At 34.3% G+C, this 144,179-nt stretch overlaps 10 protein-coding genes across 25 annotated transcripts in view; 3 read left to right on the top strand and 7 right to left on the bottom strand.

Moving 5' to 3' along the window:
- Window positions 1-1,071, bottom strand: part of LOC108907384 (transcriptional adapter 3-B-like) — a 2,725-nt gene extending 1,654 nt beyond the window's left edge. The window contains exons 1-4 of the mRNA XM_018711046.1: window positions 740-1,071; window positions 521-690; window positions 248-472; window positions 17-195 (exon numbers count right to left, since the gene is read on the bottom strand). Of these exons, the coding sequence (XP_018566562.1) occupies window positions 17-195; window positions 248-472; window positions 521-690; window positions 740-932 (767 nt within the window). The 5' untranslated portion in view covers window positions 933-1,071. The remainder of the gene's footprint in view (window positions 1-16; window positions 196-247; window positions 473-520; window positions 691-739) is intronic.
- A 1,042-nt stretch (window positions 1,072-2,113) lies between these two features.
- LOC108907526 (potassium voltage-gated channel protein Shal) lies at window positions 2,114-14,967 on the bottom strand. Its single transcript, XM_018711260.2, has 3 exons — window positions 13,579-14,967; window positions 6,282-6,444; window positions 2,114-4,743 (listed from the first exon to the last, which is right to left on the bottom strand). Exons 1-3 carry the CDS (start codon window positions 14,688-14,690, stop codon window positions 4,306-4,308), a joined length of 1,713 nt encoding a protein of 570 aa, XP_018566776.1. The 5' UTR covers window positions 14,691-14,967; the 3' UTR covers window positions 2,114-4,305.
- A 4,472-nt stretch (window positions 14,968-19,439) lies between these two features.
- Window positions 19,440-27,357, bottom strand: LOC108907412 (homeobox protein onecut). Its single transcript, XM_018711080.1, has 4 exons — window positions 26,037-27,357; window positions 20,587-20,610; window positions 19,775-19,905; window positions 19,440-19,717 (listed from the first exon to the last, which is right to left on the bottom strand). Exons 1-4 carry the CDS (start codon window positions 27,355-27,357, stop codon window positions 19,469-19,471), a joined length of 1,725 nt encoding a protein of 574 aa, XP_018566596.1. The 3' UTR covers window positions 19,440-19,468.
- An 8,288-nt stretch (window positions 27,358-35,645) lies between these two features.
- LOC108907492 (fibulin-1) lies at window positions 35,646-48,644 on the bottom strand. 2 transcript variants are annotated; one of them, XM_018711212.1, is made up of 18 exons: window positions 48,320-48,644; window positions 47,003-47,165; window positions 46,866-46,941; window positions 46,564-46,786; window positions 46,008-46,158; window positions 45,301-45,410; window positions 45,013-45,183; window positions 44,808-44,951; window positions 44,598-44,750; window positions 44,273-44,539; window positions 44,085-44,213; window positions 43,396-44,031; window positions 43,209-43,343; window positions 40,087-40,241; window positions 39,819-40,024; window positions 39,629-39,768; window positions 36,902-37,028; window positions 35,646-36,209 (listed from the first exon to the last, which is right to left on the bottom strand). In XM_018711212.1, the coding sequence occupies exons 1-18, from the start codon at window positions 48,381-48,383 to the stop codon at window positions 35,789-35,791; spliced, it is 3,471 nt and encodes a 1,156-aa protein (XP_018566728.1). In that variant the 5' UTR covers window positions 48,384-48,644; the 3' UTR covers window positions 35,646-35,788. The 2 variants fall into 2 exon arrangements, with proteins under 2 accessions (XP_018566728.1, XP_018566729.1); XM_018711213.1 differs by having other exon boundaries at window positions 35,646-36,194.
- Window positions 48,645-52,455: 3,811 nt separating this feature from the next.
- Window positions 52,456-84,518, bottom strand: LOC108907444 (neuronal acetylcholine receptor subunit alpha-7). Of its 8 annotated transcripts, none has more exons than XM_018711124.1 (11): window positions 84,068-84,518; window positions 76,494-76,633; window positions 72,483-72,527; window positions 71,710-71,754; window positions 68,636-68,745; window positions 65,195-65,375; window positions 58,610-58,685; window positions 58,358-58,552; window positions 57,243-57,329; window positions 54,603-54,712; window positions 52,456-54,551 (listed from the first exon to the last, which is right to left on the bottom strand). In XM_018711124.1, exons 1-11 carry the CDS (start codon window positions 84,132-84,134, stop codon window positions 54,057-54,059), a joined length of 1,551 nt encoding a protein of 516 aa, XP_018566640.1. In that variant the 5' UTR covers window positions 84,135-84,518; the 3' UTR covers window positions 52,456-54,056. The 8 variants fall into 8 exon arrangements, with proteins under 8 accessions (XP_018566640.1, XP_018566641.1, XP_018566636.1 ...); XM_018711125.1 differs by lacking the exon at window positions 71,710-71,754 and adding an exon at window positions 57,943-58,029; XM_018711120.1 differs by lacking the exons at window positions 57,243-57,329; window positions 71,710-71,754 and adding an exon at window positions 57,943-58,029.
- Window positions 84,519-93,850: 9,332 nt separating this feature from the next.
- On the top strand, window positions 93,851-95,341 carry LOC108907362. The gene is made up of 2 exons (XM_018711013.1): window positions 93,851-93,990; window positions 94,106-95,341. The coding sequence occupies exon 2, from the start codon at window positions 94,108-94,110 to the stop codon at window positions 95,260-95,262; it is 1,155 nt and encodes a 384-aa protein (XP_018566529.1). The 5' UTR covers window positions 93,851-93,990; window positions 94,106-94,107; the 3' UTR covers window positions 95,263-95,341.
- Window positions 95,342-95,663: 322 nt separating this feature from the next.
- LOC108907338 (bifunctional arginine demethylase and lysyl-hydroxylase JMJD6-B) lies at window positions 95,664-96,997 on the bottom strand. Its single transcript, XM_018710981.1, has 4 exons — window positions 96,782-96,997; window positions 96,077-96,580; window positions 95,853-95,982; window positions 95,664-95,749 (listed from the first exon to the last, which is right to left on the bottom strand). Exons 1-4 carry the CDS (start codon window positions 96,995-96,997, stop codon window positions 95,664-95,666), a joined length of 936 nt encoding a protein of 311 aa, XP_018566497.1.
- A 2,574-nt stretch (window positions 96,998-99,571) lies between these two features.
- LOC108907496 (plastin-2) lies at window positions 99,572-115,534 on the bottom strand. The gene is made up of 5 exons (XM_018711219.1): window positions 115,327-115,534; window positions 107,053-107,483; window positions 103,183-103,865; window positions 102,589-103,124; window positions 99,572-100,542 (listed from the first exon to the last, which is right to left on the bottom strand). Exons 1-5 carry the CDS (start codon window positions 115,399-115,401, stop codon window positions 100,372-100,374), a joined length of 1,896 nt encoding a protein of 631 aa, XP_018566735.1. The 5' UTR covers window positions 115,402-115,534; the 3' UTR covers window positions 99,572-100,371.
- An 893-nt stretch (window positions 115,535-116,427) lies between these two features.
- Window positions 116,428-118,420, top strand: LOC108907363 (small glutamine-rich tetratricopeptide repeat-containing protein alpha). The gene is made up of 7 exons (XM_018711015.1): window positions 116,428-116,589; window positions 116,638-116,862; window positions 116,932-117,038; window positions 117,198-117,481; window positions 117,778-117,889; window positions 117,944-118,003; window positions 118,080-118,420. The coding sequence occupies exons 2-7, from the start codon at window positions 116,641-116,643 to the stop codon at window positions 118,243-118,245; spliced, it is 951 nt and encodes a 316-aa protein (XP_018566531.1). The 5' UTR covers window positions 116,428-116,589; window positions 116,638-116,640; the 3' UTR covers window positions 118,246-118,420.
- Window positions 118,421-129,336: 10,916 nt separating this feature from the next.
- LOC108907382 (twitchin) overlaps window positions 129,337-144,179 on the top strand; it is a 54,599-nt gene continuing 39,756 nt past the window's right edge. The window contains exons 1-29 of one of the 8 annotated variants that reach the window (XM_018711045.1): window positions 129,337-129,548; window positions 129,727-130,085; window positions 130,238-130,259; window positions 130,531-130,693; window positions 131,466-131,607; window positions 132,473-132,611; window positions 132,665-132,868; window positions 132,931-133,232; window positions 133,450-133,673; window positions 134,367-134,945; window positions 134,998-135,177; window positions 135,233-135,511; window positions 135,598-135,690; window positions 135,967-136,056; window positions 136,164-136,226; window positions 136,285-136,335; window positions 136,398-136,565; window positions 136,675-136,716; window positions 136,775-137,398; window positions 137,897-137,935; window positions 138,030-138,164; window positions 138,408-138,578; window positions 138,968-139,216; window positions 139,341-139,385; window positions 140,753-140,903; window positions 140,965-141,029; window positions 141,721-141,892; window positions 142,030-142,166; window positions 142,364-142,489. In XM_018711045.1, coding sequence (XP_018566561.1) covers window positions 129,773-130,085; window positions 130,238-130,259; window positions 130,531-130,693; window positions 131,466-131,607; window positions 132,473-132,611; window positions 132,665-132,868; window positions 132,931-133,232; window positions 133,450-133,673; window positions 134,367-134,945; window positions 134,998-135,177; window positions 135,233-135,511; window positions 135,598-135,690; window positions 135,967-136,056; window positions 136,164-136,226; window positions 136,285-136,335; window positions 136,398-136,565; window positions 136,675-136,716; window positions 136,775-137,398; window positions 137,897-137,935; window positions 138,030-138,164; window positions 138,408-138,578; window positions 138,968-139,216; window positions 139,341-139,385; window positions 140,753-140,903; window positions 140,965-141,029; window positions 141,721-141,892; window positions 142,030-142,166; window positions 142,364-142,489 — 4,968 coding nt within the window. In that variant the 5' untranslated portion in view covers window positions 129,337-129,548; window positions 129,727-129,772. Of the gene's footprint in view, window positions 129,549-129,726; window positions 130,086-130,237; window positions 130,260-130,530; window positions 130,694-131,465; window positions 131,608-132,472; window positions 132,612-132,664; window positions 132,869-132,930; window positions 133,233-133,449; window positions 133,674-134,366; window positions 134,946-134,997; window positions 135,178-135,232; window positions 135,512-135,597; window positions 135,691-135,966; window positions 136,057-136,163; window positions 136,227-136,284; window positions 136,336-136,397; window positions 136,566-136,674; window positions 136,717-136,774; window positions 137,399-137,896; window positions 137,936-138,029; window positions 138,165-138,407; window positions 138,579-138,967; window positions 139,217-139,340; window positions 139,386-139,839; window positions 139,879-140,056; window positions 140,099-140,752; window positions 140,904-140,964; window positions 141,030-141,720; window positions 141,893-142,029; window positions 142,167-142,363; window positions 142,490-144,179 lie in introns of all 8 variants that reach the window. The other 7 variants (XM_018711038.2, XM_018711041.2, XM_018711040.2 and 4 more) reach the window with 7 other exon arrangements.

The following is a 144,179-nucleotide window of genomic DNA, read 5'->3' as shown; positions in this document are numbered from 1 at the left end:
TTCGATATATACTCACACGTTGATGTCATTTTTTTTTAGATCGGTAATGGTAGCACATTTCTTGGACGGGGACTTCCCCAAATTACATTCCTCATTAATAATTTCTTCCGTCCAAGAATTAGCATAATGTTCACCTATATCAGGTATTTTAATATCAATTTCTTTAGAAAATTCTTGAATTAAGCTATCCAAAAACTAATAGAAAAATTAATTAGTAATCTATTGTTTGCATTACAAAATTACATACCGCTATATCATCTTTAGTTATATTTGTACAAAATGGTTCTATGGAAGCCCAAAATTTGTCTGAGTTATCATTTTTTGGCAGTGTAACTTTTGGGATCTCTTGTTGGTGCGATTCGCCTGTAAATTTATTCACAGGCAAGCCGTAACTTTTTCTCATAACTCTCATCCCGTTCTTTAAATCCTTGAATTTTGGCTTTTCGTCAGGTCGTTTCCTTTTCAAAGACGTCTAAAATAATACGTCAGTTTGCTCTTTAAAGACCTAATGAATACTAACCTTTTCATGAGCTTTTCTCTCATGAGTATCGTCGTTTCTATTAATTTCTCCAATTTCCGAAAGCAAATATCTAATTCTGACGGCACTAGTGGATAAGAGTTTTTCCAAATCTTGTTGTAATTGGTCTAAATCCTCCATGGAAATTCCATCGTCCACCAATTTAGCTACAACTGAATATATCTTATAGTATACACAAATACATCATTAAAATTTATATACTTGTATATTTAGGCAATAATTTGGCGTTGTCAGATTGTTTTATGATAGGTATATTTGTTAAGTCAGCTTCGAATAGTTTTCCTTCAGATTTTTGCCGTGAAGAAGAATAAGCATTTTGTTTTCCTATATATTTTCCTATCCCTTCTCCTACACCACTTGTAGGTACAATATGTAAACGTTTAGGTCCGTTCATTATATTTTTTTATGGAGTATAATACGATCGTATTAAATATAAAGAGACAAATGGTAAAAAGAAATATTCAAAATCACAAAATATAACAGTAATACACCTAAAATACTTTTGTATTACGGTTATGTATACTCTTCCATGATAAAAGTAAACAATAGTAAACAGTAAACACGCATGTCCAAAGCAAGTTTCTTTTTTCCTTTTATATGTCGATGGGGATATCTTTCTCTGAATTTTGGATTTTGGCAATAGTGATTTTAGATTAGTGTAAAACTTGAACGAATAGCTCTGGAAAACATGAAAAACCAAAACTTGTAATTTGAGAAGAAGAAGAAGAAAATCGATAGATATTTTACCGCCAATATACAATTTTCAGAAAATTTGCCACAAAAATATTCATTTAAATTTAAAAAGGGCGATACAATGTTAACTTTTCATTTCATTATTAATTGGGTCTCCTCCCCATATATTCTTACTATGGAATTAATGTCTCAGGAAATCTTTTTTTTTTATATAATATGGTAATTGTGGTTTAATGTGTCTCGGAGTTTGTTTTAATTTAAAAAGCAGCCTACTAATTTGAGCCTTTTGGTGATTTTCGGTAGTGCGTAAATCTGTAGAGCAGAGCCTGGCTGAAATTATTGATCACTGAACTTCTTGGTGGGAGGAATATTATTCAAATATGTGGGTCAATCTCCAAAATAGGGCAAACTGTCAGAGAACTGATCATTAAACTCATTTAGCAAATGCCCTAACGTTGACTCTTCAATTCCATTCAGTAGATGTCTAAAATGATTTATTGATTGAAATTTGATATAAAGCTCTATAAAAAGTGTTTCTTTTGATAATAATTATCGAGTATGGTTCAAATATTTTAAATTAATATTTTTTGTGATCATATATTTGTTTTTCTTTATTGCCTCTTATTTGACTTATTACTGTATCATTATTAGGTGCTATGATGTAAAAATTTGCAGCCAGCAATCTGCACCAAAATATATTTTTAGCCCTTGCTTTCTTTATCAATTTTGACTGAAGTTTTTACGTTTATGAAAGATTTTTGGAAAGCGACTTGAGATTGTAGGTTTAATTGTGAGATGTAAGGGTTAATAATTAAAAAACGTTATTTATTATGGAAAATTTATTGTTCCTACAATAAATTCAAAAGAATAAAATTGGTAGAATATGAAGAAACGAACTACCTATACAAAAAGGGTTTTCGTTAAAGTAATCTAATATTTGTAATTTTAAAGTTTTACATTAGCTATAGTATTCATTACAATTAACTAATCAGGTTACTTTTCGACAAGTGCGAATAACACATGCTATTAAAACTAATAAATTATTCTTACAAAGTAAAGTAATCGTGGCCATCAGTTTTTAGTTTTAGTTAAATAAGCGTAGCAATTTCTGAATACTCAATTCAAAATTCAGTACACATATTAAAAGTTATGCAAAACTCTTATATGATGAAGAACGATTGATGGGAATGTATAAGGGTAATTATCGTACGGAGTTGTTTTTTGCAATAAGCTCACTCATCTATCATGTACAACAAACTCCAAATTTGTTTTGTCTATTTACATGCAAAATTCATTTCAATTTCTACCAAATGAGATCAACAGTTTCTATGGTAAGATGGTAAATGATAAACAACTAGAACCGCAGTATATATATTTATGTTTAATTTTTTTCGATTTTTGCAACGTTGTGTTTGTATGAACAATCGTTTTTTATATACAGCTAACCATGCATAAGAGTATCTATTTCTAGAAAATAAAGGAAGTACATATTAAATAGTACAATATCTATTACAAAATCATAGCTCCCTCTCAACTGATTACTATATAAATATACACAAATATCATTTTGGCTTGCAGCCAGCTTTGCTTATTAGGCAAATTTTCACAAAATTCAATCAGTAGTACTTTCCTAGATGACCTCTGTAGTGCCGTTTAATTAAATAATTTGAGAAATGTTTTTACGTAAGGGGTAAAATATTGCTATAAATTTGATTAATTGTGCGGGATACTGGGAAAATATTGATTTGTCTATAGGCTGCAATAATTTTTCGCGTGGAGGTACAAATGTACCGCAAATTTATAGCGTATTTGTACCAGAAAATTAACTTGCTCTAGACACATCCTACATTTAATATTTAGATGCCAGTTTCACACCAACATTCAAAAATTAACTTGGCATACAGATTGTACAGGATTTAAATTTAAACGGTTCCCTACATTTTAAAATACAAAATTAAATCATAAATATAAATATGTGACGATAGTTATAATGATACAATACAAATGAGAATTTGAACTGATATTAAAAAATATATATTTTGTGTCACTAACTTCAAATACGTATTGGTTTAAACCGTCTTATACTGTGCAAGTTTGTGAAATAAAAATATACTAACCTGTAATTGTAAGTCACATGAGGCAAGCTAATGTATTGGCAGAATTCAATTCCAATGATTATGTTAAACTGAACAACTAATACTACATCTTTCAGTAAAGTTTTGCTGCATCGGCCAGTTCTATTTACAACTGAAAATGCAACTATTTTTACAATAAATATATTTTCTATGAAGAGGTGTACAACCATTTTCCTTTATATAATTGTTTATTGTTTAAATTATTAGCTATATCACAATTTATACTACACAATTTACACAACAATAGATGATTGAAAAGTGTTATACCGAGTGGCTGATAAAACAACACGTAAGATTTGTACATAGAAATTCTGCATTACATATAGAGTTAAATATGCAGAATAAAATACTATAATAATTTGCAAGACATTCATCAAATTTATTGAAATACGAAAATAATACAAAATATTGGTCTGAAAACAATTTTCAAATTAAATATTGTTTTACAAATGCGTCAGGCGTTTTAAAACTTTGTATACATTTTTCTATTATTATATAGATGCCAATAACCCGAGATCTGTTCTAACACTGGATGTATGACTCATAAAATTACATTTCTAACATAGCACGCATTAGTGCTACTGCTACATAAAAAAAAATATGTATAAGTCTTCCGTTTGCGTCAAAATTGTTATTTAATGGTTAGCGGTACCTACATATGCAAGTGCGATTCTATAGTTATGCGACGTTTAATAAGTATGGGGAATTCGGACAGCGCTGGAGACTCAATAAATTTCAATAAACGCCTTGCGCTTCCGTTAAGGAAATGAATTTGTTTGCTTTGGACCACTGGGTACAACGAAAAAATCACGAGAGTGTAGAACGAGAACGTTTGGTTTAAATAAGTCGTAATTATTCGAGACGAATCAAAGTCGTTTTTCATTGACGCCCACACCATGAGATTGGCGCTGCAGTGAAGGCAATAAGATGTGATATGTCTTAAAAAGACGCCTCAACGAGATAGGTTCCGTCCATTCCACCCCCTGTCTGGTTGGTCTGAGCGGCGGAAGCAGCGGGCATGTATTTTCCGCAGGTCTGCTGATACCTCCTCGGACAGCATCGCCCGCAGCAGGACTGCAGCAGTCCTATGGACACCGCCGAATGGGCAGGACTCGCCATTGGTGACGGTGATCCCGGCCTTTTCGGATGGCCGTTGTAGGGTACTTCTAATTCGACAAATTCGCGATCAGTTGTCTTCTCCAGGCATCGAAGCAGGTGGTGGTGTTGCAGTTCGAAAATGTCTTCCTCTCTGTAGTTGTCGTCGAGTTCGATTCCGGATTCTTGAGCGGCCAGCCGGGCTTCTGCAGCTTTCTTCTTGCTGACAAACGCCGCCCCTGATGATGCCTTGGCGATGCGGATTCTAGCCAAGCGAGCTTTCTGGAAACAAAAAGAATCTTATAATTTTGTTATATACACATATTCCGCATTATCTTGAACACTCTTTTGTCTAGGTGAAGCCTGTTCTGCATTATCTCTTGCCGGGTAGTGTTTTTTATAGGGGCGGTAAACTATTCAGCTGTACGCAGATAATGTTCAGAATGTGATAAATTGTGATACCGTGTTTTACATAAACTTCCAGTGAAGTTTCGCACCCCCTGGTGACGTGAATAAAGATAGAATTCACGCAAGACGTAAGATGAAAGCGATGATGGAAATGCCTTTGAGTTGGCTGGTTTTATCATGTGTAAACGCCGCTACAAAGGCTGTTTGCTCCGTAGATCAATCACAAAGTTTCTCTGTATTTTAATTATATGAATGACACCGATGGAAAATACAGATAAAATATGAAGAAGCCTAAAATGTAACAAAATAATGTACACGTGAAATACGATCGGGGAGAAATTCTAAATAACCTAACAAATGCCAAAAATTCAAACTGTAATCACAGTTTTATTGCGCACTTTGCATGACGCGAATTTCCGTTATTCGGAACGAAATCGAAAAGACATAGAAAAGTACGAAACTGTAATATGGCAGAGAGAAAATTAAAATTTATTATGCGACGAAACATGGATGAACGGACATACGGTCTCCAAGGTGTGAAGGATTTTCTACGGGATTAAAAGCATATTCTGGTAAAGGGCAGCGATTAATAATTACATGTATCGGAAGTGAATAGGGCTTTGTAGATAATTATTTCGTGTATTCCAGCGACGAACAGGGGATTACCGTCAGGATGGGGTGGTGGGGTATTTGAAATTTTGTTTGCATCTACTTTGTTTCGCATCGAACATGTTGCAGAGATTGTCATGGACAATGCACCTTTTACCATAGTCGACGAACAGAAACCATCTCATGAACAAATCATGGAATGGTTGAATGGAAAATATACTGAATATTAAAAGTATAATTATAAGCATTTTCTGTCGTTTTTTATTTTTCAGGTCTGTACAGTTAATTTTAATTCTAGTTTTTGTATCGAGTTCATTCGGTATTATAAAACAAAAGGATATTTACGCCAAAGAAGCAGTTAATTAGTTTTGATGAAGGGGAAATTATCGTTATTGATCCAACAAACTACAAAAAAGCTCTCACTAAAAATAATCAGGCTAGGTGTTAGCTGTTGAAAATGTCTTGACTTCCGCGTGTTATATTTAACCGGAAAACACGTCGAACTATTAGTTATCGTATCATCCATGCTATACTACTTGACAGAAACTCAATATTCGCGGAGAATTTACTGTGATAATACCACAACGAGAATCCGCTGAAGGTTATTACTTTAAGAGTGAAATCCTATCCATACTAGAAAAAAATAATAATTGGGTCGGTTAATCTTAAAACGTACAGATAGCAATTCCGCTCTAGAGACTATTAATTCTGGAGATTGAAACCTGACCTGGAAAAACTTAACAACCACGAAGATTACCCCAATTTGGCGTTTTTTTTTTTTACTTTATCGATTAAACACTTACCCGTTGTGCTTTTCTCTTGTCAGCCCTCTGATTCTGGTGGTATATTCTACTGAAATTTGATACAATTACTGGTACAGGTAAAGCGATTACCAGTACACCACTTAATGAACAGACTCCTCCCACTATTTTGCCAGCTATTGTGGCAGGTACCATGTCTCCGTACCTGAAAAAAAAAATGTGTACGTTGTACTTAACAAAATATCTGGAGTACAGGGATGTAAACCTGGCAACTTCGGACATGTAAACAAAATAAAATTAGGAGTAAAGTAAATGTATTTATGTACCTGGAGTGTAGAAGGCAAAGGAATAATATTTAGACGAGTTTAAATAATAAATTATTATCGATATAGAAGATTTTTATTAACTACTAAAAGGGTTCCTCTTAAATACGTGTTTTTTGAATATGCATTAAAAAATACACTCCCAAAAATATGTTTTACACGATAAAATTCTTAAAAAAAATGGAAGATCAATTAAGAAAACACAAAAATTTGTGGCAATTCTCATACATCCACGCTCGTAATTTATCCATAAACATATTTTCTAAAATTACTATGTCCTTGAATGCAATATAGTTGTAACATACGATTTTTGCTAAAAGGGGGAAGAAAAAAAGGATTCCATTAAAATCAAATACTTAATATTGTTTACTATTTTTTGTTCCGCGGAAAAGTTATGAATCATTTATTTATAGGGGCGTTTATTTCTTTTAGTAAATACGTAAAACTATTTTATTGTCTCCCAGTGTTTACAACAGATTTTCTTTAATAGATGGCTGTTGTAAAAATGAAAAGAAATAAATTATAAAGGTCAATTATAAAACTCAAAATTTAAAAATAATAGAACAATACTCGCGTTTATTCGTACACGTGTTCTATAATTGATTATTTTAATGTAATAAAATACAACAGACACATAAATATTTATATTTCTCTTAATATCATTTAAATATAACATAAAATTGTTTAAATTGACTTACACATGTCACTCATTCAATATAGTTATTTTTGTATCTGTTTAGTCTAAATACAACATTCAAGTAAAAACAAGATGCACTCTTATAAGCTGTGAACTGTTTGTGACATCTGGAATCTAAGTTTGTGAGTGAAAATAAATTTATTCAGGTATAAACAGCATTAAACTGCACAATAAATAAATAGTATCGAACATACAAACTGATGTACACATACGTGTCTTCAAAACAGGTCTCTTCTTTGTCAGAAAGTCAAAAAACGGGTTATTCGTTCTTAAATTAATTTACAGAGAATTACGTAGACGGAAGTGTTTATATTTTAAGGAAGCTATGCAATGTCAGGATATGATTACGACACTGCAGATATTTTCATATTTAGATTAACGAAGAAACTACATAGTGTAAAATGCGTAGTAGATTCGCATCCAATAAAGTTCATTCAACCGTAACTGATACCTTATTCTTACATTATTTCCGATTTACGATAATGGGATTTGAAAAGCGTATTTTCCGTGTAGCTTTTCTTTTCCTATTTGAATCGTCAATGAACCGTTTCTCTTTTCACTACCCTGGCATACATAAGTATCGAACAGTTTCATTTTATGTTATAATCTTTTTAAATATATTAAACTCATTCGTACTATAAATTACTAAAATCGCGATTTATTATAATTTAAAATGATAAAAACACGAGCGAATATTAAGAAGTGTATTTTTAGCTTTTGTTTGATTTTTGTCTTGCGTAGGATTTCATTGTAAACGTCATTTAAATAAACACAGAGATCGAGGAGATATTCAATTTCAAAGAGAGAGTAATAAAAAAGTCTTTACGACTTTTTCATTAGAATTGTCACACACAAATGTGTATTTTAAATTTACACAGTACGTTAATAAATGAAAATTTAACGTTTGTTTTCACTAAAACAAAAAAGTTTTTTCCTGTAATAGTACACCCGATAAAATGTAGAAGAAAGTACAGAGAGAGCATCATCTGTATTGTACAGTCATAGGTCCAACAATGAATTTTGAACCCTTTATAAAAATTATATCGAAATAATGTTTTCTAAATATTTATTAAGAAAGAATTCCCATCTTTGTTACATTTTATTTGAAAGTAATTATGTGGTAATTGGTGGTGAGTAAATAAAAAGATCGTAAGATTAGTAGCTTCACATATTTTTCTATATGTTAGCCATAATTAACAATTGACCACAGTTTTAAGTTTAGAGTTCCATTGTACACATTTCATAGAATAACGTTAAAAAGCGGCAAAAATATGCTTATAGAAAAATATGAGCTACTAATTCAAGTATTGGGCTTGTGCCAAATGCACTTTTACTGTCCACTAAAATGTAATAGACTCCTGTCACGAAGACACAGTAGCGAAATTTTAGAAAGTACAAACAAATTTTCGATGGTAAGATATAAATCAGTCAGTCGAGTTGTGTGTAATAAAGTAATAAATCTAAGTCATAAGACAAATAAATAACAGTTTAGAATATCAATTAGTTAATAGCCCATACCCATTTTGACATACGCTTTAGTCAATCGGCATCCATGTAATTATAATTTGTTATTCTACATATATTCGCAAGAAAATTGAAGTTATTTTAGTAGAGTAGGTAGTTGTTTTTGATATTCCGAGGTTCCCCAAACAATTAAAGATGTTCAATCAGCCTATTGTTTTTCTACACTAGACGCAGTTGTTTGGTGAAATGTAGAAAAAATACCGTTACAAAGGAAAGAATTATATATTTAACATATATTAGATTCTGGCATTTACTTACGCAATTCTTTATTTTCCTTAATTAATGGGTTTGAATCAGACTACTGAAATAAATGGGGTTTGGTTTAAATCGAATTTAAACGAATTCATAAATTTTGTTTCCTCCAAGAGCAAAATAATATGAATACTAGTAGAGCCAAAGAAATAAGAGAACCCTACAGTCTTTTTTTTTACTGATGACAGGTTTACAATTATGTACTACCAACATTAATTCTCTTGCAAAGGTTGTTTGGAAACATGGCCTGTTTTTTTTAGCGAATAACATTTTTCGGAACAGATTGGAAGCTGTTTATGATTCCTAAATCATATTAAGTTGTATAAATAATATTTCATTGGTTCTGCTCTGATCAAAAACAAAATAATATATTGTAAAACAATCTTGTAACTAAAATCAACAATGGCGGATGAGTCATAATGGAAATCGGCTATTTTTCACATGTGATGACGTTGGTACGCTCAATTTATTTGGCCAAATGGTCTGTCACAGCATTATCCACGTGAATGATGATTCAGAACTGTAGTAAAACCAGGCCTTATAATTGTGACGAACCGCTTGAAACGAATAAATCAGATCGTTTAAAAACACAGTAATATACCTAAAATAAATGTTACCTGACCTTCCTCAATATTCTTATACCAATATCAAGACTAACTGTGTATTATAATACACCTACGTAACCAAAAAATGAATTAACGGTTCTGTGCTAAAAAAATCATTTGATTTAAAAACATCCAACTCCCAAGAAATTTATAATTACTATTAAATAAATAATTAACTCTCTTTACCTTCTTAGTTATTTTAGTACAGGATATTTATATCTGGGACGTGTTTCCTTGCTAATCCTGTTACGACTTGTTCTAATATGAAATGGGATTAAAGCTCATGTTCGTCTGACAACGACTAAATGTCAGAATTGTTGTAAACAGCCGTTTTAAATGATGCTATAACTTTTAATTTCAAGGAACGATTTATTGCCAAAAATCCAATTATTATAGATTTATTATCACATTTAGCGTAAAGAATAAATAAGATCTTTAGTCTATTTTATCCTAATTTTACTGTCATTGGTGATAATTTTTTAACTATATTGAGAAATGTTATTATTTTACAGGTTATTGAGTGGAGTGGACAGTGACGTTGTTTTGGCGTAAAAGAAACAATTCTCTGTATCTACACGAAGGGTGAGTTGATATTTGAAATTTTTGCCCCTTATTGTTATTATTTCGTGGAAACAGGGAAAAATGTTTCCGCTTAGTGAAACCAATCCATAATTTCAGCAAAATATTTAGACTGGCAATATGTATAAAAATAACCGTCGATAAATCTACGGCACAAATTTTGCAGTAATAACATCCCATATTAAATACCGAGGAAGTTATTTTTTTAACGCAACACACCTAATTTTCACATGAAATATAAAAAAAGTTATTTACACATGCTTAGTTTGTTAAAACAAACAACTTGTCTCAAATTTTCATGTCTTTTGGAAAATCGCTTTGATGTTCGTATAAAAGTGTTTTAATAGTATTTAAGTTGTTTTATTAACTTTTAGCGCTATTTGCTGTGCTTTATTGGAAAGATAGCTAACTTAAGATAGCTAGGACATAAATAGGTCTTTGACCATAACTGTGTTCTTTAGTAATTAATACTATTACTAAATCGCTCTTAATAAAATAAATTCACAGTTTTGCCACTTTTATTAAATGTTAAGCTATCTTATAATTTCTTTCCAGTAACTAATAATTACATACCTATCCGATTTAATAAATAGGTGAAAGCAGCCGACTTACTTTATCGATTAGTGTTTATTTTTAGATCAAAATATTTACCTTAAGTCTTATTTGGGAAGTACGCCAAAGATAAATTACATGCTATAAGACACAGGGCAGTGGCCTATATAAAAGTAAAGTAGCTACATCCCATTAATCTGTAGTTTGAGGGAGTCGGTTATTGTAAAGTTTCAAATTATTCGTGTAAAAAGGGTGTCATGAACTGAATAGCATTTATCACGAAAGCTACATTGTAGTAAGTGCTACCAAATTGATTTGATTCAATGTAATTTTTTTCTTGATCTAATGTTATACACATAAACTTCTATTTTTTTATTTTCTTACTTAGAAGAAAATGGTGATAGACAAAACAATGGAATGTGGCATTTCGGAGATACAAGCCAAATTTATCCATGTTTTTTTGACATAACCCCCTGTATATTTTTACAAATTTAGATAACATTACAGTGGGTTACAGTTTTTTTTCTAAATAAAGGGGACAATTATGAGGGTGATAGAATTTTTTGCGCACCTTTTGAATATTTCTCATTTTTTGTGCCTAAGAATGTTAGAACGGCTGTTATGAAAATGTATTTCAGGGATTGTCAAATTTCAGATTAGTAGCACAGGGCATATATTTTTAGAGCTACTGTAATGAGAGATTTGCCAAAATATTTACTTTTACGAAGTCTACAGAATAATATGCCCCTTATATTAAAGTGTGAATCCGACAGATTATTTATCATACGTATAAACAATTCTACAGACGGTTGTATAACAAAAATTAATTACATTTAAAAAGTTTTTTAGTTATACTTAATACGACCAGTCAGATCTTGGTAGGTTTTGCATTAGGGTCTTGTTATATTTGTGGCAAATAAATGTACGCTTTCTGCCGATCTCAGAATTAAGGTGACGTTATTATTAGTGCCGTAGACACTTTCCAGAAATAAATACGGTTGAGATATTTCTGCAAGAAAAATCATCGTTGCAGCTTAAAATATCTATATACACCTGCGAGACAGCTATAACGATGACATACGTTATAAGACATTAATTTTAAATACGGAAAGCGGTTGCACACTACAAAGATGATTTAGAAAATAGCTTTGTTTCATAGTTACGCAATCAGCGGTTTTTATTTTTTATCCTTCCTTTGATGAAGAAAGGGTAAACTACTCTCAGCCGGCCCCTGCTAATCATTTTTTAATTATCCCACTTTTCGCCATATAAATACCACTTCTGATCGATAACAGAGAAGTGGACCACTTTGTAATTCTCCTAATATTCGGGTTAATCGTGCTCGAATGTGCGATTATATGCTTACTTACAATTTAAATAATTCTGTATTGGGGTTAGAATCGTGACTGGCTACCCTCATACTAAAGGGGTTGAGCAATTATGCTGCCATTTTTTTATTTCTTTCATATAGTCGTCTGTTTTCGAGTTATAAATAATGGTAATTGTAAAAAATGCAAGCTTGAAAATGGCGATTGCAGGCCAGGAATCAAGTGTAAATTACGTTTTGTTTCGAAAGCCAACTTTATTTTGGATGTGAAATGCTGCTTCATTACGAATTTTGCGCCAACAGAAGATCTTGTTTCAACTAAATCTTATAAAAGCTAAAACACATTGTTATTTATTGTGCCGCGGTGAAAAAAAATTGTAGTTTTATAAACTAGATAGTCTGCCAAAAGCATTAGTCATTCGTTAGTTTTCCAAACGTATTTTTACATAACAATAGAATCTCCCAGCGGTATTAACAAATATGACAGTTGACGTTAAGTGTCATATCCGACTCGATAAATCACCACTTTATGTTGACTTGTTTTGATAACTAAATTAAAATATTTTAAAAAGTAATGTGTTGCAAAATATATTTTTTCCATTAAGAAAATGTGTTTATAATGAAAAGTGGCTTCAAAATATCCAGGCGCATATTTTTTAATATATAAACAAATAGAAAATTGAGAAATACGCAGAAACTGAGAAATTTTTAACCATAATAAAAGTTATTAAGTAAAAAATTGTAAAATATTTAAATTATGATACTACTGCTTTTGACAGACAGACTGTCCGAATGAAGTTTTCTAATTGAAAAAAAAATAAAATAATAAATATTTCGTACGAGTGGGTTGAACGAAATTTTGAAGTACCCGTACATCGAAAATGCGTACAGAGTTCCATGGGTCATAAAATTGTTTTTGTTGGTAGAAATGTTAACGTTCCCAGGAAAAACCTCCTGAAAAATATTTACATTCAAGCAGGATGAAATTTCAGTAGTTAACTTATTATTTAAAAAGCGACATTGGCTTGATAAACAGTGATCCTACAAATAGAGCTTGCACATTTACATTCACCGTTCCAAGATAGTTTTATTGCCTGGAAAGCAATAATATTTTGCTTCGTTTATGACATAAATATTTAAGACATATGCAGGATGTTAAGAGATTTTAATTAATCATTTTTATTATGCCATTTTTATTATTAAAATCCCCGTAAATTATGTGAGTACGATAGACGTATTACTTAGCAAAGTCCACGTATTTCCGGTCTACTCGAAATAAAAAAAAAAAAAATGGAATTACCTGAAGTTATTTAGCCAAGAAACTGATTTATGGTGGGCGATCAATATTCGTAAGTGGGTTGGAAAGTGTTGAAATTTGAATCAAACAAAGCGTTTCGGTATCAAAGAAGGCGCTGAATTCAAAACGACTGGTAGGGAGTGAAAGGTAGGGAATGACGATCGAAGAGTTGCTACCACTTACCCCAAGGTGGTCATCGTGACGATGGTGTACCAGAATGCCGCCGGAATGGATGTGAAGGTTTTGCCAACGTTCTTCTCAGCGTAGAACATGACGGTGGCGAATATGATGATGGCCATCGCCAGGGAGAACACAAGGAAGCCCAGCTCGGAAGCGCAGGACTTGAGCGTGTAACCCAAGATTCGAAGACCCTGTGAATGTCTCGAGAATTTGAAGATCCTGAATACCCGGAATACCCGCAGCGTGACGAATGCACCGGAGACGTCGTCGTTGTCGGTGATCCCCAATCCGATATAGTATGGTAGGATGGCGACTACGTCTATAATGCTCATGACCGATCTTACGAATTTGTAACGGTTAGGAGCAGCGAACATTCTCAGCAGGTATTCCGCGGTGAAGATCATGACACAGGCCGTGTCCAAGCAGAAGAAGACAATCTTGTATCGTTCACCGCAAGGCAGCGAACCAGCACCGCCAGGTCTGCTTCCGCATGGCACCGTCTCGACGACATTTGCCATTACCGAAACAGCGATGAAGAATCCCGTCACGTAGTAGAAGACCAGAGCGGCGGTCGACGTGTGAGGGTTCTCAAAAGCCCGCCACATCTTCTGGCGGATGTTGGTCAGCTGTTGAAGATGCTGGTCGCCGTTCTCGGAAAGCTTGTCGTCCATAAGGCGTTCGGCATTCTCTCTCTTCCTATCGCGGTAATCTTCGTAACAACAATCACCGATTACATCCGGCAATATCCCGAAGAAAGCTAATTCCTCGTCGTAGCTGGTCAGACACTCGTGTTTGGGGTAGTGCAACTTACCAGTCCTGTAATAATTTAGGATGTGACGGAATATGTCGGGATCGCGATCGAAGAAGTACTCCTTGACGTCCTCGTCGTAGAAGAACTCTCTCTCGTTGGAGCCGAGCAGCGTGTCCGGGTACTTCTCGAGGGTGTTCCTCCAGGTCTCGAATCGTCGGCCTGACACGTTGATCAGTAGTTTCTCGTCGTCGGCCTTCCGTCTGTCCTTTGGTACCGGTGGCGGCGGGAGAGGATGCGTCGCGATGGGCACCCAACCGATGGCCGCCGCCCGGGCAAATGGCAGCCAAGCGGCGACCGAGGCCATACTGTGCGGTGGAATGTTAGCACTGTTGTGACTATGGCCAGCTGCTCGACCACTGTGTTCGTCTACGGCTTGATTCACTCGCACATCGCGAAAGGGTGGCTCAGTGTTCCGTCAGACGGCTGACAGTGTTCAGGCACACGGTCCGGGGGAGGCGCGTGGGGCACCAGGCACTGTCCAACCACCCGCGCTCGCAGACCGGCCGTTCACCATATCAACAAATCAACGTGAAAACGAACGCGGGTCCGTTTCTGGCGTCCGACGTGAAATCATACTTCTGTTATCGTTTGGGTGGCTACTGCGGAGCGTAGCTTTTGACGACCGCGACGTCTGGGCCCTGTAACGGAACACGCCGACGCGGGACGACGAGTACGCCAGATCAGCCGCACACCGATTTTACGCCACGACGCAGGACGGCGTACATCGATCCAGGGTACCATATGCGTCTAAATCTCGTTCCCATTGTCCGGGTGTTTTCGAAAAGTTTTTGCGACAAGCTTCAAGTAACTAATGACCCACTTTTTATCCAACTACTGGAAAATAATTATATTGTCATACCCTTTACAATCCCCCCGAAAATAATGAGTTACATATTCAATAGGTTGGTTTCCTCAGTGCGAAAAATCTAGTTACAATCTTTAAAAATCTTAATTATTAACATAACTAAAATAAATGATTTGTGATTTAAAACGGGAAAATAAATCACAACATAAAATTAACAACAATCAAAAGGAAAAACGTATTTTGGTTATTTATATCGCCAGTTTCAAATTTTTGTTAAAATACACATTTGTTTCAAAATAATTAAATAATTATTTTTTTTTTTTTAACGACACATCTTACGAATCTCCTTATTTATTAACTTATTCGCATTTAGTCGGAAATAAGATCTAATGAAATAATTCGCATTTACGAATGCGATTAGGAATACTTGGAACACCCCTATTTTCCATTCCCCGGATAAAATTTAAAGGCTAACGTAGCTTTTTCTCTCTAAGAAACGTTCTCGTGCCATCTGTTGGCAGAATCGCAACGCAAATCCTAGAAAATTATTTTTTTCCACTGCCGAAAACAGCTTACTGTCTGCAGTTTGGCGTGCCGAATTCTATTCGAAGAATAACACACATAAATGATAGACAAATATAAAGTGATGATATACCGATTCTCCTATTTGGCACTTTGTTGCAGTAGATCTTTGACAATGAAGTATATCTTCTAATTAAAATTTTTACCGATGTTTCGAGCTCATATTTGTTTTCTTATCTATCCCAATCAAATCTGATTTTGATATTTTGATTGCTCTAAGCAATAACCTTTGTTTTTTTTTTTCATAGTTGTTGCCATCTGTTACTTCCTACAATTTAGGTGCTGAAAAAATTTAATTTTTGGTATGCAAATTGGCAATACAATGTGCCTTCTCTTGCTTAGCATTAAGATAACCTATAATTGCTATGCAATAAATCTTTGGTAGAGTATATATTTGTATAAACATTTTTACTGATGTTTCGAATCATTATTTTAGCTTAAGACCACGTTTTCTTGTCTGTCGTCTCAAATCTGAGTTACAATACTTTATGCTGTCGAATATACGTAAATGAGATAAATACGGCGCAATATCCCTATTTCCAAAGATCCTTCATCTCCGTTCGCGCTTGCGCGCTTGGATGAAGGATTCCGTTATCCTTTACAGTAAATGGGCGTTGTTAAGGTAGACCCTGCATTACTCAGATCCCGTTCGAGAGGATCGCCCTATTTTTCATCCCTTTCTGGCGTTCGGCTCTCAAGTGCCGATCTAAAATAAAACTACACAGAGTTACTTTAAATGTTTCTTTAATCAACGCTATATTTCTACAGAATCGTGTAATTTCGTGAAACCACGAGTACACTGATGGGATATGGTATTGCCATTTTTACACGTTTTAACTATTGCACTAAAAAATATACCGGTTGGTTATGACCAATCATGATTTGTGAAAAACTTACTTAGCAGTATAAAGTATTTCTATTAAGAGTCGGTTGACCGATATTTTACATGTTTTACGGCATTTTTAACAATTTTCAATAAATCAATAGCAGTACTCTACTATAAAAACTAGATCTCGGCAAATTATTCGAATCGTACAAGATAACTCAAAGCCAGCTTTGATTTAATAAAAAAATTAACGTTACTCAAATAAAATGCGTTTAGAGTTACCCTATACGGTCAGTGTATGAAGGGGAGTTTGTACACGTTATACTGTATGTTTTAAAATTCCGCGTCCAGGTGAAATATGTTCAAAATGCGTAAAAGATATGGCACCTTTTCAATTAAAAAAAACTAATTTCATGTCAAGAACCGATTGTTGAAGAGTGCTCGCTGTGCAAAAATTTATAGTACACACTTAACGCGGTTGCTGCATAAAGTCGAAAAAAAAATTGCACGATACAAATGAAACACAGCTACCCGCCTCAGATCGAGCTCTCGATTCCCCAGTGTCATGTCTTCGTAAAAAAATCGATATCTATGGAGACACCAAGCGGCAGCCCTCTACAGAGTATTATAATCTTATTCTACATACACGAATGTCCACATTCAGTTTCCAACCACTTTGGCGGCATGAAACATAGTCATCGTCCGGCATCGCAAAAATCAGCGCTCAAAAAAAAAACTGGAAAATGTTCTACGGCAATTCGAAGTGGTTGGGCAGTTGAATGTCGCCGGAGTGTATGGCGATTGGTGTGAATGAAATAATAAAGGACTAGAAAGGAACGTTAACGGAAAGGAACACGTTTGATAAGTGCTGACTAGATTTATACAACAGTTAACATGTTATATTAAGGCATCTCGTGACCCTAAAAATGCCACGAAGGGTTTTTCTTTCTAAAAAATAAGTCAAAAAAAAACAAAAATAGGTAACAAAAGGTAGCTATGATAGAGCTTACACTTACAATTCTGTTATAAAAATTAAACAAAGCCAATGATTCCATGTAAGAGTCAAAAGTTACATAATGTTCTTTCTTTTTATAGCAAAAGTGATCCCAACAATCCTATTTTATAAATACTTTTTCCCGTAATATTTACATAGATTTTTAACAGTACTATTTATTAAATATGTCCTATTTTCACTGTCACAGACTTCCAACACAAAGGAAAAGTAATAACAATGCTACAATCGGGTTCAGTATTGTTATTACTTTTTAATAATTTTATACAAAAGTATGTTACAAGAAATGATACAAAAAAATATTCCATTTGTCCCCCCTCTTTTTTGACATGGCAGAACGGACATGAAGTTTCAGCTACTTTCTCACACGAAAACACAAAAATGGAAATTCTGTTTTGTACATTATCTATCCGTACTTGAATACAGATTGTTTTATTTGTGCTAAAATATAAACTTTAGATTTTTTACCAAAATATATAGCGTATTGATATTTTACAAATTTTTGTGTAGAAATTCAATTCGTATTTGACCTGTATATAAAAACAAACATCGTGACATTCAGGTCTTAGATAAAAAAATCACATTAATAATTAATACTAATCTAAATACTCTAGAACAATATAAATTATTAAATAGCTAAGCTAATTAAACAAAAATATTCTCACATACTGATTTAATAAATATAATAAATTAATTATGGCGAATAACAACTATTTACATCTTAAAATAAAATAATTTCGTGACTAGACAACAAAACTAAAGGTACATTTTTAATGTCAAATAATTTAATTAAATACGTAAGATCCTCTTTAAGATCTCCAGATTTACTTTCTGTGTCCTGAATCTTGACGAAAAATTGATGATAGTTTGTCTGGTAATATACCTGGAAACTACCAAATAAAATATATAGCTCTATTGCTGTAAAAGAGATACATTTAATTGAATATATGCATACAAGAACATTTGATTAAAACTTTGATATAACTCCAGGTAACTACTTATCAATGTGACAAAAATCAATTTCTCTTATATCGGCATCATCAGGAGCAAACCCTTGGTGATGGCAACATGGTTAGAAAAACCCATTTTAATCAAAATCCAACGAAATAATATAGAGCAGGTCTCTTTTTGGTCTCAGTGTATATTCAGAACACTTCTTGTATCTTTCAGTATGGCCTTCTTGTAGTTCTTACTATTAAATGAAGTACTGAATCACCAACATTTATTTACTAAATTTGATTGTCTCTTAAACTGAATTCTCTAACATTCTGAAACTTAATTAAAATCTTAAACGTAGGAATGTAAAGAAGTATGAACGTAATTTAACGGAGACCGTATTTTGGAAATTTGGAAAAATCAGTTTACAAAACAACAATCGGAAGCTCTTTCAATGTGATAAAAATTTTGTACTGCTGGTGATAAAAAATCTACACTTTTATAAACACTGTCTAATAGTATTTCGATTTACAAACATAGATTAAATAAATAATTCTGTAGCGTACGCTATTTTAACACACCCAAAGCTGTTGCAACTTACGTGAAATGTTGAGCTGAGTATTGTAGACATTGCTTGTTCTGTTAGTCAGGATTTGAAAGTTTATCAAAAATTCAAAATTTTCACCTTGCCATCTGAGACTATTTGGGAGTTAAAGAAAACAGACAGACAGAACAATGGGTGTGTATAGATTGTCTTAAAAATTAACTTTGGTGATGCTGGTTGAAAAGAAACGTAAAAAACCAAACTCTGTAGGTCAAATACACAATTAGTTGGTGAATCTACACTATAACTAATTGTTCTATATGAACGCGTCACTCAAAGTGTCACAGCAATAACAAATGTCGATCACGAAACGCATGTCACAAGACATCATCGTGATCGTCCATATCATTGTCCATATCTCCATCCTGATCCAACTCGTCGTGGTCCATACCGGGCGACATTTGCTGGTGACTCAACGCCTGCGCTGTTGCCTTGGGATCCTCGTCCTTCCACTTATCCATAGATCTTCTTCTTGCATTCATGAAGAAATTTCCTACTGTCGTGGGTTCTAAACCTAGTTGCCTCGCAATGGTGACCTGCATCTCCTTGGATGGCCTCTTGGTTTCCTACGAACGGTAACGAATTAGGGCTCGGTACGATCGTTTGGTGTTTTTTCCACTAACCTTAAAAATAGCCTGAAGAGTACGACGCTGGAGGTCTGTGAAAACCAATCTCGGCTTCTTGGGGGTAGGAAGCTGCTCCGAGTTGTTCGAAGGGTCCTCTTTCCGTTTGCAACCTGTAACAGTTAGGCATGCTAACATATCTATTAATAACGGAATCGAAAAAGTTTAAAAGACATGTATAGATCACTCAAGGATGGCGTTAGATCAGTTTAGGTTATAATTGAACTGTTACATTTGGAGGAACGATAGTTCTTAACAAAAAATTACTTTAGACCAGCCATAGTTGAATAGAGCTATTCGAAAGATTCATTAAAATTATACTCGCGTGATATGAATAAGCAAATATATGTTTTATACAATTACGAGATTTAATTCTAATGAAAACTATACCCGCTCGCAGAATTTAAAGTCTTGTAATCTGGTACGTCGTTCCAAGCCTTGAGGCGAGTACAGGTCACAATATAACATGACCTACAAGGGACCCTTTGCTAACAAAGGCCCAGGACATCTGCGCAATTCTCTCTCTGATATTGTACCATAATTGCCAAAAGCCTTTATTATTCAAATTAGATAAGCAACAACAAATATTAAAAACGACGTTCCGTACCGAGGCGTCTACGCAGTTTCTCACAGGCCGTGCTTTTCAACGACTCCAGCAGTGGGAAAGATACGCATACATATAATTTTTGTACGGGTAAATAGGCCACGCAACGAAAAATTAAGTTATATTTGCTTATCCGACACCACTTTTAGATTAAAAATATTATCAGCAGCGATTACGACAAGGGGAATAACTAAAAATTTATACTCACTGCCTCGCTGGGGTATCTGAGCAGCTGCAAAATAAAAAAAGTTGTTAGTGGAGAATAAATAGTATAAATAAGAAGTGTGTCAGATGCACCAGCTATCGAAAAAGTGTATGTGGGATTTTTTCCTCTTAGAGCTTCAGTTTTTTTTACATTTTTTCGATAACTGTATTTTGATAGTAAAAATGCACCTTGATATGTACGGCGTCCCAGAAAAAATTGAAATGAAAGTGGGCAAAGGCATTTCTCTAAGTTTAAAACAGTTGGCTTTGATAATTATATCGTTTCTAAAAAGTGTATCTGTTACAGAATATTTTTCATCACATTATTAAATGTTAGATTATTTGATTATCAGAGTTATACATTTCTTACTGTTTTCTTTGTTTGTACAAATTTGTAATTAATATTTGAATACATTTAAATAATATTGTTCGTATTCCTGTTTACAGTAAATACAATGTCAAAATTAACGTAAACATTCAACGGTTATATCTCACAGATTTGAAAAATATAAGCTTTACCTGTGAAGACGACTATGTGCTATATTGAGACCGCACCGTGTTCAAGGGTATTCACGTAACATACTACCCCCTTATCTTTGTTGCCTCTACCTAGGAGAGAGCGATACCGACCAAAGCCTAACGAAATTTTACTTGCGATCTCAATAAAAAATAATTAAATATAAATTTCGGATATATAAAACACTGCACTCATTTGTTTCTATTTATTTATTTGAGATCGTAAGAAAATGTTCTAAAACTGTCACTAAAATCAAAAAAGATAATGGGGAAGATCCTTACGTGAAACCGCTGTATACAAATTAACTTGAAAAATATAAAAAAAATAGTTTCACAGTTCACATGAACTATTTTAAGTACGTTGTGATTTTAGTCTCGTGAGATGACATGAACAGCTACAGTATGTACGTTTCTACAGGTTACCATGTGAAACGGGGATGATCTATTTCTTAGGTTATGTTTTTAATGCATGCGCATCTCCAAAAGGTTTCTCCGCGGGAAATTTAAGTCCATTGCGACTTAAAATGATTTCGAGGAAAGGCGCTGACGCCCTCTGTTTTATAATCATGCATCGGTCAGCGAGAAATTAAAAAGTATTAATAAATAAACATCAATCATGCAAATTTTATCTCGCGAGAACATCGATACAGACAGACAGTTAAAACTCACAAGCACGAAGAGGTGGATGAGTTTCTTCGTTTGGAGTTGACTGCCCTCACGTTTACATTGCGCGTCTGGCAGTCTGCAATGAAACAAGAGAGAAGTCAACAACTACAAAAAATATCAGTCCAAATGCCAATTAACTTTTGTCACAATTTGGGTAGACCCAAAAAAAAAATATGCCGAGCATAAATTGCGTTGTTATAAACACACAAAGAAGTGGTGGTTTGAAGGAAAACAAATGTGATATTCGAAAGTGTAGCAATTTTTTGCTTTGATACTTTTGTACTGTGCAAGGGTGTGTGTTTATAAAAACGTTTAGACTGGAATTTAGACGCCTTACAGGTCTGTCAAATTTAATTTTACTATTTCATAAATTTAACACCAAATGATAGCTGGTCTACTTTTGTAATCACAAACTTGTAACAGTTTTGATAAATTATAGTGCAGAACGTTGCTATCGTTTGCGTGCACACCATTTATTAGTTTGTTATAAATTAGCATTTGGACAGCCGGTATAAATTGTATACAGTAAATTCAATATTACAAAATATTACGTTAAATATGTTGTTAGGATTTCGCAATTAACTCTACTTCAGTCAGAGTTTTAATAAGAAGAATATTTGTTTTAGTTTTCTATTTCTATTTTCATTATCTGTATCATTTATCTTATCTTCGCTTATATTTTGAACAAAAGTTCAGCTAAAAACAACAACAAAACTTCTGTTCACATAAAAAGCTTTACTTGATATTCGGCCGCAATATGGAAACAAACGATGAAAAAAGTCTCCACTATTTCGACATTCGCAGTTTTTGTCAATGACGTCATGACATCGTCACGAACATTGTCGCCAACGTGACGAGCACGCTCAGTTAATCAATTAAACTTCATCAATGTTTCGATTCAAACAACGCAATGAATAATGGAAAAGAAAGATTATGATGTTGGTAGTTGTACAATAATTAAGAGTGTACGTGGAAACTCCATCAGGTTTATATTACGCGAGCACAGGGAAAAATCAATACGTTTACAAACAACCGCTTTCAGTGCGTCCTGAAAATGTCGATAACATAGCGCTACACTACACGCTGAAACGGGTTCTCGAAAATATCGCGGTTTCACGAAAAAGCAGGTACTTTCGAGAGGGAAGAAACTCTCAAGAGTTATGTTCACAATTAGAACGGCTTTTTTTGGATAAGAGCACTGGATCCAAGTCGGTGTCGATTTGGACGCAGATATGTTTTTAAGAATATACAAAGCGGGACACAATTTAACTGATCTTTCCATTTGGCGATGCGCGCGCAGCTTTTCATCCACGAATAATTGTTTTAACGCAATTTGGTGGATTTAATTCGAACTTCATAAATATTTATCGAGGCATATAAATACGATGTTGCGCTTTAAACAGGTGATAATGTTTATTCACATTGATGGCGAGCGATAAGGTACGTCGACGTTGGAACCGATAGCGGCGATAGCGAATATAATTTTAAATGACATCCCGTTACGAGAACGTATCTCTTCGGATTTCAATTCGAGCGTCGAGTTGTACCTAATATGACAATTAATTAGAATTTAATCGAACGCGTTAAATTCGATAAAGAAGTTGTAATTAATTATAAAACGATTAATATCTCCGTTGCCTCCGAAATTTACGTAACATCTCGTGACCTAGATATAGCAGCCAGTTGCCGGGAAATATTGTTTAATTTTAAAAGGAAAATAGACGAGACGTCTAACGTACATAAATTTAGTAGCCCCATGTATTTTTTTACGCAGGTAACGGCTACGGCCGATGCGTACCTACAAAACCAGTGTTTGCTCGTCATCGTACAAAGCATAAGTCAACTAACTAATTCATTTTTTATATCTAAATGCGCTGCGCTGGACTGATAAAGCGGGGTAGTTTAGATTACAAGGGTAGACGAATGGAATAACACGCGCTACATAGATATCGCCCTCTCTCTCGCTTAACAACCCCCTGTGAAACTTGAAAGTAGGGAAAAATCGATAATTGTCTGATGATTCACCTTCGCACTCCGCGGACAGAGTTGAATCTTCCACATTTGCATTATATTATCGTAGGTATATCCTATTCGGACTATTCCCGCTTAACCTGATTTTTTTTTAACCCGCGTTTGTCGCCCGCATCAAAATATGTAGCGAGGGATAAAATTCAATATTCCATTCGAAAGAAATGCGTTGTTTTTACGAAAAAACTGGCTGTTTGTTAAGTTTGATATTTAATAATGACCATTTGCAGTTGGGTTTAGTTTTTTTAAGGCATTCCTTTTTATTCAACCATGTCGGTATGTTAAGGGAGTTTTTTAAATTTTTTATCACAGTTAACAATTGTTTCAGGTTGTACACTTGTTACTGGTAATAAATCGCATCTACGAAAAAATAGTCATCCAAATTCCAAAATTCTAAAGGATTTAAAAGATAATTAACATTTCTATTTGCGGTTTTTTGAAAAAAATAACAGGGTGACATTAAAGACTGGATACTTGAGACACTTTTAAAGTCGGGTAAAATTTACCTCTTTCACAGTATAAATGAAGCAGAATTTATTACATTACTTAATTAATTTGCAAAAAAATTCTTGAATGCGAGGTTTTTTTTCCCAATGAGATTAATATTATTGGTTTGTATTTTTGCAACTTCTGAAAACCTGAAATAAAAGTGCTATGAACAATTTCCTAATCAGTAAAAACCCTTTGCGGTTTCAGACTTTTGTTATAAAAATAACTGTGAGGTTATGTAACTCCGTCAATATCGAGCCTCGTCATAAATATTTCGCGGACACCCTATATAAAATTTGTGTGAAGGGTCGGTAATGTCAAACGCGTGTAATATTTCTCTTCATCTAACATAAATCTACAGCTTGTGAAAAATCGATATTAAGCAAGTGGCAACGAAGGACGAGGTTATTACCAGGACACATCGATACACAGTGTTCCAAGTTTTATTTAATTTAGGTCTCGTTTTACATGAATTGTTTTTGGAAATGTTAAGCAACAAAAAATTCAATAGACGAAGATAATTGTGCAAGCCCGTTTTGAATTAGTTACCAATTTATACGAATAATATAAGAATCTGGAAATCGTGATTTTGAACATATATTTCTACCCACCTTTCGAATCAAGAATTGTTAATACAGTCAGAATTTTTCGAAATTAAATCGAAAATATACATTACTGATATGATCCTAAAGGTAAAATTAGGCATACGAACAGAAATGCGTATCTAAAAGAAAGGGATAGTTCCGCATATTGCTTGATTGTCTTGGAAATGTACTTCGGACAAATTAAATTATGAATAAAAAACGAGTGTTATACCAAAACAGATTCCTGGGGAGGTATTCTACGGTGAAAAAATTGTGGTTAACAGGTTTTGCAGTGGGGATGTTATTAAAGCATGTAATTTTAAAAAGTTCGAAGCGTAAAAGTGCGCAAAATATTTACGATTTATTTTCAATCGATCGGGCCAATAATATTCACATTCCGATCGAAGTAGCATGTTATTTTAGTCGTTTTTTTTATGTATTTACTCCAAATGAATAACTTTACCAAAATGTTTTTCAATAGTTTGAAATATTGCCTTATATCATTTGATGAACAGAGGAAACTTAAAGACTTAGAAACAAGTCGCAAGAAGTTGAGTACAGTGAAAAATAATTGTCCGTAGTCGAACTTAAACAAAAATTGATTTATCCAAAGTAGGGAACAATGAAAGTTATTGTTTAAAGGTGTTAAATAAATAAAAGGTTAGTTAGCTTCATCCTCTTAATGGGATATGCTGGTACGGCAATGGTACTTGTTTATTATTATCTCAGCAGAAAAAAACTAAAAGGTTTGTTATATGTTTTGTAACTAGGTTAGTACAGATTTAGCACAGTTTTTGTTGTATAACAGAGTGTTAGTAAAATTTTCTGTGAGAAGTACAAAGCTCTTTACTTACCTACCAGTGTCATTAATCGCGTTTTTTGTTTTACTTTTTAAAATTCGTGTATACGTTCGTACATAGGAAGAAGCCATAGGTTTTTTAATTTAATAGTCAAAACGAAGCGTAGTGGCTTTTGTTTTTATTGCGTATAGCCCTGTGAAATTTAATGGTTTCTCTAGCAGAGCGTTATTTTCGCCCACTCCAAATTAACAGTGGTTGTATTATTAGCTTGTAGACGTTGTGTTGTAACAAATTTTATAATCGTACAATTTGTGTGTATTCAATAGTTAAAAATTTATATCTTTAGAGGGGTTACTTTAACAAATACAAACCTGCAAGTCGTAGAGCGGACATCCTTTGGAATTCAGGTTCCTGCAACCATTTCCACATCCTCCTGAAGGTCTCCCTGCCCGATTTCAGTTTGGACCAAGGTTTCGGGTTCCTTAGGAGATCGGATAGCGTGCCTTGGGATCGGCATAATACTCTTTGGGCGAATATGGCTTGAGGTATGCTGTACCTCTTCAGTTCGGCGCTTATTCTCTGGGCCAACTCTTTGGTATTAATTTCCTCCACGTCCGCAGCTATGGCCGGTACGCTCAGGGAACCGGGACTGGCGTTCTTGGTGGTTATCTGCATCGTCGTCTGTTGGGCCTGTTGTTGTTGCTGCTGCTGCTGCTGTTGCTGCTGCTGCTGTTGCTGATGTTGCGACACGGGGGGAGCCGTTTGGAGGGTAACAACTGGGGGCGAAGGCGAACAGTCACGTGGGGGAGGCGCGATTTGCACTAACGTCGGTGGGTGGTTTTGTAAACCTAGTCCGTTTAAGGTCGTACCACTAAAACTAGTCACCAACGTGCCGTCAGGAGAGTTCAGAGACGCCGATGGTGGACTCAGTTGTTGTGGGCTGTGCAACCGCGTCACCATGTCCCGTTGATTGCCGTAGGGCGAATCGTAACTAGGAGGCGACATGCTTTTCTGGGGTGACGGCAGGCCGTTTTGGCTGTACGTGCTTTGCGGGCTTATGGGACTGGGTTGTTGTTGCATCCCCATTCCTGGGGATGAGTAGTTGTGCGGTGGTGTCATGCCCATGTTCGTCATGGTGTAAGGAGTGTTGGAATTGACACCCACCCCGAGTCCTAGGCCAATTCCGCCGAGGCTATTGTTCTGCATGACAGTGAACGACCCGGTGACATTACTGGCATGTCCATATGCAAATTTGTCCGACATCGTCGATATCGGCGGCAGGGGTTGAAGCGGCGTAAGCGTGGCGTACGAGGAGCTGGGGCTGTACCCGGGAGGAGACATTCTTCCGTTTACTGAGGTTAAGGTTTGGTACGTGGGCTCTGGGTTTAGGGTGCGATAGTCATTGTTATCAATCATACTTGCCACGCTGACGGAGTTCGGCGACAGTTTCCCAGGGCTGAGGAGCTCCGAGTCTCTGGACTCCTCTTGTGGTTGCACAATAACGGACAGTGGGCCATCAGCTTCTTCTTGTTTTACAAGACGCCTTTCCACCACGGCGCGTGACACGAGCCTCATACGGACGACCTGCGTCTCCATGCCACCGGCGACTACCGCATGCGCACTACTGTCTGGAGAATCGACCGATTGTTCACCTAGTGCCTGCTGTTCAATCATTTTGCCGATATTATCCATCACGGCGAAGAGTCGTCTACTGGCAGGGGCGACGTCGATGCCGCTCACCATCCGCATACCGTCTTACATCGCACATGGCTACGTCCCGGAAGATCCCGCACCGCCGTCACTGCACACGAGGCATACACCGGATTCCGCTCTGGAAAATACTGGAGGATTTCACTTTGTTTACGACGGCGTCGACCATCCCAACGGCCGCACTGGAAACAGCGGTAACAAAACAACATCCCCATCGACGACGTTCGCGTTCATTATCACCGGGGTTCCCGACCGGGCTACTCGTTTCGCATGCTCACTTCGATTCGGGGTCCCGTGTCAGTGCCGACTTTGTCATTGGGCTCCGATTTCGATTTGTATTCTTGGTGAAATTGTAACTCGCCAGCCGGTCGATAGTTGAGTGAATGGGGGAGCGGGCGACGCCAGGTGGTTATGCGCGCGTCTCGCCCGTACCCTCGTGCTGCGCTTGTAGGCCGTCGCGCTTCTCTTCCCTCTGACCCGACACGACTAAACCGCTCGGGCCGGCACTGTCCCCGGTGCCGAATTCGCCGCTCCGGCAAACGGGGTTGGAAATTCTACCCGGCTACCTGGTATAATCACTTAATTAGCAAATAATAAAACTTTGTACTAAGCTCCTCTGCAGAATCTTTAATCGTTTCTTCCAATTCTCCAAATATACATTAAAGCTCTTAATTCTAACCTGTACTCTTAAGAATGTTGTGTTAAATTGCCTATTAATTACAGCTACAATTTGTTTTTCAATCTGATTATCAAAAAATGCTAATACATGAAAGCTGAGAACGAAAACATTATAAATTCAATTTTTTTATGATGTAGGTAACGAAATTTTTCGAAAGTGTGTTAAATTCGACGGAATCTCAGAAATTGCCAAATGTAGAAGAAAACTGCATCTAATAAGTTAAAATTAAAGTAATTACAGCTCTATATTAACTTTTTTTTACTCAATTACATGATTGTCCACTGTGAAAGATACATTTTTTATTTATTTGTTTTTTTCTTCATATAGTACTAAGTCGTTGGAAATGTTATTCTCTTTGTATTATTGAAAATGTTCTTAAAAAACCGGAACTAATTAAAAAAGTTAAGCTGCAAAATAAAGAAATATGTGATTGTGATTGTATACAAAACGCCCTGTACCTCTCTCCGCACTAGGACAAGAGAATTCGTTTTCTATTTATTATATTACTGACGCATGGAACTGACGATTTTAGATTTAAGTCCAAATAAATCGGGAATTTACTTGCTAGCAGAACGAATGTTTTATCTGAAAAAAAAGCGCACTCGCGACTAACGCTTTAACAGGTTACTACCAGTAACTACTGCTAATTTTCGACACCTAATCGCATGTTTGGTACACGGTACTTACTTGAGCACGTTCAGTAAGATACTAAAAGTTTATCCTTCTTATAGAAAATATTTCTTATTTTTCTGCACCTTAGCTTTGGTTGCTATTTGACCACTGAACCAATGTAAAACGTTAAACTACGTTTTAAATAAAATTATTTTCACGTTCTTCAAAATTCTTCAAAAAATATAATTTTTGTAATACAAATCACTGAAAGAAATAACCGTACAAAACTGGACAACAAATTAAAAAAATGTATGGCTCGCTAAAAAAAATTAAAAACGGATCTGGTTTATCGGGTTTTTTAATAAAAGTTAATGATAAAGAATTTGTTCCTTTTTTCTGTACTTATTTTGTAGTAGTTTTAACAACTGAGGAAGTTAGATTACTTGTTACGATGAAAAAATAATACAGAATATTTAAATTAATTAATTAAACAGTTTTGTTAAATATTAGCACTTGACCTACAGATTTAAATTAAATTAACGAACTTAAAAGGGTGTTTTTTAATAACGTGCTAATATTTAAGGAGGTTATTCTTGGGTCAATTTTAAGAAAAAAACTTCATATGAACATATGTCCTAAAAGTCTTAACTTTTGAACTACAGGGTGCTAAAGTTTTATGAAAAAACGTTTGTATTACCTACCCTAGATATTTTTTCAAATTTGGTACACGCCTTCTATTCATCGAGATGCATTTTCTGATGCACAAACAATTTTATTATTTTTGCCAATGGCGTCTGTACAGAATCTGTCAGTGGCGTCTGTATTGAATATTTTTGAAGAAAAATATGTTACGCCACTGCTTTTTCTTAAAATAAAAATCATTTTTTAAATCCTCATTCCTTTATGAGCAAATGTGGTGTCTTGAATTTTTTTATCATAAAAAAATGTTTTTTCTTAAAACTTTAGCACCCTGTAGTTCAAAAGTTAAGACTTGTAGGACATATGTTCATATGAAGTTTTTTCTTAAAATGGACCCAAGAATAACCTCCTTAAATATTAGCACGTTATTAAGAAACACCCTGAATATTATGAAATTTCCGTAAAGAACCAAAGTACCTAATTTATTTATTTTAGATACGTTTTTTAGTGAAGTTTCCATCTTTCTTTGTTTAAATTTAAAAATTTTTATTTTAAAAAATCTGATTCTGATTTCTGATTTAAAATAAATTAATTTTTCATTTATTTTCATGAAGATTAACTTTACTGAGGTTATTTTAACCATTTAGAGGGTAATATCCACTCCTTTCAGCATTAAATTGTTCATATGCAAAACAATCACAAAAATAGGTCTTAATAGTAAAGCTACAACGTTAGGCCTGTGCGTAAAAGTTAGGCAAAGGTCAATACGGTTAATATTGATATTTGTCGTATTGTTTACTTATCTCAGTATTTGTTTATAATAAAATTATATTTAAAATACCATACTGCCTTACAGCGTAACAAATGAGCCTAAACACCTAAACAGGTGGTGTGTTAGACCGCTAGCTGGGAGCCCTACACTCACACACACGACAACACCACACCGGGAGATCACGTGAATTAATCGTATTGGTTGAGCCAAACCGGTCAGGGTAAATTCACACTTCGTTTGTTTTATTTACATCAAATATAGTAAAACACAAAATAATAGGAATACGGACAAGGCATTCTGAATGTTAATTGCCACAATTTTTATCAGTGTATGCTGTTTAAAATAATTTTTTCAAATGAACGCTGATTGTAGTGGAAATAAGGAAAAACATTAATATGTCTTCTAAAATGTCCTGAGCAGATCCGCTGCCCTTTTTAATATTAACATTTGTTAAATAATGGCATGTAGCAAATTAAAAAACTATTTGTTTGGCCGCAGCTTCTAATAAAATGCTGTTTTAATAAAAATTGAGCATACTAAGTTAAACTTTACTATAACAATAAAAACAGATTTTGACACAGTATTATATTTCGTCCAGTTTTTGAAGCAAATCCATTATATTTTTCTTTGTACAATTATTCACAACCATGATAAATGCCAGCAACAACAAATGACACGTCTGCATACGTGACAGACTAAATCTAACCATTCTAATGTAAAATAGACCTAAAAGCCATAGGTGTAACAAAAAACTCTTAATATTTGTCAGTATTTTTTGAAAAATTTCTACAAATAATTTTAAAATAGTACTTTTATCTACTGCTTCCAATTAAATTTAAATGGCCCTTGTTTTTTTTTTTTTTACTAATGTTGTTAACATCCGAAGTTAGATAACAATATTCTGCTATTCTGTATATTACTTCGTTGAAAATATTCATTTTTATTTTGGATCTGTCGTCCAGTGTAACATTTTTATCTTTCAACATTATTCATGCCGGTGTGCCATATATCTCGCCAGTTGTCCGCTGTTACGCGAACCACTGGTTCGCCACTGAGTTTGTCATCTGTGGTATTGCACCTGGCAGGGGTCGTAGGCCTGGTTTGTCAAACAGGGAACGGTTTAAACATAACAATACAAACAAATTAGCTGCGTATCTCCATTAAAAAAAAAACAATAAATAATTATACGTAGTTAAGTTATTGTATATAACGCATTTTTTCAATATTTTTCCTTCGTTTCACATATATTTTATACAGGGTGCCACGAAAAACAAAATTGTCTGTATATTCGTAAAGCTTTTTGTGTTCCAAAATGTGACAAAACTGCGGAAACCAAATCTCGAAGGTAGAGGGTCGAAACTCAGGTAAAAATATTTTGAGATTAACTATTTGTTGATCAATAAATCAATAGGTCCCGATGGAAAGGATCTATGCCTGGGCCATTTCCCAAGAATTGCATTCTAGGAAGTTTCAGTTTTCTACCTGCATGTAATGTAATAAAATAACCTGTAGAGGTAAATACATTTGTTGTTTATGACCAATGTTACCCCAGGTCGTCTACCTCTCTTTAACCGTTCAATAAATTTAATTTTTCAAGCACTTAGTCGTTGCTTTGATTATGATAAAAGAATTCAGGTGTCGGCGCTACTGGGGCTTGTTTTTCGTGAACGAAAATTTCAAAGCGCATTCTTGTAAAAATTGAATAAAACAAACTTAGGGGTTGATAATGCCACACAGAAAACTGCGTACGTTGAATAAAGAATTATGTAACGTTCTTGTTCCCGATGTGCCCGACATCTGCTAGTAAGCATCGTACACTCGAGTGTACTAGAGTCAAACAGAGAACTGTAAACTTTTTTTTTGAAAATCAATACAAGGTTTATTTAGAGGAAGACAACGATGTTAATTTTAGATCTTATATAAATGGATTTTTCGTTTATGCAACGAATTTGTAGGTTATTGTAATTTAAGAAAAGTAGCGATTTTAACGTTAGGTGGCAGTAGATACCTGCCTCAACAAACCAACCTCTCGCGTCGTTATGATGCCCTGGTAATACAATTCGAAAATTGTGGTGCAGAATCTGGTAACGGTTCATCATAATTCAGAAATTAAACAAAAAAAAAAAAAAAGGAAGGTGCAAATATGAACTACGTAAATCATTTGTTGTAAAAAAATCTCCCCGCCCACGCGATGACGTAAATAAATCTAGGGTCGGTGTAGTTTTTTCAGTCGCAATTATTATTTTTGAATAACAAAATATACATCCAGGACGAATCGATGGATAGCAATTATTGTCATCATTTTTCATTATAGAATTTATGTCCACATGTTGTTTAAAACCTATTTTATATCGTATTCGGAATGTTGATTATTAAAATTTTCTAGTCACAAATTTAGTGCCCGCAAACTGGAAATCCAATTATTTTAATTGGGCGACGACCGATGCTGAATTAAGCATTAGGGTTGATGTTAAATTGTCGATTTTGTTTGTCACGTTTGCTGGAATTTGTATACACTCCCGTAACTTTGTATCTTGGAAAACTTGAACGACAAGGAAAATGAGAAAGGTTTTTTTTTTAATTCCATGCACCATATTTCGTAGGAACCTCAAAAAAATTTTTTTTAGTAGTACTGTGTGTGTGACTATGTCAACCATTCTATCTCTATTATGATATTACAACGTATTTACTAGAATGTGGACCCCTCGTAACGCAACACTCTGTACATTGCAGAAATCACACAAATTTACCTGCCAAGAAAATAAATATGATACATTGGGTGCTGACCGATACTGAAATTAAGCATTAGATTTGACGGTAAATTGTAGATCCTGTGTTGTCTGTTGAAAATCATTTTACTCTTGCGTAATTTTACTCCAGTCGAATTAGTTTGAACGTGAAAAAAGTATTAGTAGATTTTCTTGCATTTTATGACGGGGAAGGGTATGTAGAATGATAATACCAAAAAAGTAACTCGAAAGAAGTGACAATAAGTTGGCAAATTGCAAATAAGTCGCAAATTTTTGTCACTTTTTCTACTGCCCACAAAAATCTAGACCACCTATCCGAAAATTAGTCATTTTCTGTTGTAGGCAATTAAATTACCTACAATTGAAGGTATCTAAAATCGTATTTTCACCAATTTGTTGACTGTAAAATAAAGGTTGAACGCGAATTGCTCATTATTATTGCAAAAAGCGATGGATGTTGATGAAATTTATGGAAAAGACGGTCAATTGAAATACCAATATGTGCGCCAAACGCCGATTCGATTAATTGTGAAATTGTTGCTCCAGGTATTTATTAATTAATTTCTTTCGTTTTTTTGCCACTAAGTAATTGTTTAATTACTATACATTAATTAAGTTAATATCGTAGATATGCCCACCTCAATAAAAAATTGTAGCTACCCTTATAGTTCATGTGTCAGGCAAAAGCCGCTCGAGAATTCGCCCTTTTTGCATTAAATAGAGCTTATTTTTACGGTAATTTTTAAAAGAAAAGAAATCACCTACGCCTCTTTGTTTCCAAAATATCTATTTTTTTATAACTTTAATTGTAGGCAATTAAATTACCGACAATTTAAGGTACCTAGTCATATTTCACCAATTTGTTGAACGCGGAAAAATTAGATTTCGAAAATTGTGCCTTATTATTGCAAAAAGTCATGGATATTGATGAAATTTATGGAAAAGACGGTCAATCCAAAGACCAACATGTGTGCCAAAGGCCGATTCGATTGACCGTGAAATTGTTGCTTCAGATATTTGTTAATTAATTTCGTTCGTTTTTTTGCAACTAATTGTTTAATTACTAAACGTAAAGATATGCCCATCTCAAGCAAAAATTGTACCCTACGCCCATGGTCCCAGGGTCAGGAAAAAGCCGCTCGGGAATTCGCTCTTTTTGCATTAAATAGAGCTTAATTTTGCGGTAACTTTTAAAAGAAGAGAAATCACTTACGCGTCTTTGTTTCCAAGATAGCTTTTTTATAACGTTAATTGTTAATTAACCATTCAAGGTAACGGAGCGGGATTTTAGAGACAATTAAAGAAAGGGTTAAACTTTTATTTTCAGAAAGTTTTACATCGATAGTTCATGTAATGACCGCGCTACCAGCAGTAAAAGTTAACTTAATAAAGGGCCTGCACGCGAGAGATATTTTACTTGACGGCGCGGCGCTTCAAAATTCACCCATGTTCCTATTTTTCTAAGAAACCATCAAATTAAAGAAAAAAGGGGTCTGAAATGTCTTGAATGGTTTTATCTGGATTTGGATTTCATAGTTTGAAATTTCATGGTTGTAAATTTTGTTATAGATATAGCTTTTGTATATTATGTTCGTTAAAATCATTTTATTCAAGTCTAATTTAGTATCCAGGAAAACTTAAACTTCAAAGGACATCAGAAACGTGTTTTTTCCTCATGTTCAAAATTCACCCATGTTTCGATTTTTTTGAGAAGCCATCAAAGGGAAGGGAAAAGTAGTTTCAAATCGTACCTTTGAATGTTTTCACGATTTTAAATTTCTTTGTAAGTATAGCTTTTTGATTAAAACAATTTTTTTTAATTAGAAAAAAAACGCTATTTCGAGCCACTTCATCTATTTCCGATATGTTTTTTTTTTATATTGTTATGATTATTGGGATACACAAAACGCACTAATTTGCCTGCCAGGGAAATAAAAATGATGTGTACCTTTTAATGAATTCATCTAGATATTATCTTATTACATTGTCCCTCGCTGGGTTAATATTTTAAGTTGGTATTAATTAAAAACGCAATTTTTCCCCGTGACGCCTCGGCAAAAAAAGCGCGTTCGTGTGCACATCTCCGTAAAGGGATTAATTTATAATTAATTTTACGTAGAAAAAGGGCCTGTTGTCAGACACATTTACATCACTTCGAATGAATCCGAACAAAACGGACATAGCGCACCAGGATAACGAACAAGCGTAATCACAACCACGTTAATTAATTAAAGTAACAACATATTTCGATTTATATGTATTAAATTAAAAAATCGTCGGGTGATACAACAAAAGCGCCCCGTAAGTTTTTAATGTTCCTAAATATCCCGCGAATTAATGAATCGTGAAATTCACATCCTGGCGCGAGGAATCGATCGATATTCTCATATTCGTTCATTAAATAAAGCGATTTTTAAAATACTACAAGCCATTTATTATGCTTTAGCTTAAAGGGTAACACACGAGGTGTAGGAGTGTGAACGTAGTTTTTTAACACACTTTCTAAGTAAACAAAATTTCACAAAGATGTAACTTGATTTATCCTTGAAGTATGTCGAATTCGCTCCTGGATCCCCGTACCCCAGAAAAGTTATCCTCGAGCTGTTGCATTTTTTCGAAGAAATCAAATGATGGATTACGGCCGAGCGCTAATGGAGTCTATTAGTAACACTCGCAGATTTCATTATTGATTGTTCGTATCCCACAATAGACTAGGACTCGCAATATCAGGCAATTGTAAGGCCCGAGCGAAGAGGCATCTTCAAAGTAAACTAGTCAGTTTTGATTAATCTCTTTTGTAACACAGTAAAGTCGTTAGTATTTAAAAAAAAATCGTTTATTCACAAAATACTCGTTACAATAAAACTTACATCTAAGTAAAAGCGCGGCACCGCGCTTCGTGTAAGCTCTGTTTAACATAAGCGGGAAAATATACAATTTACATGAAATTAAGCATTAAAACTAGAACGGATATTCCGAGACTACAATGATGATATAGACAACCACGTTTCCAATTATGCTGTTGCCTTGATAGAGCCGCATCTCTATCTGGATCTTTATCTCCTGCGGACCTGCCACTTTCTTAATCAGGTACAACTGCATACTGTTAAAGTGGTTGTTTATTTTTTGGAAGAAATGTTCGTTTACTTTCTCGATGCCGTACGGGGCAGTGACGTCTAGGAGCTTCATTGAAAATTCGGCCCTCGCTAAGGTCCATTGAGGCCCTTTTATCTGGAACAGTTGAATGTGCCCCTCTGGCAGCGGCAGATTAGAAACCAATGTCATGTATTGATAAGTGTATTGTTCCGGCATCAATAGGCATTGGTTGTCTCTCGAATCGCACACAGATTGAAGTCGTTTACATCGTCTGTAATGATCAGATCTGTTTTATGTTACATTAATTAATGTCTGCTTTCAACATATTCAGAACGAACTATGAGATGAGTTGTGTTCGGCAACGACTATTTTTGATTCGGTCGCTACGGAATAGAACCCTGTTGGAATACGTTGTATACAGGGTTTCCAAAATAAATTGAAACGTTTAATGAAAATAATATGGTTACACCACTTTTGTGACGCCCTGTATATGAAAAAAGGAGTTTCAGCCTAACACTAAGTCTTCCTTAATAAGATGGTACGTTGATAGAGAACTAGTTAACTAACAGAATTGGGAAGTCCATTAAAAGTTTGTTTGACTTTTGATTTTGCTTTCTGTTATTGCAAACATTTTTCTATGAATTCCCTGTAACATATAAAATGAATTATCCGAATGCTTTTAAACTCCATAACAAAGTTTGAAACTCTAATTTGCCTGGAGTTTTCTAATTTAGGTCATTACTGCGATCCGAATGAATAAAAGTTGAAATATTCCGTGATTACATGAGGGTACCTCTACGTTGGCGGATCGAAAATGTTATCCGTTATTCGAAGATTTAAATAAAAACATTTTCATGTTCAGCCGTACGGGGTGATCTGAATAAACGTACGCCCCCAATCTTTTTCATTTTCAGTGTAGCGTGTGACTGAAATAATGAACAGTGCGACTGTGGAATCAAATAAATAGTTCATACTTACGGTTTTTGTTCGCTGTCTCTAACGTAATTTTTAGGGCATTTAATCTGGTAACATTTGTAACCCCCTCTAGTATTTAGACACACGTCCTCGGGGCTGCACGGCCTGCTCTGCTCGCATTCGTCGATATCTGAAAAACAACGCAAGGCGGTAAAGCAGAGAATTAAAAGACGAGACGGAAAGGAGATAAAATGAAATAATTCCCAATTTTTTAATCTCAAATTTACATTGGCCAGAATTTCTTTTTTTGTAGGCGCGTCACACTTGCCTACAGTATGATACAGTTCCCCCTCCATGCGAGGCGGTTAAAATAACGTGATTTACAGGAACTGAGGCCCGCTCAGAGCTGCTTATAGTTTCAGTTCGCGGTTAATGTACGCGTCGCATAGTACGCGGGTAGTGTGAGGGATAGTACAAAGGCTTTAAGGATAAGGACAAGGCAGGTATTAATTTAAAGTAAATAAAAAACAACTTCCTTACAACAAAACAAAGTAAGACTAAATTTAACGTAATTTAATAGATTCTTATTATATTATCAAATGCCTACATAGATAGCTAATAATGTATCTATCTCACAGTATTGTTTTATCTCTTGAAACCCTTTTTTTTCAAGACGTAATGACGTAAACTACTGCTCTAACAAATTAAAATCACTAGTCAAAGAATTTCTGAATTAAGAAACGAAGAAAAATTTAAAAATATTTTTGATTATGCGAAAAATTTTACTGGGCTACCAAGTAAACGGGGCAAAAGTTGCGACGAATTAGAAATATGTATTTTCGAAATATATTTCCCTTTAATTAAGTACCTACTCGTTCTGGGAATTTACATGATTCAATTTTTTTGCTTGAATAGATTAAATTTCCCGAATATGCAAATAAGTTTCCTGAAAAATCGTTTGAATTTTTATTGCAAATGTATCCAAACGTTTTTGAAATAGATGGGTTGAAAAACGAACTTAATATTTTGTACGGAGACGAACAGTTTCGTAATGTAGAAGTTCAAAAAACGATAGAAATATTATACAAGGAATTTAAAATGGTATTTTGGTGTCTCGGTAGAAAGAAAGTTTTTGTGTCTTAAGCGCATTAAGACTTAGAAATATGATGACAAACGAGCGCCTAAACAACTTATCAGTGATGACGATAGAAAAAGAACTATTGCAAAGTCTTAGTGTCGATCCTCAATTTTATGAAGACATTATTAAGTTTTGCAAATTTAAAAGACGGACGAATAAACCTGTTTTATAAAAAACATTCACTATGTTTTTATAATGTTTTGTTAAAAATGGACGCAAACGAAAAGCTGGTGGCGTTGTTTTATATGTAAATAGTTATTTTTTCATATTTTTTGTTTTCATATGTACATAAACCATAAACCAAGTACGAACAATTTTGTTAATTATTAGGTAAATATATCACTGTTCTTTTTTCTGTAACTTAATTTTATTGTAAATACAATTTTCAAAGTTCTGATATTATTATTAATAATATAATTTTTTAATTTATGGTTATAGTAGGGCTATTGGCGAAGATCTCCATAATAAAATCTGACGTGGAAATTTATTCCTATTTATTATTTGAGAGCGGATTAATAAAATGTCCAACATCAGTTTTTGTATAATATTGTAAATGCAACTAAAAATTTCCACACTGAAAAAAAAAAGTATTTGGATCAAATGAGCAGATAATTTTAAATGGAATTATTTGCCGTAAATGTTATTTTATTCTATTCAAATGTATATACATACTTTCGTCAAACTATGTGAAATATTTGCTGAAATCTATAAATTTTCTTACAATTTATATTATTTGTAAATATAATATAATTTAATTCAAATCTTGTATAGTTTTGAAATTTATTATCTCTTACAGTTCATTATAAATAAACTGCAAACATATTTGTTTCAAAACTACCAGTTCCTTAAATTATACATATATATTTAAAATTTAGTATTAATGTAGGAATTATTCAAGACAAATGTAGCATATTATAATCAAACTTATGTTTTCTTGAAAGAAAATTGTAGGTCACAGAATGGTGTAGGTGGGAAGTACCACGATAGATGGAGCCAGCATTTACGCTCTGTGCATACACATCTCATTATGAGTAACGTCACTAAAGTAGCTGGATCGTTCAAAGTTCAAACCACATAATGATGAGGACCATCTATAAGTCCCAACCAAACCGGCCTATGCCTGGTTGGTTAAACTTACAAACGATACTAGCTGTTGTTACTAGGTGTTGTGAGACTGAGTTTGAAACAAAATATATTCTTAAAATAAGTATGTATATATATAATCATTTGATCAAAACTATTCAATTTTGTATTAAACAAACGATATATATTAAACGTGCGATACCTTAAAAACAAATGTTGTACATTTTAAGCAAAAATGTTTTTTGCATGAAGATGCATATAGTCGTTTGACCTTGGAAATTTGAAAATTTTTGCCTGCGGCGATTTTTTCCTTTCTTGCCCCTAGTAAAAAAAGCACGGGCCTCACCTATTCACAATGTCACCAGCCGCCACTGCAGTACGTATCTTAAAAATCCAGCGGTAATAAATAGCCAATACAAAATTTCTCTTCTCGCACCAAAATATATCAGCGGCTAAAGTAAATGAAAATAAATCTCTGGAAAACCATTGGGACATATTTCCTTTAATAAAAGTTTGCGAGATATTTCTTTTTTTTTATATCGACAAACGAATAAAAACGTAACGCTTACCTATACATATACGTCCATCCCCTCCCAATTTGTAGCCAGGCGGACAGTCACAGGCGTAGCTTCCGGGGATATTTTTGCAAGTCCCAATGCACAGTTTCCTATCTTTGAACCTTTCGCATTCGTCTATGTCGGTGCAAGTTCTAAAACAGGAAGTAAACGTAACAGTGATTAGACTTGGATTTATCTGTACCTGTTATCGTAATTGAGAGTAAATCCCGGGCTGCAACTGCATCGGTACGATCCCCATATATTTACACAGTTGTGCTCACACAGTCCGTGCGTCTCCCTGCATTCGTCTATATCACTGCAGATGTTGTTAATTTTTCTGAAGCCGTGTTTACATTCGCAACGGTACGAACCCTTCGTATTGACGCATTCGGCATTCGCGTCGCAAGGCTGGAGAAAGAGGAATTGGGTCAGGCAATAACCACTCTCGGCAGTAACGGTGACAAACTTACTCTAAACAATTTACATTCGTCCATATCCTCGCACGTTTGGGTGGACCTCATGAGATGATGTCCCGGTGGGCATTCGCAGGTGTAATAGCCTTTGCCGTTTTTGCATATTTGAGACGCGTGGCATTTGTGTGTCCCCCGCGCACATTCATTTACGTCTGCGGAAATAGTTGAGTGTTAGCATGTTATTTGAATTCAGAAAGCGGATACCTACCGAAAGTTTTTGGAATTTTTTTGGTGGCGATTTATAAACCGAGGGATTCAGTTTATATCCGAAATAGTGAATGATTTAAGTTAATAATTATATGTAGTTAGGAAAACGACGTTACCCATTTCGTAAATAAATTAAAACCCTACCAAAGCTAACAATAAGAGGATTCTACAACAAAGTGGACGAGCACTGCGAATATTATGCGTTGTGCAACGTAACAATAGGATTTGGCTTGTTATTTTATAAATGCACCTATTAGTGTAGCATTAAATAAATCCTGTCGATTTTAAAGTTCAATGTCCCATTAAAATTTGACCTCATTATTTCATAATAGTATAAGTACAGGTGTACTCCAGTCGAATTAGAATTTGAACGCGAAAACATTATTAGTAGACATTTTCTTACACTTTATGACGGAGAAGAAGTGACGCTAAGTTGGCAAATTGCAAATCGGTGGCAAAAAATTTACGTGTTTTTTTCAACTTTTTTTATTGCCCACGAAAATCTAAACGACTTATTTTTCACTAATTTGTTAACTGTAAAATAAAAAAGGTGCCTTGGGATTAAAGGCGTAGGTGGTTTCTCGGGTTTTTTAATTACCGTAAAAATAAGCTCTATTTCATGCAAAAAGAGCGAATTCTCGAGCGGCTTTTGCCTGATCCTCGGACAATTTGCTTATAACGCCGTTTTATCCGTCCTAGGTACTTTGTTAGTTGCAAAGGGCTACTTAATTTCAACACTGAAAACTTTCGTTTTGGATAAATTTCTTTGGTTCAATTAGAATATCTATAATATTTAATAATTACACATTTTGTTCTCGTTTTTTTTTTTTAAATTAAAGTACCTACCTTGAAAAATAATGTTTTGCTATTTCATTTAATTAATAGCTAGACTTCCTACGTTAAATACCGGTATCTGCCAAATACGATGATTAACCTAAGTAAATTCGACAATGTCCCAGATCAAATACCCGTATTTGCTGAATACAAGGTTTTTGCGTAAGAAATTAGCCAAATACAAGTAAAAAAATTACTCGTATAGGGTTTTATAACATAAAAACAATAGAATAAATGTTTTTAAAGTGTACATAAGCGTTTTAGTGCCCCTATTGTTTAATATGAGCAACTCCTATTAATAACGCAAAGGTTCGTTGAAGCTACATATAAATCGATATTCCGCCATTTCTAAACATTTTCAAATATTTGCAATAATAATCGGAGAAAAATGACTCTAGGTACCTTAAATTGTAGGTAATTTATTTGCCTACAATATAAAGTAACTAACATTCCGATAGGTCGTCTAGATTTTTGTAAGCAGTAAATAAAGTAAAAAAAAAAAACACGTAAATTTGCCACTTACTTGCAATTTGCCAAATTGGCGTCGCATCTTTCGAGTTACTTTTTAGATATTATCATTCTACGCACCCTTATCCATCATAAACTGCAATTAAATGTTTACTAATAATTTTTTCAAGTTTTTAAATTTTATGATCGTATTCGACTGGAGTAATATACTATACAGGGTGTTAGGAGTTTGACTGCCTTACAGACGATACATTAAAATAAACGAAAAAGCTTTATACGACATGGGTCCTCAACTAAACTATTTTCGAGAAAAAAAAATTTTGAGCGTATGTAGTTTGTTTTGTACTTGTGCATTTAATAATTACATATTTTTCAAATTCATAATTTGATTAAAAGTTAAGTTCCTATTCTAAGAGATTCATAATTACTAAAATTCGAGCTAAAATTTAAGCACAACACTATCTTCGTACTACAAAATCGATACATTTTATTTTATTTATTTAAAAACGGGAAAACATTGTCTTGAAATTTACTAAATGTGTCACAATAATAATTGTTTACATTTTTTCCGTAGGACAAGTCTGCCGCGTGCACACGCGGTGTGCATCAGCTGTGCAGCGCTGTTGTCACGTTGTGATGAAACTCCCCAATATTAATACTCGCTGTATTTTGAAAACTGTTAATCTTACCCCCCCTGTAATATACAACTTTTTTGTTCATTTATGATTACTGAAGTTATGGCAGTCATACTTCTTACACCCTGTATATACGGGGCGATTCAATTTGGTATTCGCGGCCCCGTTTCTCACTAACAAATGACATTATTAGATCGTCTCCATGGTAACATATTAATTATTTTGACAAGCCGTTATTTAGAAACGTAAAAATTCAGTTTTTTCCGCAGCTGGCTACCATTTTTCACAATAAAGCTACTGAAAATAGTGTTAATCTGTTTTGCTGTTTTTCTAGCAATAATTCTAATGAAACATAGCTGAACGCAGAAAAAATATCTTCCAGAATTGACATAAAAATACATAAAAAGTGTATGCCATTTAAACAAAAACAGTTGAATATAGTAATTTTGACATATTTTACCATGGAGACGATCTAATAATGTCATTTGATAGAGTTTGGGGGCGATTTAAAAATATATATAGGGTTTGTTAAAGCTATTTGTTAAAATAAAAGAGATACAGGGCCACGAATACCAAACTGAATCACCCGGTATATAATATTGGCACTTGCTCTTGATCAGAAAAAAAATATCTAGGCACGTTTTGAAATTTGACGGGGTGTATTTTTTAAATGGAATACCATTAATTTTCTTTAACCAACTAAAGTAGGTACTCCATACAACTTTAAATTAGAATTATTTGGTAATTCTAATTTCAGTATCCCGTACATCATATGAAAATGATGTTAGATTAAAAGTATTTTATACAGGGTATCCAGAATTCTTTTCTGGTTGCCAATATTTTCAAATAAACTCTTAATTGTGTTTTTTCTCTGACCAAGAAAACTGGTATGATAGAAGATTAAGTCATGCCAATGGCTTAAGCTTACGATAGGACTCATCGAATTCAGTACCACTGGTACTGTTCTTATCTTACCAACGCACTGGTCTCCCGCATCGTTCAGTTCATAGCCGACTTTGCACTGCATCGGGGAAGCGCATTCATACCTCCCATTGAAATTGAGACATTTCTCGTGCCTTGCGCATGGATTGTTATCGCATTCGTTTATATCTGAAACAATTGACTATTGACGCTGACCCATCGGTGGTTTTTAGAGCTTTACCTTCGCACTCCCCTCTGGAATTCATCACGTAACCCGGCAAACATTTCTTGAGTTGCCCGCTGATGACGGGATACCTTTGAGTGGGTGGATACGCGGGATACACGTTCCTGGGAGTGTAGCTTTCCTGGGGCTTAGGTGGCACGGTGGGAAAATGCCTGAAAATAGGTATGGAATAGGCAGGAACTGGATATGTCCTCGAATTCGTCACTGAAGTCCTGACGGGAGGGATATACGCTTGCGTAGGCGTGCGTGATTCCGTTGGTTGGCTACTGGCGGTTGTTGGCGTGCTAGGCGTAGTGCTAGGTTTGGTTATTGGGACGCTAGGTGGCGTCGGGAACGATCTAAGCGTTGTTGGGGGAGGGATAAAGACCGGAGGAGCCGGTCTGAATTTTGGCTTGACAGGATCGCAACGGTACGATCCCAGTATGTTCCTACACTTAAAGTTGGATCCCAGCTGATTGCAGCTGTGCGTTCCCAAGACGCATTCGTCGTCGTCTTCGCACAGTCCGTTGGCGTAGTTTAGTGTATAACCAGTACCGCAACCAAATATCCTTGAGCAGTGATACGATCCTATGGTGTTGTCGCACCTTTCTGCTCCTTGACAGTCGTGGGTTCCTATTTGGCACTCGTTTATGTCTGAAACATTGAAAAATGTTCGGAAGGGGGATTGGATTGTTTGGGTATCGTACCAACGCAAGCTCCCGTCAAGCCGTCTTTGGCGTAGCCTTTTTTGCAGTTGCACTGGAAGCTTCCTATGGTGTTGACACACTCCTCGCTGGTTGAACAGATTTCTGGGTCTTCCTTGCACTCGTTGATGTCTGGAAATGTCAGAACGGGTTTTAGTAGGTCCGCGTTAGGGAAAGGCGAACGTGTTTACCGTCACAAGTGTTGCTGGATCGAGAGAACTTGTAGCCTTTCGGACAAATTACTGGTTTTGGAGTGGTTGTTGTTGTGGTGGTGGTAGTGGTAGTTGTAGTTGTGCTGGTGGTGGTGGGCTGTTTGGTGGTTGTTGTCGTTGTCGTAGGAGTTGTCGATGGTCTTTTCTTTGTAGTGCTCACTGGAATACAAGTATGACCACCTTCTTCGTTGACACATTCCTCGTTTTCTTTACACAAATCTGGATCTTCCTCACATTCGTTGATATCTGGAATTTTTTTTTGTAATTGTCGTACAACCTTCAATTTCTAACTAGACTAAATTACCTTCACAAAGCTGAGTTAGCGTATTCTTCTTAAAGCCAGGGGGGCACATGTTCCTGGAAGCTTTGTCTATGCACGTATAATTCCCTTTTGTGTTCAGACAAACTTGCGACTCTTTGTTACAGTCGTTTTCTCCTGTTAAACACTCGTCTATGTCTGGAAATGAATATGGAAATGTAGATACAGTGGTTTTAAATATGTATGTTAAAGTACCTGTACAAGACTGTGTAGATGCTTTGAAATGGAACCCTGGGGGACACTGAGGAGTGTCTTCCCCTTCGCAAGTGAAAGACCCAATGGTGTTTTTGCAAGTTTTTGGTGCAACACACATCAGTTCGAACATGCATTCGTCGATATCTGGAAATATAACCGATGTTATAATAATACAATCGTTGATTTGTTTGTGTTTTGGTTTTACCGTCGCATACTTGTTTCTCGAAGTTGTATTTGTAACCAGGCGGGCATTTCTTGTCGAAATCTTCTTCCTCGTCTGTAAAACTGGGTTCGTAGCAGGCAAAAGCGCCTATTTCGTTGATACACTCTTCTCCAGCCAAACAGTCGTGAATGTTTAGCGCGCACTCGTCGATGTCTGAAAAAATTTACCGATGTTCCGAATAAAAAAAAATCGTATATGCTATGAAACTTTTACGTGCACGGATGTAAACTCCTAATAAACAATTAAAGGAGCAATATCTGCAGGTATTACCTTTACAAGTTCTGTTATCGCCTGCCAATTTATAGCCTTCTCGGCACGAACACTTTATAGCTGTCCCGGTGTCTGTGCAGTCGTGATCACAGGGATTATTGGTTTCACATCTGGAAAAGTTTTTGTATTTTTACGTTTCAGTGTCGCGTATATAGGGTGCCCCAAAAAGACCTTCCGATAACATTCAGGAAAACTTTTGATCTTGAAAAGTTATTGGTCTTTTTGGGCCGCCCTGTATAATACGCAGGATGATTTGTTCGTGCTAACTTTATTTTTTCGAATATCTTCCGCGGCTGATAATCGTATACCTCCGAGTGTTACTTGCGAATTATCTGGGAGCACTGGAATGGGTGATCAATCAAATTATCGATTCCCCATATAATATATAAAGTTTGACAAAGTTGCTTTATTAAGCTCGATTATTGTGAGTTGAATATAGGTTTTACCTTAACAAGTTCGTTGACGTAGAATATGGAAAATATCACTTTATAAAAGCTTAGAAAGATATCTCGTTTCCTTACGAATTAATTCTGTGTAGCATGTTTCGCCTTCGGGCATTTTATCTTTATCAAACAAAATTTTCGACTGAATTAAATATGAAAATAAAATTATGTGTTCTGCACAAAGCACTCCCATTTTCTTCCACCGATGAAAGGGAAATCGCGACAAAAAATCAGAGCGTATATCGTAATTAATTATTTATTTACCTTCCACCTTTTTTGAGGGCCCTTTTCTGTGGTTTACAGGAAATACCGTCCTCCATGAGAATGTAGCCCTTGAAGCAGTCGCATTTGTAAGAATCTCCTACCGGTTCACACAGCTGGGCACATACGTCGGAATCGCATATATTTTCTGCAGCTGAAATACGACACGTCCAAAATTTAATAAACACATTTTTTTTCGTGAAAGCCTCGTGGGCTGTGCCGTTTCTATAATTGCTAATTTGCAATGTATAGACACTTTACCACACGCCAATAATAATTATTTGTACATTAATTAATTGAACAATTAATGAAGAGCATTTATTATTTGAATAAGTGCTCAAGCATTGCTATGTGAGTTTCAAGTGTTCTTCTGGTGCCTATTGAACGACAAATGCTCAAACTTGAAGTGCCCCGTAATTGATTGTATGAGCGAATGCCACGAACGGCATTTTTGATTCGATTTTACATACAGGAGAGTATGGACTTTGTTCGATTAGAACATAATTTCCAAGGTATACTTTTTATAATGTTAAAAACTACTTATATAAGTTATCCTTACATGGAAAGAGATTCGGATACGACGGTTTTGCGCTTGAAGGTGGGGTAGCCGCTTTGGTAGTAGTCGTCGGTGTTGTTGTTGTTGTTGTTGTTGTTGATTTGACGGCATCTTCGCAACAACCTACAAATACCTTGTCAAGCGGTGGTCTAAGACCTAAATCATCTTGGCAGGGGTACCGAGCTTTGCCAGTGTCGATGCCAGTTTGACAAGCCTCGCAACAGTCCTTAAAATCGTTTTAAATATTTTAAATATAGCAATGAGAATTAATTATAAAGCATTAATATTTTAAAACTATTGATTACTTTTCTTTCTCCGTCGTCGGTCGAGCAAGTTATCCCATTTTTCGCGTCTTCCGTTCCTCGTTCACATTGTAATTCTCTGAAATATGAGATTTTAAAAACCCCTTGGTAATTTTTTTTAAATAAAATTTTTAACCCACCTATGACGATTTTTGCAACAAACGTCTAGCACCTTCAAACATGTCGTTTCGTCTGCCTTTTCAACTCCAGTTAAGGGCGACTGAAAGCTTTTACAGTCTGATCCACTTGAAGAGTAGTTTGCACCCAAACTACAACAGTGTCTTCTTGTATCGGGAGATATCCCTGAAATCATTACCGTTCGCCGTGGTTAAAGATTTGAAAACTCGGTCGCTTTTCTGAATTGTCGTGTCGAAACTGTATTTTATTTGTTGTTTTTGTGAGGTCAACAAATTTAACTTTTAGCGCCAACTTGCTAGCGTATTAATAGAATTTTTTATGTAAATTTATTTTATAGTATTGCAAGGAATTATTATTATGCAGTTTATATATTTGGCTCCAGAGGAATAATCAAAGCGTCGTATCCCAGAGGTTTTATTTGATATTCACATATTTACATGACGGTAAATCTAGAGTGCACATTATCTTGTATCCAATTTTTGAGAATATCTCATAAAATGCATATATGTAGTTAAATTTTTGACGCTAATATTGACTAACTTATCAGTTGGTAAATAATAAGCTGTCCCAAGTACCTTTGTAAACATTAGGGCCCAAAAAACCATGGGAATTTTGCAGTTTTCCAAATGCTTAACATTTAAATTTGATATGTTGATTTAACTGAAAGTTAAAATAAATTTCACTTTTGGAAAGTTTAGTTAAAATAAATTTCCGCCACTTTCGAAGATAATTGTAAACCGAAAATGTATATTCATCTAATTTCTAATTTTTAAAAATTTGTTTTGCACCAAATTACAGATGTAGTGGTGGCGTAGCAATATCTTCTAGCACATGTTTTGTTGTGAGACTAATTATAGGGTTTTATGTTGGAGGAAATACTAAAGCTACCCATACTTAACCGCTTCATTTTTTACTGTACAATAGTCGTTAAATCTAATAATAGCGACTTTTTTTATGAAAATTAGTGTATTTATTTTTGCATGTCTAAAATTAGCACGAATTAATTTGAAAAGAAATGTGAATTACGGTCTCTGAAAAAAATAAAAAATCGAAAGGTTAGTAAAAACAGTATCAGGCACAAATACCACAATATTTTTTTTATTTCTGCCCTAAAAGAAAATGGGATTTAACGCCTCAGTCCGAGGCGCAAATATATCGTTTATTTACCTTGAATATATGGAATAGTAATGAATATGGTGCAGACATAATAGCGAAATTAACATTGTTTAATATTCCGAGCTTTAAAGGCCACTATAAAATATCGCCCGTATTAAAAAAAATGTACCTTAAATTAAAGAGTTTTTATTAAATCAACTCACCGTTCACCAAAAACAAAGCACTGCAAAGAAACGCGGGAATCAACAAAAAACAACGCTGGCTCATCTTGGCCAGTTTTTTTTTATAATCGACTTCCGTTCACTTCATCCGTATTACTGGCACTGGCAATGCGCTTATCGGTTTTTATTTACTCGAATGCGCCTTTAAGGGTGCAGTTATTTCTTATCTGTTAACAAATATTATGAAACGTTTTACTTCACCCTTCAAACAGGCTTAACCAAACACTGAGGCGCTTGTTGTGGACACGAAAGCTGCGTAAATTTTACGTGAGGCCGGTTCCCGCCAAAATTCGACTAGGAGGGTATACTAACGCATCGCTATCGTCGTTCATATTTTTATACACGTGCATAATGTGACGAATACATTAATTCGTAATTAGGTTAACCTTCTACTATCGGAATTTACATGAAGATTGTGTTTTCATATATTCATGTCTACAAAAGATTCGAACGAATACGTTATTTTTACGTTCTGTCTCACTATTTGCGACAAGGAAACTGAATTTGCTAAAATGGATGTACGCGAAAGTTAATATTTAAAAATATTTCTCCCTTTCATATTTCGTATCTGTTTTTAAAACACCTTTATTACAGGCATATCTCTGTAGGCCTGGATTCATCATGTTAAATCTGTTCCAACGAATCCTTTTATAATGTGCTTTCACACCGAATTCGTGACAAGTCAGCATACATTAGATAAAATCTTTACTCTTTTTTTATTGAACACGTTCATATATTTTTGTCACTGATTTACTGATACGTTTATGCGATAGCTTTATTGTAGTAATACTTCATTCATTCATTTTGGACATGTCTATTATAAATGCATGTTATCACGTAGATGCCTCACGACACTTATCGGTGCTCGTCGTTAAATTAAATTTCAAAATCAAAGGTAATTTTTGCGGGTTCAGGTGTTGGGGTATGTAATTGTTCTGTCATATTTTCGCAGAATAGGCGCTAACAATTTATGCTTGTCCATTGTATGCAGCGTTTTAATTAGATTTTGAGCAGATTTATTCATGCAGGCAATTTAAATATTTTCTACCAGGAAGGCGTAATGTTTTATTTATTATTTTTCTGGGTTCTGCGCCGCATTTATTCCTTTTAAAAAGTTCCCGGATTTAATTGAGTTAAACATTGCGAAGGTTAATTTTATATAAGCGTATCATTTGCGAGCGAGGAATTAATCGGATTCCAAAACTTTGTTTCGAATTCCTTGCAGCATTCTTCAAATTTCGCATTTGTTTTTGGGTCAGAATTAACTGTAGCAGAATTTTTAATGTTTACACCTTTTTAACACTTCTTGAATGAATTCCAAGAATTTTTTTCTCGCATTTCAGCTTAGTATTACTGAGATTGATATTTAATTTGCCACAGTTCTGTTGTGAAGTCGTCGTATAACGTGAGTTTTCTTGGAATCTATACACGACTGATGCCGAGAAAAATAATTATCTTGAAATACGAATATACCATTACCTTTTGTAGTTTTTCAGTCGAGTCTAAAAACTTTTTTTAGATTACCGTAACAAACCATATAATTGTCTTTTAAATAAGTCTCAACTTCAGAAAAAATTGGTATGCTTCGAAAATTGGTATATTTGTATTTTCTAAAAAAAAATAAAATACAAACGAAATGTGTTAATTGCAATTGAAGTTAGTATTATTATTGCTCGAGCTTTGAATCTCGATCGAGTAAGTGATTTTTGTGATCTGTAGCAAACTGCGAGATGTAAATAAACGAAACCAGACCATAAATGATAAACAGCTTTTTTCTATGCTTAAGTAAAGCTGACTTTGCAGTTACAATTTTTTGGATACAGAAGAGATTTTGAGCATTTTTATTTTATGATATTCTATTAACTATGTTATATGTGATTGTCACTTTTGTAATATACTGAGTGTATTATGTACTTACCTTTTACGGCTAATCCATTCTCTTTACTGAAATCTCTTTCAGTATGTTCAATATACAGGGTGTTAAAAGTTTGACTGCCTTAATTTTAACAGACGATAGAATACACTAAAATAAGCAAAAACCTTATGTGACATGGGTCATAAACTCAACCATTTCCGAGAAAAAAAATCAAAATATCTAACTTGATGTACAAAAGATGTACTAAGCTGTCAAGCAATACGTAATTCAGTTGGTATCTGGAATTGGACCGTGTCTGGGTGTTTTTGCGTACCACTATTTCCTTTTCTTGAGGTGTTTTCCAGCGCATATGTTGTAGTTTGTTTTGTACTTGTGCGTTTAAAAATTACTGAATTTTGCTTTTTGGTAAGTCCCTATATTATTTTTATACGTATGATTATTTGGACGACGTGAATCTGTGGGTACTTCAATAACATATTTTTCAAATTCATAATTTCATTAAAAGTTAAGTTCCTGTTTTAAGAGATCCATACTTACTAAAATTCGAGCTAAAATTTAAGCAAAACACCATCTTCGTACTACAAAATCGATACATTTTATTTTATTTATTTAAAAACTGGAAAACATTGTCTTGAAATTTACTAAATGTTTCACAATAATAGCTGTTTACGTTTTTTCCGTTGGACAAGTCTGCCACGTGTACACGCGGTGTGCTCCAGCTGTGTAGTATTAGGTTGAGCGCTGTTGTCACGTTGTGATGAAACTCCCCACTTTTAAAACTTTTCATTTGTATTAAATACATCTTTTCTGGTCGGGATTTGTAAAATAAAACTCAACATCTCAGACTGTTCCTTTATTCGTCATTACAATTTACACAGTAGCAGTTTCCGACATGATTTTTTGATAGTAAATATTATTTAAAGTAACATCATTCATTAGTTATAAGTAGGGCCCGGTCTGAGGTACACATGGATCATCATTGACGTCAGATACCATAGGCGGGGAAGGAAATTTTTATAACGTGCCTGTACGTAGATAATAATTTTAAAATTTATCGGTTTTCGGCGTTTAAGTTTAAAAACATATCGATGCAGAGGCAGGTGTTATATTACATAGCAAAGAGGGGTTGTGATTCGAAAAATTAGGTTTCGCAAAAATATAACAGGGTTTAAACATTTTCCATTTTTTTGTTTAATAAGGGGTTGTTTACAAATACCCAATTAAATAAAAGCCATCCTATGTATATTCAAGGATTAACTACATAGAACCTCGATAATCCGAACGACCTAAAACCCGAATCTGATTGGTTTCTGTTCAGGTCGTGTTAATTTTCATTGCGAGTAAGTATCGGGCGTAAAATTACTGAAACCAGAGTTTGTCGTGTTTTCATATGAGCAGTGTTTGATAATCCGAATTACCTTCGGTCCCAATTAGTTCGTATTATCGAGGTTCTATTATATTTACTACTCAGTATATTTGCGATTTGTGAGTGATACAAAGATGATTTTGAAAAATATAAGTACTATGTTGTGAATCAAGAATAGACATTTTCAAGGATACTTATCTCAGTACAAAATACTGCACAGAGGTTGATGCTATAGTTGTGTACCGGGCCCTGAGGAGTTGCAATACTTGAGCATATTGTTTCATTTTTTCAATTTTAATGTAATGTTCGAGTATGTTTCGTACAAGTTTGATATAAATAGTAATTACACAAACCACCAAATTTCCCAAAAAGAGAAAATAATGAAATTACAAATACCTAAATTCCCACTCAGTTCTCCCAAGACAGTATTACAAAATTCAAAATGGCGGATCCAATGCGGCGGACGGAATAAAAACAAATTTGGGAAATTAGAAATTAAAACAATTTGGAATACTACACAAAACTTCTAGGACGAAAATATGAATATTAGTTATATCATTGAATTCATTGTTTTTGTTGAAAAATTTAATAAAGTTTCCAAATTACGGTCACAATAATTCTTATGACCCCATAAGCATGAAAAGTTCTAGTACAGCAGACTCCTGAGCGCCATAACGAGTTTTATGTAGAAGAATGTTGCGTGGTGTAACATAACCTCAAATAATAGCTACAAACCGTGTTTTTGGCACATTTAGGTTAGAATATCTCTGAAAAAAGCGTATCCTTGTGGCTTAGGAAGTCAGTTACATATCGTCGACCTGTGTATTGGAACGGTAGTAGTAGAAAAGGGTATAGAGATAATAAAATGCTATCGGGTAAAACTGATATTTGCTTTTATTTTCAATCATACCATATACATTTATCCGACATAATCATTTGTAATTCCAGCATCAGGATAACGTAATATAAACATATGATATAGCAAACGCAACGCAAGTGATAGTTGAGCATAACTTTTATTTTATTTAAATGAATGAAGCTAGGGGGATGGGATAACATTAGGTACTGTATATTTCGATTTCTAAATATCGGGTACACGTCTCTGCGATACTAGCCTAAGTAAGGATGGACAACTGGCGGTTCTAGACTATTTGGTCGCTTCATTCGATTGTCCCTCTCATTCGAGAAATAGTTGACTGAATTAGAAAAAGCGAGTGACCGTAATCTAACGAGACTATTTCAGAATAGGAGATATTTTTCTTCTTTGGTCGCATTTGGAGCTGCAGTTAAAAGTGTCGCGTCGCAGCCAAATAGCCCAATGGGAGATTATACGGCGAAATTAGAGATATGTGACTGATAATTATTACTACTACATCATAAAATGCCCAAAGAAACATTTTTTTTTTATTAAAATGGTATTAAATCTATTGTTAATTAATATGTTATTAATTAAACAATATTATTGTTATAGTTATCAGGTTAGTTATCCATTTCACCATTACTAGGTAATAGAATTTGTCATGGTAATGAAAAATTCGAAGTTTATTAAATATAAATTAGTATAAATACATGATATAAAAGTAGGAGATTAGACGCCATGTACCCGACGGGCGCAGCAGCATATCGTTGGTAAAAAATAAAAGCACGAATTGAGTATGCGTGTGAGTGTTCCACTATGACGTACTCGGATGGGGGTGAGATTTGGAAGAACCGATGGCCGATGGCCAAACTAGCCGGGCACCTGGCGTCCATAACACGGCGGACAGCGACTGGGCGTAGCTCGACGCCGGTACGGAGCTAGGGTCTGGCGGGTGTGCGCCAAAAAAAATGGGACACGACGGCTTGGCCGCACAACCGCGACTCGCCTAGGCCGACGTAGCCCGCCGGTCGCCTGGTCCAGTATAAAACGAACGCTGTTTTTACCCACGTTAAGGTTATTTATATACTATTTATTCTAGGTAACTCATCATTATATTTAACTTTATTAATTATCTTGCGAAGTTCATCACAATAGGTTTTAATGTAGGTGGACACCTTTTATTTTTTTTTATCAATGGGCGAACAAAAGGCAGACACGTGTGTACCTCGAACTAATGATACTCTACCAAACTAGCTACTTGCACGAAGTACTGAATAACAAGTACCGACTCGGCACCGGTTTAGTGTGTGATTATAGCGTGTGGAATGATGGGACACGTGGCATGTCCGGAGTCCGTTCAAGGGCGTCGCGAATACATTCCGACCAGGTGTACTTTGTCCTACGGCCCCACAGCAGTACGGTGTGCAGCGTTTAGCAATGTACGTGCACATAGGTGCCTGCCTTTTAGTTGTTAACAGCTCGTGAATGTTCCACAGGGAAGGCACATTTGCACATTGCTGCTTGTGCCGAACTGCCGACACGATCTGCTGTTTTATCACAGTAAGTTCTTCAGAGTCTCTACAGTCGCGTCTTTAATCGGTTCGTGGCCTCAGCGCCTTTACTGAACGATGATATGAGGTGCCGACAGCAACACTGCAACTGTTGCGATTATCGTGAACATTGTGAATATTATGAGACAGAACCGGTCGACCACCATGGCGGCGAACTTCCAGTCGCTGATCACCTCCGCCTCCTCGTCAGCCTTCTTCATGCGGTTCGTGATGAACTGCAGCTCCCGCAGGATGTTCTGGAGGTCGCGCTGTCCGCCGGAACCGGGGATGGCCGTGTCTTCTATTGTCGTCGGATGCCTTATGAAACCCGGACCGAGGCTGGTGGTCATGGTGGCGTTGTTGCCGCCGCTCGCGGCCCCCGAAACGCTACGGAAGTCGTCGTCGATATCGAGAACGTTGGCCAGCAGGCTCTTCGAGGAACGCTCCTTCAGCTCCAACTCCTTCATCCTGCTGTTCATGAGGATCGTCTTTCGCGTGATCTTCTTACCGGGTCGGCTCATCCCTAGGATCCACGGCAGCCACTGGAGGAACACGGATTTGATCTGGAAAATACTCGGTGACTATTAATGTGATGCGTTATGTTTCCGTCATACCCATTGCGGCATCTCGTGAATGTCCGCGGTTCGATGGTGATAGTTTAAAACGACAACTGTCAGTACGACAGAGGAGGCTACCATGAACATAATGCAGTTGAAGTAGGTCCCTGTAACACCCAATGTATAAGGATCCGCAATCACACTTCCTCGGATGCAAACACTACTCAACACTACTCTACTACACGACAGGTACTAAACTACGGATGATGAGAAATAAAGAATTCATATGAAATAATTACATAATACTTTTGTTACGCCAAGCACAAACACCCTTAACCTTCAGAATCGCTATGATACACACACCGATTGTTCTCTAATACAAAATATAAACAAATAGAGTTACTACACACACACACGCAAGCAATTCACATTAAATATACTAATGTTGATTATGTTCTACGATCGTACCCTCCTCAAATAATATCACATGTGACCGGCCGAGGTCCACGTGGCAGTGTCGTCGTTGTAAAGTGAACGTAATGTGGTACTTATGCCGCCATCTTGAGTCTATGAAGGTGTAGGTACGTCTCCCAGCTTTGAACCGACACTGCCACGTATACTGTTTTACGCACTCCTTGGTTATCATTAATTTTATAATCCGGTTTTAAAAGTTTTATCGGGTTTCAGATGGGATGAAAGCCATAGAACAAGATTAGAGGGATAGGCAAAGCATACTATTGATGCATCGTCTTATGATACAGACGCTCAGTGCGTGTTTGTTTAAGTACTTGTTTATATTTGGTTTTAAGGCTGTGCATGATTACCTGGCGTGGTTGCCGTTAAACGCGTCGCCACAACGCAGCTCGTTGGCACGTCCGAGGCGCTACCAACATGTACCTACCAGGCCGCCACGACCGCCAATCTATGCACGACAAAACCATTCCTTTAAGTTTGTATATTTAGATGGTTGTTTAGTTAATATTTAAATGGTGCGGGGCGCGTGAGCGCATTTAAGATGATATTTTAATGGTGTTGTTAGTAATGTACGGCTTCGTGGTACAGAGCCCAACAGATACGACACCGCGCGTGCCCGCGGCCATGTTATAACGTCACGTGACGAGCAACCGGCGATTTGTGGATGTTATAACATAATCATTTGGCATTATTGTATGTTAACTTAAATAAATTGTCTCATTTTTGGTCAGCAAGCGAACTATTAACGTAAATTTTATTAATGTACCGATTAAACCGCTCTCCGGGTGACGTCATGCGGCGAGCGAACCGATTTTAGTTGACGGGACTATCGTATCTGCTAGCCTTTGCATCACGGTACGGCTTAGTTTGTGACTTTACCTTTGCTATGATAGTTAATAGTGGCACTACATTAACGAGGAGGTAACGAATCATTATAGATAACAAAATAAAAAAGAATAAGTAAGACAAATAGTACAAACAATAATAGGAAAATGAAACATGTCAACAACAAAACATACAGATTGATATTCCTAGTGGGACAGAGCCATTTGATACTTGGAGGTGAGAAGGTCATTGGCAAATCAAGAGTGAGCCGGCTAGACAGCGCACCCTGAGATAGTGAGTCTGAGTGAGCAGCAAGAGATTAGATTTGCAGTTTGGCATGGCCCATCCTGTAACCCTACTACGACAGGGCGACAGGTAGGTAGAAGGAGGCAGGGGGATCGGTTCCGGATTGTCGGAGGGATTCACAGTTAATGATCACATTGATTATCGGTTGGTTAATTTAACAGGTGATAATTATAGAGTTAGTAATTTTAGCCTCGGTCGCAGTAGCCAACCATTCACCCCCAACACAGTAAGAAAAGCACTAGTCGAAAATGGTGCCTTCCGACTAGTTGTGTACTGTAGCTGTGGCTGGGCGAAGTGCTGTTACAGTCGAGTGCATGCAGAGCGCGGCCCGGCCTCGATGCGATCCAGGTCTGGCGGTTTGGTGTGGAAACCGTTTTGGCCGCAATGGAGACTGGGCCGCCCCATCCCGTGCCCGTCAGTGTGTTTGCAAATAAAATAAACAAAGTAATTGAACCGAGACTCTAACCTATCAGGGGCACAGCGTCGGACGTCTGGGTTATCACGTGCGCCACCAGCAGAGAGAACACAGTCTGTGATAACAGGATAGTCACACCTGCAACAGACAGTGCGTCACGCGAGGCGTCTGACCTGTGACCTGTGCCGTGAACCCGTACTAGGGCGGCCGAATTCGACACTTGGCGGTTTCGTCTATTTCCCCAAGAGACAGAAAAAAAAATAGTGCTAAACTACTTAGTTTCCTGTCTTTTCGGGAATTAGGAGAAACCGCCCAAAAGTACCGAATCCGGACCGCCCCGTACAATGTTACAATTGAGTTGGTACAGACGGCCCTCCTTTCCAAGTATCCGGCTCCCCCCTCCCGATCAACGTTCGACTCAAAGAGGAAATGTTTGCGGCACCCCTCGAGAAAAACTACACACCAAGCCCAAAACAGCACTTCTCCCACCACCGGCGTCGCCCTGAAACATTTCTTCTTTGATCGCAACGCATCGAAATCAACTAGAGCTATTTGAAGCTTGACCGGGTCAGTTACGCGCGGACACAACAATCACATATACACAACGATACACATGTCATCAGGCAGCACTGAGGATGTAGCCAGCACAGGCAGGTCAGACAAAGAACGGTTGGTACCTAACAAGGGAATGGCGTCAGATACTTGGGGCAAGGTTTCTGCCACGAGGTTCAGGAACACGGTCAACGAGAGCAAGATGGTCACTCCTGCAACAGAACATAGCTTCATTACGCCTTGATCGAGAGCACTGTTGGTTCTCCTCTCCCGCAGGTACTTTCCTTTGTCAGTATTCTCCGGTCACTTCCGTCAACGGCTGCCACTTACCTTCGATGGTGAAGGGCCCCCTTTGAGCTATACCGGGGAGATGACGCTAATCGTAACAAGGCTTAGCAGTGTCGCCAACTCAATATGTATAGTTACTTACAACATAAAATAGCTGAAAAATAATACGCACGAATAGTTTTGTAGCCGTACGCGCTTGATCATTGTTTACACGACTGGAATATACAAGTTGACTAGACTGACATGATCTGGACAGGGTGATACCAGCTAACTTTAAACTGAAGATGGTTCGGTAAGTAACCAAAAACCAAATTGTAGGTAACTCTGCGAAGCCTTGTTATTAGTGTCGCCTATGCCGGGGTGGGGAGAAAGCGAGTGCTAGGCACGTACGGAAGGGGTGGTGTGGGTACATGCTGACAACGATCAGTGTTAATATAGACACTGAAGAGGCAATACGCCCTCCAAGTATCAACCGGCAGTCCATCAAGGGGACACGGGGCGTCAAAACACACGATGCTCCCAGTAGGCCAAGCATACCTATTAACGGTACAGCATCTGACGTTGTCGGTATCTTTTCAGCTACTAGGTTCAGAAATACTGTCAATGAAAGAAGTATGGTGACACCTGAAATGAAGATTCTGAATTTTGAACGTGTTTCGAGTCCGTCTACAACCGTCGTGATGGGCGATAGGGGTCGTGGTGCAAATCTTATCATAACGGAAACAGCTATATTGATGTATCTGAGTCTGCATGTGTGTGCGAAGAATTTTGTCGGTTGTGTCTTAGAACGAATTTAGGGTATCTGTGTGAGTAGGTGTGTTCGAAAGTGTGTATTTAAAAATAAGATGTTTCGACACTGCGCGATGCGATCTAGCATGGCCAGTGTGTCAAGCGGCACCCACACAGCACAGGAGTGCAAACACACAGTGCGACATACAGCATGAGCATGTACCTAGTGTCAATTTTTCGCCGGAGTCCGGCGGCAGAGTGAAACCCAGCAACGCCATTGACGAGATCAGCACGCAAGGAACGATCAGGTTGAAGAAGTAATACAGCGTGCGTCTTCTTATCTGGATCGTGAACGTTACGTCCACGTACGGCTCGGGGCAGCACTGGTAGACGATGGTATTCTTCTTCCCTGGCATCCCTAAAAATACATTTAAAATATATCAAACAGTATTCGGCAACACACGAAACGGCGTACCTAACAGGTACCACTCTCCGTTCGTTATGAAGTCTGAAAGGTCGCCTCCTTCCTCGGAGTTCAACACTAGGTCCAGCTACGGAAAACTTAAGCATATAACACAAGCTAAATCTATAAACCTGACAAAATGCACTATGGAGGAGTTAGCTTTCGGGGGTCTTCTACCTTTTAAATCAACCATACTAAAGTAATCGTTTACGTCTGTCACAAAATATCCTTCACCAATGTAAAGACTAGTTGTCGCACATAGAGCATTTCAATAATGCCTATTTCAAGGAAAAAGTTATAGCGCCATCTAATGGCCTCCTTCAGCATTAATATTTATATTTACTGCTTTATCTTCTTTCGGCAGTTATATTTTGGCATTTTATTAAAAAATATATCAAGCTATGCAGTCAAATCTTATTGAATCTGAATTGTGTTTTATTCACCTGAGACCTCAGTGAATCTCAACCATACTGATTTAAATTTACTGCCCAATCTCAAACACATTGCTAACTTCAGGAAAACAATAGATGGCCCTGGTAGTCGCGCTGTGGCGTTGTCAATCATTTATACGAAAAGGCCTACCTCTTATTCGCTTTTTCTCTGAGTTGTGATTATTCTCCAGAAAAGTAAAACTAAGTAAACTCGCTATACAAGGTGTCATTTTAAGTGGGGGTCAGTTTTTTAGGGGTAATTCGTGTTCCCCTGAATACAAATCTGAAATCCTTTTTTTTTTAATCAAATAAATAGTCCAGTAGTTATACAGGGTGAGTCAGTGAGTCAGTCATCGTTTCTAAATTTTTTAATCAATTCTGAACAAAACAGATCTCTTTCAATTTTTTATAAAATTAACGGTTTTTGGTTAAATTCATTTGGCATGAAACTGTTCCAACGATATTGGTATTTAATACATTTGTGAATTAATAAGAAAAATATGATGTGCACTGAAAATCAACAAAAACGATTGAATGAATGATGAAATTATGTTATTTTCCTGAAAAATTCACGGGCGTACGAATTATTTTTTTAAAGGGGGCAGCTACCCGCCTCAGGCACGTCACTGGTGGGTGAAATGGATAACAGATATCTTTATTTTATTCACCATAACTAATGTGTTATTAATACCAAATTTCAGTTCAATATATGTTGGTCTTTCAGAGATATTAAGAAAAATTCTTAAAACAAGTTTGTTTTCAACACCCTATATCTCACAAACGAAGCGTTCTAAGACCTACGTTTATAGGAATTTTTTTATTAATAAATGAATCTCTATCAACTGTTAAAATCCTACCACAAAAAACTGACTCACCCTGTATTTAGTTTTTTAAAATACACTTTAATATTTGTGTACGCCGCCACTGTAATCATGTATTACAAATGCATGAATTGTAGGCATGTTACAGTGCATGTGAAGAGAGATAGTGCGGGTCAAATTTTTTCTGGATTACCTTCAGTAGGTACAACTCGCATAATAAAAGTGTACATTTTTAAAATTGCAAAAATGTTTAAAAAATTTTTAAAAATACCTATTTTATCTGAGTTTTTTACTTATATCTTGGAACCAATGCATTTTGGAGGAATATTGAAGAGTAAAAAAGTTTTAAAATTGAATTTTGCACAATATACTGTAAGTTAAAAATGTTTAAATTTATTGCCGATGTTGCAAAATAGCAATAATTGATGAAAAAAATAAAATAATCAAGTTTTTTGGATATTTTTAAAAAATATTTTAATTGCTCCGAGGGCATTCGAATTTTGGTGAAAAATAACTTTAGAGTATAATAAAACAACACACCAAATTTCATTAAAATCGGTTCGAAATTAAAAAATTTTCGAAATTTCAAAATGTTGCTTCTAGCATCTAGATACTTGAAAATTAAATTAAACATTTTTTTTATTTGGAAATTAATTTTTTTGTTAAATACAGATAAAACTAAGAAAAAATAGTAGGTACTCTAAAATTATAATTTTTGAAAAAATAAATTGCAAATTGATAAATGTAATCTAATTGTTTAAAAATAAAAAAAGAGTGTTAACTTTAAAAATCTACTGTGGCCGTCCTAATTAACCGATTTCGATTTTTCAAAAACCAAAAATTAAGTTTTTAAGACGAATTTGGAAAAATAAACTATTGTTTGTAACGGTCAAAGGAAGCCTCTGTATAAATATGACCCCCACTCAAAGTTACATCCTGTATAGGACAAAGAAGAGGTTGTCTCGCATGTCCAAATATACGAATATGTTGCATCCGAAATTGTACTAGGATATTTTGTGCATAGTAACGCCAAAATGAAAAGTATATTCCACGTGCAGGATATTCTAATCTAGGTCCAATGACAAAAGGCTGTCTAATAGTAAGACTAATGTAAATGTTGTACTGAATCGTGTACACAATCAAGATAAAAGCAATATCTGGCTCACCGACAGTCGGACACGATAATTAGTGCAAAAAACGTATATAATCATCCTACTTTGTCAGTGCGTTACTTATAAGAAAAAAACTATAACACTAATAAATATCGGTACGAAAACATCAAGTCTAACTACAAACGAATTATAAAGGAACATCTAGAAAACGTTGCAATATTTATTCGGGAAACATATGCGGAGAGAAAATATGGTTCAGTTAGTTGATATTGGGGATAAATCAAGTAGACAAGCGAATGACAACCCAATCGCCAATAGCGATCAAGCCAAATGTATATTCAGATGTTGCGGATATATTTTCACTCGGTCGTATCTAGTTCTCTTTGGATATTTCCGAACGTCTACGATTTCAGTTGACTTCAGAGCTCTTACCTTTTATAACTTTTTTACTGTAAAACAACAATTATTACATTTCTATGAATTGTATTAGAAACTAGATAGTAGATATCGAGAGATACCTTATATTTCACTTACAGCTTATAAAAGATTAGTAAATCTTAAGAAATACAAATGAAATAAGTTTTATTTTTGTTTAACTCGTTCAAAATTTAATGAAGGGAGTTGTATTTCTCAAGATAATTGTTAATTTTCATCTTACGTTTCAAAATTCGTTAAAACTGTTACACGAAATTGTTGGGGCGGTTAATTAATTATTTGTAACAAAATGTAACATCTTTAACCAATTTCTATCCTACTTTTGTGTTAACAAAACACGAAATAGGTAAAAACATTTAAAATTATTAGAAAAAAAGTCTGCACATAAACGACATGTTGGCATGCAATCTCAAAAAGTACTACATGCAAAATTTTACACAATAAAATATGAGTAACACAATATACAAGTACTGAAGTCATGGTGTTCATTTTTGACCAAATTTCTGAAGTGTACACAAAACTACAAAATTTCTTAAATTAGAGGAATAGAAAGTGTAGTAAAATTTTCCAATACGTCGTACCATTACGACGATGTGCGGTCATTACAAAGAAACGACATATCAGAACATATGAATATACATACAAGCTTTAAAAACATGCTTAAAAATAGACTTACACATATATAGACCATTGAAATGAAATTATCTTTTTAAATTGAGTACGCTATATAAAAAAACGGATCTTCCTTGGGAAATAAAATGATATACACAATTTCATAAATATCAGTTACGCGAATAAAAAAGAAAATATTCTGAATTCATTTCGTGTCGACTTCCTGCTTTATCTTTGGATCACCCTGTATATTCACACTCTTCCGAGTGTCTAAGCTACGCCGTAGCACCTATTTTAGTAATAATAAATAGAACTTCTATCTTGTATTTATTTATATCACTTGTTAGGAAGTGTGAGGGTAATTTTTCTCACGATTCCATGTTTACTATTACGCACACTGTTTCACATCCCCGCCAGAAGCAGAATTATTCAACATCTCTGCTAAGAACTTCACGCGACGTGGATAAATGGATGATTGGACTGGGGGGGCAAAATATGGAACGGTAAACTGGATTTGCACGCTAGGCAATGGTTTGTAACTCCGTTTCCGCAGCGCCCTGTATAGGGTCGGTTAAAGTGACTCGCTTTGATCGCGTACGAAGGTCGTAATTTGGATTGCAAAGTTTTAACAAATTAACCGCACTAATAATTTAAGAGCTGCTTTAAGGCTCTTTAATCTTATTATGAATTTCGATCTGTGTTAAACAACAAAGTATGTAGAAGACAAGTAGGGATGTCAAGATTGTATTATCTAAATTAATGTATCTATAGCCCTTGTGCATAATCTTGGTAAAGCAGATTGTTTTTGTGATTGCAAAGTTAGTAGCAGAGACATTGATGGCATTATGCTCCATGCAAAATAGTAAATCTAATGATACAGTCACATGGTTCCCTAATGGTATGTTTTGTCTTAGTCTACCGTTATAACTAGGTCCAGACTACGGCATGTGGATAATTAATTCAATTCGCTATTTTTACCCATCTTTCATATCTGTTTTTTTAATTTAATTAATGCACGTGGCAGAGTTGCAATTGAACTTTGAAGATATGACAGCGTCGGTTGCTTTGATTCTCATATAGGTGGGTGGTGTTTTAATTTATATTTCCTTTGTTTATGTAATTTAATGAATTAGTGATACTGGATTATAAATTTACCTTATTTAAAATATATGTTGTCCACATACTTTAGTTTAGCCCTAGATATAAAAGCAAACTAATTAAAATTCGCTACTGAACATTCTATTCCGTCGAAGTTCGCTTAACCAAGCTTATTACCAAAGGACGAGACTTGGGGATTTTGCGAAGAAGGGCGGGGGTAAGTCGTGACGTAGTCAAAGAAATTGGACATTGTTTCGGTGTTCAGTCAAGATCAGTGGGGTTTATCCTACCATAAATATCTTGTTTGTATTTGTGTATCCCCGGAATAGGTTGATGTTGGTAAAGAAGGAAATCAATAGTCCTGGGAGGAAACAAATCGTGGTATTAAGTTCGGTTAAAGCGTGGCATCATTATTTAAGTTTATGTTCGTGACAGTTTAGCCTGAAACATGACCTTAGTTTGAAAAATGTTCAGTTGCGGATCCGCAGGTCATATTATGTGACGTATACCGCTACCCTCTAACATGGATCCACGCTAGCAGCTAGGCGTGCACTATGTCTAGAGGACGTACGACGCAAACCACTAGTTTTGTCAGCTTGTGTGTTAGGACGTCCGCGATTGTGACGGTGACGGTGACGGTGAGCCACGAGAACGCCTCTTTCAGACAATACCAAGCCAACGCGAGTGTAACGGTGCAGTGTGATAAAGCCCTTCTGTGAATAATCTAAACTACCCAACATATTTTATCGCGTCTTAATTTTTTTTAACGTACGAATTAAACAGAGCGTTGCTTACGTTCTTTATATTTAAACAACAGCGTGGCCCGATAAAAGCTACCTCTCTGAAACGGAAAAGGATGTTTTACTTTTGGGAGTACGAAACATTTTTTGGTCCTACTGCGCACTTTTCCTGAAAACTAATAGATTTCGAGGTATTTTATTGTTGGATGGTTTTTGAAATATAACCTTACAGTTTGCGTACATTCATGAAATGATATTTTATAGCCTGTTTGAAAATTTAAATTCGATTAAACAAGCAGCAGATTATCAAACTAATTAATTATTCAAAAAGGTAAACTACCTTAATAATACAATTATAATGTTCACAATTACTTCCATCATTTTGAATACACATGTTAAATCGCTTAAAAGTTCATCGATGCAAGCTCTTTGTTGCGGTATTAAAATTAAACGTCTATTATATTGTTTAAATAATTGCGGGATGAAATCGTATTAATATTGTGTAACTAATTTTTTAAAATGATATAGGTATTCTTATTTTATCTCTCAAATTTTTACTCTTTACAGGGTGTTATTTAAGGACGTAGCGAAACTTGAGAATCACTCAAAGAATCACCCCTGGGGTTTAGCCCAACACCCTATATTTCTGGTATCTAAGAACATTGCCTGACTTCATTTATAACATTTTTTGAGTTTATTTGAATTAACATTAATACCTTTACAATAGAAAGTGTAACCATTTTCTCAATCTATATTTTAATCTCCCAATTAAGGACCAATTTCATGACTTTCTTTCTTAAAATAAAACCCGACTATACTTAATGATGGAAATTGAATTACTTTGATATTTCTGTTATAAGTGTATCTTTTCACGGGTTTATTTGGTTAATTTTTTAAATTCTTTCAAAGGTAGCAAAATACCCAATAAATTTAAAATTTCAAAGTTTTTAGGATCGAAAAATGTTTTGGCTGTCAATGTGTCAGTGTTGGTAACATCAGTCGAAGCGTAAAATATCTCCTTCGGTTCCAGAGAGTTTTTATCGACACGCTCGTATATACTTATGAGGAGCAAACTTTTGTAAGCATGAGCAAAGTGAATAAAAAATAGTAGTGCACAAAGCCAGTGATTATTCTAGATGTACTGCATGGAAGTAACTTGAATTCGAGAGTGTACAAAGCGGTGGGGAGTGGTTGTAAAATATTCGGTTCTCTGTTTAGTTCGTAGATGTCAGTAGTTGTAGATGGACACGGATGAAAGGCCTTGGTTGTGGTGGATGGTGTTTGCGTGTTTGCGTGTGTGTGTGTGTGTGGTGATGTAACAGAAAACATGTAAACATTACAGCAATACCTGGTTGCCGTCATAGGTCCAGCTACCAAACTTCATGTCACAATGTTGGTCATCGAATGGGAACCACGTAATGTCTATCTTGCATGTGCTCTTGAAGATACCGGGAGGGACATACAAGCAGCTGCCGTTATGTTTGACCACAACATTTGTTTGGAATGTCCCGTCGAAACCCTCATCAGCACTTCATAACAACACAAAGCGTTAAAAATCGCCGCTACAAAACTGACTCATGCTGGTCTTGGTCGACAAAAATAGATCGGCATTAATCTGAGCCAGTGATAGAGCCGGTTTAGCTCTTTCTGCATGATTGTAGAACGCGCGCGCTTTTACATGCAACAATCAACATCTATCCCACTGCTGTGTGGTCGTCAATGCGTCAATGAGTACGACACTGAGCACAACAAACATCTAATTTGACATTGACAGACATCGAACATCGAGCTATACACGATTGCAGTGACCAAGCTAGCCATCGTCACTACTATCTCCTCAACCTTTATCCGTTAAGCGTTGGACCATATTATTCCTGCAGCTGTTATTTACCATTTGATTATTTTAACATACATTGATTTAAACTCATTTTATTATTCATTTTTAGGGGATTGGTTTAGTCTCATCCGCGGGTTAAGTTTAATGTTTGTTTTATCTGTTCCATTTTAAGTTGTTTTTATTTAACTTGTGTATTAGTGCTGTTATAGAGAGAGTTTTCAGGGACGTTCCGGCCCAGCAAAAGTCGAATTTTCAAGCTGCTACCCATCCGCAGAAACAAAAGAAACCTTAATAAGCATGCAAACCATTTAGTCACAGTTTATTAGAATTATTTTAATGACATAGCTAGGAAAAGCGGCTAAGGTATCAACCCGTCGTTCGACTCCAGAGGGTCGGAAGTAGCTGTGGCCTACAGCAACGGCTAGCTGTGTCGTACTTCCCGCCCATTTTGTCATTCACTCGCTCTCTCATCCACAAATATTATGCACTGCTAACGTAAACGGCAAACCCTTTAATAAGGAGATGGCGATACGGCGCAAAGAACTTGATCTCAGTTACGATATTACAGAAATCCTTTATCATAGTCTTACGATCCGGGAGAAGTTGCCCATACAGAGGTCTCGGTTCCATTATAAAAACGGTTAAGTAGTTTTAGAAAGCTTTCGAAATCTTCCACTTTCGGCGCGTCGATCTACGCATTCCATTTGAATGAAATTAGCTTCATTAGGACAAGCTAGCATTTTTATAAAGAATTACATTTTCTCCTAACTTTCCAAATAAAAGTTTTTGCTCTTCAGGGCAATTTTGAGACTGAACATTTTTTTTCATCTCCAATAGGATACTACTGAGAATTTGTACGTAATTTGAAAAATTGTAGTTCTTGTTAAATATAGTCAACAAAGCCTAATTGATTATACAGCCACACATAAAAAAGTTGTTTATTGTTTCATGCGACATATGTTATTCGTAGTATTTTTGCCTCCTGATCACGAATCTGGAGGCAGAATTGAGCTATCACATCACAGGAATTTCCTAACCTCAAAAAACAGGTCAAAAATAGCAAAAATTCACGAAAAAGTGCTAGGAAGGGTTTTCGGGGTCACTGATCACGAATCCGAAATTCGCAATTCTGAACTCAAATTCGTAATCAGCGACCATGAAAACACCCGTATACCAAATTCGACGCGAATGTGTAAATTTTTTAAAATTTGGTCGGCCACGTTGGATCCGCCATCTTAAATTTTACAAAATTGACCTCGGATCCGTAATCAGCGACCACGAAAACCCCCGTATACCAGATTTTGCGTAAATCTGTTATTTTTTGAAAATTCGCGATATCTGACCTTAATTGACCTGTTTTTTTGAGGTTAGAAAATGAATCATCAATTTTGACCGCGGATTCACATTCGGCGGGGTCTTAACCATATAAATGAACATTTGAATATAGAAAAAATATTTTTTTGTACTTTTCCTAGCACTTTTTTGTGAATTTTTGCTATTTTTGTTATGTTTTTTGAGGTTAGGACATTCCTGTGATGTGATAGCTCAATTCTAACACCGGATTTGTCGGATAACATGTCGCATGAAAAGTACGAACAACTTTTTTTTTGTATGACTGTGGTATAGAAAGAGCAGCGGCTAGTTAGCGGCTAGAATTCACAAAAATAATGGGGGTAACCATATATTTTTTTTCTAAAGTGCTTCGTTGTTTTTTATTTCAACTTTTTCGAAATATCTACTGAGGCACTTTTTAAAGAAATTTGTTGCGCTGTTTATGCCAGACATGATCCATAATCTGCAGTACTGAGGAGTGATAAAACTGACTGACATTTACAAAAGTCCGATAGTTTTTTGATTACTGATTTTTTATTTATTATTTTTTTTTTGGAGAAAATAGTATTCATGCCATTTTTCCCTTAATATGTTCAAAAAAAGACCATCAAATTTTTTTTTAAGTCAAGAGCACCGGAATTTTACTGAAATGGAAAGTGTAACAAATTTTAAGCATCTCGGAAAAGCGCCTTGGGAGATATTTCGAAGACTTGTCTTGTTGTTTTCGTAAATTCAAAATACACACCAACCAAGAATTTTTCAACAAAATATATATGGCGTACGCCTATAAATTGAAGAAAAAATAAAAACAATAATTTTTAATACAAATCTATCACGGAACAAAACATAGAACGCTTTTAGCATTATTATTTACCAACTTCACTATTCTTCTCTTATTTATTTAAACAAACATTACAGTTGCTGGCATCTTCCAATACTATTTGAAACTAATTAATGTCTTTTACCAATTCCCTAAGATCCCCCTCTATAAGGGAACTTCTCCCTGCTTACGTTGCAGGATACAAAACTTTGTGTTTATTGTGTTACGTTACTGATTCAATTTTTCTTTTTTTTGCAGAGTTCGCACTATGTAGAAGGGTTTCTGCAAAAACTTCCCCAGCAAATGGTGAGTTTCTTCTGGCACCTTTTCTTTATGCGTGACATTGATTTTGAAATATTCGCAGCGCCATCTGCTTAACGCCAACGGTTAAAAATCGCTTTTGACATAATTCAAAGCGTTTCTCTTAGCTTTCGAAAGCGGGAGTAGGCCACAGTTTACGCGGTAACGACTTTAAGCATATGTAAATTTAATTGTTTGCATTAGCGAGGCCTGTTTAGGGCCTTGGCACGTTCCAGTTAATATTTATTATGCTTTAAATCGGCAAGCAGTGCACAATACAAATCCTATCATATATACAAACAAGATTCAATTTGTTTTTAGAAGAAAGCCTGAATATGTAGTAGTAATAATGATGTACCAAACAGTACGTTTGAAAATTTATATTTTAGGATATAATATGTTCAATTATCTAATTATTCATGCGCCCTAGAATGGTTTTTGATTTTTTTTAATGTAGCTAAGCGACGAAAATGCAACCATCATAGCATTACACGTGTTACCTGTTATACATAAGGACGTCGGGTTTCCACAGTTTGTTTGGCGTTATTCTCAAATCCTTGACGCCCCCGTAGTCCGTCTCGTTCCATCGCAGGTTGTAGTCGTTCCATTCCTGAACAAAAAATACTATAGTAAAAGTGACAGTGTACAGATAATATAGACTCAATTGATTTGCTTCTTGTAAGCTACCAATTGATCGGGACACTAGTACAAAACAACACGAAGCCCACAATCTACACGACAGATCAACACACACACAGCCCAAAGCGGGGCATGCTATTTATACACATAAATTCAGCGATAACGTCGTCAGTAAGACCCTTGCTAAATCAGTTCTCTATTTTGGAAAACATTTGTAAACACTTTATTTTTTTTCTCCCCTTTGGATGTATTAGGCATCCGAGAATAAGCTACAGCGCCATGGCGTCGAATCTTAGAACTACAACTGTTGACATGATAAATTGTAAAAAAAGAATTTTTAAAAAGCGTAGTAAATTGGAGAACTGATAATTAAACACTAAGACACGTCACAACCCAATACAATATGTCAACATTTATAGTACTTTCGACAGCCGACAGATAGTTTCTGTAATTGTGACGCTGTTAATTTATCTGCAAATAAGTGCAAAAAAATTGGCAGCAATTCCACTTTTAAAAGTGGAGCTGCAGCCCCTAGAAAATTTTTTCGAAAACTCAATATTAAGAGTTACATAACCTCAAAATAATTTGTTTTAATTTACTTATTGCATTAATAAACCATAATTGTCTTAAGTGGACCTTGTTGTCTAGAAAATCGGTCGTAGCTTTTTTATTTTTAATTTTTCAAAGAATCAAAAGGCTTAATATATTTTGGGTAAATCCTAAAAATGCCTTAAATTGCATCAATGGATTTATAAAAATTGTGAAATTAAAAAATATTAATAATAGTTTACCGGAATTTGAGAGATAATGTATTGAAACTTGTTGATTTTTTTTTTCTACCATCTGCCAGTTACGACCTTATTGATGACATTATATGACATAACTTTTTTGAGGTTAGGTTTTTTAAGGTGTATGTGTGTGGTATATTATAATGTAAAACTTGATTTTACATAAAAATGGCTCCCTTGTTGAAAACGCTAAAAAAATACCTTGATTACTTTAATACTGTTTTGATGTGTAGTTTAAAAAAAAATCAAATTAATCAAAATTAATACATTTAAACTCGCTCAGTAATGAGGACATTTACGCCACACCAAATACTAAGTTTATGTGAAGAATTTATTTAAGGAGTACCTATATTTATAAATATAATCACAAATGAGTAAAATGATCAAAATGTCCAATATTGAGTGAAAATTTACTCAATAATTTCACTCAATAGATTCACTCCGAACCTTTATTGCTTTCTCTCACACCGATTTTTTTTACAGTGTTATATTACAGAGTAAAACCTGGTTGACTTCGCGACGTCTTTTTTTTCCCAAAAAACGGTCCGATACGACATACATTGTAAAAAACCTAACCTCCAAAAATGTATGTTACAAAATGTCACTTGAACATCTGGCGCCCACTAGCAGATGGTAAAAAAACTTATAATGCATGATTTTTTCGTCAGCTTCTAACGATACCTTTCTAAAACGAACTGTATAAATGTTATGACTAATTTTCTAGTCAACAAAGGCTTTTTAATCCTTCAGGAATTCATTAATTTAAATATATATAGGTTATGTACTTCCGTAAATATTGATTTTTCAAAACATTTTCGTAGAAAATTATTGGCACTGTTATTTTTATGAGTAAAATATATCCCTCAGATTTTTTAACACGTGTATATATACAGGACATACAGCGTTACAATTACAAGAATGGCAACAAAAAAGTTACAACCGATGTATCTGAACACGTGTATGTTTATTAAAATCAACAAAACTCTTGGTCTTACCATGGACGTCATATTGTTCATGAACGTGCAAAAGCTGTGCGTGATGGACATGCCAGGGAAAGTTGTTTTAGTAATTTGATTTTTAGCGGTTCATGTTTAGTGTATAATTTTAAAAAATGTATAGTTTAATGTATCACAGGGTGTTTAGGTCCTCCATTCGACAAATAAAAAATTGTACCCGTCGTTAAGTCGATAAGGGATGGGATTAGCGGACTCGGTTTGTCGAGCATAGTGAAGGGAGTACGACGTCCATACCAAAAAAAAAATAATGACAAGGTATACTGTCCCATTGGGTTAGTTTGACATTTGGTATAAACGGTTGACGGGGGGATTCGGTCTGGGTTATCGTGGGTTTCGCCCCGAATCGAACGCAGATAATTCGCGTACTTTCGACATTAACTGACAGGAAGGAAACCCTTATACTCCCAGATGAAAATAAACTAAAAAAAAAAACACCTAGAGCTAATATCGGTTTTCATTATATTAGTTAAGAAGCATTGGTTAAATAAATCTGTTTAAAATATCAACACACACGGCAGTAGACCAATGGTACCGTAGGGACGTTCATTGATGTTAGCGATGACGATATGGGTGCATTCAAATTGAAGAGGTAATGAATTGTAGTGATCACACACCAGTTCGATATATTACAGGTTTACGCTACTCTACTTAAAAGTTGTCCTACAGCTTCAAACTAGAAACCCGGCAATTTGCAGCTACCGAAGTGCTAAGTCTATAATAAAAATTGCGCAAGTACCACAGGGAAAATTACTCGGTACCAAACGATGATTACGTTCAACTGCGCCAAAATGGTACGCGCGTAATTTTTCCTGTGGCACCTGGTACGGGTATCTTCGAAAAACAGGGTTGGTACTTAATACTTTACTTGAACCGAGCAACTAAACCAACTCTTTACGGGAGGCATATACAACTAAGGGGTACGTGGATCCGCCGGAAAATGGCAGCGACACAGCAATACAATAAAAAAAAAAAGGACTAGCTCGATACAGGTAGAAAAGAGGGGTACACCATCTCATACCATACGGGCGGGTACTAGGAATGAAAGAAGACTGAAAAAATACAAGTCTGAACAAAATCAACCAACTGCCGTGTGTGTACGTATGTTTAGTTATTTAATTGGTTTTCACTTACCAAAGAAAGCCAAATATTTGTTATTAGGAGTTGATTCTTCTCGTCCTATGGTAAAACAATAAAAGGGAAACATCGGTAGTTAGTTACATAACAAAGCATGCATTAAGCACGCAACGGCCATGTCCTTCATCGATAGGACTCGGCCATATGTGCTTTCTGGACGGTGGCGGCCGTGCAATTCGCATAACTCACAAGGCATCCCTAGAATGCTTAGCCTTTACCACGCTCCAACTTCCCGATAACTTCGTCCACGCCGAGAGAGACCTTCACCGAAGTGGGACACAACTTTTTTAAAAGAACTTCGCACGTTCCAGATATGTGTTCATTACATCGGCATTGACTTGTATTTTAAACAGCGGCAAATATTGTATTTTAACTACACTTTCGAAAATAAATTACTAGCTATTGCAGGGCGATGAATATCTTGCTTATATTGACTGGCAAAATTTTGTTTTGGCCTGCGGAATGTTCTGTTTAACCTCTGAGAGAGGCCTAATTTGCCGTCATTCTAGGTTTGCCTTGCACGGACGTTAATTATGAAAATATACCGCGGCAAAGTGAGCGCGTCTTGGTTGTTCGCAGATGGCGATTATATTTTCACATTTAAAGTCGTCGTACTTAAAATGCATAACCGCCAACGCCACCTTGGGAGCTATATACGTTCATAGCCACTCAGCTTCAGAGTCAAACACTAACTGATAACCCAGGCACCTAGTAAGTGTTTGCCCTGCTATAAACATTGCGTGAGTCCAAATGGACTCCATGGAACTTACCAAATTTAACCAAGCATTTGTCGTAAGAATCTGATTCTTTTCATCCTACACAGGGGAAAACAATAATAAAACAACAAGGCAGTATCTCATTTGCATCCTCATCGGTTTTTATAATATAAAAAGCCGTCAGTGCAGAAACAGAAGTCAAAGAAAAATTTGTGCGACAATATTCGACGACAGTACAGGATGAATGGTACCAAGCCGTTAAAGACGAATTCCACGGGTTAAAATAATGTGTTTACCAACGAATCTTTGTTTATTTTGCAAACACCGACCTGTTTACAGTTTAAGGTGTCTCTCAAAAACAACAGTGTTTTGTTTGTGCGCTGACAACGGTAATATTTAGAACGTTTTGTAAACTTTGGATCTTTAACTGGTGAACATCGTCCTTACGGTTGGAAAATGAATTAATGCTCACCCTGTACATATTACAGAAGAATTTCTTAAACTTAAATAATGGAAGAATATATTAAAAAGGCCTATTTACTTGTACCAACTTCTGCCGTTGTATCGGGACGAACAAAAAGAATAACAAAATAACACTTAATTGGGTATTAAATCACACACAAAAGCGGATTACTTTTAAAGGGCTTTTAGCGGTCCAAATCCTCATCATATTTGTCAATATCAAGTATAAATACGGCTCCTTAACTTGACTGAATAAGATTCGTTTTATACGCGATATCGATTTCTTACAATATCCAATCAGAAGCCAGAAAATAATGATCTGAAATGACACGTGAAATACCTTTTGATAAGTACATAATGGGGCGCATTTTTAAATTTCACTTTGAAATGTTCGCTTTAAGAATCCCGCCGCGTTGTACACGCTATAAAATGATAAAATCGCAAAATTAAGTTCTTTGGCGGACCGCGAACGGTTCGTCGCCGTTTCTCTTTCATTTAATACGGCCTAAGCTAGATATTTTTTAATGAAATTTTTGCGGCATGTGGTTTAATATAACGAAACAGTAAACGTAACCTTTTCCGTGAATTAGATGTAAAGCCCTCTCTGTACTTGATACGTAAATGAGCTGCCGAACAAACTTTCACAATAGTCCAAGTAGTTTATCTTCGAATAAATCGGGAAGTTTTCAAACTCAATTTGTAGATACTTAAGAATCCACTAGATTCGCAACGATTTACCTCTGATACCCGCAAAGTAAAATTATTTTTTTAAATACCATTAGCTAGCGTTAAGAACAGAGTTTGAAAACTTACGCCACAGCTGACCCTTTTTTCAGCTTAGCGCGAGGATGCAGACCGGTTAATTTTGAGCAAGGTACATAATTAATTTTTAGTAAAAAGCTAGGTAAAATTTATAGTGTCGGTTGCAGGGGGCATACATTTTTATAACCGCGTCGAGGATAACAAACGTTTTGTGTAGATACCGAGTATAATGGCGTATCTGTCTCTTTTGCCTGCAAGAATTTCGATATCGTAATTCATCCCAAAGTAATCCAAGGAATTTGCCGGAGGTCCGGAAGCGACGGATGTGTGATATTGCGAGAAGCCGATATTTATTTTCCGTAATATCACACTGTTATTTTTTTAATGGACTCCGTTTTCGTAGATGTGTGCATCAATATTGTATCGCAATTTTTGGCTCGAGGTGATCATGTTTGCTGTTCCTTCAGCTTTCGGGATGGAAAGATTCGATATGGACTTTTGTGCGAACGCAGGGAAGGCGCTTATTCTTGTGAAAAATGACATGACAAGTGAATCGTGTCAGTTTAATTACTGATTTTAATTGAAAGGTGCATCACGGAACGAATATTCGACAGTTGACGGATTTCAAACGAAGCAGATAAAGGGAAAGGCCGGTTTATTTTCGCTCTGAAATTCGTCGATAAAGGTTTCCAGTAGATACAGCTACATTATTTTGGAAAGTCGGACGGAGTGGTGATAAAAACTGCGTTTATCGTTTAAAATACAGCTAGAACATCGGAGAAAATTTTATAACAAATATTTTGTTTTGTAAACAATTCGTACTATTTTAGCGGTGTGTCAGAAACTTTGGTTAAAAGTTAATTTTTATTCAACGCGGTTCTATTAGCATTTTATTCCCCAGATGGGGATAAAATCACGTTTAATTCAAAAACTTTGTGAAGTTACGGAATGTGGCACCTATCATTATATCATTCCACGTAGTTTTACGGATACCAAATTTGAAATATTCAAGCCATTTATTTTATTGTCACGTTTGCCACTCAACTTTATTGCGGGTGAAATTCAAATTCCAGCATCTTACAAAAAATATACAGTGTTAGAAGTTTGACTGCCTTAATTTTAACAGACGATAAAGTATATTAAAATAAACGAAACAACCTTATATGACATGGGTCCTAAACTCAACCATTTCCGAGAAAAAAATTATAAAAATCTCCAACTTGATGTATAAAAGTTCGATTAATTAAGGAATATTGACATAACTGCGTGAATAGAATATAATAAAATACAATATTTATCACATTTTTGAACTGTTTTATGCATAATTCTAAAAAATAATTGGCGTTGTAATAAATTTAAAATTCGATAAAATTCATATCCAGCAATGTGACAAAGGCGCAGCGGATAACACTAGGTACTAAGCTGTCCAGCAATACGTAGTTCAGTCGGTATCTGGAATTGGACCGTGTCTGACTGTTTTTGAGGTGTTTTGAGTTGTTTTGTACTTGTGCTTTTAAAAATTACTGAATTTTGCTTTTTGGCAAAGTACCTTAATTAGTTTTTATACGTATGATTATTTGGACGACGTGAATCTTTGGGTACTTTAATTACATATTTTTCAAATACATAATTTGACTTAAAAGTTAAGTTCCTGTTTTAAGAGATTCATAATTACTAAAATTCGAGCTAAAATTTAAGCACAACAGTATCTTCGTAAAAAACTGGAAAACAATTGTCTTGAAATTTACTAAATGTTCCGCAATAATAGTTGTTTACATTTTTTCCGTAGGACAAGTCTGCTGCGTTCACAGCTGTGTAGCGGTAGGTTAAGCGTTGTTGTCACGTTGTGATGAAACTCCCCAATATTAATACTCGCTGTATTTTGAAAACTGTTAATCTTACGCCCTTATAATATACAACTGTTTTGTTCATTTATGATTACTCTAGCTCATGCTGAAGTAATGGCAGTCAAACTTCTTACACCCTCTAGAGTAGTGATTCTTTCTTTTTGGCGATAAATAAATGTAAAAAATGACTTCTTTTTGCATCGTGAATAATATATTTTCCGCAATGATTTAAAAAAAAATATGTCTAGTTTCCGTAGCGATTACAAATTTGATTTACGGACTTGAAAAATACAAATATCGTTCGTCCTTTCGGTGCCGCGCCTCGCAGCTCGACGCGGCATTTCGAAATTAGAGCACCGAATGGTTATTGGTAAGTTAATATTTCAAAGCCGGCTGCAATTGATTTTATGTGTAAGCATAATATCGGATGAATACGATTATATCCAGAATTTTCATCGAAGATACCCTGACGTGTATAATATTAAATTCGAATTCTTAATAGGAATTCCCGAGTACCAGTTTCCATGGCCAACTAGAAGCTTTACCTTTATTCATCAATCTTCACATAGAAATGACAATAAACCGAGAAATACCATTTGTCAAACTTCGATGTAAGTAAAGCGATACAGCAGAAGTCGGTGACTTGTGTGGCAGAGGGTGCGGCATACTACAACTGTTATGAAGTTATGATCATTTTCGAGATATTTGACGAGGTGTTGTTTCAAGCGTTAAAACCAGACTTACCCAAAATATAGTTCATATTTTCGAAAATAAAGTAGGGGCTAGAGCTATGTAGGGTGTAAATTATACTTTGCGATGATTTTTTTGAAAAATTATACAGATTTTAAATATCAGGAAAACATTGTGTATATAACACAAGGATTCTTTACTTTCACTTGTACCTATGCCCAGTTCCGCGGTGTTTTAGATACAATTTATTACACCCTGCATGTTCCCCGGTGAATATTGTTGGTTATAGAGAAAATGTACTAACCACGTCTATAATTTGCTGTAAGGTTAGGCCAAATTTCACTTCCAGTGGTTCCGACTCGTTCGCAACTGGTCGCTCGAGCACGTTGTATGAGGATAATAAATTATTGAGCAGCAGCTTTTCGTGTGGCCCCTGTTGTGAACCTGGAAATGAAAAATGTATCGTCAGATGATTCAGTTTTTAAGAATTCAACGCACTGCAACGGAACTGAACTCACGTACAGTTCCGAAAAAAATTTTAATGTTTATAAAACTGGGTAGGGGGGAGGGGCTGGTTCAGAATTATTTATTCAGGTTAACAGTAGGTGTGGATTGATACGTTTCGTGGTAAATCAGTTTTGGGCCTGTCGGAAGGTTATATCATTGGGCGATTGGATCTTGATCCAATTTTAAAATCTCCACCTCAAGGCAGCCCGAGCGGCAAAGGTAGAGATTTCGAACCTACTCTCGGGATTCGTCGTTCAACGGAATTTACTTCGAACTGTCCTAGAAAGTTTCAAATTAAAACTAACCGTCAATTTTCCGTTTTACCCGACAGAGATTAGAATACCAAATTAAATGTAAATATTATAGTCGGTTGAAGCGCTGCGTATTTGCCGCGAATTATATCAGTCAGTTTGTTGCCCATTCTAATTTTTGTATCGCCCTCGTACGCTTAAATAAAGTTAAAGTAAATAATTATGAGACTTCTAGAGCTGGTAACAATGTAACCATATAAACTTTGTGGTTAAATTTACCTGGTAAGAATTTTAGTGGTATTACACTTTAATTAAAAAAAGTGGGAGTTCGACTACAGCGCCCACACATACCATAAAATAGACCAGCTGACTAGAATTGCTCACTTAACCGGAATTTATTATTACTGTCGTTTTATTGTTGCTTTTACTACCCCACGGCAAGTATTACGAGGCCTATTTTTTTTTTCGTAGCGGAATTCGTGATAGTTTCATAAAATAATGTTATTAATATTTAATTGAAATGTGTGGTATGAACGAAACCATCTGCACTAACGTGAGAATTTATATAATGCAATTAAATTTTCCCACATGGGTTGCAGGAATTTTGCCGTAATTACTAAAATCAAATATCTCTGATTTCCCTGTTCGTTATTTCGTCGAAAAAGACTTTTTTTGAATCTAGATTTTGAGATATTGTTGTTGAAAGTTGTTCATTTTATATATGGCGAAGATGGACGGTGCGGCTCTTTTTTTGCTGAGAAAAAAATGTAGAAATTGTGAAACAAAACTTTTCCATAGATAGTACCACAGTATTATCTTATTTTTGATGTAAAAGTTTTGAACATAGTACAGCTGTATTAATTAGAAACAGAAACCAATAATTGCATTTCTGTCTGACTTGAGGATTAATGTGGCAACGTCGCAATCAGCTGACAGTAAGGGTGGAATACATTTGAAAGACTTGATAAAAACGAAATTGATTTCAAACATACATTTTTCCTAAATCGCATGTACATTGTTGTCAACAATAAATTATCCACAACAGATGATTTTTTGTAATGTTTTTAAAAAACTAGATTAATTAAAAAAGGCTAGGAAGCAGTGATATATTTATTGGAATAAAAAATACAGTTGATAAATCCTTTTAATATATTTAATGGTTTATAAAAACATCGTAATCATTACCCAGCAATATTTAGGGTTACATAGAGTTTTCTTTACTTGATTAATATAATTAGTAATACTTGAGATAAAAGCATTTGTACGGAATAACAAAGGAACATAAATATTTCTCAGCAAACTTTATGTCTAAAAAATTAGTTATAGTTGCAAAACCTTTGTAACATTACTAAAATAGAGATTAAAAACACGAACAGTGAGTAATTTCTATCACAGAACCTTCAAAATTGCATCCAACGTTTTCTTTGACTTGGACGAGAGATGGGCGCGAGTGTCATTTAATATCTTTAGAACTAAATTAACATAATTCTCGTTGTTTTACCAGTTCACATGATTTACGGATTTTAAATAAAGAATACAAATCTTCGCGAGGATAATATGATATATTTGCTATATATAATAATTATATTGTACATAGTTTACACACAATACATTTTTGAACGCGTACGCATCTTTACCCGAATTTGACGCGCAATATCTCCGATGTCCGAGGTCTGTGGGTTCGCAGTGCGTACAATTGATAGTCAATTATTAGCGCTGTTGCCACATCTACATAGTCTTTATGCGTTCATTAAATATAATTTAAAACTACTTAAATATAATATTTTTATGTTGTTAATTAGTCAATATGTATGCTATGTGCATATGAGTAGATTTCTTTGCAATATAGATAATGTTTATCGCAAATAATTTCAATAGAATTTAATTTTTTCAAATTGGCAGCGGGCTTTAGTCCCATAAGAAAAGCATAGGACCCCCCTTGCGCTCCTCACTTCCCTCGGACCCCGATATACCTCCTTAAAAACGTGAAAACTTTTAATTGATCGGATTTATGCATTTTAAAATCTGATTCGGCCTTTTGACGGGCTTCTGAGTTAATAAGCTTCTTGTTAGAATACAAGTATACAGGAATTTTTAAAGCTTCTTCAATTTCCCGTTTATTTTCAGCAAAAAATAAAACGCGCCCGTAAACGTGAGGAAATCGGCATTGCCATGCCACAACAAAAACAAAAGACGGTCTGAATCGCATAAATACATCACAAGGGAAAACGTTTTACGTAAAAGCATGTCTTATATATGATATCAGCGGTAAGTTGAACAATCACGTATCAAAGGAAGTAATAATAATTGAGAAGTCTAAACCCGGCTCATCTGCGGCTTTTATTCTGAAATTCACAACAGATCTCAAAGATAAGAACTCTAGAGAGGCTTACAAAGACGAATACATCTTATTATGTATCTACGTCATCGTTATCGAAGTTAAATATCAATTCTGAGCGTCCCCCGCATTCCATAAACAGGGGCGACGCTTAAAATTCCAAACGCGGTTTATCGGTACCTTTCGATTATTCGAAACTGTGGTGAATTAACGAATTAAAACGCCCGCGGATTAGTTTACTCGTGTTAGTGTAACTTTCGAGTAGTTCTACACCCAACTTTCCGTTAAGGGCCAGAGGAGAGCTCTCGCAGGTTCATATTAGCATCACTTGTGCAGCTTCCCTTGCACCTCTTCATCCGCCGGTAAATAGGAACGTCCATTCTTGCAATAATTGTATTTGACGTGGTACAATAGGCTTTTATTTCCGGATCCTTTCGTTGTGTCCGTCACGATGGGACAGCTTATTACTTTTTCTGTAATTCCAGTATCATATTTCGGGCTTCAAAGAAAGTAGCTGCATCCGCATTGATCAAACGTGGGATAGTCTTTACTGACAGAACCAGATTACCATTCAAAGTACGTATTTCTGTGACAGACCGTTAAGTGGTCGGTTAACAGCAACGTGAAATATTAAGACGTTCGTCTTGCTTCAACTAGTAGTCTTTTAGTCCAATTCTTGTGCAGTTTTACGGATGACGTGCTCCGTTGGAGAAATAAAGATTTATAAGCCCCTTTGAGACGTGGGGTATCATAAAATTCGACATAAAACTATAGTACGCTTATTTTTTATTTTTCTGGTTCGCGAAATATATTTTCTTACAGTACGTATTGCGCTATACCCAAATGTGCCAATCAAATGTTCTACAATTATGGGTGTAAGTGGTTAAATAATAAAAGTACCTGTCATCTCAAAGGCCTGAGCGGGAAATGAAATTATGTAAATATATCCTTGAGATGTCACTGCAATTTTACTTCGGAAAGTTAATGCTTTCATAGTTCCTTTCAGCAATAAAAGATAGATTGGGCGAAGGAATAGGAAATATTATTACTTCAAATATAAAGTGTGCGAAGCGTTGTCTAAACAGAGTTTATTTCAATAAATTTTCAATCCTTTCAAGGAAGCGCCTTTTCTTTTACACAGCAGGGAAACAGGATAGTAAAAACTTGATTCGTATTAATTTCCCATAAAACAGAAGCCCGCCATTCGGCGATTCTGTGAAATCTTCAATACTTCATATACTTTACATGTTTGGGGGGCGGTTTCGCACGAAGCACAACGCGATCAATAAACTCTGTTTTACGACTTCAACCGTAATATCTCTTGTTTCCATTTGCCCTATTATACAGAGGTATATTCACTTTCACTACATCACATTATATAACTTTTCCTTTAGCGTTCTGTTCCATTTTCCACATCGGGAGCGCTGGACTCTGCACGAAAAAAATCACTGTAACCTTTAATAAATGTAAAAGGTTGTGGATTATTTAACATTCATTCGTTTTTTAGGTCGATACGTCACAGCGTTGAAAATTCTTGTCTAACTGCATAAAAAAAGTACCTTTCTAAAAACATACTGCGTAGGTCCGGTATTTATCAAGTTGTTTCAGTGTTTTCCCTTAATTGACTTTGTTTCATTTAGGAAAACCTTTAATAAAGTTTCCAAACATCATCCACAGTATTGAGAAGTTTTACACCAACATTCTTCTTAAGTTCTTATTTTGTTAGCGGAACTGGGACTGTCTGAACTGACCTTTCGTACTAATATACCCGTTAATGTAGGTAAACTTCATAAATACATAAACGTTTGCTTTTAGAAGGCCCTAAATATGTTAAAAGGTTGTGAAAATGCATATACAGTAAAACCTCGATAGTCCGAATAAGCGTTAAACTATTAAAAACTGAGTTGTTGGTTCACGTGAGCAGTGTTTGATAATTCGTACTTTTCGGTCCCATTTAGTTCGGATTATCGAAAGTCTATTATCCTAGTGTATTGCGAAAACTGCCCTTGGTTTTGTTTTATGTGAGGAAATCAGGGCTTACTTATTATTAACGTGCAACAAGGGGCCTAAAGCTGACCCTTGAGGTGTGCCCACACCGACAAATCGCCGGGACCGTATTAGAAAATCGAGTAATTTCTTTGGTGTTTGCTTACGAGGTAAATGAAAAAGTTGGAAATCCTCCTGCCAACGTGGGAGCCACTTGGGAAATTGCTTTGTTATACGTTGCAACATCGTTACAAAAAAAATATACAATGACAGGCCGAATGAAACACCGCCATTGTTCGAAGTAACATTAAGTGGTATTAATTGCCAACGGATGACCTGCAATAATGTTCCTTAATTAGAAAATATGGCACGTCTGAAATTTTCTATGTTTGTATAGAAGGTTTTGACAAATACGCTGGCAGGAAGAAAAGCCCCACATATATGAAGAGTAATTGCCAATTATAAATCACGGCTTAATATCTCGCCAGAACTATTGTTGTTTAGCTTTAAGCGCTGAAAATTACAAAGGGGAATTCGATACCTAACCTTCACCTGGATAATTTATAATTTATAGCTCTAATGTGTACCGGCTACACATAAACACACCTTCGATAATTTATGTGCAGAATCTTTTTAAGATATTTATTTAAATTAAATATTTTATTTTATTAGGGAATACGTTAAGCAATTTGAGTTGTTATTCAAGTCGGCTTCGGCCGCCGCTGCAAGTACACTTCTTCCAACGTCATGTCATTGCTGAATAATTAAAGAGACAGGAGGTTTCTGTGAATAACACCCGGTTTCTGGCAAGGGGAGATAAATTATATTTAACTGTTGTTCGAAGTTGTTCAGCTCACACCAAGTTGTCGGCGGGGCGGCCTCTTTAGGTTATTTGCATTGTAGGAGAAGAAACATCCTCTCAACAGGCAACATCTATCAGTCATTTGTCAGATGGTCGATCTTCTGTCGACGAAAATCAATTTTGAGGTTGAAGAATAGGAACCTCTGCTAAATCGGTTATTAGTAGAAATAAGTTCGCGTGAATTATATTGGGCGAAAAACGTGAAACAAAAGCGCGGCTTTTGTGTAAAAAACGGACGTCCAGTTCCAGCGAATTAAAAAAAAGGTGTGAATAAACGTAGCTTCACTTGTTTCAATCATCGTTGAGCAAATACAATTAAGCAAGCAGCGTGTTGGGCTGTAAGTGAGTATATTAATATTCTCGTTAAAAAGTTTAAAATAAAAGAATTGTACACGTTCCGCGGAACCTTCGCATGGAAAATGTTTTATATTATTCTGGAACAAACGGTGTTCCGGGATGCTAACCGGTTTTTGTGTTCCACAGCTGGTAATTTATCAAGATAAAGCACGTGTTGCACCTCATTAGATTTTATCTATACAATTTCGCTCTTCGCCTCAAGAATAGAACGGGGATGGTAAACAAACGATCTGATGTGAATCAGCTTTTTTTTGTGAAAAATGCGCCTCGCCAAATGTTTAGTAAACAAAATCATCTTGGGGCGCTGATAATTTGAAACCCCATTCCGCCACTCTACCGCCTTTTTCACCAGACGTATGTTTAACGAATTTTAATTTAAAAAAAAAACATCCGACTAGCAATGCTAGATGTAGTTGGGTATATAGTATAGCAATAGCATTATCCATACAAAGTTTTAGCAATTTGATGTTGGATATCCGCCGTATAATTTGAATGCCCATTAACCTATAATTCCTCGTACCTATATTTAACCGTGTCTGTCAGGTGTTCCATACGAACATATTAATAATTTCGATTGTAAGTATCTCGTACCTGTTTAAAATAACACCAGGCCGTGTTGCTTTGATGTAATAAATGCCATGAACCTGCTTAATAAAGGAGATAGCCTAAAGCATCCCCTTTCATGTTATATATACATACATTTATCCATTAAGGTAGGAGTTTTAAATCCCCTGGGTGATCTTGGGAAACGATGCGATTCAATTCGGTCCAATGTTTGCTTTATTTTTACTTTTGTTTGTTTTTATCAACCGGGTTATTCGTATTTTTATATTAATAAGCAAATATTTAAATACGTATACGTACATTTAATCAAATGTTGGTTGCGACGTAGTTGTTTAAGCCAGACTGAGTTTATCATAAAAAAATTTAATCACAAAGTGACATTAAATTAATTCTAATCTAAGTGATTATTAGAACGGAAAAATTAAATTATAACACGAGACGATGCTTTATTTTATACGCGAAAGCAAAAGCAATAAAATATTATAAAGACGGGAAACTTAATTTTAAATTTCTTGTTTGTAATTTATGTATTTGACGAAGAAACGTAAATATTGAACTGATGGTACCTAAATGAAAAGCAACAGTTATTAAATTTGCGTCACAATTTTGGGGTGTTCGAAGAAGCTTGAATATTAAAGTAAATGAAAAAATGATGCCGAGACACATCGGGCTTTATGAAAATTATATTTTTTAGACACTTTATTAATTGATGTCGTAAAATGTGTGTAGCTTTTCTTGAATCTTCCTTTGAACAAGAAATATTGCATTTTTTTTTACAAAGCTGAACTTAGTTCTATGTTTGCTAGGAGAGATGCTAAACAAAGAAAATTATTCGAAAGTGTGGTATTTTTCTTGAAAATGTACGTTTGATTGAAAAGGGTTTTGTTGTATTAAATAACCATGAGCAATGTTTATAAAATGCGTGTGTTATTACCTGTTTTGGTGCGTTGAAGGTGTAGGTGGTGGAAAGGGTTCGAAGTGAGGTAAAGTAGAAAGAGGTGTTCATTGTTTACCTGGAAGCATACTGACGAAAAGGAAGGCAACAGCCACCAGCGAGAACATTCGATCGTTCCAGACCATCCTAGTTTGAAACACTATTCATGGCTTTCTTGAGGTTCCTCCAGACTTGGCCGTCATGCCCCAGGAGGTGCTAACGACTCTTGCTGTCGAGCGTCCTCCGTCTACGTCGACTGCGATGTCACCACACGTCCACGGCACGGCCAGATCTCTCTTACTACTAGCTGAGCATTGCAGGCGTCACACGCGAATGTTTCCTGGCCATTTTCACGGGACAATATCAGCAGCACGATGCGATGTTCTGCACACTGGCCGCTGGATACGTACGCTGCTAATATTGCTGAGCCTCTGATCTGGATGCGGAGACGTGTGGGATCGATAGGGTGGCCCAGTGCGCGCGCTTTGTACTTCTTCTCCCGGGTGCTTCGGATGCTGGTGTACTTGCTTCGAAATGGAATCAAACACTGAAAAGTTGCGATCGTTCGTCTCGTTTAAATAATATTTATATCATCACACCGACATTTATCACGCAAGCGTCAACAAATCCCGTTGCAACCCCCGATATTCAAATTAAAAAAAAAAAATCTCCCACTGGTCCACCCTCTCTGTTTGATTGCGGCGATTTTGCCAGAGCCGTTTCGTCCCTCCCCCCATTTCCAAAATTAGGTATTAATCTATTTTAAATTTAGTGAATAGAACATTAAGCCTTTAATACCGCTATATGATGAAATAAGTATATAAAGCTTTCAACTCATCTCGGCTATTTTTTGAATGTAATTTCGATTAATTTCTATTTATTCCATTCATCCCGTTTTATCCTATTCACCATTTTATTGCAAAATTCCGGGAACCCGTATGGTTTTATATTTGGAATGCAACTATAATACCGCCCCTATTAGCATTGAAATAGATATTAACGCTTTCAATGTTTAATATTTAGTCTTCGTGTGCCATGCAGGTGCGTAGGTACGGAGGGACAAGAGGGGCACGCCCCCTCCCCCTTAGAGGGAACGGTGTCCACCCCAGAAAAAAAAGATCCGATAATATTACAGCATAATCTGGTTAAAAACAGCCATCTTATTTTCTACAGAATTGTGACTGTCCTCTGTAAAATTAAAAATAACTGTTGTAATTCTTAAATAAAGCAGGCCAAGAAACACTCGACAATTTGATAAAATTCACATGCGTTTTGAAGGCGCAACGACGATTATCTTTTTGATCGAACTAGCCCCTCAAGGCGAAATCCTACCTACGCCCATGGTGTCATGAAAAGGTACAGATTATTTTATATCAAAATTATTGCATGGATATGCGAAACGCATATTTTTTATACTTTCCAACCAACCCTAGGTACTATTGTAGGTAAAACGACTTAATCTCACTGCGGCTATTTTTTACTGCACTTTCCATGAAAAGTTTTATTGCAAATTTCTTGCATGTGATACACAAATTTTTATATACTTAGAATATACCGTCCTTATCAGATCTAAGTAGGTACTGAAGTATAGAGGGTGTCCCAGATATAGTGTCAACATTTTAACCACTATCGAATGTAACAAATTTTTTTTTCGATATTTTGTACCTTTCAAAATAACTAAAGTCTCTTAGAGAATCATCTAAGTGGCACAAGCAAATGCTTCTTTGGAGTAAATAAAATTTTTTTAAATCTTAAAATTTAAGTGGTCTTCGATAAAAAAAACTCGGGCAAAAGTTGTGTCTTTCGATGAGTTAAATGCGCGGTTACAATTTCGGCATGTCTTTCCGAGACACCCTATACATACGTCGCTTTCAGAAATATCAGCAAATTTTCCTGAGTAATACTATTACACCGATCCTACCAATGTAGATACAACGCTTGCAGCTCTTCTTAACTGTTTTTTACTACAGTTTCTAAAAGCCTAATAACACACAGCCCCAGATAAAATGTGATGGAGCCTTGTAAAGAATGACTATATTGTGGTTCTCCATTTTATACAAAAAAACTACCACTATTATAATTATGTATAAAAGTATTTTCGTGTGATTCCTTAAAAAATATATTACTTTTATTATGCAGTAAAACTTAATAGCATTGTCTTGTTGAAAGTAGTATATGAGTATATTGCGAAAATATGTTCTAAAATATATTTTACCAATGTTTTTATATAAAATTCCTTATAGAAATGTTTCAGAGAAAAAAATAAGAAAAGTTCAATATTATATACAGCGCGTATCTAAAAACCATAGTACCCTTGTAACAAAATCTAGCAATCTAGGGTTGGATATTTTGATTAACATGGGCGTAGCTACAATTTTTACTTGGGGTGAGCCCAGGACGACAAGCTCTACGGAGGCCTCAAAAAAAAAAACCTCTCGCTCGCAATTAGCATCTTACGAATGCCAATTTTGAATTCTAAAAACTGATTTCTTGATTGACTTACCGATATGGCAAAGATGATAATATTATATATCTTTTTTTCTGGGGTGGGCCGTGCACACCCCTGCTCCCCCCTAGCTACGCCCATGTTGATTAATTGTACTGATTTAAAAAATACAGAATAAAAGTTGTTACGATTAAAAAAATGACTAGGGATATATGGCGTATGTGGTGACAAATATTATTCTGTCATAACTTCCTCAACCTCAATCTGTCAATGGTCGTCTGTCCTGTCAAAATTTGGTTGCAACACTCTCGGTTTCGACAATTTAATACCTATGTATGTTTTCAGCCACGAAAATTGAATAATTCCAAGTATTTCGAATTTTAACCACTAAATACCAGTGATGCGGAGTTAAATATATAAAACGAAAGACAGAGGAAATAATTAACCTCAAAACATCTTTACATCCACATGCAAATCAGTTAAAACATAAATATCCCGAAGATATTACCTGAATAATATCGCCCGAGACATCAAAGTGGTTTAATTAGCAACATATTAATGTGGTATAAATTTCTGTGGGATAAACATGAAAACTTACACTGGTATTTGCAAATGTAAATAACGCTTACGGATTTTATGAGGTATTTCCTAATATCTGAATTGTATAAGCCGCAGGAATTTTTTCATTAATGAATGGAATTTCGGGATTTTTTTCTTCCCTTTAATCGCCGTTAATACTGAAATAAATTTGTAAACGGGGAGTCCGTAAAATCATCGAAATTTGTGACAAATAAGTCCGAAGAGGGGATTTTGTTTTTATTTTACGTAATTACATTTTTTTTAATAACAGAGGTGGAACGGCGAACACTTTGAAATCCAATTTTAAACCTAAGGGAATTAAAATTTCAGGAAAACATCAATACCAAGTGTGGTCCTGCCACTGTGGCGAAAATTACTCTACGTATTAAAAACCCTATATACAAGTAATATTCGCGAAAATAATATTCTCACAGCGTCTATGTATATTTTTTTTTATATTATTTCAAAGCACCATTTCAAATTAATAAACGCCTTCGAGTCTTAAAAAATACAGTGGCACAGTTGTGTATCGTAAATGTGAACGGTTTCCATGAATTTGTAAGGATTTCTTAGCATCACATATTGCAGTTAACAAGAAGCAATAAACAACAGACTTTGACCCGATATCGATATATGCCAGTTTTTTAAGCAAATATGTTTATTCTATTTGTTTTTTACAATTATTCATAGTCGTGATCCTTATCAACAACAACACTTAACACAACTAATTAATGTCGCTGACTGCGTGACCTTTTTTTTTTAGTATGAAATCGAAACGTGTTCAGGTTTTTGAAATTTTAATCAGTAAGTTGCTGATTGCGAGAGCTTTTTTTTTAGAGGTTCCATAGAGCTTGCAGCCCTGAGCCAAGCAAAAATTCTTGCTACGCCCATGCAAACTTCTTCGGTGTTAAGAACGAAATCTGGAACATCCTGTATGCGTCACAGCCAGTCGGGTTTAGGCTTGGTCATAGTTATACAAATGCCCTTTCAAAGATAAATGATTATGTAATTAGATGTATAATAAAGGTAAGACTGCTGCAGTTCTGCTGCTCGACACACAGAGACATTTAGTATCCGTACAATTAATCATTGTAATTACTAGGAGAGTTTTGGGCTCGTATATTTGCAGCACAAAAAATTTACACCTTGGATTTCGGTATATTCGGTTGTTAATGAATACCCCTTGCTTCCAAACTCTTCGCGCACTGGGAAAAAAACTTGGAAGGTAGTTTCGTGTATTTTTTTAAGAATCAGCTCTGCATTTATTCACCGTTTAACTTTGGCTTCGACGGGAACAATGGAAAAACTTCCTACTGAAAGTTGTTAAAAGTATGATTTTACCCGTTGCCATTTTTCACATTCGCATTGATTAAAAATGCCCCATTAGATCGTTATATCTTTCATGAAATCCGGTGGCTGAAAATGACAGAAAATAATTAATATTTCAAGTTGTATGCGTAGAAATTGATAAATTAAACGGTGTATAGTTTTATAAACGTCTTTATTGACAAATTGTTTATAAAAAAATCCAAACATCGGTAAAACCGTTGTGTTTGATAAATTAACGCCTTTGGCTCGTGCCGAAATAATTTCATTCTCCCATTTTTTGTGGACATGGTGGACGTATATGAGGACTAATATACAGTACGTTTCGTTTATATATTCTTTAATCTCACTAATTAGTTGGCAAGAAATTTTAATATTTCTAAAAGTTTCCGTTTCCAACAAATTATAATCTCGATCTCGCTAGATTTGTTTTTATACCTGTGTAATAATAACCCAGCTAACTTACTTAAAAAATCTGAAAGGATAATTCTAAGAAAGAAGGATTAAATCAAAAGAACTCTGTAAGAAATTTACCCCGGCAATCAGTTTTATCGTTTGTACCTTACACTTTACAAAATAATAACAGAGTAAAACCATCCCGGGTAATTTTATTAGAGAATTAAAAGTCTGAAACAATAAAAATGATTTATTTTACTCTTTTTGTCGTGAATATACGGATTACTTCATAATTTTAACAGTATGCAGCGTGTAACATTAAGGGAGGGTTAATTTTTTAGGGGTGTGTAGTGTGGTACGTGCGTGTGTATTAGTAGTACGTGTTCCCCAGAATACCGATTTGAAATGTATTTTTTTAATTAAATAAATTAGTCGAGTTTAAAATTCGTTTTTTAAACTTTACAATAATAAATATATCCACTTCGTCAGCAGAATCGGTGCTAGAGGTTTTAAATCAACCCAAAACAACTTAAAACAGCTACAATATTACGCCGCGAATGATACGCACGAAATTAAAACTATCAAGGCGTTCAATCCGTTTTCAACCAGTCAAGAAAGATGAGATTTAACAAAATTACTAAAAAAGGTTAAAAAAAACCAGTTACTTTGTATAAATACGGCACTCATTCAAAGTTGTACCCTGTATAACATTTATAAGATTGTGACTTTTATCGCAAGGTAGATAGGGTAGATATTTACCAGGTGTTAGGTGTATTGGCATAATAAGGCCCAAAGGAAGTGGGACTTCCTTTAACTTGTGTATGGAAATAAATACTTTTACTGAGGAGAAGAAACGGCATTGCGTCCAATTATATTTTTCCGTCTATGTATCATCACCACATATACATATAAAATACCAAAGAGACATTATTATCCCCACGCGAGACACGAATTATTAAAATCATTTTCATTTTGACATGCCGTACTGTAAAATTCAATTTTCTCCCTACCTGCGATAAATAATTTAATAAGTCCTTTTGAAAAACAAATTCAAGTTTTTAATAAGCCCTCTAACAGGTCAATATCAGAATTCATATCACCTTTGTAGGCCAGTAAAGTAAAGCGATATCTCTTTGTTTTGCTGTAGGGCGCATTTTTAGGTACCGTTATTAAAAACATTTAAAAAATTATAATACGTAATCAAGTATAATCCTGCAGTGTAAAGTTTTTTGTCTGAGAATTTACATCAAAGGAATACCCAGAGGGAGATTTTTTACATAAAATACAACAGTAATAAAACACTTCACTGACTTTGAAGAAGTTATTAACTGTCTTCTTTTATGTAATGAAATCACAAGTGGGCGGCACATGTAAATCATCAGTTAATTTCGCTCACGTGTAAATAATCGCCAGCATTTTTTCATATATTGCGCAACATCTCGTTTTATTATTTTTTTAGGTAAAATCTCTTAGCACAACTGTACACGTTCAAATATTTTTCCCCGTTTATTTGCGTATTTTTCACCCGTGGAACAATAAAAAATAATTAAACTCTTACATGGAAAAGATCAGTCAGGGGTTATTTTTTATAAAACTGATTTAGTTTAACCCAAAATCTCACACTGAAAAATCATACATAAAAAATACACATCATATATAGTGATGTGTATTTTTTATTTTTCATCTGTCTGCTTATACATACATATACAAGGTCTCACAAAAAAAAACAATAACTTATCAGGTTTTAATTCAAAACGTCTATTAAATTCTACTACTTTCATGTCCATTATTTTTTGCGGAAAACGAGTTTGGCTTTCAAACGACCTACAAGGACGTCCTGGAAAAATTAATAATTCTACCGTATTTACATTTACAAAAAGAATTCGTCTTATTGTTTTGATGTTCTATCATTTTCTGAATTTGTGGTAGCTTTTTCCAAAACACCCAGTATTCACATATTTTTAAAATACATAAAATGTATCAAATTAAATAAAAATATGAACATTGACTGTTTAAGCTCCCCAATGCCTCCGTGTTTCACAAATAAAACAAACCAACGTGATCGGGTGCAGCTTCATAAAATTATTCCAAGAAATAAGGAAGTTAGACGTTTATTTCAATGTTATTGGTTATTTCCTTGGTAATTTCTTTATGTTCAAAGCCATTTATCAGCTTAAACGAGGCAGCCGCAGGCGCTCAGAATCAATCAAGCATTGCCTAAATTATTGAGAAATAGTTCTGGTGAATATTTTACTGACTACCACAAGAAACGGTATACTTAATACCTATTTAACAAAGCGCTTTCACATTTCATTTCCCAAACAAGCCTAATATATTCCAGTACACTACTAAATCCTCCAAATGTTTTGCTTTAATATAATTCTCATACTTTTAATACATTTTTTGCGTTGTAATAGTGAATAAGCTATAGAAAGTTTTGTTTGCAGGAAGTATACAGTATACCTATGTTTTAAAACTAATTAAAAAGCTCTTAGCAAACGGAGAAACAGGGTTAATACAAAAGTAAAAAATTAATTGACATCCCTGAAATCAGTCCTCCGGTTCTCGTTGTGTAAATCGTGCATTTGACACTTTCAAATTAAATTCGAGGAAACGAGTAATTAAAAAGTACTTCAGCTATTTCATAGACGTTAAAATATTATTCCATTTTAATAAATCCATAAGGAAATAGAAAATGGGATTATTTAACAGAACTTTAATTTTGCGAGACCGCGTAGTACGTCTACATTTGATTTGTTCGCTAAGTTTTTCTATTATGTTTCGAATTGTTAAAACGTTTTTACCGAATAAACACGGGATTCCAAAACGGGGATGTACTATTTAAATCAGATTTTGTTATACAGTGAGATGAGAAATTAAGGGAAATTTTAAAATTGTAATAAAATATTGTCCTAACTGAACTTCGTCCTGTTTTTATATTTTAGCAGCGCCCAAAATCCCTTATTTTGCCTCCGGCTAACATTTTTGTCGGTGTACATGTTACCTCGAACCCGGGATTATTCTAATTATCGCGCCTTGTATATACTTGTTGAGACACAGCTTAGCTGGGCTGTACCTCTCCCGTCCTAGATTCGCGCGGGTGGCATACCATCATTCCTGAAACGTTTCTACAGCCTTACTGCTCCGTTCCTGTTATTACAGCTGATTCTAACCATCCCCCCCCCCCCTGCTCCTGTTTATACACTAACTTACCTAACTTAATCTGTAAACCAATGCCATACATCCAGTTTTTAATGTTTTTAGAATGTCGGCCCCTTGGGCATAATTGTAATTACATTAAGATACATTTACATCAAACTAACTGAGCACGAACATTATTTTGCTTATAAATTAGTTTCAAATGTAAGGCCACATTTCAAAATTAATAAAAATCGATACTGAACTTGAACCATTTTACTGTTTATTAACATGTTTAAAACTTTTATTAAACAATTGTCTACCAATATCTCAAGCTAAAAAAAGTACGTATATTACGTTACATATGAATCAGGAACTCCGTATGAAAGCTGCAAACAATATTAAATGTTTACTATTTGTCATTTCCAATTTTTAATTAGAAGGAAAAAATAGACTTTTAATTTCTGAACTTTTTAGATATACTATGAATGTTAACTTACTTTTTTTATGAACAAATAAACCAGTCATAATGTTCTGAAAAAAACATTTTGCGGAAAAGTCCCTTTATTCCGACTTTTAAGCGAGTTAATTTTTTTTATTTCTGATAACAGTTTATTAGTTCGAAAAAATTATTTTGCGAAATAATATTCCTTTTACCAATTCTAGAAAGATTCATTTTATATAAAAATTAAATACCTACCTATTTATATAAATGCATTTACTTGAACATCGACATTTTATCAATTAAGTTCCAGAGTTTTATCTCTCAAAACGAATATTGAATTGAAACGAGGATTTTTTCTCACTTACTGGCTTCTCACCTTTGTCACTTGTCAGATTCCCACCCGACGGTGCCTTTGATGTCTACATTCTTGGTGGCGGAACCTTTGTGGTCCTTATACAGTTTACGCTTTCTTTTCTCCACATTTTTGAAATTTTCTAATATTCCAAAACTACCTAGCTCAAATCTGAAGGTGAAAGGGATCACAATGATCACATTTAGATATTTCAATATAAATTATGATTATGAGGTCAGTATTTTTAAACTTTAATTAAAAAAATGATAGGAATAAAAGGACAATATTTTCTAAGACTCATTTATAATAGCCCAAAAAAAGGGAAATACAGTTCCAGGGGTCAATATAATTGCCTAAATTATTCATACAAACTCATTGTCATTCTCTTTACGGAATTCGTAATCAAGTATCGTTAAAAGTTGAAGCTTTTATCCACTTCGTCGAATGTGCTCAAATGAAACATAATAACGGTAAAAAGGTTCTAAATAAAAGAACTGAATTAACAACAAATTAAAAAGTACCTGTACTTAAAAAGATCGGGCCTTTTAAGATAATGTAAAATGTAATTATGTTTTAAAATACACCGTTGTCTATGAAAATTTCATATCGCAAATTACAATTTTTTTGTTTTAATTAGGTAATTAATTAAATTGGAGCGTATAGGATGTTGAAAAACGTGGAGAAAAAATATCTCGTGCATTATTAATATTTTAAATACTACAAGGAATTTTAAACTGTCGTAGAAAAAGTAGTGTAGAAATTTATTTTTATTTTCAAATTTGGCGCCTAGATGAGGGTTGGCAATGTGATTAGTAAGGACGGGAGTAAAAAAAGATTAAAGAAGTTGAACTGTGAACAAAACGAAGTTTTATTCTATTTAAAAAATCCAGAAAGAACAATCATGGTTAGCCTAACCTACAGTTTTTATATTAATATTTTGATAGTAAAATATTATATCATAGTTCCATTTCTATTTTTTTTTTAAATGATGTATTGTAAAGGAATATAATATGGTATGAATGATCCTAGTACAAATCAACAAACTCTCATTGGAACTGCTTTGCAGCTACAAGTGTCCACCGAACAGAGTTACATTTGAGTTGGTCACAGTGTTTGGAAAAAAGAAAATTACTGCTGAACTAAAAATTTTTATGACATTCACTCCTTCTTTATATTTGTTGTTCTGTGATTCCTTATTAAATTTATATTGAGTTTTGCTAAAACAAAGCCTTTTGCTGAGAAAATGTAATTACTTTTCATACAAGTTTGTTTTGGTAGTATTATATTAATTTTATGTATTATATATACACATAGTTTTAGGTATGTATACTTCTTTAAATTATTCAATAATTAACTATTGTGTTATGTTTAACCTATAATAACAACTTTGTTGGTTTAAATGTTTGATTTGTATCAATTTATTTGTCAATTTTAGACATGGGTGGATGCAGATGTTCTTATAAAAACTGCACAAATACAACAAAAACTACAGAAAATGTACATTTCTTCCATTACCCCGTTAAGCACAAAGAACGGTGTAAAGTATGGATTGAAAATGCAAATAAACCACAGTTTTGTGATTTAGAAGAAGATCAGTTAAGAAATAAAGTGATATGTGAAGTACACTTTGAAGATAAATGGTTTCCAAACTGCCAAAAAAAACGTTTGTTACAAGGCGCAATACCTACTTTAGATGGCGATTGTAAAACAGAACCTATTTCCGAACCTTCAGAAACACCATTATATTTATCATCTCATTTACAAGATGTCCAAGTATTACCTGCTAACGCTGATGGCACCATATTTGTTTTAGATACGGATGCAATATTCAATAGATCACAGAAAATTGAGTCTTACCTATACAAAAATGGTGATATTGTGCCTACAAATTCTAAGCCGTCAAAGCAAATCGTAACCTCAAAACCTTCAACAAGCACTGAGAATAATGCTATATTTTCTACTTTTAAAAATGAAATTTTACCAAATTCTTCAAGAACATTTGATGAAAGAACAAACGAAGGAGTAGATGCACATGATTTTAGAACTGTAGTAAAAAAGGAAGTCCCAGAATATCATGAAAACGTGCTAAATAAAACATTAATGCATCAAATTTCCCCACAGAACATGGTGCATGAGATAGAAACTATGCAGTATGAGCATCAACGGCAAGATTTGGTCTATGAAGAATCGGATACAGATAATCATCAGAAAAGATCAGTGTCTCGGTCAGTTAATACGAAAAATATACCAAAAAGTGTCATTGAAAAGTCGGTTTCAAGGAATTACCTACGTAAAATAAAACAGCACAGTAGAGATATTGCATCCATTAAGAGGATGTTGAAGCAAAAAGCGTTCATGGATACTAAACCGGATGTTAATATTTTGTTGAATTCAATGAAAGAACAATTACCTCCAACATTTTTTACTATCTTGAACTTAAATTTGAACAACAAATACGATTTGACAGACGATGATATTGACTTTTTCACAACTATTCACAAAACGTCACCGCAACTTTATCAGATGTTAATTGAAAAATATAATTGGAATTTACCTTGCGTAGATATCGTAGAAGAAACTACCATGGAGTAAAACATATTTTAAGATCTACTTTAGCATGTTATTACCAATCATGATTGTAAAGGTGTATTGAAATAAATTTATCTTCTTATTTCATCGTTTGACTAATGTTTCTGGACAAATTCAAAAACGAGTTATTTTTAAAAAACATTGATTATTAATTTATTTAACTGAAATTTTGAAATTTTGTAAGTAAAAGTTAGTTTATTAAAGTCAACAGCTAATGCTTGTCACCAAGGGTTTATTTATAATTTTCAGGGCTCTAAAATACTTAAGAAGGTAGTCAATAAATCAAGTCACAAATAAATCTTTTTAGTCAAGATATTTATTTACTTTTACAAACTTAAATAGCATATATAGTATGGGTATATTAAATATAAACAATAGTCTTTGTTAAAGACATACCAACCGTTTTAATCAAATTCAGATCCAATCGTTATACTTATTTCTCCTGGAAGGATAAAAGTCTGGTGGTACCATCGATTTGTATCTACAACAACTGAAAGCAAAATAGATTATTAATAAACACTTAAGACATTCTCTGTTTACTTTGTTTCCTCTGTTTCAAATAAGCTTGTAAGATATATCATTTAACTACTTACTAATTTCTCCAGGTTCTACAACAACCTCAAACGTTTTACACTTGTATAAACACTCCGGGGGTGGAGCTAATTTCCAAAGTTTTTTACCTCTTAGTTGAGCTTGCCAGGAAGGATAATGGACATTGTCTACCTGCAATTGTAAAAAATAATTATTTAAAAACTTTATTGTAACACAGAAGTTGAAGCAGTTATTTACTTAGTTGAATAAAAACTGATTCTCTTACATGCATATGGGCGCCGTGTCCTGGTCCACCCATAAATATCCAACTCATAGCAATATTTTCAGAGTTATTAGATAGAAAATATGGCTTTTCATAGTACTGCTGTAGAATCTTTCCAGCCTCATCGTTACAATTATTCCATCCTACGTACCAAGATTTTTCTCCAGGAGCCAATATGGATCTTTCAATTTTCATTTCAAAAACCTCCTCCAAGGATTTAAATTCAGTTTTGTAAGGAAAAAATTGACAGTTTCTTCTGCTGTTTTGTTTTGTATCAATCGAGTTGTACAAGTCTTTAAAAAATTCAAAATCGAAAACCTTAATCGCTGGCCAAGATACAGCTCCATCATTTACAACCAAAGGTTTTGCCATTCTCGCATATTTTTCATAAAAGTCTAATGCAGAAATGTTTACAACTTTATCAACTTGGTCTATGTTATTACATATGTCGCAACTCTCTGGTTCTCGAAATATCTTGGATGCATCTGATGGCATCTCTAAAAAACACTAAGAACACGTTTGTATAAAATATTACATCTTTTTACCAAATAATAAAGTTTGTTCTATTTATTTTTGTAATGTAAAAAAACAATTTTAATCTTAATATTTTATATTCATGTACCTATGTAGGGAAATAACTTCCAATATCTTTTTTACTATAAAAATATCTATATAGTTACTGTACTGTTTATTAAACTATAATCTTACCTCATCTGAACTGTTAAATATATCACTCTTGTATAAAAGATGACCCAAAACTAGAACTAGGACACTAAACTTAATTTTGCATTGGTTTAAATCAAAAAAAGAGAATGTGACCAATTTATTGGTGACATCTAATTTAGAAAAGTGTGACGTTGTAATTTCCGACGAATTTTCAGCTTTACGCAAAATACTATTCAAACGTTCTTCTACTTTATTCATTATATGCGGAATTTCAGAGAAGTTCACCAAATGAATTTCTACCGGCAAATGAAAATAACTTTTATGCCCCTTTCGAACGATTTTCCGTTAGTCCTTATCTGTAGTGGTGAGGCACCAGCAGTGTAAGGGTAATGAAGTGTTAAAATGTATTAAATCGTCTTTTAACCACCTGCTAAAATCAATTTTCAATCGTGAACTGGCGTTGACGCACGTAAATGCAAATGTATTTTATGCTTTTACTTTGTCTTTGAAATATATTGAGTAGGGTCGAAATTGTTTAGAATTTTTACAAATTTTCCATCAACAAATAATCCGACGGTCATTTTTAAAATTATTAATTTTGTGAGTTATTAAAATAAATTTAGAACTTATTTAAACATATTTTTGTTTGTAAAAATGTGAAAATCCTTGAATAATATTATTATTATTGGCTCTTGAACTCCCCTATTTCTTTCACATCAAATTAATATGTCTACTTTTTCAATTCTATAGACGCGTCGCTATAGCAAGTAAATGGACTAAAAAAGTCGATGAATTGACGTCCACTATTTTATTGTGAAATGCGCAAGGGAAGGCAGTAGAAAAGGTGTCTCATCTTGTGGGTCAATTTTTCTCATTAGCAACATTGTTTTGTTTTAACAATTTGGGTCGAAAACCAGTTTTTCCAATATATTGGAAAAACTATTGATTTTAGAGAAAAGTGTTCAACACACGAAATAAGCGCAATAAAAAGACCTACACAATGCCGCCTGATAGATTAAAATTGGATAAATTGTTTAAAAGTTATTGCAAAAAAACATCAAAAAAACGTGGAAAAACAGTTTTTTTTTAATTTATCCAGAACTTGGTTGTTATTTGTTGAAATTTTTTAAATATGCGTAAAAGTTTTTCAAAAGGGTTTTATTGTTCTTCAAAACTGTGCGAAAGATGGGCGCTGTGGGAACAATAGTTTTTGCAAAATTCTATTTTTTATCCCGTCAAGTGTAAAAATGCATAACTTTAACCTTCTGTCTCCGAAAGTTATTAACAAAAAAAGGGTTTAGAAAGTCGATTTTTAAAGCTTAAAACCTAACTTAGCTTTGTATTTATATGGAATTTTGATTTATTGCCAGAGGCCTCTGATTTTTACATTAAAAAATAGTCTTTTTTCAGTTGAACGTTTCGGGAGCAAACCACATAACCCTACATAAAAAATAAAAAATTGTTCAAAAGTATTAACATTTCAGCTCGAAAACTGTTGAATTGAATTTTAAGCTGAGGAAATAGAATATTTTTTGGCATTTCTATGATATAAGTAAAATTTCAAAATCAACGTCAAAATCCAATATTTTAATATTTTTAATAAATTTGGCAACACCGCATAATTTTTCGAAACTATAGAATAGTCTTACATTTTTGTAAAAGCTTATCATTAATGTCATTTCGTTGAGTGTACAACTTTAATGAATTAAATTTGTCTTATTTTTTCAGGATTACTTCAAAAATTGAAGCTGTAAACTGAATGAGCAACATTCGAAGATGTATGTTCCTAGTACCTAAGCGTTATATTATATCGCTTGGGGCTAGGAGTATATTTTTGTTGTTGCTCTCATCATCACGACCGTGAAAATTGGAGGAAACAGCTGGCAAGATTTTATGGTTTATTCTCTAATCTATTATAAATAGTCGTTTTTGATATCGTTTAGGTATTTATTTTCTGAAAGTGCAAAAGTACCCATCCCCTTTAATAATAAAATATTTCTGAACAGTTTAATACTATATCGTGGGTCTTACGAAACTTTGTGCTATTTATTTCCGCAAGATCTAAGTGGCGCCATATGTTGACTGCATAAATGATAAATGTCATTTGATTAAATGTTTAAAAATTTTTTAGCCAAACAAGTTAGTTCAAAATAGTCCGATAGATGGCAGCATATACATCTAGTCGACATAAGTTGAACGTGAAGTCATGTTGTACAAAGGAAGTAAGGGAGTGGTGGGGGGTGGGCATAGGGCTTTGGCGACGATTTTCATTACCACCACTATCTTCAAATATGTTGATATAGTAATAGTTAATGTTTAATCGAGATCGTTTCATAGAAAAATGCAACCTACCCCCCCCCCCCTTAGCAAATGAATTACTGACGGTTCAATTTCATGTTGTGGATCCTAACTAATCTTCGTGCAATGTATGTCCGTGAGATGTAAGTGGCGCCATCTGTTGAGTGCATAAAATATAAAAGTTTCTAGTATTAAATTTTCTAGATCATGTCTAGAAATATGAAACTAACCCTAACAACAAAATGTAGTTACTGACAGTTTACTTTCATGTTCTAGTTCTTACCAAATTTCGTACAATTTGTATCCATGACAAGTGGCGCCATCTGTTGATTGTATAAGATATAGAAATTTGAACGATACTATCTTACTAGGGATTTGAGTTTGATTTGGGTATTATAAACTTCTTTTAATATATTGGTCTAATTTTTAATAAATCAGTAGTTTTTAAGAATCATTTCATAGAAATGTAAAATCTACCTCGAGATATTAAGGACATATTGGAAAGGATTTGGTTTGTAAATTATAGTATATATGTTGATACTTTATATATTTATTAAAGCAAATGACCAGTTTACATGAAAAAGTATAAATGTTTTAATATTTTTACATTTTAATAAAATTAGGATTGTAATGGATATTACTTTTTGGGAAAGACCAAATATCACATCCTAGAGATACGATAAGAAACATCAAAATGCCTCCAAGGCATTATTTTAAAAGCAATTATTAATTGACAAATGAAATGGTTTGTTTTCAATCCAATAAATAAGGTTGAAATCCATTACATTCCTAATAATAAGTAATACACTTGAAGTGTACGCTTAATCGTAAATGGCACTTAGTTTGGTATCTCACAGAGCCATAAATAAATAAGAATTATAAAATGATTGTAAATTAACCTATAAAATAATGAATTTATCTCACATAAATGAATATAAAAATAAGTATAAGTAATAATTAAAAGATAAAATTGTGGAAATGATTTTCGTCATGTTTCATTTTCTTAAAAAACAGTTTGTACAAAAAATGTTATAAATAACAGCCCAATCATAAATTTATTGCACCTCCACCCCAACGGGAATGTAAAATTTTTTATTTAATACTTTTCTGCAGACTAGTAGTACATTTATGATTTGGAATGTTACTGTGGTAATCAATCATAAATAATTCCCAGATTAATAAATAAAGGTTCAATTTGAACAAATTATATCATTACTAATCCTAAATATTACCTTAAAAGACCTTAATTTAAAATCTGGACGATAGAGTTTAGTAAATATAACGTAAGATATAAGTAAATAAAATTAAATAAACCATAAATAATTAACTGAAAATTATTGCCGTGTACTATCCATGTTGGGTACATAATCTAATGCCATTAAGCAGGCAAATACTGTCATTACCATTTTTGGTTTCACTTCTGTTATATCTTCTGGAAGGGCATACACCCGCGCTCCAGCCTTACGGGACATAGAAATCGCGTATTTTGCGTTGGCTAGTTTATCCTGCAACAAAAAATAACTTAGTCATAACTATTTCGAATCTTGAACACCATAAAAATATTTTTATTTTTCTTTACTTCAAGAAAAAATGTCTACAAAAATAAAATCAAACTTAGACAACTTTCTTCTTTAAATGGAATACCCTGTACATTTGACATTGAAGTTTCCTCTCTTTCTTCTGATTACAATAATACATACGTTATTCGCAGTAGCCGAAATCTCCCAATACCCATTTTTTTGTCTGAAACGCGTTATGGGTATGGCAATTTATCCACGATGCGTTTAAAGTTTTTCTTCGAACAATGAGTAAAGAAAATTAACCAGAAATAAGCTTTCGTTCGCTTTTGTTTTGCCTCGTGGAGCATTTCTTTTACCCACATTGCATTTTTGCTATTGCGCTTTACCAATAACGTGTTTTGAATAAAATAATGAATACAAGAAATAATAAAGCGTTTATTTAAACGTAGGATTCATAGAATATATATGTTATTATATCATAAAGAACGCGCTAACAAAACTACAAGTAGGGAAGCAAGAAAAAGCAAATATTTGTTTTTACGGAAAATTTGTTATTTCATGTTGTAGACAAATAAATTACCTATAATTTAAAAAGAAAAAGAATTGCATCTAAAAATGGCAAAAATCCGGATTTCACTAAAGTAAAATTTAGAAAATCAAAAAAATTTTTGCAGTCAGCGAAAAAAAATTAGAGGGACCATTGCTTGCAACGCGTTCGGAAATGCTCCACGAAGCAAAACGCACGCGAATATTTATTTCATGTTGTGAGTGACATACTTTATCCACAACACGTTCTGTTACTTACTGTTCGAAGAAACAGATTCTGTTACATTACGTAACAATTGAATTTATTTTTTGTTTTCAAAGCCTACTTTTACTTCTATTTTTGTTGTCAAATTTGATAAAAATCGTTGAATTCTCTAAAATCTGACTGCGTCACTGAATTCTGCATTCCCTCAAAGTAGTTTGTAACAAATGTGCAATTCCCAATTTTCAATTTTAAGATTATGGCTCAATTTTTTCCGTTTATTTAATTTATTTCTGATTCAAGATTGCTTATTCCGTGCAGGAAGAACGTAAATAATAAAATGTTAATTTTAATTTTACATTAAACAATGAATATTTTCTTAAGAAGTTTCAGATAAAAAACTCACTGACCAATTTTTGGACAAAAAAAAAATGGAAAGTAGGCTGAACATGAAATCAAATCAAATGTTCAAATATCATGTAATACGAGTTTTTAAACCTCATCTCAAAAAAAAACCTGAATTAATAAATACCTTTTTACAAGGGTGCATTGATTATAATTAGGCGAGGATTTCAAAAAACGACAAATATACAGTGTTCCATTAAAAAAAAAATTCCGATATCGTTTTTTCATATATCTCTTTGAGATTGCAAGAAAATTACTTAAACTTTAGTATTTACCATTTTTTTCTAGATGGATGATTAAAAAATTAAATAATATCTAGATATTTCCCCTTATGGGTAAATAAGAAAATAAATATTTTCTCGTTCTCAAAAGTTCCAAAAAGAATAAAAGCAACAAATTATAGGATTATGGTAAAACGTCCTTTCCTATTATTGAGGTTAAATTAACGTTCGCTGCCCATGCCAACACTGTGTCGGCGCTCTGGTTCGGCGACTAGTGTCGCCGGAAGAATTAGCGGAAGATTTTGCAGACGATTTGGACGGTGGATCCACTAGAGCCACCTTTAGACATTTAAAACGAGGAATTAGACCCTGAATTTTATAATTTGTCGCCGACACTGGTGCGGCGGTATTTTGTAAAAAATATGAAGTTTTTACACTTTAAAACAATATGATTCTATCTTTTTATAAAAATTATTACTAATAATCCCAAATTAGTTAATTGGGATTGCCGAATTACAAACGGCATTTGATGGGCAGCAAACGTGTTAAAAAATATTAAATGAACATTGAATTTAAAATTTAACAAATTTGATTTGTGACATTTCAGTTATTCTGTGACCAAACTTTTGACATTAAATGTATCGTATAAATACACACCTCATCGGTACTTCCTTGTTTAACTAAATCATAGTTAATAGCACCGGGTTTGATAGCGTCGATCAAATCGATAACAACTTTGGCATCTGATATGGAACTATCCTGGAAGTTGCGAATGGAAGACTTTTTCCCTGCACCGCTGAGTTTATTGTTTACCCACTGTACGATTTCTTTTTCAACAATAGGACTTCCAGATTCGGCCAGCTGTGCGAGGATAGTCAGAGTGTAAGCTCGCATCAATTGCCAAATTAGAGCCAAAGTCAGAGTGACATTTCCTTCGTTAATATCTTGTCCACCGATGCCGACTAAGGAGAACTTAATCTCTTTGCCAAGTTCGACGGCGTAGTTGCAGTTTTCTAATTTTTCCATGAATTTTTTCCTTTCGTTCGTGAATTTACGATGTACCCTATTCCATTTTACTGTGCCTGGTTTTATGATGTCGTACAACTGGAATACAACTAGACCGTCGGCCAGATCGGAATACAACCAATTGACGTGTGGTGACACTCCCATCGAGTTGATCCAATTTCTGTAAGCTAAAATAAAAACAAACGTTACTAAGACCCATGACCTTTTATTATTTACTAAACTTACTTCTTTCTTCTCTGGTTTCCTCGATAGTTTCGTAGCCATCGATAGTGCCATTCGTTTGCTCCAATCCCGGGTGATTATTAAAAAGATTGGCGACAAAAGCCAAATTAAGTTTATAGACACCATTGACAACATCTTGTGGTGTGACAAAAGCCCTGCATTTCAATTTAGCAGCTTGCTGAAGCATAATTTCAGCTCTACTATGTAAATCTTTTTCATGAAGCGCTTCGGTCGTAACATCGGCATCGGCTGGGGCAATTTGCTTGAGCAGATGGGTATAAACCTCGGAATCGACAATGTCGCTTTGGAAATTTGTAACACGACGGTGCGTGCCGGCACGTTCTAAGTGATAGTTTACCCATCTGATCAATATAGCTTCTGGGGACAATTTCATCAAGTCGTCAATTTTTTCATCTTCAGAGAGCAACGTAGTCAAGCCGGGGCAATGTTCGAGAGTAATTTGATTGAAAAGGCCTATTCTTATTATTTGCCAAAGCAGTCCAAGGACAAGATGAGGTGTTCCTTTTGATAAGTTATGAGCATCTATGTTTATGACGTTGCAACCGATGGCAGACGCAGACGATAGCGCCAGAGTCAAATTCTCTAATTTTCTGTAAAGTGTCAATTTTTCCTTGTTTATTACCCTTTCGTCTATCGTGTCTGGGCAGGAATGGTTAATGACTTTACTGAAAAAAATATCATATAGTTAGTATATTGTTCCTTGCACTCGATAAGTATTTTTTACTTATTTAAAAATAGTTTATCAAGGTGTGTGACTACATATTTAAATTGATTTAATTTTATCAAATACTTAGCAAACTAAATTTGATTAATATAAAAGTACAAAGAATACTTTGTACTTTCTTAATCCATTTTGTAATAACAAAATGGATTAAGAAATCCTGATATAACAGATTATCTGATAGCATAAACATTATTAGACTTAAAATAAATAGATACAAACTAAATCAAGAAGCATTTGATTTATTTCCACCAGAATAAACATGAATACTCGATTAACTACAACAAAAAAGTTTTGATTGACAAACGTAAAATATAATATAAGTGGATTTGACTACTCTTTACATCATTGATTAAATAAACTCACAAATATTTAAACTCTCAAAGATTTGAAGTAGATACAAGTGATTTCTTTTGGCGATAGGAAACTGCAATCAATATTATCTTGAAAAGTTTATTGCATAACCAAAATCTGATACAATAATGGAATACAATACATAACGTGTTTTCAGTTAACACGATCAACCGTAATGAATGTACCAAATTGTTTACCAACTAAAAACTACATCTGCTCCAAGGTTGCAATGTAAAGATGTTAAATTTTATCAAAATACAATAAACAAATTTGATATTAATAAATGCGTTGCATTAACTGTGTATAAAAAACAAATCATAATGAACAATTTATATATACAATGTTGTGGGGAAGGGGAGGGGGGAGGGTCAAGGTTTAACTTGTTTATTCTCTTTCTGTTACTCTGGACCTGTTTCTACGCAGGACCCAGGAATTAACATGGCAATGTGTGTATCTTATTAAACAAACAAAAAAAAAACTCGATTCGTTGACAAATTTTTTAAAATTTATTTAAATGCTTGTTTTTATTAATTTTTTAAAAACAATTGCTTTTAATAAAGTTATTACAATTTGATTAAATTTCAAAATCAACAAAATTTATGATCCAAAACTTTCTTTAAATATTACGTATTTCTTTAATTAAAAAAATCAGTTGATTTAATTCAGTGAATATCAAATAATTTAAACTATTTAAACCATTTTAACCTGGATTCTTTATAAATATTTCTTAACAGGGGAAAACAGATTCTTTTCTGATAAATTGAAAATTGAAGGTCTTATTGTATTTGAGATGTTTGAAATATTTGTATTGTTTTTCATTTTAGAACAAGCAGATTTTTTTAGGATAAGAAAATATAGGAGAATATTCAAGTTGTTGCAGAAGTAAATGCAAAAAATTTAGTAGATGATAGAGCATCAAAAATTGAAACAAAGTTTTCATACGGATTTTGGGTCTACCGTATTTTGTAAAATCAATCATTTTTAGCTACATCTTATTAAAAAAATAATCTACTGCACCGAAATTTAGTACAGGAATGTTTTCGAACAAGCTTAATATATAACTGTTGTTAGATATAACCTTATATCATTGAATTCGTTTTTAGAAGGGCTATTTTATACAATAAAATATAGAGCGTCCTATTAAAAAAAACGTCGGTAATGTTATAGGTCTGAGAAACATGGCTCCAAAAATTGAAAATATTGCGATCGGTAAAAGGCTTATGAAGTTATTAATTAAATTAGTTTTATTTTTGACAACTTTGAAGGCTCGTCACTCAAAAACCAAAAATTTTTCATTAACTTGTTTTTCGTAGACCGTATTTATTTATAGTAGTGAATATGCAGTCAAACGTTGTCAGTGAAATTTGCGGACACCCTGTATATATATAGTTTTTTTTTTAAACCTGTAACTTTTTAAGAAACAATTAACAAATTAATTAATTTTCATCCAATGAAGCGAACCTTCAAGTATGGCCCATTTGTTTGTACACACTCTGTACATTAAGGATATAAGCTTTTTGACTTTAGAACATCCAATTACGTTTTTCTTAAAACCCGGTGAATTTTCTTGTCAAAAACTTACCTCTACCAAATTTTAATGCAACATATTTTTTAGGAAAGCTACGGCTACAATTTGAATTTAAAAAAACATCTTTGGCAGCCGGTATCTCAAAAACAAAACACGATAAACCGACGATCGACAGGAAAAAATTTACTTCTTGGTGTTCTATCATCCATATTGAAAAGAGATTGATCTGATACTTTGTATAAACAATTTGTTATTAATGAGACAGACAGGAGCCATCAGTAAATAAATTCACGTAATATGTATGTTATCCTTTCAACTTCATATCAGTCTACTGCTTTATATGATCACGTGTATCACATAAAAGATAAAAAGCATTGTGAAATAACTGTAACAATATAAGATTCCGTCTGAAACTGTCAATATTGTCGTTTTAACAATACAATTATTGCTCTCAATACACTGTTTATTCTGTTCCGCGAATAGATAGTTTTTTCCAAATCCCTCACGGGAAATTTCTAAAAATATAAACTTTATGGATTTATAATTTGGTATCCCATACCGGTAGGAAATACCAGTAAATAAATTTATCGATAAATAGTACATATACATTTTTAGCTGGAATCACACCACAAGGTTTATATATAAAAAATGACAGTATGCAGATAGGTACACCCATAACATAATGACTAATTAAAAAAGTATGAATCACAGTAATAAACATTCCGACAATGTATTTATATCTTAAAAGCTTTTCCCCATCTTTAAAAGTATAACGTCGTAATAATATTTACTTATCAAATCCGCTGCTAAAGCGCCATAGAAACTACTTTAAAAGGAAGTGTTTTTGTAGAAGCTTATTTTAATCCAGACGTTTTATTAATTAATCACACATAAAGCTAGTTCAAACAGAGAATTAGAAACTGCCTAGTTAAATATTTGACGAGTTAAATTTAGGAATACTTTAAATTAGCACAGAAAAAAAGCAAACGGAATGGATTACTTCCACTTTATCGAAAAAATGTATTTACGGCAACAGTAAATGACGTTTGTATTTATTTACAATCAGAACTTCTATATCTCGGATGGAGGAGATAAATGTAATAAGCTACAGAAGAATTAATTATATTGCGGCCATCGGGATAGAAACATATAAACAGAATCGTGTCAGTTTACTGGATGAAGAAATTAAATTAATTAAATAGTTCTCACTGTTTGATGAACAAATTTGAGTAGATCTTTGTACACTCACCATAATAGAATACCATCTTTCACTTTGTCGTACAAGTTCTTGCCTTCTGAGTCGATGGGCAGCAACTTTCTCAAGTCGGGGTCATGTTGGAGATTGGAGTTGATCCAGTCCGAAAAGGCGAGCTGTTCCTCAACCCTCACGGAATGTGTTGTGCCTTCGTTGGAAGCCTCGGAGGTGCCGCCTAAGTGCTGAAGGTTTTCCCTCTTGGAAACGGCGGTCCGGAATGTATTCGCTACATCATTCGCTTTTAAATCACAGATAAGCTTTTCGAATTCGTCGTAGGTCAATTTGCCGTTGATTTTCATCTTGTTGGAGTTTTTGAACTCCTCTTCTATCAAGCGGGATTGGTAACCGGCGATTTTGAAACCGCAAGCTTCTAAAGCTTCCCTCAGTTCTTTTAAATCGATATGACCATCTCCATTTTTGTCGATCTAGAAAAAAAACACAATGCAATTTTAGCATACCAGTTTAGTTTTATTCTCAGGTATCGAAGTCAATTTTACGGTCCAGGATGTGACTAGTAAAAAAAAGTAAATATTTAATATACCGAGCCCGGTGTTGCAAATATTTTGTCAGACCGTTTCCCCTGATAATTGACACATATGTTAAAGTATATCCTAAATACGTAATCGATATTTTTATTAATTTATTAGAGTGTGGTTAGCTTACATTTTTGTTAGTTTGGGTAACTGATAAATGTTCTGCCGACGATAAGTTTTATAGCTTAGCGATGTGTTACATAAATAAATGTTATTTTAAAAATCAATTAAAGTAGGCATTAAATAATACAACATTAAATATTTAATAAATTTATAGAAGTTATCAGTTCTTTCTTTGTTTTGAATTTGTAATAAAAGCTATATATGCTTAAGAAAATCTATGAATTAGTTACCGCAGTTACATAAATGGAACTTCAAGATCATATGATATAGTACCTCTTATATATTTTTAAAGATTACTCTCTCTCTATTGTATTTGTTAGTATTAATTTCTTATCAGTGATTAAAATGTATAGAAGTTTAAATTTCACTAATCCATTATGTGGTATTATAGTGACAAAAAATATTATTTTTAACTATTAATTTAAAGTATAAGTAATTATAGAAAAAAAAACAGCATTTTAATGAGATTATTACACTTCACCTACTTTTTTAAGTCTGATAAAAATATATTTCATAAAATTTTACGTCATACTAATCTTGAGATAATACCATCTTAATTGCATGATACCATATTTTTAATTTATTGTATAACTACAATAAATTATTACAAATGCTCCAAAACCTTCATCTGTGTTCCTTTAAACGTTAATAATATAGGCATGTTCTATCGTACATAGGATTTACTTTTGTTTTCTCAAATTGAATAGACTAGAAATTAAAACTGTTAGTTTTTGCCATTCATACTAAATCTTAATAACATTTAGAAAGAACAAGTCGTATTCTTTTTGTAGATATATATACTACAATCTGGAAATGGCTAAAACTTGTTACAAATAAGTCAAAAACACTCAAACGAAATTTATTTGACTTATAATTAAATAACTATTCCTATCTAAACCATTAGATATTAGACTATGCCAGTAGCTTATTCCGAACACGACATGCCTTTTTCCGTTTTGCTTCTATTTATCAAACAAACGTGGGTGGTATAGTACTTATCTCAGTATTAGTAACTGTAAACAAAAATAAAACTACAGGGTGAAAAAGACAAATAACGATTCTGATACGAAGTATTATATGCGCGACAAAAATCTTATCAATATTTGTGTTTGTTAATATTTATTGAAAATATACCATATAAAGTGCATTTGTATACATTTAATCAAAACGTGGGGCTTATTATATATCGAAATCTTTCAGCTGACTCATTCATATAATAATTTAATATGCTGCTTATGATTCCAGTAATTTCATAGGTGATTGACATCGGCGTAATGGGAAACCTACTTTAAATAAATTTAATTGACAATCCCTGTTTTAATCAAGAGGGTACTTGATTTGTTCTTCTGAGATTTATTCTGACAATTAAATGTGAGAATTTTAAGTTAAATATCTACACGATATTTAAATTTGTTTCGCAAGTTGTAGAAAATACATGACTAAATCAAAATTGGGAAGAATTAATTGACGTAAATATATAAATAAAAATCAGGTTAGATGAGCTTTTTCCTTCCTTATTTACCTCTTTATTCTTCTATATTTTAATTACAGCAATACATAGTGGTATTTTTTATCTAACGAACACTTCAGACATGTTTATACATGTCGGTTTTTAATTTGACAACTCTCAAGAGATGTATAAACATTACAAATTGTAGTTTTGGCCAAAAAGTAACATTTAGTAATTAGTCTGATAGCAGAAAAAATATTTAACTTATGACAACATAATAAAATAAGATTAGAAGATACCGCTTAAAACGCAAAGTATATTAAGTAATAAAATGAAATCTTTTTATTTGCCATTCTTAAAGTTAGACTTACACCGATATTTGAATAAATTACATTTGATTCTCACTTTTATGCATCAGTGATTAAAGCTTATCTAAAAAAGTATAATCTACCCACAATGCGATTAATTTTATTTATCTAAATCTTAGTAAGTCGAATCTAAAATATATTTTGTGACCTTGGCAATCCATTTTTACAAGTGACATGGTCACGTAAATTTTATTACTGAATTAATTACAGTTCAATTCAGTCTAGTTCTATCTGACAATCAGATATTTTCAATTTAAATGTTCTTTTTATCTGCATTGGAAGTGATGTGATTAATAAGGAGACCGAGAAATTTTAATTTTATTCAATTGACAGATTTTATTTTTTATACTTGTTTTTTAAATGTGCGCTGTTTAACAGTCGAGGTGACCTGCAAAAAAATGCACTGGAAAATTTAATACCTGAAAATGTCAAAGTTAAATTTCTACATAAAAATAATAAAAAAGTTTCAATAAAACGAAATGGACAAAACTGGCGCGTTCAAAGTGTGGAGGCCAACACAACTATATTATATCAAACAACTTAAGGCTATTTTGTTAAGGCCGTGTTGAAAAGTGGGTCACTGTTAATCTGAAGACCCGCACATAAATATTGTATGACGACTATAAATAATAACTAACGATTGTTCCCTCTTTATATGGCGCACATTTCACATTTTTAGCTGCACTTCTCCTTAACATACATCGAAATTTGTTTCTAGGCAGTTCGCAAATATTAGTAAAAAAACCTTCAAAAACAAACTTTAAAAAACATCATAGGAATGCAGTAACCAACTCATCGACATAAAAACTGGGATTGATCTTGAGACAAAAATGCTTGTTTATTAAACTAGAACGAAATCATAATTTTACATTTCTTTATTTTTTCTGCATTCAAAGTGCAAAAAAACGCAATGAGGCTTTTTTAAAAAAGAACCGGCATTACAGCGTATACGCCGGCTTCCTGTTAAATTGCGTGGGTCCTTGAACCGGAATAAACTTATGTCTTGTATTAGTACAGAGTGTGCATACTCTTACAATTAGAGTTTCAATAGGAACCTATAGAAAAAGAATTTGAATGTTTAATATAAAGCTTAGAACTTAAATGTTTCAAAAGTAACAAATGCAAGAAGTTACAGAATATTCTTCTGTTTTACGATTCCGAATTAGCAGACCTCTTAGAGAAAAAAAAACATCATAAACTGCTATAAATTAAATTAAGTAAATATCAATATTGTAATACTGTTTGTATGGAGTGATAAGAACTGCAGTTTGAGCATGTGTATTAACGCGATCAAAGGCAAAAAGTATAATCGCGGTTACTGCAAGGACTCCATTTACGCTAACCTTGTAATAAAAATGGCGTAGCACCTCGCGTACTGCTGACGATTTGCATGAAAGCTGTTTTTAATAAAACCAACTCACAAGCTGAGCAATGTTGAAATGTTATTAATATTTTTAATGCATCCTGCAAATGTGATATGTAATGAGAAACATTTGCTTCGTGAGTTGAAATATTATTCCTTAACTCAAGTTCAAACTGTTGTTATTTAAAATAATGTGTCAGTGCAAACTGAAAGAAAATTTATAAATTTCTTTCCATATACTATGACATGTTCTTAATGTGTCGAATGTGTTTTAACTTGTGATTTATTTTTCTAACAAAATCCACATTTACTACATCAAATAACTGATAACAGTGTGATTTATGATATACTTATATTGGGTAAAATTACGTCTGTGGCAACTGGCGAGATACCCTTATAAAGGAAATCAATACATATAAAATCTAAGTTGGCACAGAGTCTAGGAACCTTAATAGGTCGACTAAAAGACAAATAACTTAAGGAAATCTTAAGTATTGTACTATATATAATGTCGACTTTTACCACCTAAAATATTCACAATCAGTAAATGTAATAGGTACACTTTCTCGACTTTTTCCCGATGAGTAACCACATTTTTTTTGGAATCGAATTTTGAGAAAGAGTTTATGATATACATATACCGATTATGATCTTAATGTGTCTTTTGACTCATAAACGATAAGAAAATTTTAGGAATCTATTATCATAACTGATAAATACTGGTATATTTTAAGATCGTCTAGAAACTATTAAACACAGTAAAAATAAAGTACCTCTTGTTCTAATTCTCAGGTTAATTTAAAAATATATTATACATTTCATTATTGTTAGAAGCTTTCCCACATAAAATAAGTATCTAAAGGAAAGAAACAGATCAAGTTACAGAAGCTAAAAAAATTAATTTTAAAATTACTTCAAACTTGTATCATACCCACATTTAACTGTAAATATAAATGAACATAATTTTATAATCATTCAGATCAGTGCCAAAACACCTAGAATTGCTAATAAAAATTGATATTTACAAACACGATCTTTCAAACTAAACAGCAACAGGAGGTTTATTCTTTTTCGGAACTTCGGAAGTATATTAGCATTTTCATTTTATCGTATACATAATATGAATAAAATGCCTTTTGTTCTCATTTTCACGTTATTATAATTATTTTATTTTCTGAGAAACTTTTCCCATATAGAGTAAGCATCTAAAATAAGGAACTGACCTCTCTTTAAAAAGAAAAACGATATTAATCGTTTCGTAAAATATATCAGGATACTACGCATTTCCCCTATTTTCTAGTCGGCGATTTGTGTGAAATTTTGCTAGTAATTCCATGAGTTATCATAATTTATTTTTAACAAAAACGTAATTTCTAAGACATCTTTAATAGGAACACGAACGGAGCAAAACTAACCGTAATTCGATTACAATAATATAGATAATACAAAACAAACGAAAATTTCGTTAGATAACGATACAATAACATTTCGGACGTCATGCCTTAGAGAATTTTTCCTTACGTGATTAGATAGGAAACCATTCTTTCCAAAGAATTTTTTAATCATCAATTTTAAAATAAAAATTTGAATTATAATATATTCATACAACATTCTGGATAGCTTCCAAAAAATCTACATGAAATTAATTGACATTCTATTCAAAAGTGCGTTAAAAATTTATTTTATTAGAGAATAATTTACTTTTGAGCATTTTTAACTGGCCTCAAAATATACTCGACAAGCTTGGGATAATTTTCAATGTTTCTGTGATTATTATTTATGCAAATGTAACTGAGGAACTATGAATAATCTCTTAATATTTATGTGAGAAAAGAGGCATGCAATTATACATAACCACCATCACCACGAATTTAAATTAGCACTTAAAAATTTTAGTAGGTAGGATAATTGTCCTTAAATTTACAGTTCCTTAACCTTAATAATGTAATGCTACAATTTAATGTAGCAGATTTAAACAACGGTTCCATCAAATGTTTGTTCCATAATTAGTGGAAAAGATGTAAGATTATGTAACAACAACTAACTATGGTTATACAATTCTAATGAATAATACCCGTATAAAAAACATAAACAATCAATTTGTAAAATAAAGCAAGCATAACTATTGTAAGGATGGATTTGTGGTCGGTATTATTATTACTACTAATGACGTTTTTCTAGTGCGATAGTTCGAAATTAATAAAAAAACATTTTTTCCTTCCCTCTGAACATATCTTTCGTAGAGGTGATTACGTACTCACGTACCTATACGAATAATTGCGTATAAATTACCTTGGAAAAAATGTGTTACATATACACACGAATTTTGAAGCAGTGACGTACAGACGAACGCTCGCGATTCGTTCGCGGGGTAAAACAAATAGAAACAAAAAATTATATACTCGTCTTGCTTCACTGAACGAATTCTTAGAAACCATAAGGAAGTAGATTACAAATGGATTCAATCGGAACAATAAGGAAACTATATTGCCCACTTAGTCACAACAGAGGTATTTTTAAATGCCGCGGAATTGAATAAGGATTTCTGAATCAATTGTAGTAGCAATTACAAATACAATAGCCATTCTTTATACAGTTAAACAGAATTTAGCAAATCATTATCTTAATTATTCGTTTTAGCGTGCCCTTGAGAGAACAGTTAACTGCACTGATTGTTTTTCTACTTAAATTACACTACACATGGAATGCCTACAGAGTAAATAGAAAATAGAAATTTGTTAAGAAAAGAAAACTTAGCATATTATGCTCGACTATTCTCAACACTGCGAACAATAAGTAAAGCTGGTTTGTTATGAAACCATTACCGATAACATTAAAACTGTACTAAGGCATTCACTCATCCGGAAAGAAACCGATAGTTAAATTATACATTTACAAAATAGAAATTTTTGTCAACAAAAATCTTGATGTAAAGTAAAAGTACGACTTTTATTTGGTGTGTATCGTTATTAAAAATATTTGTATGCGCAGAATTATTATTCAATCAATATCGACAGTTATATTTGTATTCATTAAATATAAAAATTGGGGGAAACATTTATTTTCAAGTACTTAAGTATTAATTCATTATATTTCCTTATAAAGCATACTACAGAAAACCTACTAGAAGTGACACACTGATAAGAAATTGTCAGGCATGAGGATGTGGCTATTTTAAATAAAAATATGTAAACCAATGGAGTAACCACTGCTGAAAAGCTTAAAATATCCGTATGGTATCAGATATTAATTCCCAATTGTCGTCATTTTATATAAAATCCCTCATATACAATAATTTTCATCTGAGTTCAATTTTCTTAAATAAACTTTATATATACTATATATTTTATTTTATACAATGTTTATATAAATATATGGGCGTTTTAATTTAATATCTATAGTTTCCCTAAAATCGGAATCCGCTCTTGTTGGACAACCTAGTAAATTTTTATATTTACCTATAAACAATATAATTTTTATTTTAAATACAAAATTGCACACAATATTTTATATCTACCTTCAAAACTAAGGAAACTACTTTTTTTAAAAATGAAAATACGAATTTATTATTTTGACTGTACCCATAAAAAATTGGTACTCCTTTTGATTCGCCAGTTGATAAATGGTCAACATTTTTTATAAATTTCCAAATTCTATTGTTATAAACAGATATGCATTCATTTTAACTTGGGAATTAAAAAACAATGCACAGGAAATACCAAAAAATATTTTAATCTGTAGCTAATGGAGTGAAATTTATTAGTTTTTGGGGATGGATGTTAACACTAATTTATACTTTAATAAATATTTTTATACTCAACATATCATTGAAAGTATGATTTAGTACCTAGTAGGAACCACTTCAAAATTAGTAAAACCCGATAATAAATATAGATAGGAAAAATTGCATGACGAATTTAAAAAAAAATGGATATATATCAATGAAACAGAAACGTTAGCTGTTTTTCAAAAATTAAAAAAATAGCATTTTTTAAAGTATACAAGAAACAAGTTTGTTATTTATGTTCTTGTTTTATTAAACTTATATTGAAGGAAAGTAGAAGGTTACATTATGAGTAATGTTATTGTGAGTCATTCATTGTAAACTATTGATATTTTATTCATAACACAAAAATACGTATATTGTTTGATTTCTAAAATTGCCCAATATGCGTTTATTCCTACTTAACAAACCGGTGCTACCATACATGCAAGCTAATCAAGTCAGGTATTATTGTTATCAATTAATAATTATACAATATAAGTATGATATTTATTTGAACAGTTTCTATTACATGCTAATGGGCGTTGCTATACAATTTGAGATTTCAGCGTGTCACGTCGAATGTCAAAATACCGCATATAAACATACTTAAAACTAAAATCGATTTAAAGAAAAAACGTTTTAGGTTATACATACAAAAAACTTACTTCGTTAAAACGCTCCTTTATTTCCTCGCGTTCTTCTTGGGATAATTTTTGAAAATCCGCACCAGCAGAAGCCATATTGAAAAAAACAGTTCAGAAACAAATTGGGAACCACTCACAAAAACTCAATATAATACGAACTCGGTGCAAAAGGCACCGTCGATATCTCCTAGCAACGAAACGTCTTGAATGAACAGCGTTACCAACTTTAAACTATGCGTAATGGTGTGACTCCCCTCCATTCAAGTCCTGAAACGTCACAGATTATTGTCAGAATTCTGGATGGAATTCTGAAAGTTAAAATTTTTGAATCACTTCTTAATTGTATACCTAATTTATACGTACTATACTAAACATTAAAGAAAGCCAGTACTGTAGTACAATGTATAATTTTGTAGTTATTGACTCATACGTTTTATTAAATATTCAAAATACCCAGAGAAGTAATTATTGTAATTTAATAAACTCAAAGCTGATGTATGCACCCCGAAATACACAAGAAAAGTTTCAAACAGCAATATGTGTACAAGAAATAATATTCAATATAGCTAATTACCTACCTAAAAATTTTAAATAACTCCTAAAACAGGTATATAAAAACATCAAATACATATCTACAGAATATTCAATTCTTAATTACTATAATTATTTAATTTAATAAGTAGGTATCCTGAATTTTATCTAAAAATTTATATATAATAATAATATAAAATAATGTTTATAAATTATAGACAATGGTCAAGTATTTTTTTTATCAGTAACTGAATTTTTCTCTTGGGTTTTTAACACCGTAATTCTTTAAATAACAGGTTTCCAATTTGGTGAATCCCATTATAGCAGTTTAAATCTTTCAATCATAGATGGCAGCACTAATACTACTGAAAAAATTATGTGCCACTTATGTTTGAATAAATAACTCATAAAAAAATGAAATTAGTATAATAAATGTGTATAAATATAACCAATTTGTACACATAGGTGTGAATGTGGGGGAAATATAACGTTGTATAATAATTATTTCTGGGTGGAGTACATACATGTCACAAATAGTGTCGATAAAAAAGAATACTGCGTTTCTCATTCTAATTTATTAATGGTTAACCTAAAATAACTTTTGTTACTATCATAACCGCAAAATTTGACAGCAATGTATCGTGATTTATAAATTTTACTTCTTGGTATTTGCAAATTTTTGGTGTTATAAGCAACACATTTAGTAGTATATAAGTTTGATTCAATATACATCACAGATTCCAGTTTTAAAAGGTAATACCTAGACATTTTTTTTTTCTAAAATTACAATGAAAGTTATAGATTATGGAGTCTTCTTTGGATCCAAAAAAGCAGTGTCTTATATTAAATGTAGTAAATTTTCTGCAAGATGAACTAGTTAATGGAAATTTAAATGATGAACGAAAGGAGTCCGTTGAGGTTGCAATACAGTGCCTTGAAACAGCTTTCGAAATTGACAATGATACGAAAACAAAGTTAGCATCGGAAAAATTAGATCTACTATCTTTTATTAAGATAACACCAAAGGTAACAAAATAGGTTTGACTTTTTTCTGTGGTTGAAATACGTGTTTATACTATTATTTTTGATACTTAGGTAGAAATTACCGAAGAACAGAAAACCGAAGCGGAATTGTGCAAAACAAGGGGCAATACTCACATGAAAAGTTCGTTGTACAATGAAGCTGTGGCCGAATATACAGAGTTTGTATTATGTTTAATGAAAAATCCTGAATCAATAGTTAACTTTAAACTTCTAGTAAATTATCGGAAGTAAATTTTTAAAGAATATATATAGAAATTGCACAAAAACATATTTAGACACTGTTTCTATGACTTAAAAGATACATTTTTTTTATTTAGGGCCATTCGATTGAATCCGGTGAATGCAGTTTACTACTGCAACCGTGCAGCAGCTTACAGCAGATTAGAAAAACATTTAGAAGCAATAAATGATTGTAAAGAAGCAATAAAACTAGATCCTGCCTATGGCAAAGCCTATGGTCGTCTTGGTATCGCATATTCAAATCTGAATAAATATGAGGACGCCCGCAAAGCCTACCTGACGGCTTTAAAGTATGATCCAGGGAACACCATGATTGAAACCAATTTGAAATTAGTTGAAGAAAGATTGTTTGCAAATATGGGTAACCTTATCGTATATATTTTTAAAATTTTACGTAAAACGTAGTCGGAAGATACTTAAAAATAGTTTAGAACGATCCCTGAATTAACGATAACACCAAGTAGGAAATATTAATAGAATTAAATAAAAGAAATTTGAATTTATTTGTAAAAATTGTAGCCATTTTATAGAATGAATAGAAAATCTCCGTTTCAAAAAACTTATAAATAGTTTTAAACAGTATGTACATTCGTTTCAAGAAAATAAAAAAACTTTATCGCTTGAGTAATGTACCAAACCGTGGTTATTTTTTTGTAGAAAGTGCAGCACCACCAGAACATCGACCCTTAGACATTTCCCAATTTATCAACAACCCGAACGTGATCAACATGGCTACGCAAATGTTAAGTGATCGCAGTTTCAATAGCATGTAATAAATATAGAAATCCCATTGTACTTATTATTGTACTGATAAAATTTACAGGTTGATGCAAATCATGTCTTTGGCCGAGTCTGATCCACAGTTTAATGCCTTATTTCAAGTGTAAGTACTGCAAGTTTGTTTAACTTTTGTTTTAATATCATCAGTTTAGTTCGCGATAAACGTTATTTGTTTTCAGTGGGCAAACAATGGCGCAGAGAATGCAAACTGCGGATCCTGATATTGTGGAACGTTTGCGGAGATCCCTAGACCCCCAAAATCAGACATCAGGTGGCTCGCCTGGTGGGGCAAACAGTGATTCTAATCCACCAAAATCTAACGAAAGCGATAAAAAAACAGAGTGATAGACTAATTATTTATTGATTGACCTTTTATTATCTACAAAATGTTATGGTTTTTATTGTAATTCTCTTTTTTTTTTTTTTCATGGTTACATAGATCTTTATATATATTAAGTTATATGATAATCAACAATCACTTATTAATTTTACGATATTAAAGTTTTATGGGGAAAATCTATTCAGTAAATAATTTTTGGTTAATTAAAAAAATGGTTTTATTAAATTATCTACTCGAACTAAAACTGACTGCTTTTTTAACACTCAAATGTTTTCCAAAATAAAATAAGACTAGACTTTTTTAATTAATGCATTGTACTACATTTCCAAAATATTTTTTTTATTTTATGAAATGTGTAATTTTAGAATTATGTTCTGTTTTTCTAAACTATGTGGTAAGTTTATTGAAAAATAAGTAACGGCAATATTTTTAATAAAATTCGTTTTTCAAACAAAATGGAAAGGAGAAGCAGTATAATTGGAAATTAAATACAATGATTGATTTCAAAATACTTAGTAGCTTAGACATCCTTAAGTTGACATATTTATATATTGCTTCATGACTTTTTACCCTTGATTTGTTAAATCGCTAGCCCAAATTATATATACTTGATATTTTGTAAAATACTTGAATAAATGTGATACTTTTCAAAAATTCTTTCTCAAAAACTGCATGTAGCGCCTAAACTAGTTCAAGGAATAATCTGAAGGAACCGGGAAACACCCTGTGTATAAACAAAGTATACATTTTTATTGTTATAACCGACTTGTTACAAATTTTCGAATATAAAATTTTGAAATTGGAACTGGTAGTTAAGTTAGCAAAATGGGTCATAAAAACAAAAGTTATGATGTTTCTGGTTAATTATACGTGCCAAATCAAGCAATTATAAATGCATATTTTTGTCGAAACAGCGGCATTAATTAAATATGGGGCATTTAAAAATAAATAGTACAAATAAAACATATTCGTCGACTAAAACGAATTTAAATATTAATTAGATTTGAATCCGAAACGTAGTGATGCAATTTAGGTTAATATGCGCTGACCAACTTATCTTCTGAAAATAAATCTGGGGCACAAGTGCATATATAATTATAGAAATATGTAAACTCGATTGTTTGTACATCTATAAGAATCGCGTGGCCAGAAAGTGGATCAAATTGATTTGTTATTTTTATTTCCAGAGATATTATTAAAACTGCGTTGGGATAAAAACACGTCGTCTCTCTAATTTGAACTATTTAAGCTTTTCTAGAGATTTCTTGCTGATATTCCAATAAATTCAGATAACCACAACGCACTATATGAACAAAAAAACATGAAATATAAAAATGAATGCAAAGGCAGACCATAAAATGTAATTAACTTCAACTGAGATTCATTATCAACCATAACTCATGGAAAAAAAAATAGATTCTTAAATTGGCATAAGTAAATTGGGTATAATATTAAAGTGGTGATTAGCGCAACTATATTTAGGATATAGTTAAATTTGATATAAAATTTTTGGAGTGATTAAGCGAGAAAAAATATTATTTACGAAGGCCACGTTGCCAAAGGGTTTTGCAAACTGGTAACATAGTGGTCAGGTTAAATATAGTATGTGTGCTAATTTAAGGAACATATCGTCCCACTGAAATATCTAATACACGCCTGAAAGTGACGTGTGTTGGATACTTGCAAGACAAATAAAAAACTCAGCTTTATTCTGGATTAAGGATGAATTAATTTTTGACTCCCAAACAACATCGCGGTCGAATCAAATGCGTCAATACGGCTCCAAAAGTACATCGCATCGCCGCTTTTATGTATTAAAAAAATTGGCTCTCCAGTGGCGTAGGCGGCTACTTTAACTGTGTCAAACGGAAATATAAAAAGTTCGATTTCTCACCTCTGACTAACATGCTACGAATTTTTATTTTCATAATAACAAATGAGGCTTATTTTTGGAATCGGAATAACGAATCTTACCGTGTCCAATGCCACAAATTTGAAATGACACGGTTGCTTACTCTTGTTTTTAGTAATTTATATCCGTAACAGAAAATCTCGATTAAGGACAGTAATTGGTAATATTCTATCAGTACAAAATGCTTAAATAAAATAGTTATATTAAAATATATCCTAGGAATATTTACTTAATTTTTTTTCTGTAAAAAACAGACGTAAAATTAAATAAATCAGACACGACACGACAATCAAAATCTTAACGCAAGTTGATGTTTAATCTTCCTGCAGACGTGTACATTTTTCATGTAAATTTCCCCACACGTCAATTTAGCGTATGATTTTAGAATTATGTTTATAAAACGAAAATTAAATTAGTTTTTTGTGTCACCCTGTAAACCATCTCTACCTTGAAAATCGCAAATTTTATTTTCAGTTTGGCACTGAATACATTGTTCCTGTGCAAAAAGATATAAAGAGATAAAATTTCACAATGTGGGACGTATATTTTAAACCTGATATCTAAAATTTTTAAGCATCTACATGAACAATTTATACAAGGTTTTATTTTATTATACGTAATTATATAATGGCTGTTCTTAGAATTTACTGTAATGTACAGGAAAATATGTGTCATTTTTTCGAATTAACAGATCTTTTAGTTAGGTACCTTACTCAAAACATTTTTCAAAAGCTATATAGAAGCACCGACGGAATGTTACATACTAGACATTAAGTATATATCACGTTATAAATCAGTACACAACTGTAAATTAAAAATTTAAGTTATCAAAATAAACAAAAATACATCAGGTGTAGGGAGTTTCAAACAATTTACCGTTGATTTATTTTACACAGATTTACTTTCAGTTACTAATGTTAGTGGTGAAAAAACGTACACAATGTATTAGAACAATAAATGGAACAAAATTTTTTAAATTTATGTATGAAATTAAAATACAAATTTTTTAGAAAAAATACCTGGATCCCATCCCGTTTACCTGTTGAAGGATTAGTGCAATGTCAGTTTTGTATTTTGAAACCACAAAAATAAATTCTAATATTTTAATTTATTTCAGGAATTTTATTACTTAAAAAGATAGTTATTAAAAAAATGTTTGCCTTTATTAATATAAAAATAACACATTAAAAGTGAATATTTATTATGATAATAAACTTCAGGACAATTTTATATCCCGAAATTTCAACTCTTCAAAAGACTGCAAAAATGTTTATCAAAATTGACGAAAATATACGATACCTACTCCACAGTAACGTTTTATTTTAAAGAAATAAGTGTTTATTTGCATTACCTTACTTAGGCTCTGAAAGTTTATTTTGCATTTCGTGTATATTTTTACTTTGATATACTAAAAATAAAACAAGAAGTTAAAAACAATTTCCTAATATCTTTGAACCAAAGTCACGTCCTGCTTGAACCTTAGTTCTTTAGACCGAAATAACATTTTGTTACTAGAAAATGTATAAATAATAATGGATTTCGTTTCATTTGAAGTTAATAAATAAATATTTGCGATTTTCTGGGACATTACAGTAGAAACATGCGTAATACAAACAATCCACCTACAAATCTGCCAAAATTAAAAATAGACTAGGAGATTAGTTTTCAAATAGTAGGAATTTAAAATTATTCAATTCCAAGTTTCAGAATTATAGTTTCACAGAATATACACATACAAGCGGTTTATAAACGACTGTGTAATTTTCCAAGGCATAATTCTTTCTGAGGCTATATAAGACAAAAAACAAATTTGTGCAATGGCTGCAGCTAAAACAGCGTCGCAATTGAGCTAGACGTAGGTATAGGATTTATCGAAACGTATCCGCTGGAACAAGTCGAGATGATATGTTTGGCTGAAAACTAGCGATAAAAGTAGATTTGCATAGGTGCCAATCCTGTCGATCCTTTACGTGAAAAATAAATAATGATCCGGCTGCTAAGCAAGTAAATATTCGACGAAAGGAACTTGCAAAATTATTAACAGTCATATGAGTCTGACTCAACTTAGGAAGTATCAGATTCTTTAAACACATGATTGTGGATTTCAGCAAGTTTTAGAATCGCTTTAGATGTAAATGGACAGATTTTATCAACCAATTTACTTGTTATAGAGAACTGGAGTAAAAGCAATAATCTAGGGCATGGGATACCTAATGTTTTAACATCTAGCCTTGTTATTTGTTATCCTTTCCATTTTTATAGTTTTAAAATAAATATTTTGGAAGGATGTATACATAACTGGAAAAATCTGTTATTTTATGCTCACTAAAATGACTACGATAATTATCATTTTTCTGCTGGTGAGACATAGCTTATTTGTGATTGCATTAAATGATTTATATCGGTTTGTGCTCAATAATTTTGTTCAATTTGAGAATGAATCGAAATAAGTATAATTATTTATAAGACAAATCTATTTTGAATCGGTTTTTATAAAACCACGGGTTACAAATTTATAATGTAACCACTTTTTTTAACTTATAATAATATACTGACTACGTCCATGCACCCACAACATAAAATAAAGATGACAAGTGCTATTCAGGATTTCGACATAAGAAATGATATATTTGTTATGATGAGACGTTCTGCACTTCTTTAAATAATCTCTTTGCCCAAGGTGTTTCATATTTGAATCCTTTACGCAAATATTTTGCTTGGACGATGTAAAATACTAATTATTATCATAACCTAAAAAGTTCGTACGTTGTTTGACTCTACTTAACGAATTGATTCATCGCGCAAGTACGAAACAGATATTTTATAGGACTTACCTTCCAAACAATTCGGCCTCGACGCTATAGGCAACGGTTAAATCATTACTTTATTATTTTAAAGGCTCGATTCACTTTAGAATGGTGACAACAAAACAGGGCTATTTTTAAGCCGCTACGACATGATTTGTGACACCAGCAAATTAGACATCGTATTATTTTAGCGCTTTTGAACACATAAATTTTACCTTGATACCATAATTTTTAATTTATGATCCAATACCAAAATACCCTTCGCATTCGTGTAATTTTTTTTATTGACGTAACTGTAATCAACGCTTGAACGACTGTTTTGAATTATGTAGATATAAAAGCAAAATCAATGCCTACATCAAAGTCATTGAAGCAATAAAACAATTATTAAAAAAATATATTTAGTGAAATGCAACACTAAATAATTTTTTTTTACAGGGTGTTTCAATAAAAATTCCCGTAGCCATTTTCTCTAGGGCGGAAAAAGATATTTCAAATTTTCTATGTTTGGTAGACCTGCCCTGCCGTAGAGCTTTAATTTTGAAGTAGATATTAATTTATTTATGATACATCAGGGTGAGCAAAATAGTTAAATGCTATACGAATACCCCCGTACATATTGCTTAGCGATCTGCTCTTGACCATCAAGGATTAATTCCTGCAAGATTTCTCATCTGTACGCCTACAGATCGTGTAGATAGATACCTACTGCACATTCTAGAATGTGACTGTGACAAAAGGACGTGCTTCAGATCAATAAAAACAACTCATTACCACGTGAAATTAACAGTGATGTTGCAGCATCTGATTAATACAGAAGTTAGCCGGTGATTCACTTATTTTCGTAGCACTGATTACAAAAAGTGCCAAATTGTCGTACCTACTACATAAATAAATAATTCTACTTGTCGTCACGCCGGATCTAAATATACTTAAACGGATTCTAAAAATAATGTTACTTATGCTTAATGCTAACACCTATTTATTACTCCAAAGTAAAAATGTCATAATTACGTGTGTAGCCGTTAAAATAGTTTTAAAGTATTGCATAATGACGGAACAGTAACTACAGCTCTGTGGATCCTATATATTTTTATAACCTTATATTTGGATTTGGCCTGAAAATAATCCAACAAACTGTTGATTGTTTTTCTATCACACATGTTCAGGTCTAGTTTAGCCAATCTAATCTGTTTACTTTACATTTATCTGTTATTTATATATGTATTTATTTAATATTTATTAAAAAATAATCTACTTTATCCAAACTAGTCCACGACGTGCATCTCTCTTCCAAAAGTGCGGTAAAAAATGTGGGAAAGCCCCATAATACGTGTTTAGCTAAATTTTAGACTAGATATTTACTGTATAAAAAGATTAAAGGTCGACTAAATAAACAAATTCAAACATATCTGTCTATAGACAAGCGTAATCATTTTATCTGCTGCGTTGTTTCAGTTTTCAGGAATATAAACACCAATCTGTTACCCAGAAAATCCCAAGGTGCACGTTGATACCTAAATGCCACGTTCTTATTTTCAATCTGAAAATAACTGCGGGCTAAGGATGCACTATAAAAAGTGAACGTTGCGATTTTAGTATCTTGTGTTGGGTATATCAGTGTGTTGAATACTCTGTTTAATTTTTATTAACCTTCTGAACAGTTTGAAAAATATTTGACACCTGAAAACGTTTTATTAAAGTTCCTGAAAAATGTTCGTGTATATCTCGTAAAGTAAACGAGATCCAGACAAACTAAGACCATTTTCGAACTTCTCGTACACGAATTACTTGTCACATAATTAATGTCCAGAAAATATTATTTTGTGAAACAATTTTACTAAATTTTTACTACTCTTTTGAATAGATGCAAAATTAAAAATTTCTACGCCAATGATTTTTTGACACAATAGGTTATGTTTAAAATTGTATTTCTAACAAAAAATTCTCATCAACTGTTTTTGTTACTTTCGATTTACTTAATTCTAAAACGGGTTCTTCTTCGAACTAAATGTAAGAGCTTTTTCCTTAGAATTCTGAGTTTCCTAGTGGTATCTCCGACAATGGTTCACACGTTTGTAAATCATTTTAGGAGATTGTTACTATTTAGATAAATCAGTGGTCCAAGTTTCATCAGTCTATATCAAACATCCTCATGGATATTTCAGAAAACGTTATATCATTTTTAATTTCAGCACCCTGTATCTCACGACGTTCATATGAACCTTTTTATTTAAAACAATTTGTTCTATTAACCCTTTCAAGGAACTGGCTTTTAAAAACCTGCACAAAAATTACTGTTTTAATTTTAGTATTTTTTTATTTTATATTTTGATAGCATTAATTTTATGTTTTAAGGAAGTTGGCTAGAGAGAGCGAGTTGAAAGTCAACATTTACTGGTACCTCAATAAAACTAATTCAAGTATCTCACTTACATAAGTTGTGAGACCCAATTGAACGATATTTATAAACATTTACAATGTAAACCAATAACATGTTTGAAGTAATATGACAGTAAAATTTATGAACACTTGGCTGGAGTTTTCGTAATGAACCTTTAGGCTTAAAAAATAGACGCTTATTTTATTGGCGAATAAAATAAAATATCACCTATTATTTTCCAGAGGAACTCAAGAATATTGAGAAATTGTAAATATCTATTTCGAAAGTTTTATTTTTGAAATAGATTATATCACGAAAATACCGAAGACCTCTAAAATATTTTATTTAGGATAGTCAGTGCCATCTGAAACCAGTGCCAATAGTAAAGAACAGCAAAGAGGATTTTTATAAAATAATTTCTACATGTGGGTGTACTAATACTGGACTAGAAATAATATGTGGGTTGAAAATTAATGTCTATCCAACCTCAAATAACTTGCTTTAATTTAAATCCTATATTTACCGTACTAAATAAAACCATTATTGTTTATGCTGTATTTATCACATTCTCAACTAATTTTGCAGGTTTTTCTATACATGCAAAATAAATTTATGATAAAAATCAACGTTTTAAGCAGTACTGACTGGTTGAGCTCAACAAAAATGTTTTTTTCCCATTTTTTTAAGTTGTTTCAATTTTTTTTAATCACCGTAAATATTTACGAAAATTAGTAGGATACAGTAAGATATTGAAAATATTACTTGAACTTTGGTGTTTTGCCAGAAATTTCAAGACAAAGCTATAGGTGTTGCCCTGGTTCTTTTTTAGAAAATAGGTAATGACATTCATAGGTTCCACAAAGGTCATATTTCATAATAGTGTGGCAAGACATTGAAAGTTTGTACTATATACAAATACTTTGCACACATTTCCTATAAAACTTTATTTTACTGATATTCTATATGCAGTAATACATGCTATGCTATGCGAAATATAGGTACTAATGATGAAATATTTTATAATTTCAAATTAAATGTGAGAAATATTTTTTACGCACCTTTTGAATACAGGACACTGTACTTGGTGACATTAAAAGCTACATTATAAAAATCTAGATAGTCCAATTTTTTTACCTGTACAGAAACGACGGTGTTGTTTATACAGAAAATCTGATCATGAATTTTTGGCAATAGTCTTGTTTTTTTTTAGCAACAGTAAAATCTATTTTAAATTGGAATGTGGCGAAATATGAAAGTAGCGCTATTACATAATGGATTTTTTATTTTCCAAATTAAAAATAACTATTTACTAAATCAACCCAGATCGAAGTTCAAATCTTCCACCAACAAAAATAAGAAAATATGTAGGAGAATTAATTTTAATTAGGTATTTGTTACATTTGGTAAAACTAATTATAACTGGTGTCTCAAAAAAATAATAGCGTGAGTAGTATTTTATCAATAATGGTAATGTCATTACCATTATTGCAATATACTCGTATTGTTATTTTAATTTATATTCATTATTAGCTGTACTCGGCAATATATCTTCAATCACTCAACATACTATTTAAAAATGATATTTATTATCGAAAATATATTCTATGCCTTTTGCTTGACCTCGTATTTTCTATATTAAGTGGGCTGCGTAAAACTTGTAACATTTCTGACTGTTGACAGTTTTATGGTCTTAATTGTTAAAATACCTTATGTCAAAAAACACTAAAATTAAAAGCTTGTCAATTTTCGAGATTTTTTTATTCTACCTTGCATGAGAATAAATTAAATTAAAAAAGGCTAAGCAGACGATCGTAATCGTGACATAAGTGGACGATTTTGCTACACTCCAGAGAATTCTTGTCTGTATCTCGAAAATATACGAGACGCGAGTATATCGAGGTTCTTTTCGAGCATCTCACATTTAATTTACAATTTTTTTTTGCGCAAAAGCGACCCCTTCGCCCACTTTTAATCGGATTAATTTTCTTTAATTTTTCGCTAGCCTTTCGAATGATAAAAATAACAATTTTTAGCTGGATCCTAAAAATTCTGAAGACATTTTCCTATACTGATTCGAGGGTGTAGATTTCGAAAATGGTATCGGATTTTGCATGATTGCGATTGTCTTCGATAGATTTTCATCTATATTTTGGTCAACGACATATAAACTAACTGAGATCATTTTCGAGTTTCTCGTACTCGATTTACTATGTATGTAACAAAAAAATATCTGCGAAAACGATTATTTCACCTAAAATTCATTTTGTTTAATTTTTACTAATCTTTAGAATAGCTGGAAAAATAAAAATGTTTATCTGGCCCCGAAAATTTTAGAAAAATTTTGCTAGTACTAGTCCAGCACGTAAATTTCGAAAATACTATCAGATTTTGCGTAGGATTTCAATTTGAGTGAATTGCAGGGCTTTATGATTGTTTTTGTCTATTTCTCGAAAACTAAACAACATTTGGACAAACCGAGGTCATTTTCGAGTTTCTTATATCGGATTTACTGGTACAGTATGTTCGAAAACATTATTTCCGTCGCCCACTTTTGGGCGGATTCGTTCTAATAATTTCTACTAATCTTTTGAATAGCTAGAAATATATATAAAAAAGAGAGAGATTTCGAAAATGTAATCGCATTTTACTTGTGGCTTCGATTTTGGTAGGTTTCGGAATTCCGCACTTTCCAAATAAATTTTTCCTAAGTTTTCTCTAAACATTTGACCGAAAAAGCGAAAAGTTCACAGTTTTGAACTTCTAAATGCTTTTTTATGATTTTCCCAGGTTCGCAAACGCCCTGTGTAGTCTTAGCAATACGAATTTAGATGCGTTTTGTTTTAGATACGTGATTCATATTCACTAGTAAAAGTTTGAAGCCTTGAGTCACTTTTACACTTTTAATTTAATGCGATTCTTGCACTTTTTGGCGATCAGCTTAATTAAACTAAGTAACTTATTTATAGCCTGTTAATGATTAATAATTCGTCGAGATATTTGTAATAAAAAAAAAGGAAAATTAACGTTATCCGGCAGTTGGGCGTCCCTGCCTAAACCTTTGATTAGTGCCGAGCGACCACTTGATGGCGGTGGGGCACAAACGTCAAAAAAAAAACCAGCGCCATTGCGTTGTCCAGGACCAGTGCAGGTCCTGGCATGAGGGACGCCGAGCGCATCTTTCGGCGTCAGTAGCTCGGCGGTGATAGCTCTAGATGCTGCAGCAGATCGGCCGCCGCCACGACTAGAGTCGTCTTCACTCGAACCGCGCCGCCCTATATGGCTTGGCACGGTTCTAGCCTATGTATAAGATTACATCTCTTTTTCTCTGGTCTCTTCTAAAAATACACCAGCCTACGGTTATTTCTGTAGAATTGTATACAGTTTTTCTTTTAATGATGTACCCATATTCTTTTCGTTTGTGATCCTACGCGCCCAACTTTTTCAATTCCCAGTTAATTACCACATATATAAATATTAACTGCAGGTCAGTGTTACGCTTGAAAAAACACAATTTGCTTGTAATTTTCCCTATTGCGAAAGCGGTTGAGTCAAGTGTAAAACTGTTTTTTTTTTTAATACAAACTATACAGAGCATAAAAAAAAACACCTCCAGACTTTTTTTTTCTACATGACGTGGATATATTGCGATTGCAATGAAGCTGGAGATGAACCTCTCGACAGTACCCTTGGCAACCTGTATTTTTTTGAATAAAATAAGGACTGTCGATGATGCAGCACCAGAAGATTTTGAAGCGTGATTGTTCGAACGTTCGAGACCGACTCAATTCCAAGGTACTGCAGTTAGAGAAGGGCCATAGAGCGACATTTCATTGAGAGGCGATTGAATATTCTCTCAATTAGTCACTGTCAGTCACATGAGGAGACACAACGGCTCGGTGGAGGTGGAAGGTATTTTTCTTCAATAACGGCAGAGCCGTGAGCAATTGTTGAAGGCGCTGCAACTGGTGGGGGTAGGAGTGGCGCTGGCGGGGGTTGCCGCCGTCACGTTTTGGTTTAGATTCGGGAGTACACACTAAGTATCTTTAGTCAGTGCTCTAAAGGCCACGAAGTAAACTCTAGGATAGACGAACGACCGCGACGACGCGTTTTGCGACGGGACCAAGTGTACACGCGACAACGCGAGTTAGTGTGTGCAGTGAAGTGAGTGTTTTGGCTGTTCTTTAAGCTTCACGTTCCTCACTGGAAGTAAGTTCCATTAGCTTACCGCGTCATTGTGGAGTCGAGTGCTGATACAGTGCCATTACTTAGGAATAACCACTTTTATCGTGTGACGTACAGAGTTCTGCCTTAAATTGCACTCTATCAAAATACCTTTTGTTTTTCCAATATTTTACAGTTCTAAATGTCAATTATCCCCTTCCAGGGCCGGGTTAATGTCATCTTTATCGGGGTGAAACGATACGAAAGCTATGGGGGTGGCAGAGGATTTCGCTCCCAGCTTTACGCAGAAGCCTCAATTGAGGCAGGAAGATGATGGGAACAAACTCATCTTCGAATGCCAGCTATTGGCGTCCCCGAAACCAGATATCGAATGGTTCCGCAGCGATACACTATTATCTGAAGACAGTAGGACCAATTTCAAGATACAGTCCATAGGTACCAGCAAGTTCCTCGTAGTTCTCGAGTTGGACGATGTTATCGAAACTGACGCTGGCCTTTATAAGGTCAAAGCGAAGAATACTATGGGAGAAGTCGCGGCTTCCATCAACCTCAACTTCAGCCGTAAGTACATTTTCCCCCGAGGCAGCGTTAAATGCCAAGTTGTACTCGAAAGTATGATTTTGTAATTTAAATTATTCGGATGGCTTGGCGTTTGACGCGTCCCGCACCAAATTCCGTTAAAAAGCACGATTGTAACATATTTCTCCTTTCAGCTATGGACGAGCCAAAAGAAAAGTGAGTATATGCTAAAAAATGCGATACGGATAAACTTATATAAGTATGTGACTGGCTGCGGATTCGGAACGGGATATTTTGCCAAATTTTGATATCCACAATTAGTCACCTATCTTGGTGCGCGCAACATTTACGTTACAGCTCATATTTCCAAACAGTCAACACTATATTTATAATTTATTTATCTAATATTTTACGCGACGAAATATTTTACCGAATTTATATACAGTACCTACTCGATTAATATATCTATCAATAATTATTTGTGTAGACAAATAGATGGCCTTGCACCAACATTCGCTAAGAAACCCGCCATTCGGCAAGAAGAAGATGGAAAAAGACTACTTTTTGAATGTCGAATCCAGGCCGATCCCCGTCCAGTCGTCAGTTGGTTCCACAATGGCAATTCTGTCTCAGAAGGTCCCCGTCATAAGGTACCTCCACATTTTTTTTTTATGTTCTAAACACATCTTTTAATCGCATACGTAACGATGCAGTTGTTAAATCAAATTATCTGTATAGCGTATTTATTAAAAACACTATTTTCGTATTCAGTTTAAGTGCTTAAAATGTTGGCAACACGAAATGTTCTATTTTTGCATGTGACACCTGCTGTTTACGAGCCTCTGTTTTATAAACCGAAATTATTTAACGTTATTTTGTATAATTGTAAGCAGATCTGACATTATTTCATTCCACTACAATTATTACTGGGCAGTGGACTTGATTTATTTTGTCGAATTAAAACGGACGCGATCAGAAATGCCGTTCCGCAAACACTTAAACTGATTTTACGCAAAATATCACTGGATTTTTCTCAGGCCCTATTTAATCGGGCACTTCTACCACACCTTAAAGAAAAAGAAATTAAAAATTTTCTAAAATAAATACATTTAGGTGCCGCAGGAATGCCTGGTTAAATAACAAAAAAAAAAAAAGTAATAAAAAAATGCAGCAAATAAATAATTACAAACAATATCTGGATTTCCTTGGTTAAATTCCAAAACCAATCGTTTTTTAATTACGACCAGTGTCGCTTGAGCTAAATGTGCTATTACAAACGTTCTCTACAACTAATATTTTAACCGGGATCTGTTAGGGTTGATTGATATATTCGTTTATTCCACATGCGATAGAATACAAAATTAGTTTGAGAGAACCTTTTGAGAAGTGCGTTTGATTCGTAATGAGCAATGTTAATTTCAGTTGAGGATAGACAAAGATGGACACTCGTACTTTGCAACCCTTGAAATAAAAAATGTCACGGTAGAGGATGCTGGCAAATACAAGGTCACTGCAAAGAACGATTTGGGAGAGAGTAATGCAACGATCAGCCTTAACTTTGACAGTAAGTTAAATGTGGTGTTGTCTTGTCCTTGCTTTGAGTGTCCGCAAAAGAAGTTGAGGTGGTAGTTTATACCGATTAATTCGTTTTTTTCCTGCCAAAATCCGTGAAATAACATTGAAATTAACCCGCGGAAGCTTTTAGAGACGGCTTCTAACATGTACGTGATAGAGTAGAGCTTATGGCATCAGTCTCTAGGAAGCTACTCAGACGAGGAACTGTTACTCTTTCAAACAATACGCTGTCCAAGCCCCTTCAACACAAAACAGTCCCCCCCGCATTACACTTTTTTTTTGTAAACTTAGCCCCTATATACTCCAAAACGCAGCAGCAGGTGTTAGGGACAAGTAAGTCAGCACTCGTGCACAGTACAATGGACTAACCGACGCTTAATCTCAGCTCAGCTTTTAATTTGCAGTTTTTTAACAATCCATTTCTAATCAGTGTACATTAAATTCCGAAACCGTTTTGTGTGATTGAGAGCTTAGTATAGAGATATCCTCGCAACGCAATCCATCCCCCGAGCGAGCATCCAGGCGAACACGGATTGTGGCACTTGGGTATTTTTTTAGGCCGAACGCGAGGCTCCTCACCGGCAGAACCCCCCGAAACCCCCGCCCCCCCACCATCAACACTTGTACTTTTTTTTTAACATATATAACTTTTAAAGGCCATGTTCTTGCAAATGTGACACTTGTATTTCAGAGTTGTACTACACTATATATATATTATATATATCACTTTTAACACTGTTGAGCCGTATGATTAAAAGCTGAGCTTTTTCTTTTTCGGTGAGCATTGTAAGTTGCGCGAGTGTTGCTGGCTGTCCTATGTCACGATAGCCAGTTTAGGAGAGTTTATGCATTAGGCGATGAAGCACCTGTGCCTGAGAAGGAGGGCATCAGACCGACGTTTACTGAGCGCCCTGTCATCCGACAGACCGACGACGGCGCCAAAATCACCTTCGAATGTCGCTGCGTGGGCGACCCTAAACCTGAGATACAATGGTACGTATGACCCCCGCACTAGCATTACCAGATACTCACCCTCCTTGATCCAGGTACCACGGGAGGGAAGAGATCAAGGAGAACAGCCGGTATACCATCTCGATGGAAGTGGACCAGAAGCTCTACTACCTGGCACGACTCGAAATCAACAACGTCAAGAAGAACGACCGCGGCGAATACAGGGCCGTCGCCCAGAACAAGTACGGCAAGGGCGTCGCCACCATCAACCTCAACTTCGAGGCTACCGAAAGGCCAAAGTAAGACATACCCAACCCCCGCACGTCGCCCCCCACCCCTAAAGACCAAATCTCTTTCGCAGAATCCCAGACGGCAAGGCGCCCCGGTTCCCCAAGAAACCCACCATAAGGCAAGAGGGGGATGTCCTCATCATGGAATGCCTCCTCGAAGCCAACCCCGATCCGGATATCACATGGTTCCAAAGCGAGAAAAGTATCGCGGACAGCTCGCGCGTTCGCATGTTGCGCAAGACCACTACCAAAGATACTTATCTTCTCACTCTAGAAATCGCTAACCCGACCCGCGAGGACGGCGGCCATTATAGATGTAACGCGTTCAATGCTTATGGTGAAAGCAATGCTAATATTGCGCTCAACTTCCAAGGTATGATGCGCAGAAACCACGTCCAAAACTGTTCTATATCTGTATTCTGTGTCTGTGAAACGTCTCAATTCCGTTACTCATTTCCAATTTGTTCCAGTGCCGTCTTGTCAACCAACCAACTCTCTCTCTTCGAACTGTGTTATTGTCATTTGCATGAGCATGGCCTTTGATTTAAAGCCAGCCTCTAGCACACATACGTAACTTAATCGTGTTACAGGTGGCGACGACGCTGCTGGGTTTGCTCCCTCTTTCATCGAGAAACCCAAAATTATCCCCAATGAAAGCGGCACCCTTATTACAATGAAATGCAAGTGCAAAGCCAAACCAAAACCCAACGTTACCTGGTTCCGTGGAACCAACGTCGTTAAAGAGTCATCTAAAATCAAAATCAAAGTCCTTGATGTCGAAGAGGACGTTTACGAGCTGTCTCTTGAGATTAAGGTACATCCCGAATATCGTTCACATTTAAACCTACTGAAACTCGCGCTGGTCTTTATCCCTGTCATTAGAAAACTATATCAGACCATCTTTGAGAAGCTCTCCCTCTCTCTCTCTGCAAGAATTTGCAGTTTAAACACTATTTGGCAAGAAGTGCAAAGTACAACCTGCAGTGCAGTTAAACCACTGTCAAATAAAAACTGTTATTTTGCGTGCAATAGCCACCAGAACGCGTTCCAGTAGGTTCAAATTTCGACGCTTACAACTTTACAAAAAACAAAACAAGGTAATACTACCAAAAACGATAGTTTTCGCCTTACCTTAAAGGCATTAAGCTAATTTTCCTAAAAATCATATTAAATCCAGATATCCAAAAGATATCTAACCTCATTCCATCTAACCTAATAAGATTCTTTAATTGATTGATTTACACGAGCAATATCTAGTAATATAAGAGTGATATATCTAAGTATTAATATGGAAAACACATATTTTTTCAACATTTTGAATATTACTTTTGGCTTTCTTGCCAATGGAATTAGTAAATATAGATATCTAACCTCAAAAACAAGTTACTTAATTGATTATTTATTTGAATCGGCTCGACACCTTCAAAATAAAAATGCAAGCGCTACTAACGAAATAGGTACCTGCTTGTCCCGAGCAAAACCCGCATTCACGTAACTGAAATTGCAGGATCCGTCCGCGCCCGACGGTGGAACCTACAGGTGTCACGTGAAGAACGAATTCGGCGAAAGCAACGCCAACCTCAACCTCAACATCGAAGCCGAACCGGAACCGGAAGGCGATGGACCCACGTTCGTGGAGAAACCGAGGATCACCTCGCAACAGAACGGTAAACTGGTTATAATGGAATGCAAGGTGCGTTCCAATCCCATACCCGACATAATTTGGTACAGAGAAGGTAAACAGGTAACTGAGTCTTCTAAGATTAAGATTAGTTTTGAGAAAGTCGAAGAGGAAGTGTACTACATCAAGTTGGAGTTGAACGATCCCGGAACTGAGGACTCTGGTTTGTATAAGTGCAATATCAAGAACACGTTTGGTGAGCTTAACGCCAACCTTACGCTGAACATTGAAATCATCCCCGTCATCAAGGAAAAACCGAGAGTTATTAAAATCATCAAAAAGAAAACTGTTATTGTTGAATGCAAAGTCCTCAGCAAGTTCGCTCCGGATTGTACATGGTTCAAGGAAGCAGATGCGGTTAAGGAAGATACAAGACACACCGTACACGTTGAACAAGTCAAAGACGTAAGCCCTTCCTTTAATATTTAGTGGATTACGTACTCACTCTTTATTCTAGGGCGAATTCGCTATTAAACTGGAGATTTCCGACGTGCAAAAAACCGACAAAGGTTTATACAAATTGGTTGCCAAAAACGAGAAAGGTGAAGCTACTTCACAAACTGTCGAGGTTACCGAACTGCCTCCAGAAGAAAAACCGAAAGGCGAGAAGCCGAAACTTACATCCTTGACGAATATTGTAAGACGATTTCAACCCTACTATCAATCCCACAACTACTTTCATAATTTTTCAGATAATCGAAGAAGGGAAAACCGTTGATTTTATTTCTTCCCTAACAGTAGAAGACAAGACTGTTAGAATTACTTGGTACAAAAACTCGACCGTAATCAAGGATTCGGAAGAATTCAAAATTTTCTTCGACGGCACAGTGACGCGTCTTAATATCAGTAAATGCAAAATTTCACATTCCGCCACATACAAAGTTGTCGCCAAAAACGAATTCGGAGAAACCGAGAGTACTGCCATTCTAACAGTTAAGGAAACCAAAGACGAAGAAGAGGAAGAAGAAGAGGTAATGTTCATGTTTCTTTAATTATTTAATATATTAATTTTTAATTGATTGATTATGTATAAAATAAACTTTAATTATTATATAAGGAGGAAGAAGTAGAAAAGGTTAAAAAAGTACTAAAAGAGGAATCCTCCGAAAGTGTAGAAAGCAGCGAAGAAGAAGAAGAAGAATCTACAAAGGTACACAACAACACACTACAAACATACACATCTCTGTGAGACAAAATATTCTTACTGTCATTCTGTTATTAACACTCCAACATTTTCTGTTTCACTTTTACCACTTCACTCTGTATACATACCCTAACACTTTCCATTACATGTATTACTTTATACAATGTTCTAACACGGTTTTTTCCTAAAGCTGCTTCTACAAGTACCTCTATCTTCTCTTTGAGTGATTTCCATTTTTTTAAATAATTTTTCAATTTGGAAATAAATAATGTTGTGTTTCAGGAGATTATAGAGAAAAAGGTGGAGAAGAAAGTGGAGAAGAAAGAGGAAAAGAAAGAAGAAAAGAAGGACCAAAAGAAAATTATAGAACAGGTAAAACATTTTTCTTTACACGCGTTGTTACGCAATTTTATAACACAATATATTACATATACATAGAAACATTACAAAATTGTATTAATTTTTACATATTTACATAGAAAAAACAGGAAGAGAAGAAAAAGGTTAATGATATCGACAAGAAAGAGGTGACAAAGAAGGAGGTTAGTACCCTTCATATGTGTTTGTGTACGTTTTTATGTCTTGTTAATTTGTCTTTAGGAAACCAAAACTGAGGAGAAAAAAGCCACTAGACGTTCATCCATACAAAAGGTAAAGTATTAAAGAAAATTGTTTAAAAATTATTGGTTTAATACATAAAAAAACGTATACAGACCGAAGAATATAAGTCAGAATCACGTAGAAGTTCTATTATACAAACTGAGGAAAAAATTATACAAGATGGAAAAACTAGCCGTAAATCTTCAATTACTCAGGCGTCAAAAGACGAAGAAAAAACGGAATCTAGACGTTCTTCTCTAGCCGAAGATAAGAAAAAGAAGGTACATTTAATTCATACCTAAGGCGCTTATATCACTGCTTCGCTTCACTCGCTGAAACTTAAAATCAGTCGTGTAATTTACACAATTCAAAATTCTTACTTTTTCACAGGTTATTAAAGATTCCAAGAAATTGGATTCCACTCCGGAAGTCGTAAGTATATCTGTTTTAAACCCTGTTTACTGTGACTAAAATAAATGTCCGTGTACAGAAAACACCTACCACACCAACACCAGAAAACAATATCGAGGAATCATTTGCTAAAAAAACCAAGGAGACGGAGAAAAAAATTGAAACAAAACTCAAATCTCCGCCACCGAAACAAGAACCGAAACCGGAGCCCAAAGCGGCACCAAAACAAGAACCTAAACCAGAATCCAAAACTACACAGAAAGTTGAAACAAAAACCACTGCTAAAGCCGCAGAGAAAATCGAAACCAAAACTGAAACCAAAACCCCAGCACCTAAAGAACCCGAACGCAAAGCCTCAGAACCAAAACCAAAAGTTCCGGAACCCAAAGCTCCAGCACCTAAAGAACCCGAACGCAAAGCCTCAGAACCAAAACCAAAAGTTCCGGAACCCAAAGCTCCAGCAGCTAAAGAACCTGAACCCAAAGCTCCAGAACCAAAACCAAAAGCCCCAGAACCTAAAGCTCCAGCAGCTAAAGTACCAGAGCCTAAAGCTCCCGCTGCTAAAGAACCCGAACCTGCAAAACCTCAGGAAGACAAAAAACTTACACCCAAACCCGCCCCGACTACAATTAAGAAAACTGCACTTGCTGCCCCTGAAGCAGAAGTACCTGAACTTCTGAGAAAACGGTCCTCATTGAAAAAGGTAAACCACATACAAATACATAACAAAAACCAAGCCTTCCACTACACAATTTGTAAATAACTCAAAATACTTTGTTCCTGTATACCACATATTTATTAAAACCTTTGTACGAAACAATGAGGTTTCTCCCAGATCCAGAAATTCCATTAGTCAACATAACTGATATGGTTTATATCCAAAAAAACAAATTAAGTAAAACGAACGGTCAAAATATTTTCACCACATTTCCGTTTCTATGTGCTCTAACTAAACTCTTTCCTTTCTTATATCTGTTCAATATTAACACTAACCATACTATAAGTTCTTCATAAATATTTTGACCTTTTGTGACCTCTTTGCTAATGTAAAGGAAATTGGAATTTGCTTTGTCTTGTAATCAACAATTGCCCCTAAGTTTGCTGGATATTATCTAAAAGGTGGTGTTGTATTTTTCCATGTACCTTCTAACGCCCTGTGCCGTCCGATGTGTCACGTCGATTGTGTTTTGTCACTTATCAGACGGAAGAAAAGCCGCAACCGGAAGAAGTTAAGCTGAAGGTAAGTCCCTTAATTTTGACTTTTATTAATTTTGAACCCGGTGATATATCGCGACAAGTTATTCCTAGATAATAACTTTATTCTAATTATTCAGCAAGATGTCGAATCCAAAAGACGTATTCCTCCTAAAAGTATGGCAAAGGCGGAATCTTTTTTAAACATACAATTAAAACCTGTTGTTAAAGAAGCGAAAAAAAGCGAACAGGCTAAACTAGAATATGAACTAAAGGTAAAACTTGAGACAGCCGATGTTTCTCTAAACTACATTTTACTTTTCTATTACTACGTCTGTTCCTTCTGTGTTTGTCTGTTCTACGTAAACGTCTCGTCGTCTCACTAACAAGGAATAAACATCTTGTCTCTATCTTTTCTCTCTCTTTGTTTCCTATATTTAAAGACGCTGTAAAAACTTCGCTTCTATTTTACGTACGTTGTGTTTATGAATGGATGTTCTCATGTAATTTTTCATCAGAAAACAACGGACGATAAGGAAAAATTAGCCGTTAAAAAGACCAAGAAGGAAGAGAAATTCGATTACAACGAATGGGAGAACATTCCCGATTACGAAAGACCAGTTTTGGAGAAGTTCGAGAAACATACCCCGCCAGAATATGCGGGAAGGGATAAAACGAAGTTGTCTAAGGTATTTTTAACATTTTAGCCAACGCTGTGCGCTAACCTCAACATGTTACCTAAATTCACAATATTGCTTGCGATCTGAAAAACAAGGAATGCACAGTAATTAGTTCTATCGCATATTCTTGGCATACGTTTAGATCATCTGTGCTGATACCAAGTTACATTTATAATTAATACGGGTTATAAAGATTCTTTAGTCTTAATCCAGCTCGCATGTGGTGTTGATATAAAACTCAATGGTAAATACTCGCTTGAATTTGGCTTCCAAGTCGAAATATTTTAAGCCCTGCCACGCTCAAACCTTGCTTTGCAACCGATCCCAGCTTTTCGAAGGACATACCCCGCTTTGCAAATTTTACGAACGAATCGAAATCAACGTTGCGGTTTTCCTAGGATAAGCCAAGCCTTGCGGTTGAAGGCAAGGAGAAGCAACCGTCCCAGGCAACCATCAGCGAACAACCTAGACCGAGTTTGCCGCAAATTAAAACGCCCGATGCTCCTAAAATAGAAGTGAGCAAAGAAAGAACACCGGAACCGAGGAAAAAGTCCTTGGAACCAGGATCTGGACCCGGAAGCCGACGTGGCTCTCTGATACCACCCGAATCCATAGGCCGACGCGCTAGTTTAATCATATCCGATGAGGTATTTACCGTTTGTTTTTTTAACTCACTTTCTGTTTCTCAATTTAGCTGTATCTGTACGGTGTCCTGTGAGACGTGGATACATTACTGTTGTTTTATTTACGTATGTTAACTTTATGTCATAGGAACATAGGAAACTACGCCCCGGCGAGGTTTTAGAGGAGAAAAAGGTAACCTTAACGAGAACTAAACTGCATCGTACGCCTGGCCCTTTAATCGTTTCAATTTTCATTCACATTTCAGCCTGGATATGCGTCTAAATATGAGTTTATACAAAGCTTTCGATGTTGTAACTCTACAACGTACCACCATTGCTGAAAATGTTTAAAAGCAAATTGTGGTGCGTGTATAAGGTGGACTTGTGGCGGAATAACGAGGGCGCTTTTTTTTTCTAACGAGTCTGGTCTCGTCGTTCCGCCGTGATGAGTTAAAAATCAACAACACGCATGAATTTATTACTTAAATACAGCACCAGCAAGCCAGCCATCACCAATCATCAATGCCAGGGCATCGAGTATAGCACTAGATTTATTATATATCCGTGTAATTAGATGTAATTAGAGTTAATTAGATTGTAATTAGAGAGGATTCATACAAAATTTATAATAAATTTTATGCCAACAGGGAGGAAAATTGCGTCCCGGGGAGGTGCTCGATCCAAAGGTGAGATTTGTGTTGATATACACAAAACTGACCTTGGGTTTGGCGCAATCAGCGCCAAACGATTTAACAGATTGATTTTGGGTTGGTTTTTTAATTTGCATTAACTTTTAATTTACTTATTTCATTCATACTGGTTATTTGTTTATTTTTATTGACTCCATCTATTTTTTATTTGAAGACGAGAAAACGTCCGGGAGAATTGGATCCAACCGATAAGCAGGTTAGCGCGGAATTCTGTGTAGATTTGAATTTATTTAGCGAAATTTAGAAAATTGTTAATATCTATATGTCTGTGTCTAACGATTTTTTTAGATTCGAGGAGGTTTCTTAATACACGTGTCGGATTTATGAGAAACTGTAATTAATTTATATGTTTAGAATAGAACAGTATCTAATATCATTTTAAAACTTTTTTTATTTCAATTTTTTTTTGTGCAATCGGAGACAGGCCGAAGAAACAAATATACGGAAAGATCACTCACGAACGATGTTCGTCATTGTTCATCCACTTTTTTTTTTCTATATTTACTCTTCGGTAATACACTTCCTGTCTCGACATTTTTGTTTTACATTTTTAAAACTTGTGTTGCTAATATGGTTTGTTTAGTTAAAACTACAAACTATTAAAAAGAGAGTGACTACGATGTGTACATTTTGTTAGTGTATATACTCGCAAATAAATTAATAAAATAATGCCTGGCAAAGAAAATAACAACGCTCGCTTGCTGCGAAAACAAACTGCTGCTAGATATAAAAAACGCTGATGCCTTATACCAAAATATGGAGAACTTACACACTTACACTTAATACACACAATATCACACTATACACCTCTTGGGAGCAAACGAAATTCTCAATTAAAACTATTATACAGCGTCGTCGTCCTAGTTCAGAGGTTAGAAGGCCCAGCGTTGCTGAACTGGAAGACATCATTAACAAACCATCCACCCCGTTAAAACCATCTGGTCCTAAAGGAGCTCCCCCAAGCATTATCGATTACCAAGAAAATTACTCGTCCGTTGAAGGTATGCTTTTAATTTATTTCTAACATTAAAAACTAACTGCTCATCTTGTTTTTTTTTTCAGATCAAACTGCCTATATCACTATCCAAGTTGAGGGTGACCCCGCACCTAAATTTAAATTCTACAAGGTAAGCGAAAAATATTGTCGTATTTGAATAAAAACATATATAAAACGGTAATACGATACGACTGTTCCAAATCGAGCTTCTGTCACTAAAAATAGCATAAACAAGTAATAACGAAAAGTTTTTGGCAGACACTTTTTCCAAGTGTTTAATGTAAATGTTCATATAAATCAGCTTTACTTCATAAAGAGAATCCTTTATATTATATGACGAAAATACCGACTACGTTTTATTTCAATCGTGATCACACTTTGGAAAATGGTTACGGTTTCGTTTGAAATTGAATAAATAAGATACTGGAATAACAGAAGTCTCAGTAAATAAGGATATAAAATATTTTGAGTTGTTATTTAATTTTAAAATATTGGAATATAACATCGTTTACTGTAACACGTTTAAGTAATATACATTACAGTCCAAAAATAAAGAACTCTATTGGCTACTGAAATATTGACACAAATTGAAGATTACGCTGATAGAAATACACGAGGGAAATATTCATATCAATATAATAATATTCGATAGCATTTATTTATGGATTTATCGATATTTAACGATTTCGTTTATACTCTGCTTCTGCAATTCGGTCAATTTGATTTTTTACAATTCCCTAAAAGCAACTTTTAAGCATCCTGTAAAGTATTGGATGTTGCTCGTTTCGTATTAAAAAACATTAAACTGTTTACCTTTACAGGGCATGACGGAGATTATAGAAGGTGGTCGTTTCAAATTTGTCACTGACGGTGAAACGAACCTGATCACACTTTGCATCCGCAAAGTAAAGCCCAACGATGAGGGTCAATATAAAGTGGTTGTATCTAATGTCCATGGCGAGGACAGAGCTGAGATGATGCTTTACGTAGCCGGTAAGTGATTAATTACACACAGAACGAAGAATAAAAATGACTAAAGTTTCCAATATTACTAAAAAATATCTGAAGTTTTGAATGCACTGCAAAGTGCTATGAGAGGACAACTTGGTGATAATGAAATGTATGTGCAGGTGCTGCTGGTGTTGACTTCCGTTCCATGCTGATGAAGAGAAAATACGCAAAATGGGACAAAGACAAGGGTGACCCGGATTGGGGTGAACTGAAAGAGACAGAGAAACCACTCCCAGCACTCAAGAAAGTAGAAAAGGTCAGATTTATTAAATTTTACAGAATATCAGTTGCATCCAAACCTATCTATATGTATAATATATTTAAACTGTTATTTTTTTACCTATATTTGTGCAGCATTTGACATCACTTTACGTTTTTTACTCCTCGTATCGGCTTTTGGCATTTTTGTTTTTTAATATGGGGACATTTTGTTGACTTCTATTGCCGTTATAGCCTGATGGCCAGCTAGTGTCAGGGTTGTATGAAGAAGATGATCGAATAATAATCGTATTGGATGGCCAAATAGTAGCAGCAATTCCAGTAGAAAAAAAAGCCAGTGTTAATTGGAGTTGGTTAAAGGTCGGATTATTTTTACCTACCTTCCATGTACCTCTCCAAATATTCCAAATGACCCCCATAACTCCATTAAATTAAAAGCCTAATATAAACTATTTAAAAAACGTACTAGGTTTATTCTTTTTATGGAATTTTAGGAGAAAATTTACTGACCTATTGTTTTTATACGTATAAATAGAAATTCTCAAAACATAGCAACGCTGAAAAATGAGACAATTCAACGTTCAACTAAAACCATAGCGCATTTTCTCTGATGATTATGGAGATGATAAATTTCTCACAGTTTACGATATGTCAATAATTTTGCTCTTTACTTCCCACGAAAACTAAAAATAACCACAGCTGGTGCTAAACACCACCATAATTTACTTCAGAACACACATTTCGTAGATTTAAAAGAATAAACCTATTTAAACAAAGTAGGATTTTTAAAACCCAATTTATAAAAAGTACGATTTAAATAAATGTTAAACACAACCGTCGCATTACGGAAAAGTGACTGTCATCGATGATATCAATTATATTCATCTTGGGAGCAAGACCAGTGGCGTTACCGTTTGGATATACATTTGAAAATTTGATTGGCACATACTTATACGCACACAGGGTGTTGGGACCTGCAGTTAAAAAAACCTTTGTTATAAAATAAATTACATAAAAAGCAAACCTTTTAAAATAAGTATTGTTTGATAAACAATACAAACTAAATAAAAGAACATTTAAATCCTATTTTGAGATAAATTTTAACACTCCTTTCCAAGTAAAACCCGATCCGAAAAATCAATGAAGAATGAAGCACCTTTGGCCATCATTACTTTTCAGATATCGATTTTTTTTCCTAATTTTTAAGCAAAGTGTTATAAAGATGTGTCTCCACCGACTTACTGTTTTTGGCTATTTTTCAGTTTTGGCCAGCCAGAGGAGTTATTTATTAGGTTGTGATCGTCCTATTTTTATTGTGATTGTGAAAATAGTTTATAGAGTGTGAGTAAATGGGCTGCCCCTTTTTGCAACAGCTGCTTCGTATCTGTGCAATACTAATACGTATACTTAATATCAAAAATATTTTACTTAAGAGCGGTCGTCCTTTCCAGCGCTTCTTCGGTATATACAGAGCGAATATGACTTTAGCCTAAACTGATCGCTTTATATGAATATAGAAATTTCAGTGCAATATACTTAATTTAAATATTAAAATGTCGAAAGTCGAGATTTTAAACCAGAAAACCCTTCAAAACCGAAATTTCTGTATTTAAGACATATCCCACCTTTATGACATTTGGGAAGTAAAGAATATATAACAAAAAAGCATTTTTAAGGTCATTTAAAGTTTCTTTAGAGTAATATGCCGCATTATAGTGCTTCTTTTATTGAAACAAACCAATACCAACACTTTCATATACCACTCTGTAATTTTCTACATAGTAATGACATTTTGTTGTTGCTTGGCTGTTTCATAGCATTATCTCGTTTTTCCCGTAATGAAAATAGCACGAAAAAATTCAAGTACGTAATACATGTTTATTACAGTATATTTTCCAGTTAATTTTGAACCGCTCCAGAAATCTCAGACAAATAAGTACACTAATGATTCACCGGTTGTTTACGCTTCGTTATTTTTATTGGAACGGACACAAAAGTATATTAAGTAAAATATTTTTATGACGACACTCAATGTTATTGTTTCACGGGC

Source organism: Anoplophora glabripennis, unplaced genomic scaffold, assembly GCF_000390285.2.
Source record: "Anoplophora glabripennis isolate ALB-LARVAE unplaced genomic scaffold, Agla_2.0 scaffold5, whole genome shotgun sequence".
Lineage (NCBI taxonomy): Eukaryota > Metazoa > Arthropoda > Insecta > Coleoptera > Cerambycidae > Anoplophora > Anoplophora glabripennis.
This window is presented reverse-complemented; position numbering and strand designations above follow the sequence as displayed.

Excerpts from the sequence above, each read along its gene's own strand:
- LOC108907526 (XM_018711260.2), bottom strand. The coding sequence starts at position 14,690 with ATGGCCTCGGTCGCCGCTTGGCTGCCATTTGCCCGGGCGGCGGCCATC. Across the intron at positions 6,445-13,578 it reads GTCACGATGACCACCTTGGG|GTACGGAGACATGGTACCTG; the intron begins GTAAGTGGTAGC and ends TTTTTTTTTCAG. Across the intron at positions 4,744-6,281 it reads ACAAGAGAAAAGCACAACGG|AAAGCTCGCTTGGCTAGAAT; the intron begins GTAAGTGTTTAA and ends TTTTGTTTCCAG.
- LOC108907412 (XM_018711080.1), bottom strand. The coding sequence starts at position 27,357 with ATGGATAATATCGGCAAAATGATTGAACAGCAGGCACTAGGTGAACAA. Across the intron at positions 19,906-20,586 it reads TCAGATACCCCAGCGAGGCA|CATGCCTAACTGTTACAGGT; the intron begins GTGAGTATAAAT and ends TAGATATGTTAG. Across the intron at positions 19,718-19,774 it reads CTCTTCAGGCTATTTTTAAG|GAAACCAAGAGGCCATCCAA; the intron begins GTTAGTGGAAAA and ends TACCGTTCGTAG.
- LOC108907492 (XM_018711212.1), bottom strand. The coding sequence starts at position 48,383 with ATGAGCCAGCGTTGTTTTTTGTTGATTCCCGCGTTTCTTTGCAGTGCT. Across the intron at positions 47,166-48,319 it reads TGCTTTGTTTTTGGTGAACG|GGATATCTCCCGATACAAGA; the intron begins GTGAGTTGATTT and ends TAATGATTTCAG. Across the intron at positions 46,942-47,002 it reads TGTTGCAAAAATCGTCATAG|AGAATTACAATGTGAACGAG; the intron begins GTGGGTTAAAAA and ends CTCATATTTCAG.
- LOC108907444 (XM_018711125.1), bottom strand. The coding sequence starts at position 84,134 with ATGGTCTGGAACGATCGAATGTTCTCGCTGGTGGCTGTTGCCTTCCTT. Across the intron at positions 76,634-84,067 it reads TTTCGTCAGTATGCTTCCAG|GTTCACAACAGGGGCCACAC; the intron begins GTAAACAATGAA and ends TTTCATTTCCAG. Across the intron at positions 72,528-76,493 it reads TACAGCAAATTATAGACGTG|GATGAAAAGAATCAGATTCT; the intron begins GTTAGTACATTT and ends TCCCCTGTGTAG.
- LOC108907362 (XM_018711013.1), top strand. The coding sequence starts at position 94,108 with ATGGGTGGATGCAGATGTTCTTATAAAAACTGCACAAATACAACAAAA.
- LOC108907338 (XM_018710981.1), bottom strand. The coding sequence starts at position 96,997 with ATGAATAAAGTAGAAGAACGTTTGAATAGTATTTTGCGTAAAGCTGAA. Across the intron at positions 95,983-96,076 it reads GACACGGCGCCCATATGCAT|GTAGACAATGTCCATTATCC; the intron begins GTAAGAGAATCA and ends TTACAATTGCAG. Across the intron at positions 95,750-95,852 it reads TGTAGAACCTGGAGAAATTA|TTGTTGTAGATACAAATCGA; the intron begins GTAAGTAGTTAA and ends TTTTGCTTTCAG.
- LOC108907496 (XM_018711219.1), bottom strand. The coding sequence starts at position 115,401 with ATGGCTTCTGCTGGTGCGGATTTTCAAAAATTATCCCAAGAAGAACGC. Across the intron at positions 103,866-107,052 it reads AAAGATGGTATTCTATTATG|TAAAGTCATTAACCATTCCT; the intron begins GTGAGTGTACAA and ends TATTTTTTTCAG. Across the intron at positions 103,125-103,182 it reads GGAAACCAGAGAAGAAAGAA|CTTACAGAAATTGGATCAAC; the intron begins GTAAGTTTAGTA and ends TTTTTATTTTAG.
- LOC108907363 (XM_018711015.1), top strand. The coding sequence starts at position 116,641 with ATGGAGTCTTCTTTGGATCCAAAAAAGCAGTGTCTTATATTAAATGTA. Across the intron at positions 117,039-117,197 it reads GCTGTGGCCGAATATACAGA|GGCCATTCGATTGAATCCGG; the intron begins GTTTGTATTATG and ends TTTTTTATTTAG. Across the intron at positions 117,890-117,943 it reads GATCGCAGTTTCAATAGCAT|GTTGATGCAAATCATGTCTT; the intron begins GTAATAAATATA and ends TAAAATTTACAG.